The sequence below is a fragment of the Oncorhynchus mykiss genome, chromosome 25, assembly GCF_057628025.1.
Source record: "Oncorhynchus mykiss isolate SJ-2025 chromosome 25, ASM5762802v1, whole genome shotgun sequence".
Classification (NCBI taxonomy): Eukaryota; Metazoa; Chordata; class Actinopteri; order Salmoniformes; family Salmonidae; genus Oncorhynchus; species Oncorhynchus mykiss.
In genome coordinates, this window is record NC_143046.1 from 33605632 (window position 1) to 33749810 (window position 144179).

The following is a 144179-nucleotide window of genomic DNA, read 5'->3' on the forward strand; positions in this document are numbered from 1 at the left end:
ACTGCAAGTACACGGCGCTGTCAAATCTCATTGAACACGTTCACAAATACCATTCAACAATGCCAAGAGAAGCATGATTGCAAAAAAATGCCTGCACGCTATGGACCCCTCAAGAAAGACATATGGCAACAATTGTTCTGTTCCCCATCATGAGATATTAGCAAATGTTCAATCATCATGAAGTATATTTTCGTGTGTGGATGATGAGGGAGTGTGTCTATGTGTGCGCATGTTTGTGTATGTGTTCATACGCGCACGTCGGTATGTCTTTCTAAAAACAAATGACTTCTAATGACGATGTTGTGGAAGTCTATTGCTCCTTACAAACATAATGGATTTTATACAGTCCAATGCCACAACAAAATACAGTGAATATCCATCACAGACGTCCGTGCTGCTCAGTAATTCTGCACTCAAAGGACAGTATCAATGCTTTCAAATGAGAGGTCATCATTATGCCTTTATGAGCCAAATCAAAAAGTAGGCCAACATGCAAATCGACAGATTAATCTAGTAAAGCAATACGCATATTTGCGTCCACGCGCACAGCGCAGCAAAGCGTGCAATGTTGTACAGGTAAACACCGGGAAAGCTTTTGCCGCGAATTCAAAAAAATGACGTCACCGATGACTTCAGCCAATGAGAAGACAGAACTGCCATTGACGTTGAAATGATTTTTCCATATAAGGACTAGTCTCCGCCCCTGTCAAATCCATGCTTGTCTCCCTCGAGAGCACTAGAGCCTCCGAACCCGAGAGAAGGTGCGCTCCGCTGGGACAGAGGAAGCATAAAGAGACGGGGAGGGAGGGAATGAGATTTCTTGCTACCCAATCCCCCTTTTCCCCTGGGAGAGCAAGCCTTCCATGGTCCGTCCCTCCCTCTTGTTTGGTAATCATTTCATTTTACTCCTTTTTGAAGCAGTCGCTTGTTTTATCCCACTTTTCATTTCACAATCCCGTGCGCGTATGTTCGCCTTCTTCTGATCAACTTCGGCATCTCCCCTCTCTTTACTCACAACGAAAAGGTATCCTAGATCCCGGCTGATTCTTCTCCTTCGAGATGCTTAACTGTTCTAGCGCTCACCCTCTCTCCACCCTCTTTTAACTTGAGACCGGTTAAGCTTGAGCGAACTGAACTGGGGTTGGAATTAAAAATAAAGCGGAAAAACCCAAAGGGATACGACGCTCGTCTTTGGATAAGGACCGCTATCGCTTTCCCCCTTGTTGCACTTTGGGGAAGATTCTTCCCTTTTCAGTTGCTCGTCGTTAATCCAGGTGGCCTTGTGAGTTGGTTAAGAGAGAGTTCCCAGAAGGTTACTTTCATGTTCTCCATCCAGGACAGCCTCCCGCGGGGAGCCTTGACCATGAAAGAGGAACCGCTCACGAGTGGCATGACACCGGTCCGCTCTTGGATGCAGAGCGCGGGGATATTGGACGCGAACACAGCAGCACAAAGGTAGGTTAAACATCAACTAGACGCACATATGATAATCGCTGGACAGGATGCTGACAGATCACTGCAGATTGCCCGACAGTATACACTCGTAGCCTATGCGAGAACCACTCACATGAACGCTAAAGGTATAGGCTTACTGCGTTCCGGATAGAAAAGCATCTGTAAAGACGTTAACGGTTGGCCTTTTAAGTAGGCTACTGTATCCTGTATTGATTTGCAAAATAACTCTAGACTTAGTGCCCCAATACTTGTAAACATGTAGCAATGTGTAAACAGCCTAGCATCACAAAGCGTGGTGAGTGGAAGGCATTGAGCGCGATGCGCTTTCACATGATATGCCCGAATGAGCTCCAAGCAATTTGCTGTTATTGAAAACTCTTGACGCCGATAAGAAAATAACTCAACTATACAATACGCACCTACCGTCTAATAGAACGTCATCATATCTCTCGCATGAGTGACCTAATGTAAACCAAACACCGTTCCACAGTAGTGCTGGCTAAACAATAAGATCACCTCGAAGAGTTTGCCTCTGTGCATACGTTGATTGGTTCAGGAAGCCCTTACACATAGCCTAAATAAACCCCCAAATTATTTATATTATACTTTCTGTTGAACAAGTGCCAGTCCATACTTACAGCCTAACACAACTCTCATATGTAGGCCTATGCCTACATGTGATCTAGGCGTAAAGTTGCGTCCATTAAACTATGAAATTTGTGTTGGCCCATCCTATTGAATTCATATGAGCATTGTTGCTTTTCTATCATTTTAAACTATACCAAGACACATTCAATCGAATATTACTCATTTAGGCTATACGAAATAGTTGCGTATCCATCCAGCTGTGGGCAACTCGATTTTATGGACATGCTTGCGCTATTGTAAATGATTGATGTGGAGATTGACAGCGTGTTAAACAGTTCCACTATGCCACACAAGGAGAACATATCCTTTGTATTATTTAAGCCTACCTACAAGTGTAACTTTTAAGCTGTTTTGAAGTCATAATTAATTAGAAGGGCTTAATTAATAAAATGTCATATTTTCATAAATCAATTCGAATTGATAAAGTATTGATTCATGTTGCTGTTTGGGTCTAAAACAAATAAAACACGGTTTGTATAATATAAATAAATAATAGGGTAGGTGATCGTATTGAAAATATTGATGATGTGAGTGTATTGGCATAAATTGATTGGTTTCACTCAAATGTTTAAATACATGACTTCTGCTGACCTGCAATAATCTAGACCAGTTTAAATGCCTATGCTTTCTTTAAAATCTGATAATAATTCTATATAGGCCTACCGACAAATTACTTTTTGGTTTTAATGTTTCTGCGTGAACATCGTTAACCATCCAAAGTTGTCATCACGGAAAATAGTCACGACAAATCTCCCCTGTCTCTTGAATTGGGGTATCGCAGATTATATGATATACTATGTTTATTATTTATATTTACTCTTACAATGTAAACAACTAAAACCGTTGCTCCTGGGTTTAGGTCAATATTTACGTCAGTTTGCGGCATCAACAATTTGTTATGGTGCACGGTGCACATGGCCGACAGTTTGACACATCCCGTTGTCTGAACTAAAGAAATAAAGAGCCAAAAATGTTAACAAGAGCAAGCCTACTGAAGCTCACCTTTACCATCTTCCATGTTCAATATGCTATTCGTTTTTCAGTGCATTTTGAGCATGCAAGATGAGACTATATCATATATGCTCAGAGTATAGGCCTATCGTGTAAGTGACCCTCAGCTCTTCAAGAGGCCGCGAGTGGTGGTGTCATGTTAGACAACAGCAGTACGTTATAATGAACTAGGATAGATACGTTTATTCTGTGTTAGTTGTCATTCTATCGCACACACAGACATCCACCCGGGAGTTCAAGTCCGATAAGCGGGTCAATTGACATGTCCGCTCACGGGTGAGCGCGTCGACGACACGTTTGTAGGCTATACTGGTTTTCTTACGGTGTCAATCCATTTTTAAGTCCACAAACTTACTTTAATGTGTTCACAATTTTCCCTTCATCACAATGCAATGATATCTTTTGGGGAGAAATCGACCCGCTGCAGCATCTGCATAACTGTAAATGTCAGTTTTAATATTTGGTGTTCACTGAATGATGCTTCATTTAATGCGACGTTTAACTGACATGCAGTTGAATTTCGCATTAATTAAACCCATGTGTCACACATTTATCCTCTGTAACACAAAGAGAATTCATAGAACTGATATGCGTTGAGTGGTCGGCAGTATACAAGTTATTGATCAGTACTGGTTGACAGCTGCATTACTTTGCATTGGTAGCTACACTTCAATTTGGCTGAACAGATACAGGCTATACGGTGGGTGATATTATATATTGTTAAAGTGCATCACTTTACATTATGTGAAATATTGAACATGTAAAATGTACACTTATCTAGATTAATATATTGCAAAAATAAAACAAGTGGCTTTTATTAGTGACAGTACATTCGTTATTTATTATACTATTTGAATTGTTTCCAAAAATCATTATCCGAGAACATTTGCTATATGATTTGAACACATTTTGTATTTTCTTTTTATAGCAGGTTGTCAGATAATTCTCCCTCCCAGTGCATTTAAAGATTATGCATCGCTCATCAGGCATGTCCTTTTTTGTGTGTTTGACTTTTGTGGAGTGCAATGCATTGTGTCTGTGTCATTTTGCAAGGTAGATTGTTGATTTAAATGTTTAACTCTCATGGACAAGTAGCTAATGTGTAGTCCAGCTGCAAAAAGGACACTCCTATAGAGGAAATTCAGGTTTGAGGCATTGAGAGATGAAATCTTACCAAAAATTGCATGTGAGTTACCCATACCCAATTTATACCATGCCACAAAAAGTTTGATTTAAAAAAAGTACATTCCCCAAAACTCCATTGAGGGGCAATGCCCAAACAGTGAGTTTCTTAATGTCAAGTCACATTGCAGAAAATAGTTGCATTTGTGCGTGTAGATGATGTTTCTTGTTATGGGGTAAGGGAAAAGTACTCTGTAGAGCCTCTGGCCTTCTCTGGATTCTGGAACCCTAGTGTACTTTGCTTGTGACCTAGTGTTAATAAAGACAGAACTGGAGACTTTGAGTTAGTTTTGTTCAGCACTAGAATGTGGTTGTGGATAGATCTGTTTTGGATAGTAAAGTGTTTCATTAAGAAATGGTCATTGCTGATTTAAATGTGCAAAGCATTGGTCTGGATCGCTTTCAGAGACACTCCCCTAGCTTATGCCCACCATAACTGCCTTTCCCGATCTAACCCCAAAAACAGCCATTCCACTGAGGCAGGGAGAGGAGGGGTATGTATGTGTGTGTGTGTGTGTGTGTGTGACTGAGTGGTCTGCACAACTAAGGAACAGATTTAACTTGACCCTCCCCAGTTGCCACTGTAAAATCGAGCAAAGTGAATTATGTTGCCCCTGTCTTTGTCTGCTAGGAGGAGGAGGGGGGAACTTAATAAAGTGCAAGTTCCCAAGCTTAGCAGAAGACTGAGTGTTCCGCGTTCACTGGCAGCAGCCGATGAGACTGATAGCCCAGGATTCTATATCCAGAGCCCAATCCGTCACTGCCTCAATCATCGCCAGTCACTGGACTCAAAATATGGAGACAATACTCCCTATTGGCCTCAGGCATATGGGACGGAGAAACCCATTTGTACAGACAGACATATTTGTGCGGTGTGGCACTCACTCATATTTCACATCACCACATGTCGTCTTGGGAGAGATTTTTGTCCAAGGTTCATTTCACTGTAACCTATCATCATTCACAATCCCCGAGGTCAATGAATATGTCTGACCTCTTATTTCTTAGTTGTTAGAGAGCAAAATAGATATCGTGAAATGAGCATTTCTCCCCTATTTCCCCCTATTCAATTCAGCTACATTTGACTGAGCCTTGTGGAATAGTGTCAGATAGTTCAAACAAGGCCCTCACAGTGCATTCACCCTGTTGCAGCGTGTTCCGGTACATTCTATCTAACACGTTGCGCGGTGGTGACAATACGGCGACTCGCGTAAACATATATAGTCGACCCTTCGTCTCACTGCTACATCTCAGCCACCAGTTCATTGGATCCCGCAACAGAAACAAGTGTTTCTCACCAGCTGCCCCTAAACGTGCAAACAATTAGTTGGCTTGAGCGAGGCCACCATCTTTACGACCCCCATTAGAAGTGTGCAGGTGACCAACTAATGGTTTCAGCTGTGGCCCACTCATTAAGTTTGCAGAGGTATGTGTGTTGCGAGGACCAGGGTGCTGCTTTGATTTTCAGTCTAGGGACAGGTGCGCCTCGGCTCAACCTGTAGTAAACACCGGACAGGGAGAAAGTCTAGTAAAAAAAATACTGTTGCAACCTGAGGAAATAGCTGACACCAAAACAGTGAAAAACTCAAGGTGAAGATATACTCTGCATTTTTTGCAGAATTCACACATTTTTATAGAGTATTTGGTGCGTGCTACAGTACATGCCAAATAAAGTAACTTATGGCTTAGGTCTTGATATACAGTACAAGTTGTCGTATATTTTCATGCAATGATGGATAGAGCACTATTTTACCCTTAGTTGATGTTAAGTAAGTGTTTGCCCACATGTTTGGATTTGCATTGAAGTTTGAACTAAACACACCGTCTGTGTCCATCACAGCTGTTGCGTAACTTGTTCCACGTGTGTGCACTGTGCAATGCTTTTGTGAGAAAGGCAGCCGTTCTAGTTGAGGAAACTGTTGGTGTTTTGATTTTCATTCGTGAACCCTAATCGTCTGTGTCATTTTTTGATTTATTTACCCAGCCAGCTCAGAGAAACATTACCCCATTGGCCAAAAGTGGCGTAGTTGTCTTGCTGCAATTGCCAAACAATTGGACGAAAGGGTTTTTTTACCCTATGATAGTGCTCTTTTTACAGTTAGAGAAAAAGGTAGCAGTATTTCTGACAGTGTGCAAAACGAGTGTTTGTACAGTATGAGTGTGTACCAATTAGTACACAGTGAGCAGTGTTCCATGTGTGAGCGTGTCGTAAGTGTAAAAAAAAAACAAGTTGTGCCGAGGATCCACAAGCATGTCTGTGTGGGTGTTAGCTGTAGACTTGTTTGTGTGGTTTTGTAGGCCAGTACTTTTCAAATCCCTTTTTACAAGTAGTATTTTATATTCTTTGAAGAGATGCTCATTCCATTCTACTTCAATAGAAAGTACTACTTTTCTGCCACAGCATTACCTGTAGGGAGGGGAGATGAGTAGGAAGGGTAGAGGGGCTTCTGTATCATTCTTCTGAATTGAGGTGTAAAAACAATGTGAAACTGTGATTTTCTTTTCAATATCCGTTTCCTGGCGAGGTAATTGATGCTTCTCACACGCCAATGTAGTGGCAACACCTCTCTTCTGATGACTGAATTCTGTTTCAGATGTTATCGATGCAGAGTGACACTGACGTTTTTTCAATTGCGCTCGTAAGATTGTGATGTTTGATTGGTCACTGACTGGCCAAATCATTCACTGGGTTTTTTTTGAATTCTAAAATGGCATAATGAGATTCCTGAAACCTGATTGCTCAAAGACTGACAGATGTTCAACTACGAGGCAGCTTATTGCTTTAGCGATGGGATAGTTCATTGGGGCAGATAGAGGAGACCGTATACGGGATTTGTTTCCCACTATGATGGTGGTTTTTTGTTTTGGATTTCTTAAGGCAAAGCGTTGTCGTAGCGACATAACAACCTTGCAATATGTGGCTAATACTAAATGGTTGGTCCTATATTGTGAGAGGGGAGAGGAGAGATGTCTAAGGGAGTGCGGTGATAGGTTTCATCAGACATAACTTCAGACTGAAAGCATCCGAGACTACCCATCCTGCCTACCGAGGGTATAGTGTTTCAAAACACACACACAGGCGAGGGCTGTCCTCCTGCCGTGTTCCAGGCTTCCACTCATTAGCTCATATTACACGGCTAATAAGAGCTAACCAAACAAGCACTAGGGAGGGAGCGGCCCTGACTGGGCAAATGTATGCCGGAGTAATTGTGTATCGGCTGCATAAATTACACTCTTCCTTATGCGCGCGCGCGCACACACACACACACACACACACACACACACACCAACATTTGCATATATTTCATGTGACCCCCCCAACATTTGCTGGTGCAATTAGTGTAAGTCTGAATTTAGATAGGTCAATGTTCCTTACATTGGTTTTCCATGCTGTTTTATTCTGATACCCCCCCTCCCTTTTACGATCTCCTTTGGTTTGTCCTTGGTTTTATACTCAACGTTTTCTCTGTGTTAGTCCTATATCTTTGTCACCTACTGTCCTCTCCAGGGACAGACCAAGTTGCAACCCAGAGAGGGGTGGCCGTACAACCACCACAGAGGTTGTGTGATTTACAGTTCCACTATTCATTAGATTAACACAGTGGCAGTAGGCCAGAGAGAGGAGATTGTTAATACTCTGCTTGCATCCCATTTGTATAAACAAGGCAATGGTATATGGCTCATTAGGCTGTCCTGCAGGAAGCAGCCGGCCGCGCTGGTTAAAGACTCCGCCGCTCGGTCGGTAGGTCGGTCACACCCCATCACCCAGCTGATTAATGCTGGAGGGGTGCGGGCCGTGTCCACTGTGCCCACTCTGGTGGCACAGGGGATGCTCTCTACCCAGGGGAGAGTGGAGGCAGTGGGAAGGGCAACCACTGATCGCTCCCTTAAAGCCACAATCTGGAAGATTTACCAGCTGCTCATGGGTACTATTTCACAGCTATATGTAGAACAATATATTTTATACATGTACGTGCATACAAACACACACACACACACACACACACACACACACACACACACACACACACACACACACACACACACACACACACAGTACAGTCAACAGTGTCCATTTTAGAAGGAGAACCCTTCTGCTGCATGTTCATTAGTAGATCATTTCAGAGCAGAAGTCTCAGTGCTTAATATCTATTTCCCTGAAGTGTGCAGGCCCTCCAGCAGTCAGGACTTTAGCCCGGGGTTACCTTTTTCATTTATCAGAATTAGAATTTGCTGCATTGCATTAAGCCGATACTGCCGAAGAATGTACACTTTGACCACCATCCTAATGCTGCATGGCGGATAGCTGGACCTACAAATGAATTCAAATGATGTAGAATCTCCTTTTATTTTAATTTTTTTTTTTTATAGTCTTTAAAACCACAACTCAAAATCTTGTTAAATTCTCTAATGACTTTAGATCAATTGTACCAGCCCATGTTAAAACGACTAGTTCAGTAAACATACCATCCCTATCGGAGCGTTGACGTCAGCTACAGAATGGACATGGGCTTTTTGGCGTCAGCTGATTGTGTTGAGAAGTGACTGGATGACAGTTGCTACTTCACACGTGATCTCTTCCTTCAGCGTTTACAGTGGGGGGTGAAGTGTCAACGCGCATGTAGGGTGGAGGCCCGTCAGAAGCTCTGTTAGCGCTATTTGTTGTCGGTCTGTTGCCCTCTGATTTACACGGCCTGTGTAGTATAAACCTGTGTGCCATCGATACTGTTTTTATTATACTGAGTGCTAAGGCCGCGCGCTACAGGCCGCCGCGCCCAGTCATAAGTGGATGTGGCTGCAATTAGCATAATTGAAATAATAACGCTAACAAGCTTTCTGTGTCGATAGAGTGCAGAGAGATCTGGATGTGCTGAGACTGGCTCTGGCACTGCCGCCGTGGCTGGAGGTCTCAACGTATCCCCGATGTTCTGGCGTAGCTTCATAATTGGGGTAATGGTGTTGAAGGGGGGGGGGGGGGGGGGGGGGGGGGGGTTATACATGTAATTGGAGGTGGGAAGTGATATGATAGTGAGGGCTGTTTCTCACTCGAGTCTTGTTTTATTAATTGTTAGGTAGTTAAGTATAATTTTGAGTTTTCCCCCCAGATGATTTCTATGTAGGCCATGGCAGTTGTACGGTCACCTAATGTTTGTGTTCAGCAAAACATCTAGCAACTTTGTGGGATTTTTTCCCCCATCCACTTTTTAGGATTTGTTTTTGACTTTTTGCAGGATTTTTAACGAGGGTTTGCTAGATAGGAAAAAAAATCCCCTGTCAGTCCCACGCTTAATATTTAGTAGCACTGAAACCATGACGTCAGATAGGCCCTAACTCTCTTTCTCTCATATCTCCTCCCGATGTAAAACGCCATTCTCCCATGTGCAACCTTTTTGTCTTTGTGTCTTCAGAACTGAGTCCAGGAATTCGCTTTCAACAACTCGGTTACAAATGAGGCAGTCAGCATTGGTAATGGGGGTGCAGAAAGGTCACACCTGTATTAATCTAGCGCCTGCGGACTATACCCATGAGCGCAGAGAGAAAGCAACCAGGCAACTTTCCAAAAACACTTGCTCCGCCCTCCAAGAAAAATGCAGCAAGTGAATAAATATTTCGACATGAACCGCTTTGCGATTGTGTGGCACACGGAGGTGTGTGAATCTTACTCCTCAGCCTGAGGTGGAGCTAGCTTTTCACGTGGCGCTGACTGGTAAGATGCTTCGGGCGGGCGGTCACCCATGCTAGCAAAGCAGACATCCTGCGTTCGAGCCTCGACGTGAGGCCGAATCAGGAGGAAGTGGTAATTGCTAAGCAAGCAGCGTGGCGCCCATTCCACTTGGAATCTCGTATTGATCGTGGTTATTTGTTTTGTTAGTGTAGATAAATGAGATATCAGCAACCAAGTTGAACAGAGATTGATACCAAAGCATTATGATATTTAGATGTTTCATTGATTTAACAACAGAGCTCCTATAGCTGCCTGCAAGCGTTTGTTTATACATTTAGATCTGTCTGCGATTTTAAAAAGCAATTACGCTCATGCATCCTTGAACATTTTCCTGAATGAGGAATCGATTCTTGGATCTAGAAATCGGTTTATATTGAAGCTATGAGATGAGCAGAGATGCATGAGATATCTTACAACAACAAAAAATTGCTCTCTGTCCACGGCCTGGAGAAGTTAGGCACAGTCTTCCAGACCACAAGGTACACGTAAAGTCAATCAGTCCAAATCATTCTGACACTGCAATCTGTCGTCTATTGTCTTCACCTGAAGACATGATTCTGCACCATATTCATTTTACATGTGTTTATTTCCATTCAGTTTCTTTTGTATGTTTCTCTCATGTCGTCTCAACTTCATTTGTTGTTGTTGTTGCAAGTGGTTATCAATGTTCACCACAATCTGCCATTTATTAGTGACAGGTCAAGAATCAGTGTGTAACGTCACCCATTCAGCTTCTTCTAGATATCATTTCCTCTTTCTCCAAAATCAATTGAATTAAGTTCAGATGGTTAAAAACCTTCTACATTAATTCCTCTCCAAAGCTTTGAAACCTTTTCAATTTGAATTTGTCATCTATTCCACACCATGTCACCTTTTGAATTGGCATTCACTTCAAAACTTCACTTTTAATCTAAATGAACTCCAACCCTGGTTAGCAGTGTGTGTTAGTAGACATCCTCCGTCTCTAAATCAATGGTGAAAAGGGCCGAGTGTGTGTGTGTGTGTGTGTGTGTGTGTGTGTGTGTGTGTTTGTGTGTGCGCATATGGCGCACGCCGAGTGTGTGGAGGTCTTTTATTCTCCGGGCCCAGGGGATGCAGGGCAGAGTTTGACTGACAGGTCAGGGAAAACTGGAGTGGCGCGGTTGCCAAGCCGAATGGTACCCCACAGCGCTTGGCACGAACCGAGGCAGACGCTGCCTTCTGGAGTCCTTGCTACCCAGCCAAATTCACATTGTTGAGGTGGTCGAGGAGACAAATAACACAAAGGAACGCGTGGCACACACAGGGAACGTGAAGAGGGGGCCAAGTGTCTTTCATTTATCACTCTCTCTTTCGCTCTCTCGTCTCCACTTTTCTCTCCTTCTTTTCATTATTTGTGTTTGTGTTTTTAACTTAGGTTTTGAAAGATTACTGTTTGGGTTATTTTGCAGTCGGTGCTGATAGTAGTAATTGACCTGACTAACATCCATTTTTTGTCAGAACAATGAACACGTTTTGAAACGTAGGTTTCTTAAATGAAACCAAGAACTGCATGCTAATACTGCTAGGCTAGGACTCTAGGCCCTATTCAATCCCTACTGCTCCAGGGTTTCTTCTATGCGAGGCGTCATACTTAAATTATACTTAAATTATTGGAAAACTTTATTTTAGTTTCACACAGTAAACAACATTTTGTTTTACCTGCAGAAACAGCTTGTGATTGAATAGCGCCTGCTGTGTTTTGAATTGCCCCGGTGCTCCTTGGCTACACGGTACTAACCAAATTTCATCCTTCTCTCCCTCCCCCATTTGCTCTCCCCCTGTCCCCCCCTCTCTCTCTCTCTCCTATCTATAGCGGTGTAGGTCTGGCCCGGGCTCACTATGAAAAACAGCCCCCCTCGAACCTACGCAAATCCAACTTCTTCCACTTCGTGTTGGCGCTGTACGACCGACAGGGCCAGCCCGTGGAGATCGAGAGAACCTCTTACATAGACTTTGTGGAGAAAGACAAAGTAAGACCAACACACAAAGGGGAATGGGGAGGAGGGCATGTGTGCCCAGGTATAGCTGGCATTGGGGGTCAAAGGGTGGTGTTGACGCTGGGGCCAGTGTTTGTGGGACGTCATTCCTTCTGCTTCATTCAGTACTATAGCGCAGTGATGCTTTTGAAATATGAAATGTCTAGCACAGAAGCTGTGGATACACTCACAGTTTTCTTGATGTCAAGTCGAGAGCAATATTTTTTTCCCTATATTGTTTGTTGATTTATTATGTACAGTACACTGCAATGCACTGTAATGCGTTTCTTTAGTGAATTCGATTTTTATTCATTCTATATCTCTACATTCTGTAACAGAATTATATTCTATTTTCTATACACTAATTTAATTATTGATTTGATTTTAATTTCATAAACAGAATTGTACACATTTATTTGAAGATAATATACTTTATGTAAATTATATATTGATTATGTCCACCTCATAAATAAAGATCATGTTTTCATTTAATTAACAGATTTGACATATTGTAAGTATCTGTTGTTGTAATTCAATACTAATTCAAAGTATTTGATTTCAGAAAGTACATTAAGCTCTTGAGATTTCTTACAATTACTGAAAGATTGTAATCCTGAGAGCTGTTTGAGGATAGAAACCATTCAGATATAGAAGCACTCACAGTTTACAAAGAACCTGTCGGGGGGCAGTGATGAGCAGAAAGCAGGAAATCTTGAATGAAGCAGTTTTGATTCAGCTTTAAATCAGACATTAAACTCAAATAATATTTTTACTTAAGTCATTTTGATAAGAGGTTACGTGAAGGTATCTATTTAAAAAAAAAAATCTAATTTGTATTCATTAATTTGTATTAATTTGTATTATTTCAGGGTGGCAGGTAGCCTAGTGGTTAGAGTGTTGGGCCAGTAACCAAAAGGTTGCTGGATTGAATCCCAAAGCTGACAAGGTAAAAATCTGTCATTCTCCCCCTGAACAAGGCAGTTAACCCACTGTTCCCCGGTAGTTTGTCATTGTAAATAACAATTTGTTCTTAACTGACTTGCCTAGTTAAAAAAATAAAAAATAATACAAGATTGGAGAGCAAATATGATGATTTGATCAGACATGCTTATGAAAAGCCTTTGTATTCGTTTTAAGCAGTAGTTGTTAATGTCATTTATTGTACATTCATGTGCCATCTACAAGCTCTGTTATATAGTTGACCAGTCTATGAGGCTCTCTCTCTCTGCCTCTCTCTCTGCCTCTGGTATTTGTTCAGCAGTACCTGTGCTCTCAGTGGTAATGGTAACCCACTTCTCTGTCTGCCGCCTGGGCCATTCTGCCGTGCTGCCAGGGGGTTGTTCTCAGTAAAAGGTTACAGAGAACAGCTCCGCCCACGGTCAGGAGGGACAGCGGCCAGCTGGCACGGCCGCTCCTCCCGTCCTCCCTGCCCGTTCCCCTCTGCCTTGACCTCCAGCCTGCCCCTGGGCCCCTGCCAAGACTCCACGGCACACTTGGCACTGCAGGGCGGAGGGGGAAGGAGAGAGAGAGATTGCGAGGGAGGGAAGGAGAAAGAGACAGGGAGAGAGGGAGAGAGGAGCGGATGTGGCCTCTCTCCCGGTGCCCGCCCGTTGAAGAGGTGACACGAGATCAGTGAGAGCGACTTGGGCCACCTGGGATCTGAGGTCATCGGTGACCGTGGCGACCAACACTAACTGGGCACTGTCACTTAGACTTTTACTACATCTCTCTGTTTAGCTGTGGTAACAGGGTTGTTTTAGCTCTCACCTGGGTTTGTCCTTTTGTTCTTGATGTTTGATTTATTCCTGGCTAGACGATGCAACAGTAAAGCAGCTGGTTTGTTGTGTGCGTGTCAGCGACGGGAGTTGGAGGAAAGATGGAGATTCCATGTTGTATATCATCATGGACCTGCGGTGGGATTTTGGGCCTAGACAAATACTCAAAAATAGCAAGGGCTTAGCAACTTCATAAATATAACTCAATCAGAGAACGGTGTGGATTGTCCTCAGACTTTATGGGAAAAGAGATTTGTTTTTAAAAACATGAACCCCTAGAACTTACTTTCCCAGAACTGTCTTCCTGTACGAATCTAGTAGATATTACAAATGTTCCATTTAATTCATATGTTTTCGGTATCATACCATTATTCGAAATACCTGTTATTGTGGACACACAGGCAGTGTGATATACCTTAACTAACAGCTTTCTGATCGCAAGCTCATTCGACCTCAAATGAAACCACAGGGTAATAACAGTGTTATAACAGCGGATAACCAGTAATAATGCTGGTTGGTCCCCTGACCTCTTATGGGATTTATGTGTCCTCTTCAGATGATCTCTAATTGGATGCAGTGGATGCCGTATTAGTCTGGGTATTCCCTGTGGCACCAGAGTTGGGTTTAAGATTTCGATTTGTGGCCCAACATCTGCTTGGATTAGGACCGGGATGTTGGTCTCTTCGGAGAATGTCAGTGGTAGAGTAGATTGAGACGGGAGCGTAGATTAGGATGGTCTAGTTCTTTTTTTTTTTACAGGTAGTTCATTTAGTTGTGAGATATTGGATGACGTACAAGAGCCTTTATGACAACACAGCAGGGGACTAAATGGGCCGATGTTGCCTTTGATTTTGGGTGTCGCCTCAAAAGCTGAGAGCCGTCTTGATGATTTTTCTGTGTTTGAATTTGACTCTTTCAGGAGTACAATGGAGAGAAGACCAACAACGGCATCCATTACAGGCTACAGCTCCTGTACAGTAACGGTAAGACCACAATAATCCCTCCAAACATACTGCAGAGTTCTCTCTCTTCTCGCTGCTCTCCGTGGAAAAATTAGCTTTAGCACTTTCAGGAAAAACATTTAGCATTTACGTTTGAGTCATTTAGGAGACGCTCTTATCCAGAGCGACTTACAGGAGCAATTAGGGTTAAGTGCCTTGCTCAAGGGCACATCAGCAGATTTTTCACCTAGTCGACTCAGGGATTCGAAACAGCTACCTTTTGATTACTGGCCCAACGCTCTAACTGCTAGGCTAGGACATTAAATAGAAAAGGACAACATAAATATAAACGATAATCCTCATCACATCTGGAATTATATTTGACGAGCAAATCCTAAAGTCTGTTTTGGTCATTGGGGAAAAGATCTTGAAATTTGAACACTGATCACTGATCTGTGGTCATTTTAATGCACAAAGCTTAGATTCCCGTTGCCATGGATTTTGTTTTGAGACCACATCCCGGGAAGAAACAGAAGACTGTGGGTGGGGTACAGTACAATTCACAAGTAATCTAAAAATGACCTTTTTTTATATATTTTTTTATTTTTAAAAAGGACAAAGAAATGGCGAGAGAACACCAAAGCCTGACGCAATTACAGGCAAGAAATAGAAAATCGTCTCGTTTCCCATAGTCGCTTTTTGACTACCTACCCCCTGTTGTGTTTATGCCGTATTTACGCTCCGTTGCAAAGCTAATAAAAGATAAGCAATAATGATTGCTATTTAATTTGTCTGTGAATGAGAACTCCAAAACGGCAGCGGGAGCGAGGGGGAACTCGGCAGTTGCAGCCGGGAAATTATAAATAGTAAAAGCTAGAGAGCACAGGCTTGTTTGTTTTTGCTGAGGGGGGTTTAGAAAAGCTTGGTCCCCATGACAAGCACGACAGAAAACATAAAGACACTACGGGGACACGGATAAACAGAATTCGGTGAGAAGATGCTATTAGAAATTCGTTGTTTATGTTTCTCTTTCTGTGAAAGAAGTGAATTTGCATTTGAGGCTGATGTTTAGACTGCTGTTGTTGCTCGAGACATTTAATTTGGCTCAACCACACGCCTACTTCTATGCAAATTGTTTACAGAGGAAGATGACATTAAACTTGTCGTTCTGTCAATGGATCGTAACATTTCAATAATCCAAATTGGTGTCATGTGTAATTGCAGGATATCTGATACATATTTGTGTTGTGTTGCAGGCATCAGGACAGAACAAGATCTGTTTGTACGGCTAATAGACTCCATGACCAAACAGGTGAGCTTTCTCCTTACTCTGATCCCAGCCGTTCAACAGGTGACCAGGGAAGTGTGAACATTGTTTCCAGTAGCAGGGTTTCACTACGTATCATACTGCAAACCACCACCCATTTTGTACATAATGTAACATGAGTCAACCTATCCCACCTGGGATTTGAACCCATGAACACAGACACCCTTCAGTCATTTTACCCGCTGAGCTAAAGTGCTATCAATTTACAGTACCCCAGTGGCAAATAACTAGTCTTGACCAGTCAGGCTAGAAGACATAGGGCATCCTGGCTCCACCATACACTGTGCTGTACTGTATACTCCTTCCCATCCGCCCACCCTCCCATCCTGTCCCCAGCCCACCAGGCCCTCCCTGTCCCCAGCCCACCAGGCCCTCCCTGTCCCCAGCCCACCAGGCCCTCCCTGTCCCCAGCCCACCAGGCCCTCCCTGTCCCCAGCCCACCAGGCCCTCCCTGTCCCCAGCCCACCAGGCCCTCTCTATCCCCAGCCCACCAGGCCCTCTCTGTCCCCAGCCCACCAGGCCCTCTCTATCCCCAGCCCACCAGGCCCTCCCTGTGTCGCCATGTCAGGCTGTCACAGATCGATGCGGCAACGAGGTCCTCGACAAAGCGCCAGCCACGGAAACCAATCAATAGCCCTTAATGTGCTGCAGCGACGGCGCGCCGGAGACAATAATTCTGACAACAACACAAGGAGCTTTCTACCTCGGGTGCGCCACTCAAATCCCTCCCTCCTGCCTAGACTTGGACAGACAGACATGCAGACTTTGCATACTGTAGTGTGTCCACCCACAGAAAGGCAGCCATCTAGCAGCCAGAGGGGGGCCCATGTCTATTGATTGGCTGTTAGGAGCCCATTCTCAGACACTCCTATTGGCAAATTCAAACATATTACTGTATATAATGCATTTACCTGGAAGGCAGTATGTTGCACACAATAGGAATACAAATAATCTTCTTTTAATAGTGGATGTGTAGGAAAATATATCTGTTTGATATCCCCCTTCAGTCTGTCTTATCATCCTCAAAAAAGCAGAATCTTGACTCTCCTTTTTCGCCTTTTTCAACATGGTGGTATTACTCACGTATGTCCATGATATACCCCCATGAAAACTCCCAGACTAGCTCCAGGGGGTGGAGCGGCTACTTGAATCAGAAATGATGATGTATAAATATCGACCCGATACCCCCCCCCCCACACACACACCTCCTCTCCTCCCCACACACACTCCCACTCCCTTTCCCTGGTCCCTGTTGCAATCCCCACCCCTTCTGGCGAAATTGGCAGATTTTAATATAGAGGCTGGGAGGAATCAATAATGCAGAAGTGGTCGTTATCCTAAAAGTATTGTCCCCTTGGGGGGGTGTGTGTGTGTGTGTGCGTGTGTGTGGGGCAACTGACCACCTAGGTGGACGAGGTAGGGGTACGTCATTGTGAGTGGGATGGAGCACTCCCTCCCTCTCGTCCTCCCTTCATCCCTCTGACACAGGAGGTATAGAGAGAATGAAGGAGGGAACAGCTCCTCTCAGTGGTCATCCGTCATCCATGGCCGACATGGCAGCTCCAGTGAAGGATGCCCAGAGGGTGGTCTCTCTCTCTTACTGGGGCTCACACCGCCATCTGTCTGGGAGGGGTGGAGGGCCGGCCAGGCCGCTCTACACCACGTGGCTCTCCACTATGGCGGGGGGGGGGCGCTACTCCCTCATCGTCCCCCTCCACCATCTCTCCAGTCTAACCTCCTTTCTCTCCCTGTTAATATGATATGAAAGTTAGACCAAGCAGCGCTTGCACTAATAAAGTGTCATCCACTTCCATTGTAGATATTTAGCAGACACTGATAACGAACACGCGCACAAAGCCTTTCCAGTTATATGTAGTCACAACCTTTACAGGGCTATGATCGGATATTGTACAGGGAAAGCACAGGTTCAAGTCCAGGGACCCAAAGAAGACTAAACAAACAAATATCGGATGCTCTTTTCTTCTCCTCAGGCAATCCTCTACGAGGGCCAGGACAAAAACCCAGAGATGTGCCGTGTCCTTCTCACCCACGAGATCATGTGCAGGTGAGTGCCACTCTATTTAAAGGGATATTTCACCCCAAAATCTAATGAATGGACATGATTGGCACTATCTAAATTAATCTGGAATTGGGGTCTGCAGTTCTCCTGATGCATGTACAAGAATCTACACAACATGTACACATACCATCGACTCCAGGACATTTTATGGCAAAAATTGATGTTGGAGTGACTTTTCCTTTAAGGGATCAACACAAGGCTCAAGGTTAGTCCCATTGGTCAAAACCAGTTAATTTAATGCAACAAGAGGCATCCTTATTCCTCTGTGGGCCATCCCTTTTTGTGCTATATAGTCTTCTCTATACAGCCCTACAGGGTTGCTCTCATTAAATAAGTATAGTTGAATTGAATACCATGCTGAGTCATGTTGATGGGGGCTTCATGTGTTTGTGTGTGTTTTGATGGAGGTTGGCTGGGCGCAAGTCTGTAGGGCATTGGTTAGGGCCTGGTAGGAGTGAGTGTTAATTATGCAATACAGGAAGTGTGTTTGTGTTTGTGTGCTGCCTTGGACACTGGGGGTTGAGGAGTTTCAAGCCTTGGCCCACGAGAGCCCTCAGCTGGTTGTAGGAGTAAGGGAGGTTGGGAGGGAGGGAGGGAGGGGGTTGGGGTCGACACAGCCCTTTGCCTTTTCCATTGACTCAGTCATCCCTGTTGGAACCCAATTCCATATGCATCAACTGCTATTCAAGCAAAACCTTGATCTGGACGTTTCTAGGGCAAGACAATAGAGAGCATTTACCTGTGAGAAGGCAATTGTTGATTAGTTGAATCAATAATTCAGCTAAGTGTTTAAACACAGTGCTGGAAGAATGCTGATTTGCTTCACCATGGAAACCCTCCGTTTGTTATTTTGATTGAATCAGGGTCTAAGTCACTCATCTTATGACCTAGCTGGGGAATCCATATCGGAGGGTTGTCTCCTGGTTATCTCATGCATCTTGTTTCACATTTCAAAGCCAATTTCAAACAGTGCATGGAGGAACATTTCACTCTTCAACATTTAGTTGAAAAATGGTCGATACTGAAAATGTGGGGACTTCTTTGAGTGACGGACCCATTGTCTCCTCCTTGGAGATCCCCTCTGATACGTCGCTTCATTTTCCTAATGACGGTTCCACTTGGCGTCGGTCATTACGTGATTGAGTGTGATTATTAACCATCCTTCCCCTGATGAATGCCGTGTTTCCATTGGCTAATGAGAAGGGGATGAGAGAGATGCGCTCTCTTTCTTCATCTATCTCGATCCCCCCCCCCGGTCTCCCAGGTGACAGGGACGTGATGGCTGAGGTGTCTTTATCTAGTCCCGTGTGGTGTTGCAGCCTGGCTCGCTGCCGTATAAAGTAACACACTCAACCAGCAGTGGAAGTATACTGTAGCAGCTGGTAGGGACCCTCTCCGGCATGGCCATGTGGTCCCTGGTGGTGGCTTTGAGACTTGTCCCTTTGTCCAGAACTCTCTGAAGATGAAGAGTAGTTCCCTCATCATAGAGTTAAAAGCACTGAACCTATTGGACGGTTTGACAATTTCAAATATTTGCAATGAGTTCATTCGTCTTTAATTAGATAGACATGACGACATTGTAGATTGTAGGATCAAATCTAGTGATATTTAAAAATACTGTGAAAAAAAAGTGATATTTAAAGTTATTTAAAACACTGTACATAAAGGGCCTCCCTTTATGTACAGTGTTTTAAATAACTTTAAATATCACTTTTTTTTCACAGTATTTTTTAAATATCACTACTTGACACACACACAAATATCAACTTAACCATGTCAGTAGTTGATTAGCAAGTACAACACAGCACTCTTTCATTTGAGACTGGCTCTTCCAAAACCACCAAATGGGGCTTTGTGGTAGTCAGTTGGCGTGGGCCAGTCATCGGAGGACTGTGTTATGGGTACACAGGCTAGCCAGGACTGGGCTCTGTGCGCCAGCCCCGGTGCCAGGCTGGAAGAGGGCACGTTGTGTGAGAAAGGCTTGCCACGGGCGTCCTCTCCCAGCCAAGCCGGCTGTCTGCCTGCCGTCCTGCCGCATATCATTAGGTCTGGCTGTGGCCCTCATGTTTGGGCTGGGTAATTACAGCACTTGCCCTTTGAAAACAAGCCCTCCATTGACAGCCATTCACTGTGTGCGCATCTTATCACAGGCCTGTGATCCAACAGACTGGCTCTGTTCTCCATCCCTCTGATGCCCGTCTTCAGGTTCCTCAGGGAGCCTTTGAAGGCTTCTCTTGTTTTTTAAAGCTAAACTCTGATAGTTCAGCTTCGAACACTCCTTTTTTTAGTGCTTAAGTAGATTCCACTTGTGGGGATCATTTGAAGTATGCCTGGCTGACTGAAGGGACAATGATAATGATGCTAGTGACCAGCCAAGGCATGCTGCCCATCTTGGGATAAAACTGGCATTCCAGGCTCACTTCTTATTGTAGATTTGGTGTGGGTCCTTTTTGCTAGATTGACAAATCATCAAGTTGGCCTCTCTGGTTTCGTTGCTGCGGCGCTCACTGGACCAGCACTGCTCATGCTCAGTACTATTTGTCAGCTGTAGCTGAAAAAAACATAGTAACGCTGACTGGATATCCAGTCTAGTTGTTTTGTGGGACTCGTCTGACTTACTGGCCTGTGTTCTCAGTCATTAGCTAGCCAGGGTGTTAGCCAGTTTGGGCCCGGGGGGAAACGTCATTAAGGCGATATTGTGGACGCTCAGCCAAGGTTTGTTTTCGTGTGCGAAGGGCCCCGGGTCCCCCGAGGGGCCTGGCAGTGCTCCTGGGGTCCAGTTTGTTTATAACACTTTCTCAGTTTGAGGAGGTTGTCACCACAGCAGCACCATTGGGTTTCCAATGCTAATTGGTCTCCTGGAACTTTGCTAATGGTTCCAAGTAGCTGGGGGAATAAATTATTGTGTTGCGTTCTATGGCAACAGTCACACACAAAGACCAGGCAAAAAAAACAGTACTTAGTTTATGTTTTTCTTCTACTTAGAGATCAAATGGTGTGATAAATGATTCATAAAATGGGTTAATTTGGCATTCGGTGGCTCGGTTTTAAGCTTGTTTGTCAAATGGCAATGTGATTCATGACAGCATGGGTGAGTGTGTGAGCATAATTGGTCCTCGGCAGGTCATGCAATATGAATAATTTTGAAGAATAAGAGGGTTGGTTTAGAATAACAGATTTATATTTCAAATGGGACCTTAGTTACCGTTAACAACCCGCAGAATCAGGACTCCCATTTCAATTTCACATCGCAGTGTTAGAGGCGTCACTACAGACCCAGGTTCGATCCCTGGCTGTATCACAACAGGCGTCCCATAGGGTGGTACACAATTGACCCAGCGTCGTCCGGTTTAGGGGAGGGTTTGGCCGGGGTAGGCTGTCATTGTAAATACGAACTTGTTCTTAACTGACTAGCCTAGTTAAATAAAATACATTTGAGTCACTGCATGAAACAAACAATTTTGAATGTAAATGTACAAAAGGCGTATATTGAATCCAAATTCATTTTCTGAATGCAATGTAATTGACACTGAATGGACTGCTAAACTACTAGAAAGTATACTACTACCACTACCAACAAATGGAAAAACTGAAAAACTCTCTTTGCACTGTGCTATTGTTACACTAGACTGAATCAGAATGATTGGGAAACTGATCCTCATTGTCCACCATTGCATGGCGACCAACCAGAAGAGCACATTTGGCTGAATTCACACCCACTTTTCTGAAACGGCATGCCACCACATGAGCAGTTGGGCAGGGGCAGAGGGGCAGTGGCACAGACCTGGGCAAGGCCAGGGTGGCCATGGCGGTGTGGCAGGGGTGATGGCACGGGGGCAGGATGGAGGTGGCTCAGCACCGGGCCAGCCATCTCTGGGCGCTGTCCAAACTGTCAGCGAGTCACTGAGTGACCTTGGCTGGAGCCCTGCCCAGCTGGAGCGTGGGTCGAGGTGGGGGGATGGGGGAGAAGGGGGACAGCAGATTGCACATGGTTCCTCTCTGACTCCATAGTCCGCTGTATGCCCATTATTACCAGAGACCGTCCAACAACTCTAGTAACAAATGATAGTAAATGTTTTTAGTAAACCTAAGTGTGATAGCGAATAGTGTCTTTTGTGTTTTTTTTCCTAGTCGTTGTTGTGACAAGAAGAGCTGTGGAAACCGCAACGAGACGCCCTCCGACCCAGTCATCATTGACAGGTAAGGACACACTCCTTTTGTTCCACGTCTTTCTTTCACAGCCACAAAGCAGGCAAGCAGTGGGACCATGCAGGTAAGCAGGACCAAGCCTTCGTGGTTGTGGCTATCATTGGGCCTGTCAGGCTGGCTGGGGTATACTGACCTCCTCCAAAAGGACAGTAGTGGCCTCTGAGGGCACACGGGTCATTACCAAATCCATGTTGGCTCGTTAGACTGAGCTTGGAGAATGGCCAGGGGACAGGAGAGCTGGAAGCTTGGAAACCAGTGATCCACATATACAGAGTCACAACAAACACACACACACACACACACACGCACACACACGCACACACACACACGCACACACACACACGCACATGCACACACACACACACACACACACACACACACACAAACACACGCATACATATACATATAAACACACACATACACACAGACATGTCTTCTTACCTCTTGCTGCCTGTGTTAGGAGTAACAGTCCAAATCTACAGAGATCATGTCACACCTTGTTTTCCTAGATCAGGTTAAGATCTCAGTAAATCTCATACTATTCTCTTTAGTCAGACCTCTAGCCAGGATTGGGGAGGAGTAACAGATTACCCCCCCAAAAAAACGGTAGCTGTAATCCCTTACTTTACCAGCAAAAATATTGTAATCACATTACAGATATTTTTCAAAAACAATATGATTACTTATAGGATTACTTTTACATTCAGAAAGGATGTTTGAGTAAAAATCTTTGACCTGATTTTTTGACTTGATCTGTGTTTTCTCAATGACATTTGAATCAGCATTGGAAAAAGTTCTTCCTGAACGAGTCTGACCACAAGTTAGAGACCACTATGATTGACACCAAATGTGTTGAATGGATCGCGTGAACAGAACAGGAATAGGCTTTTTTTTAGGCTACAGTCCAAGCTATGTCTTCCAATGGTGTGACTGCTGTTGCTATCCAAAGATTATCCAACTTGAATAAATGTTTGGAGGACAAAAGCAGTGGTGTATCCTACGGGCGATACGGATATCACTTATTTACATCTCACATTAATGTGAATCACACTACCGCTCTCTCGTTTAGCTATTTGCACCTTAGGCTTCGGATTATGGTGGTTGTGGATGGCTGTTTACAATTGTATTTGTGTATTTTATCCCAATAATGGTTCAATTGAAGAAGCTTAAGCTGCCTATCAATCATTGTTTTTGTGACCAGTGGACAGCCAGTGAAAAATGAGCTCTTGCAACAGCTGCATAGTGCAGACCTTTTTTGACTGCAACCGCCAACCACAGGAGCCCGCTGTCAATGTAAATGACCTGCTGCCGCTCTGCTAATCATCAGATGGGGGGAGGAGAAGAGGTAGGGGGCCCATGTGGGTAACTGGGGGGCCCTGCCTTGGTTGGGTAACTGATTCAGGGCCGGCCCTAGCCTTTTGAGGGCCCTAAGTGAGATTTGGATGAGGCCCCCCCCCCCACCTCGCGGGCAAAACACTTTAGTCACCCCCTTCTTGACAGCAGAGAGAAAGCTAATTACCTGCAATTCTACACATTTTGCTATGACTTATGCCATATTAATGATATCTGAGTGACAGTGACTAACAACAGCAATGGGGGCCCCCTCGAGGTCAGGGCCCCTGGGCACATGCCCTGTGTGGCATGTCAGTATTTGGTATTCAGCCATGGTTAATAAAAGTTTAGATAGCAGGCTAGACTATTTTACAAATCTAAAAATTGTTAGCTGACAAGGCTAATTGAGTGACTATCAGTAACTGACATTGCACCTTGTGTATCTTTCTATTCTAACTCTTAACAGTAAGCTGAGACCCCGACTGAATGTAAAAAAAACATATATATGCTCAGGTAAAACAATTTGGCTAATCTATATTTCCATATTTCCAAGTCCTATTCTTGAAGATCAAGAGGTATTAAATTAATTGGAATGACTGTAAATCTGACAGACTTTGGATTTTAATGTAAAGATATTACCTAGCTAATATATTATTATCTGTAGTAGAAAGCAATGGGTTAGAAGAAGCCTACATAACCAACCCATAAAGTAAAATACCACCTCCATTTAAGGCCAACAATGTAAACTCTAACACTGATTTATCCTGCAGTAGATGTCGTTCAATTGGTGATATTAATTTGTGTGTCCTTCTAATACCTCTTAAAGGGAAAGTAATCTAAAAGTAGCTGAAAGTAATCAGATTATGTTACTGAGTTTGGGTAATCAAAAAGGTACGTTACTGATTGCAATTTTGAACAAGTAACTAGTAACTAATGGATTACATTTAGAAAGTAATCTACCCAACTCTGAGCACATACGATTACAATGATGATACTTTCAACCAGTAAACACACACACACCCCAGTGATGATCAGTGTCGTTTAAAATGAAGGAGGACTATTATGTTTTTAACGAGCATGGCCTTATTTCTATTACAGCATATTGGATGACTGTCATTCATATTCCATTCACCCAGTTCAATGTAACATCGATAGGTTTAGGCTACTACATGATACTCGAATATTCCCGATACCCATCATGAGGTTGCTACAACCTAGCCTGTGAATGAAAGTTTACAACATAGGTGCACACAGGGGATTGCCTTCATCGAGCTGATCTAGGGCGTAATCATTAGTCCAACAGTTGCAAACAAGAGCTTCTATTGGACAAATTCAGGTATGTTTGTTCTGTTTGCTTCCGTTTAAGAAATGTTTTTCAACAGAATCGGCGGAATGAATACACCACTGATCACACGTCAACACAGTTCACTTTCATAGCAGCCACGTTGTATTCCTTCAGGCACGTTGTATTCCTGCAGCGTTCTCCTCCTCTCACCTTTTCCCTTCACTTGTAGACTTCAGTGCACAACACATCAGCTCTGACCAGGGAAAAAAAAAATCCAAGCCAAACCATATCATAACCGCTACACACAGCCTAAATCGCTGTCACCATATTTGCTCAAATAATGTCATTGTCAACATACAGTAGCTAATAGAACTAACGTGTTACTATACCCGCTACAATCATGCAGTAACGTTACAGTGTATAGTCAGTAAGCAGGTCAGCACTTACAACGGTGGGCCCCGGTGGCAATAAATTAGTCAAACTGAAAGCTTACCTTGACTTAGGAGAGTTCCAGTGTTGTGGTGTTGGATAGTCATAGCCAACTAGTTAACATAGAATCCCCCTGTTTGAGTCGAGTGTTTGAGTAGCCTAAACTAGCTAGCTGCATTTGCTAGCTAAGTGAATGTGAGATCAAAAAAATATCTCTCTCGCTTCTCCTTCATTTTGAAGAATTTAATATGTTTAAAACCGCTCAACTATTGTCTTTCTCTCTACTCACCACATTTTATTCACTGCAGTGCTAGCTAGCTGGAGCTTATGCTTTCAGTACTAGATATATTTACTGATCCTTTGATTGGGTGGACAAAATGTCAATTCATGCTGCAAGAGCTCTGATAGGTTGGAGGACGTCCTCCGGAAGTTGTCATAATTACTATGTAAGTCTATGGAAGTGTTTGAGAACTATGAGCCTCTTAGGTTTTGTATTGAAGTCAATTTACCCAGAGGAGGATGGAAACTAGCTATCCTCTGGCTACACCATGGTGCTACACTACAGAGTGCTGTTGAGGCTATTATAGACCTTAATTGCAAAACAGTGTGTTTTAATCAATTATTTGGTGATGTGAATATATTTAGGATAGTTTTATCAAAAAGGATAGGAGGATGGTCCTCCCCTTCCTCTTCTGAGGACCCTCCACTGCCACACACATGCAGGACTTGTCACATTTGTCGTATAGAGACCAAGGCACAGCGTGATATGAATACATTCTTCTTTTAATAAAGAAAGAACACTAAACAAACGTGCCGCTATATAGAACAAGTGCTGACATGCAACTACACATAGACAATAACCCACCAAACCAAAATGGAAAATGGCAACCTAAATAGGATCCCCAATCAGAGACAACGATAAACAGCTGTCTCTGATTGGGAACCAATTCAGGCCACCATAGACCTACATATACCTAGACATACTAAAACCCCATAGATATACAAAAAGCCTAGATAGGGAAAACACCTAGACAATACAAAAACTAAACCAACCACCCTTCTCACACCCTGACCTAACCAAAATAATAAAGAAAACAAAGATAACCAAGGTCAGGGCGTGACAGGACTACGCACCACACACACTTGCATGCATCACAAAAATACATATCCAGTCCCAATAGACATATCCTCGGGTAGAAATCTGCAGGAATGTCCATGTGCCACATCCTCAACTAAAGTGTGTGTGTTAGTGGTCCCCCCCCCCCCCCCCCCGCTACATCGCTACGCTCGTTACACCCCACCCAAACAATTCCAAAATGTTTACCAGCGACAAGCCTGGCTCATGATTTAGTGCCGGACTGCCCATATCACTGCATTTTAGTGCCCTATTAAGAGATACAGGATTTATGGGGACGCAGCCTCAAGCTACTTAACCAACAGATAAAACAGTTAGCCAGGGTGGGTGGAGGGTTGCTATTGGTGACCCGCGATGCAAATCACCCCTATCAGTCGCCACTGTAAAGTGGTTAATGCCGGCAATTCATGGCCCCTTCCCTACACACACACACACACACACACAAGCGCCTCTGTTTCAAATGATCCGTAGACCCTGTAAATCAAACTCTGATTCTGCTCTGCATCTTTTACCACCTCTCCTCGGATTATCACTAACACACACACACACACATTATTAAATGTATGCAAGTGCACACACACTCCCTATATAGCAAGCATTTGAATATAAAATGGTGAAATTGCAGGAACTTTATTTAGTTTGGTGACAATGTCCTCTTTCTCTCGTGATCATTATACATTACTCATGTCTTATGCACGTCTTACATGCCTTCTCTATGACATGTCACATTCGACATACACACTTGCGCCTATAACCAGCATAAGGGACGGGTAGGGGATACATTTGGTTGGCAGACAAAATGGGGGTTGCACTCTGAGGTGGGACCTCCATCTAAAACCAGGAAGCAGTTTGTTTCCAGTGCTGCCATTTAATGGGGGAAATTGTGCCGAGGCAAGCAGAAAGCTCCAATGGGGCGTGGTGAAATATTGGCTTGTGGCCATTAAAACAGGTGTTATTACAAGCTAATATTGCAATTAGATGGCCGGGCCAGTTCCATGAGTGGGACCATAAATTCCCAGAGACTGTCAGAGCTTACTGGGGGACCAGTGGCTAATTACTCAGTATAGACCACACGGGCCCTAACCCCTCCTTGTCTCCTCCTATCTCCCATCACCCTCTTACCTTAATGGATCTGCTGGACACGGGAGTCATACCCTTCTCTCCCCACCCCCCCCCACCCCTCATAGCTTTCCATGATCTGTTCTATAGTACTAACCACTAGCCATCCCCTACAGTCTGTGAATGGACATTTGTTTAGGGCTGTCTCTGTTGGTGTCGGTTACTGTTTATGAGTGGCTTGGGAAGCTGTCCATCATTGGTTGGACCAGTCGATGGGGAGTTATGAAAGCTCTCCTGGAAATAGATCTCATATACTGTACATATTGAAGCCTCCTCGTTTTTCATATGATCAGTATTACACTGGAGATTTAAAGCAAAAGTCATGTCATCTATCAGGTGCAGACATCTGTTAACGTGTGGATATACACTGAGTGTACAAAACATTAGGAACACCTTCCTAATATTGAGTTGCACCCCCCCACTTTGCCCCCAGAACAGCCTCAATTCGTCGAGGCGTGGACAACAAGGTGTCGAAAGGGATGCTGGTCAAATCAAATGTATTTGTCACATACACATTGTTAGCAGATGTTAATGCGAGTGTAGCGAAATGCTTGTGGTCCATGTTGACTCTAATACTTCCCACAGTTGTGTCAAGTTGACTGGATGTCCTTTGGGGGGTGAACCATTCTTGATACAGATGTGAAAAACGCAGCATCATTGCAGTTCTTGATACACTCAAACCGGTGCGCCTGGCACCTACTACCATACCCAGTTAAAAGGCACAGAGGTCTTGCCAATTCACCCTCTGACTGGCACACATACACAATCAATGGCTCAATTGTCTCAATGCTTAAAAATCATTCTTTAACCGTTCTCATCCCCTCCATCTACACTGATTGAAGTGGATTTTCACAAGTGACATTAATAAGGGAGCATAGCTTTCAGCCAGATTCACCTGGTCAGTCTGTCACGGCAAGAGCAGGTGTTCCTAATGTTTTGTCCACTCAATCTGTGTGGACGGGTATTAGCGAACACCAATATTTATGTGTGTATGCATGCATGCACGTTTCCAGGCGCTGGACTGACTGACAACCTCCAGTGAGGGTTAACTCTGCGGGGGGTGATGGGGTTATCAGCCTCCCCGGACTCTTTCCAGCAATCGCAGCCTATTGATCGGCCAGTGAGCACATCAGAGCCGGCCAGATTAAGAGTATAGATTTACAATAAAAGCAGGACATTACTCGGCAGCCCGGGTAGAAATTGAAAGAAGAAAAAAAGATGAGGTTCTGGAAGTGGGATGGTGGGATGAGTCAGGGCCAAGAGAGAGGAAGGGTTGCCAGGTTGGGGGGTGGGATGGTGGGATGAGTCAGGACTGAGAGAGAGGAAGGGGTTGCCAGGTTGGGGAGTGGGATGGTGGGATAAGTCAGGGCTGAGAGAGAGGAAGGGGTTGCCAGGTTGGGGGGTGGGATGGTGGGATGAGTCAGGACTGAGAGAGAGGAAGGGGTTGCCAGGTTGGGGAGTGGGATGGTGGGATAAGTCAGGGCTGAGTGAGAGGAAGGGGTTGCCAGGTTGGGGGGTGGGATGGTGGTATGAGTCAGGACTGAGAGAGAGGAAGGGGTTGCCAGGTTGGGGAGTGGGATGGTGGGATGAGTCAGGGCTGAGAGAGAGGAAGGGGTTGCCAGGTTGGGGGGTGGGATGGTGGTATGAGTCAGGACTGAGAGAGAGGAAGGGGTTGCCAGGTTGGGGAGTGGGATGGTGGGATGAGTCAGGGCTGAGAGAGAGGAAGGGGTTGCCAGGTTGGGGGGTGGGATGGTGGGATAAGTCAGGGCCGAGAGAGAGGAAGGAGTTGCCAGGTTGGGGGGTGGGATGGTGGGATGAGTCAGGGCCGAGAGAGAGGAAGGGGTTGCCGAGTTGGGAGGTTGGATCGTGGGATGAGTCAGGACTGAGAGAGAGGAAGGGGTTGCCAGGTTGGGGAGTGGGATGGTGGGATGAGTCAGGACTGAGAGAGAGGAAGGGGTTGGCAGGTTGGGAAGTTGGATGGTGGGATGAGTCAGGACTGAGAGAAAGGAAGGGGTTTGCATTTTGGGGAATGGGATGGTGGAATGAGTCAGGGCCGAGAGAGAGGAAGGGGTTGGTAGGATGTGGAGTAGATCTTTGTCAGATTTTATGGGTTGTTTGTCTGGGGTTATGTTTTGAGGAGACAGGTTATGGGTACAAGGGGCCAACTGCTATTACAGTACATGATTTTGCATTGGGCTTTATGTATGTTATTGAAGGCAGTTGCCCCCGTGTCAACGTTGTTTTCACAGCTTTTTATCACATAGGCATTATGGAGGTCACCTTGTCTGGTGTTGCATTGTGGGTAGCCTTGCTTTGTGGTATCTTTTGTATTTCGGCCTTAGAATGGTGCAGTTAGGCTATATCAGGGGTGGTGGTTGGGGGGAGTGAGACTCAGGGGTGTGTGTGCGTGTTTAGGGGGTGGGGGGGTCAGAGACTGTGGTGTAGGTGTAAAATATGGATGGGGGACTGTTGGTGGCCTGGTCTTCTGGTTGAATTATTCAGTATATCCCATCCCTCACACAAGGGGGGACGGCCTACCGCTGCTCCATCACGACTTTAAGAGAAGGAGAGAGAGGGGTAGACGTCATCCTCTCGGGCTATAGATTTATGTTCTATTTTGGCAAGAATTTTGTTTGGTCTGCTGACCGATGGTGGCAAGACTGGCACTGGGGACAGGGGAAATGGGGTCGGTTGCCACAGTGAGGCGTGTATGTGTGTGAGGTACCTGCAGTGTGTTTACAGTCCTGTAATCTTATCCAATGACTGCCACCCCTCGGGCTCTGCTAAGAGATGCAAAAACTCTCAACGTGAAGTTGTTTGTTGTCTCTTCTCCTTAATTCAAATTATACAGTAACTAGCCACATTACCTTACACATTCTAGTTGCTCCTCGACTTCTACTTTGTGTGTGTGTGTGTGTGTGTATAAATGTGTTAGTGTATGTGTGCTTATATTTATGTGCTTGTGTCAGGGTTAGCCCAGATGACCTTGACAACTGCTCCACAGGGTAAGAGGGAAATATCAGCGCCAGTGTTTGTGGTTCACCCCTCTCGCCTTTCAGCAGGGTATCTATTCCCCCACACACACACACACACACACACACACACACACACACACACACACACACACACACACACACACACACACACACACACACACACACACACACACACACACACTACAGCTCCCCCAAATAGAAAACCACACAATCACAGCCACGGTCGCACTCTACCCCGGCATGATATGATACGACTAGCTGCCTCTGGTGAACAATGCTCCCACAAAAACATTATTCCTACCTCTCTCTTGGCTTTGATTCCCAGAGGAGAACCACTACTCGTATCCAACCTGCATGACTCTCCAACTTATTGAATCTTTGCATTTTCCTCAAGGAGGCTGAAGCTCGTCGAGCAGTTATTCTAATACAGATGTTGCCATTAAACAATCATCCTCCATTTACCATTCAGAGGAGGGTTTTCCAGTCCCTTAAAACCCAAAGGCTCTGTGAGTATAACACACTTCACTCTCCTTCTGTTGAACGGGGGCTCGGAAGCTGCCAAGTCACCCTGTTGGCAGGCGGTGGGGAACAGAAGGGGTGTTTCGCTACCTGTCTTAGCGTTCACAGCCTGTGGTAATATCCGTCTGGGTGGTTCCATCAGGCCGGGGTGGAGCCAGGGCCTCCAGCGGGCCCCCGGGGCTGAGCATGGCTGATGTGATACGCTGTGAAGTGTGCACTGGTCCAAGGTTGCCCATAAACCTATTCACCAGAGGGGAAAAGATATCATTCACCGTTTGTTTTAGGATAGTAACTCCTACCCCTTTCCTCTGTCCTTGTTTACTCTCTGTTGTGGATCTGCATGTTCTGGATAGGTATAGTTAACTGAAATGGGATTGAGCCCTAATTGGAACCCACTCATTGACACACGGACTCTTCACAAACAGATCCAGCCATGCCTCCCAGGCACCGACTCCAGTCCACCTTCCCACCCAGAGTAGCGCTCCATGTGGGGGCATGGGAACTAGGAAAATCCCTAGTCCTGACAGGGCCCCCCTACCAAGACCTGCCAGCCGCTAAGCCCTCCTGCCCCCCCTCCAGCGCCTGCTTGTCACTAATGCTGCCGTTAGCCCTTTACTACTCGTCGGTGAGAGAAAAGCTATCGATCCCTGTTTGTTGATCCTGCTGTTGACATACCACTGGCTCCTGTGGCTTTCAAAGAGCCAACACGGGGTGGGATGTAATCTGTAAACACCGCCGGGGACCCCTCGCCGAGCCCTCCACTCCCAGCTCCACCATCGACTCAACAGCTCAGGCTTAGCTGGGATGCCTTCGCACCCCAACCACCCACCTGCTCCACTCTTCCCAGTCCTTTACCTCAACCCAATATGTGGTTTGGTTCTGTTCTGCCCATTGATATGTGCCATGGAAGATAGCCCCCCCAATCTTCAACTCAGCTGATTGTGAAACCATGGGGCAGCAGCATCTTCCTATCATGAATGTATTCACCTTTGATATCGGCCAACTCCCCTCTCCCACGATGGTCTCTCTCTCTCTCTCTCTTTCTCTCGCACGCTAATCACCCGAGTGTTTCCCCAATTAAGAATGCACAGATAACCCTCCATTCCCTCCAAACCCCACTGACACACACACACACACACACACACACACACACACGCACACCTACACGCACACACACACACACACACACTCGGGTGGTTTAATCAGGAGGAGGAGTGTGGTGTGGCTAATTAAGTCGGTCCATCCATGAGCCCAGTCCTGCCAAACAGATGTGAGGAGGCAATTTGATGCAGGATAAGAGCTGCTTGTTTATAATGCATGCTTGCTATAACCATTCATAACAGCTCACAGCCCGCAGGTTGTTTTTAACACCCCTGATATAGAGTATAGCTCTTGAAACGTTGTCTAACTTGAAAATAAGAGTAGTCTGTTGTTGGTTTTCACCCTTGAGCAAGATACTTAACCTTCATAGCTGGAGCATATATTCATCTTTATGAATATCTAACATGGGGAACAACCCCACAGATTATTTAGGTCAGTCTGCAATGGAGGGTAGTTCGTTTCATCAGCAAGCAGGTTTCGTTTATCAGCCTTTGGTTTTTTCTTCTCGTAGTGTGAGGATGCAATCTGGACGCGGCATGCCCGAACCAGCCACAGCAGTTAAAGGGAAGAAGGAAAGGAGGGAGTGAATCACTGGATGGATGAAAAGGAGAGTGTGGATGAGGAGGGAGGAGTTGGGGGGGGGGGGTGGTTGAGTGGAGAAAAGTGGTGGTGTGGATGAGGAAAGAGGGAGAGATGGCAGAGTTGGGGGGGGGGGGGGGGGGGTAGGTGGGTGGAGAAGAGTCGTGGCGTGAGGGAGTGAGAATGAGACAGGATGGGGGGAGGAGGGGGGAGGAAAAGAAGGATGGATGGAGGGAGGCAGGCAGGGACAAAGAGGAGCAGATTAAGAGGGTATTGATTTCTATATAAAGATTCCGAGATTTGATATGAGGAGGGTCGCAGGAGAGGGGCCGGCCACGAGAGAGTGAGAGCGAGAGAGAGAGAGCGAGCACACAGGGGGAAGTCGAGGAGATCCATTACATCACCGTAAACAATCCGATTCCACAGGGCTCATCGGTAACACCGGCGCACCGGATCAACACACAGACCCAAGGAGTCTGAATGGATGATCAGCTGACAAACAATGAGAGAGAACGCGCACAAAGTGTTTCCCAATGTTTATGTTTCTTACACTTACCTCTCATAGGGCCTAACCTGTCAAACCACGCAGAATAACATTACAAAACAAATCCACCAGCGATATTATGTACAGACATTTCACCGAGAGATGATATATGCTCATGTGAAAGAGTCGTTGCGGAATCTCCGAAAGACATTTTAACTAGGGAGAAAAGGAGGCAGTTGATCAATCATAAACCAAACCATCAGATTGTATCTTTATTATATCTTTACTGAAATTCTATACAGTATTCCCACTATAGGTTGCCGACCAAGTTGAGTTTGTTAGCGGTGGGGGGTAATGACAGTTGAAATCCTGTTGTTTCTAAGGTTTGGCTCTTTGTGTGTGTGAATCAACACTTTGTTATGCACTGTGTACATATCTCGCAGGGGATGCAGGATCATCTATATTTGATGCAACTCTGACACCAGGGCAGGATGAGACCCTATTGCTTTCACCACACACACACACACACACACAGACACACACACACACACACACACACACACACACACACACAGACACACACACACACACACACACACACACACACACACACACAGACACACACACACATACACACAGACACACACACACATAGACATGATAACACACAAAAAACACAGACATAACTAAATAAATGGATTGGCTCCAGTGTCAATAACATGCACTCATACAGAATGCACTCAGACATAAACATATAGACAAACACTTAGAAACGCTTAGAAAATGTAGCAAACCCATATATACAGTGTATACCTACAGTAGATCTTAAGCCATCTTGTCTACACATTTATCCCTCTTCACAAAGGGATTCACACACACACACTCACCCACAACACAAATCAATACCAATTTATAATTCAGGATTGCTGGAGTTTGGGTTTTAGGGCAGGCTGGCTTCCAGCCTTCATAAATATTACAGTGTTATTGACTTGATCCGAATTAATTGGAGATTTTTTTTCTCTTTTTTTCTTCTCCCGTTCCCCCCTTTTCTTGTTTCAGGGTGCTGCGCAATAAAGTCTAGTTTTATTTATTCCCTTTGAGTTAGAGATGAGAGGCCTAACTGGATACAAATTTGATCCCTAGAATGAAATAAAGTGGATAATAGCTGACAGAGGACGAAGCCTTGACAAATCTAGGGAGAGATGTGCTACATGTGCCGGGATTGGGTTAAGCGGAGTAATTTGTCTGCGCTGCGTCTCGTCCGTCTGCTTCAGCGATCTGGGCTCCAACACAGGCTTTGTGCCCCTTAGTGCAAACATGTCGTCTTGTAAGACATTGATCATTGGGATCTGAGAGGCAAAATAGTGCAGAGTAGCCTTTCGGTTTGGGAGCATGGCAGACACTATACACAATACTTAGACAGGCTCTAGTGTACTGTACTACATGAGTACAGATGGATACTCCAAAGTACTTTAGCATTTATGAAAAGATGAAATAATAGAAAATGTTATCATTGTTAAAATAGCATCGCTGCTTATGTCGACAATAACAGCTTCATACAAAGCTAGTAGTACTTATATTGATTATAATAATAACGATGATGGTGAAATAAGGAAAATGACACACGCACACACACACACACACACACACACACACACACACACACACACACACACACACACACACACACACACACACACACACACACACACACACACGTACCTATCACTCTAGCTTCTCCCGACCTCCACCCCCAGCTCAGATCTCCTGGGGAGACCTCTATGGTTGACTCACTGAAAGAAAATCAATCATGTCATGAAGCAGTCCAAGCAGTCCAAGCAGTCCAAAAAAAACCCCACCCTACTACTTGGTGATGTAAAGTCCAGTGAGCAGAGCAGCCTCTGTAGCACGCCCTGACAGTATTCACAAACACCGGATGCATTTTTACCTCTACCACACACGCACATACACACATACAATCAAAAAAACAAAGACACACACAGACACAGACACAGGTGTAGACTGGTGAGCGGAGGGCAGAGTGGAGGTTTAAGGCAGGGGCTCTGGGGAGGAGGGATTTGGGAGCGGAGTGTTGTTCCCTGCAGTCAATACACAGAGCTCCTCAGCTCAGCAGGCCCTCTATTAATCCTCTAATCAGGGCCTGGGACCACTGGTACACTGGGAAGGAGCTGGGTGAACCCAATGAGAACACGCACACGTTCAAACACACACGCTCCAAATGTATTTAGGTTGATCATGAACCGATTTGTGTAGTTGTTATTTTTGTTACGCACTCTTATAAAGGCGTTATATAAAGGCATGATAGCAGTTGAGACTTAGACGTCACATCTTTGTTTCTGTCACAGTAGTCAATATTTTCATTGGGCAAGCAGGATGCAAATGAATGATATTAGCTACCAATATGTGGTCATGCTTAGTTTTACTTTAGATAATTCCTATTTGGCAAAAAAAGACATATTGCTTCCCAACCCCAGCAGCCAGCAGCAGCTCCTCTCAGAACCCATAGACACATCAGCTCTATTCTCCTATACGGTAAAAACGCCCCCTCGGCTCACACCAAGTGAGAGTGTGAAATACTGTAGACAACTGAACTAGTATGTCTGTAGGTATGTCTGTCAGTCCGCCCACATGGGTACGTGCCCACACTTGTGTATCGGACAAGTATGTATAAAGTTAGCTTTAGCATGGTTTCTGAGCACTCGGTCTTCATTGGGAGTTTCAGAACCTTGTGAAACACAAGTTGGACTTTCCTTTGCAGCTTAATCAGAAAGTCTGCTCATATCCCAGCAGCTGCAGGTTCTTGCTGTGTTGCAGTTATGCCAGTTATGTCCTTTTGGCTTTTAAAGGATTGTCTGGTGCCGGATAATCATGACTGAAATATTGGGTGGGTTGGCGAGGGGGGTAGAGGGGGGCACATTTGGCACAGCAAGCAGGGAGGAGGGAGGCGGGCAGGCTCTGCCCGGTCGTCTTTAGCTGCAGTAAAACCCTCTTAGTGGGTAATGCCATCTGGCCCGGGCCCCTGGTGGAGGCGTAACGGGCCCAAAAACTTGGGGTCGGGATGCTTTACTGCCCAAGCCTGCCGTCTGCAGATGGCACCAGCCGCGCCAGTGGAAAACGCCAAGGTCGACGCGTGTGGCGCGGGAGTGGCGCAGCTAAATGGCACGGAGAGAAATATGTGGATGTGCCGGACTGATTTTAACATCAAGCCAAGGCTATGCTCGACTAAGATGCTATGCTAGCTACATTACTTAGCTCTATTTCACTGTATGTCAGTTCTGTCACTGCTAATACCTGTGTGTGTGTGTGTGTGTGTGTGTGTGTGTGTGTGTGTGTGTGTGTGTGTGTGTGTGTGTGTGTGTTATGCCCAGAGGTCTGGCGCCATAGTCACAGTTCTCCTTTACTACCAGGGTGGCAGCTGGCAAAATGAATAGCCATTTTAACACCAGTGAGCACGGAACAGGAGCGGCGCACAAAGGAATTTAATAAGTGAGAGAGAGAGAGAAAGGGAGAGAGAGAGAGAGAGAGGTTTTCTCTTTTATTTCAATATGATGTTACTCCCACTCCTCCTTCTCCCCCCTCTCCCACTCCTCCTTCTCCCCCCTCTCCCACTCCTCCTTCTCCCCCCTCTCCCACTCCTCCTTCTCCCCCCTCTCTCTCCATCCTTTTCTCCACAAACAGGCGCAGGCTCCCCCGGCTCTCCACACCGCCTCCAGCTAAAGATGAGACTGAAAATTAATTTGGGGGGTTTCATTAGATTGGCTTTTTGGCCCATTTCCCTGAGTTAGTCCCTGAGCAGAGCGCCCTGGCATCGCTCTCGCCAGCCCCCTCCACCCACCAACCCCTGCACCCCCTGCTCATGCCTGTCACAACTTGGGCCGACGAGAATAACCAGGAGTGGGTGGAGACGGGGTAAAATCACAAAAAAACTGAGCGAGAAAGAGCCCACTATGCTTTAGTGATCATTATAAAGAGTCCATACCCCATGCCCTTAGGAATCTGTAATGCTACTTTGTTACTGGCGTGTGAAAAATCTCTTGCCTTGGGCTCTATCTCCTAAAGCTCCCGTTACACATCATATCTCAATTCAGATGTTCAGGTACAAACAATCGCAGTGTGTGTGTGTGTGTGAGAGCGAGAGAGTCAAGGAATTTGGGGGTCATTTTAGCCAAATTTCTAACCTTTATTTCCAACCCAGTGTTCTAAAATTAGACTCTATGAATAGCTTATTGTGTGAATTATTGGATGGATCCAACAGTTTTACTGTGCCTCTGTTTCGATGTTCTTTATATGGTACAAACAACAAGCAATGTTAAACCCACTTCAACACCATCTCTGCCAATTTTCCCCTCTCAACACCCTCTCTTGGTCGTCATGTACCAAAAACTCAGCCGTGATTTTTGTTGTGTTTTCTCCCCAAAGTGTTTTTGAGAAATTTTTCCTTCAGACAGACTCTGGTAAATTGAGTTTTCAAGGTGAATGTCCCATTACTGGAGAAGGTTGACAAATTAATTTGGTGGGCGCCTTGTTGCAGTGTGGCTAGCGATAGAGACCAGGCTGTCAATTTGAGAAATGAGGTCTGGCTCATGGAGCCAGATGGGAGAGAAATGGAACAGCACATTAGCTAATTACTTATGCAAATCACCCCGGTCCTGCACCTTAACTTAAGCACGCTGGATGATACTTTGGGAGGCTGGAGAGTTTTAGATAATGTTAATCCTATAGCCCGTCACCCCTCTCTAGTGAGGCTCTTCACCTGCTGAGGTGGCTCTATGAGGGATTACAAACACACCGGGAGAATACACGTGTATGTGTTTGTGTGTGTGTGTGTGTGTGTGTGTGTGTGTGTGTGTCTGTGTGTGTGTGTGGTAACACATGGGAGCACACATATACACACCTGGACTCGCTCGCACAAACGTATATGTCCTCTGTGCACACACACACACACACACACACACACACACACACACACACACACACACACACACACACCAACACACAGACCAACAATAGTCTTTGTCCACATCATTTGTTCTTTGTTATAATTTTTTCTGGTAATTTTGCTCTCCACAGTTGATTCCAGCCCATCTGCTGAGAAAACCTTGGTGTGTTTGTTGTTAACTTACAACATGAACCAAGCCTCTGTAGCCAGGTGTTCATTTAACACCTAACGGCAACACTGAGAAGACACCCATGAGCCTGGTTTGCTACGTTCACTGCCTAGCCATATAACTGTCTTAGCTTTGCCAAAAGCCTTCTTCCGCTATGTGCTGCCGGCGACGGACAAAATGTAAAGTACAAGTACAAAACAACCACGAAACCTAATGCTAATGAGAAAATACACAGAAGTAATACATAGTTCAAATACATGCAATGAAGTCATTTAAATACTTCCTCATTCCCGACACTCGCCTGTCCCCACAGGAGACCCCTTTTTGGTTCCAGGTTGAACCCTTTTTGGTTCCAGGTTGAACCCTTTGTGGAAAGGGTTCTACATGGAACCCCAAAAGGTTCTACCTGGAACCAAAACAGTTCTACCTGGAACCAAAAAGGGTTCTTCAAAGGGTTCTGCTATGGGGACAGCCGAAGCACCTTTTTTTTCCCTAAAAGGGTTCTATCTAGAACCTAAGAGTGGACTCTGTCCGTCTGGCATGAGTGAGCTCTTTCCCAAACACCCGAGTAGAGTAGTGCAGGTAGGGTTCTGTAGGCAGTAGACACGGTACCGTAGGGGACTGAGGGTGTCCATCTCCACCTGCATGCATGGCGTTACTCCCCGCATTGGCGCAGGGCTTACTGGAAGCTTAGCTAGCTCGACGCGGACCCCCTCCTAATCACTCGGTGCTAATCCCACCTGTCAAAACATCCCAGCGCCCCAATCAAAGATCCAAAGATCCAGACCCAGTCCCCTTAATTAGCTCTTCTAGCCCTGGATAGATGCTGGGAAGAAAATCTCCAGTAAAAATCAACGCTGTGTTCCACCTAGAACCTCTTATCCTCAGGAGGAGAGACATCTGGTAATATAGAGCCAGGGGCAGCGGGACACCTAGTCTGAAGAGGACATGGGTGTGTGTGTGTGTGTGTGTGTGTGTGTGTGTGTGTGTGTGTGTGTGTGTGTGTGTGTGTGTGTGTGTGTGTGTGTGTGTGTGCGTGTTGGTGTATATGTGTCAGTAGGGGAGAGACTGAGAAAGTGTGTGTTTGTGCAGGCCAGTGTGGGTGTAGGCATTGATCCATCGATTCGTGTTTGGCTGACAGGCCCCAAGCGAAAGCTTAAGTATTATTAATGGTTTGGCTGTTTAGCTGTCAGTCATTAATGAAAGCACTCTCACTATTAGCTTCTCCTAGCCTGTCACTCCTGACACACACACACACACACACTGGCAACTCAATAAGACAACAGAAAACTCTCCGCTCCGGAATGTCCACTTAATATGAAGGAAATTGTGCTGACGGCAACATTTGATAAGAAGTGTGGACAAGCCTTGTCCTATCATGATCTAATTGTAATCTATGATGACCAATGTTTGGTTGCACTAGGTCTTAGAAAGTTGAGAAGATTATAACATGATAAAGGTATTTTTTCGCTCACGTGTACTTGGGAGCCTCTTAATTCTGATAGACAAAAAATAACTTGGGCCAACGTCTGGATTTGCTAATAGTAGATAACAGCAAACTTTGATTAGTTTAGCTACTTCTGTACCCCTATTATAATTAAGTTATCTGTTTGATTTAAACAACTTTTATTTCCGTAAGAGTGCTTGTGCTCCTTTTCAACCTGAGGAAACATTGGCGGGTCCAAATGTTTTAGCAGAGACCTCTAATTGACATTGGTTCAACATGCAGATTAGAAATGAACCTGGATTTACCTCTGCTGTGTTTCCACCCACCTCTCACAGAGAGACCGTGAGTTCGTGACCCTAGCTCCTGTTATAGACACAGCTGCATTCACACTCGGCACGTAAAGATAAACTTGTATGGAAGACCCTGATGTGAGTTTGGTTGATTCAATCTCAATTGCTATTCAGGAAACAAATAAAACTTCAAGTCAGGAAGTGAGACAATAATGATTCTCCAAGAGTTGTGGTTGATGGTAAATTCACGAACGGGAAACGGAATCGACGTCAACACCACTGATACTGTCACAGACGACACATTGTTCAACATTTACTGTACCACTGTCTTTATGATCTGTGGTTTGGCTTCCAGCCCTTTAGAGGAACATGTGTTATCTATTTAGAGAGTCGAACCCCGGAATGTTGTGTTTTTCCCTGTAGAGTGAGGGAGCATGAGGAGGAAGTGGCTAAAGTTTCTCTTGGGAAACATTGCTGGCTCCAGCTGATTTCAGACGCTGTCCCATGCTTCTCCCATGGCGAGGCATGACTCCGCAGCCTTCTTCTCTACACAAACGGAAACACATTTATGCCCCCTGACCCCAGGCACATGGAGGACTCTGAGGCTATCCAGAGCAACAGAAAGGCACCATTTCGGCTCCAGATAAAGCCAGGCTAAGAGCAGGGTTAAATTAAGTCTCAATTATACCATGGTGTTGGAGAGGCGACCCATTTGGAAGGCAGTTTCAGCATTTCTGTTTTGACAATTTGATGCGGGACTGTTGTCACGTTGGCATAATGGATTCGGGAGACAGACTCACAAATGTGTAATTAGGCTTTTTATTTAGAACCAAATTACGGCGTGCCGTGTAAAGGCTCGGGGACAAAGACCAAACAAACACGTAACAAAAACACAGGGTCGAAACCCAAAACAAAGGAGCGAGGAGTACCTCGAATAATTAACACACGCTCACAATGATGAACACACGGGACGAGACCCGTAATCATCTGCACAGGTTCTCAAAACACACAGCGCAGGTACTGACACGCACCAACGGACATTGTAACAATAATCGAAAGCCCAATGGAAACCAAAGGGCACATATATATATATATATATATATATACAAATACTAATCAGTGGGAATAGGGGACAGGTGTGTGTAAGGAAAGTTGCCGAGGGATCCGTGACAACTGTGAGCATTTGGATAGGCAACACTAAAAACCAAACCTATGTTGAAAGTTTGACAAATAAAATAAAAAACAGTCCTCAGAGCATGCAATTTTGCATGTGTCTGTCCTGTGTTTTGCTGTACAGGAAACAGATTCGGCTTTAAACGAGGTAACCAAATCAGTGCTTTTATTTACATATATTTAATTGACTGCAATAATGCGTTCAATTGTTGAGTGAGTCGTGTGCTAATCTAACATGGGGAAAGAACACCCATTAGGCTTCCTACAGTATATGCCATTGAATGAACCCCTTTATAGGGTGGGGTCTAACTACGGTGCTTGTATGGAGGGAGTCAATACGTGTAAATACCAGATAAAGCAGGGCTAATGAGACCAATCATTTCTGTGTGTGTGTGTGTGTGTGTGTGTCTGTGTGTGTCTGTGTGTGTGCGTGCCTTTACTTCACGGGCTCTTATCTGTACAACAGTCCTATACGCCTCCACCGCTAAATGGACCTCAAACAGAGATCCCAAACAGTCACTTCAGTACAAACTGCCGTAGTCATCCATAACTAAAACAACAGTCACATTCAATATGCAGAGTACAGGTAGAGTCAAACATTGGAACCACTTTCCTATGAGCCAGATATGGAGTAAGTGGGTGTAGTTTAGCTTTGGCTGGACATCAGTGGCTGGTTTGGGGCTGGAAACGGCTCTCCAGATGCCCATCTGTCCAGCTAACGTTGATCCAGGGGAGATATGTCCTTGGAGTCGCCCCCTTGGCCAGGGGTACAGCTCACTGTGGGCCAGGTTTCATTGGGCAGTGGACCCACTTCACCAATAGCATGCCAGGTTGCACTTTCCCATGGCTAGCTGTGAGTGGGCGGCCGTCGGGCACAGTGGCACCCTGTGGCCAAACTGGCAACTTCCCCTCTCTCTCCTCTCCCTTTCTGACGGAGGTGTAAGAGATGGCACGGTCACGTCCATTACCTCATCCGGCTGTTTTCAGGCAGAAAGCAGAGAATCATATCCTTGCTTTATTGTTGATTATTAATATGTTTGTGTTAATATGCAGATATGATTTCCTATAGAGAAATCACTTTTCCCTTCATATGAACTATTTACATTGAATAGAGAATGTAGTGGGGCTTTGTATCCGCCTTTTAGTCATAGCCGTGGTGTGTTGGAATGTGTAAGGTCCGACTGCAGCGTCCCTCTCTCTCAATATCTCTCTCTCTCTCTCTCTGTGTGTGTGTGTGTGTGTGTGTGTGTGTGTGTCTGTCTGTCTGTCTGTCTGTCTGTGTCTGTGTCTGTGTCTGTGTCTGTGTGTGCGCGTACGCACGGCTGGGTTATTAAAAGCTGTCCTGTGTGACTGAGAAGGAGTGAAGGGAGCTGGGATCTCCGCTCATTCGGTGAATCCTCCAGTCTGAGACCTAACTTGTCATCAGACACGCTAGCACTCCCAGCATTGCTCCTTCCCCGCTTTAATTAATATTTACCTTTCCTAGAGGATCCGCGTTCTCCCCTTCTCAATGATCCCACGTTGTGTTAACACCTCAGAAAATAACATTGAAGCTTTAGCATAGTGTCAGGTTGTGGTGCACTCTTTAATGGGGGGGGGGGGCATTTAAGCCGCGGAAAAGGCACCGAATCCGACAGACGTTTGATCAAGATTTGATTTGACGAGAGTCTACCTGTCTGTTGAACTGCGTTGAGATCTGGCTTATGAAACGTTTACAGTCCCTTCCTCCTTCCTGTATGTTTTCACGGTGTAGAAGTTGACGAAAAAAGAAAGAAACCCACACACTGCTCTTTATTAATCTTTACGTATCGTCCTCAAGGCCTTCGTCAGAGCAGAGTAGAAGATGAAAAGGGAGATGTATATATTTTTCATCCAGAACTGTAGGGATAAGGTTGGTTATTTTCTCTAATTCAGTTGTGCACGTTTCCCTTTATGCTCAGGTAATGCTGTGCCAAGTTCAAACAGCATAGACTAATTTTGTGTAAATTATGTTCAATTTTCCCAAAGCAGTGTATTGTTTTTTTCACACCAGTGTAATGCTCTTGACTGGGGAAACCTCCTTTCATCTTGTTTAGCAGAGCCCTTCCTCTGATGGATTGGCCTGGGACACCGCCAAATGGAAGACTGAGTTGATATGCCCATTTAGGCTACTCTATTGTTTTAAAGCAACCCTGAGAAAACGTACAAATGCAACGAAATCTACAGCCCACATGCATTTGCTTTGTAGTTTCTTTGCCAAATACCCCCACAGGTGAAGCAGTGTGCGGTTGTTTGGTATTGCACGGCTGTGTAACCTGACTCCAACAAGCCAGTTCATTTAAGGTAGTACAACTATCAGTCCTAATTCCATTGTAAGCTGTCTACATTGTTCAGGTCGTGCTGAGTTGGTTGCATGCTGTGAAACACGCCTGCCCTCTGTTTTTGAAATCCGCTGACGATGCGGTGTCATCTCTGACTGCTGGCTGTGAAAAGAGACGCCAAACAAAAAGGCAAACCGAAACAGGAAGCAGAGAAATTTAACAGCAGTGACTTCCTGCTCTGGCAACCCGCAGGTTTGTTTACTGGTGGTGCCATCGCTGCCGCTAATCAAAGGCGGGGCCAGGAAAGTGGGGAAAAAAACATAGATTGACACCAACCGTACAGCACTTGACAAACGGCCTCATTGCGTTTGTTCAGCGAAATTAAACACTCTGGACTTTTTTCACCTGCTCAGGCAAGCAGCCGCGCATATGGCCCGCGAGTTAAAAATAAAGACAATGCGCATACATTACCATACATAATGCAGAACGACCCCCATTTAATATGCAAATTCCCTGAAATATTACTGAACACCTTCTGTTCTGAGCGAATACATTTGAATTTGCAATTAGAATTATCTTGTATAATTAATGAAAAGCGTCAATTTTTGGCTGCTTACTAATTTGATTAAACACGTTGATGGGGCATTTAGGGAGCCAGCCGAATTGGAAGCGAAGCTAGACCAGAACTAGGAAAAGAACCAGAACGTGGTCCAGTTCCCATATGACCTTCCTGACCCCGATAGCTTGTGCTTAAGTTGCTGTCGGCTTGTGCGCACTGGTGGCAGCACTGGGATACACAGACCTTAATTAGCCAGGTGGAATGTGACCCGTCCGCTTGTCCGGAATGGCAAAGAACAAATTGCCTCAATTGCACAGTGGCTTCACCTACAAATCAGGGAGTGTGTGTGTGTGTGTGTGTGTCTGCCATGTCTGTTCCTATAGCTCACAAAGAGGAAACTGAAAACAGGTAGATTTAACCCCAGTAGTTCTACTGCTTCTCCTTTGGAATTGCTATAAAGCTCAAGTTGACTGTTGCAGTTTCCGATCCAATGAATCGTGAATGAAATGTGTGTCCATGTAAGTTTCACATCTTTTACACATTACAGCTATTGTTGATTTACTGATAAATCATACGTTTTTTGTAGTAGCCTGTTAAGGGTTTGGCAGATTGTTAGTCATTTTTATCCCCCTAAGATATTTCCAGATAAATCCTATGAGCTTCCTCTATTTTGTAAAGGATATTATTTGCACAACAATACAATCTAATACCCAAACTAGTCTGCTCAAGAATCATTTCTTCACAGTCCAATTAAATCTACTCCCACAAAAATGATTTTATTGATTACCAATAACTCTAGGCACACATTTTTACAGTGCATTAAATACTTTCTTTAAATGATGTTATCTTTATGGAAATGGTATTTAGGCATTTACATGTAATAGTGAACCTTTGTTTTATTGAGTTATTGAGTGAGATTGTGACTGTTTCAGGATAGTATTTTTGCCATAAATGTTACACTGGACACTATTGTTATATGTATCTTCTCTGACGTGCCATGTGCATGGAATGGACACTGAAGCATGCCAGAGCAGAATTCGTGCCATGGCAGCGTAATGGCGGAACCGTGGCCAGCCAAAAGGGGGTCCTCTGAGAACATTACTGAGCCCTAGTCATGGCAGGGGAGATGCCAGCTGATTAGGAACCATCCTAACCACCCTAAAACGCCAAACCACTTCACAAAAAGCTCCAATCAGGCAAATCGGATGAAGACATAAGCTTATTCCCAGGGACTTGGTGACCCTTTTGACCACAGCTCTCAGCTTTGTGTTGTTTGTTATGTCTGGCTTAGTCCTTGTATTGTATGTAATCCATATAATACACACACACACAGACACACACACACATAGTCTTGTATAACTAACCATGTGGGGACACACATTTCAGTCCCATTCAAAATCCTATTTTGCATTTGTATGCCAAGGCAGCAGATACTCTTCCTGGGGTCCAGCAAAATTAAGGCAGTTATACGTTTAACTCTTTTTTTAAAAATATATATATATTTTTTACAATACATTCACAACAGATTTCACATCATACTAAGTGTCTGCCCTCAGGCCCCTACTCTACTACCACATATCTACAACACAAAATCCATGTGTACAGTGCATATGTTATTATGTGTTTGTATGCATGTGTCTTTGCCTATGTTTGTGTTGCTTCACAGTTCCCGCTGTTCCATATTTGTATCTGTTTTTTTTTATCAAATTTTACTATTTGCATGAGTTACTTGATGTGGAATAGAGTTCCATGTAGCCATGGCTCTATATAGTACTGTGTGCCTCCCATAGTCTGTTCTGGACTTGGGGACTGTGAAGGGACCTCTGGTGGCATGTCTTGTGGGGTATGCATGGTTAACCGAGCTGTCTGCCAGTACTTCAAACAGACAGCTTGGTGCATTCTCGCAAATACAAGTAGTGATGAAGTAAATCTCTCCTCCACTTTGAGCCAGGAGAGATTGACATGCATATTATAGATTTTACCTCACTGTGTACGTCGAAGGGCCAGCCGTGCTGCCTTGTTCTGAGCCGATTGCAATTTTCCTAAGTCCCTCTTTGTGGCACCTGACTACGACTGAACAACAAAACTGGGGCCTGTAGGACCTGCCTTGTTGATAGTGCTGTTAAGAATGCAGAGCAGCGCTTTATTATGGACAGACTGCTCCCCATCCTAGCTGCTGTTGTATCAACATTTTTTTTTGAATTTTACCCCTTTTTCTCCCCAATTTCGTGGTATCCAATTGTTGTAGTAGCTACTATCTTGTCTCATCGCTACAACTCCCGTACGGGCTCGGGAGAGACGAAGGTTGAAAGTCATGCGTCCTCCGATACACAACCCAACCAAGCCGCACTGCTTCTTAACACAGCACGCATCCAACCCGGAAGCCAGCCGCACCAATGCGCCGGAGGAAACACCGTGCACCTGGCCACCTTGGTTAGCGCACACTGCGCCCAGCCCGCCACAGGAGTCGCTGGTGCGCGATGAGACAAGGACACCCCTACCGACCAAGCCCTCCCTAACCCGGGCGACGCTAGGCCAATTGTGCGTCGCCCCACGGACCTCCCGGTCGCGGCCGGTTACGACAGAGCCTGGGCGCAAACCCAGGGACTCTGATGGCACAGCTGGCGCTGCAGTACAGCGCCCTTAACCACTGCGCCACCCGGGAGGCCCCTCTATCAATATGTTTTGACCATGACAGTTTACAATCCAGGGTTACTCCAAACAGTTTAGTCTCCCCAACTTGCTCAATTACCACATTATTCATTACAAGATTTAGTTGAGGTTTAGGGTTTAGTGAATGCTTTTAGTTTTTGAAATATTAAGGACTAACTAAACTTATTCCTTGCCACCCATTTTGAAACTAACTGCAGCTCTTTTTTAAGTGTTGCAGTAATTTCAGTCGCTGTGGTAGGTAATGTGTATAGTGTTGAGTCATCTGCATACATAGCTTTACTCAAAGCCAGTGGCATGTCATTAGTAAAGATTGAAAAATGTAAGGGGCCTAGACAGCTGCCCTGGGGAATTCCTTATTCTACCTGGATTTTGTTGGAGAGGCTTCCATTAAAGAACACCCTCTGTGTTCTGTTAGACAGGTAACTCTTTATCCACAGTATAGCAGGGGGTGTAAAGCCATAATACATATGTTTTTCCAGCAACAGACTATGATCGATAATGTCAAAAGCCGCAATGAAGTCTAACAAAACAGCCCCCAGAATCATTTTGTCATCGATTTCTCTCAGCCAATCAGCCAATCATCGTCATTTGTGTAAGTACTGTGCTTGTTGAATGTCCTTCCCTATAAGCGTTCTGAAAGTCTGTTGTCAATTTGTTTATTGTAAAATAGCATTGTATCTAGTCAAACACAATCTTTTCCAAAAGTTTACAAAGGGTTGGTAACAGGATAAATGGTTGGCTATTTGAGCCAGTAAAGGGGGCTTTACGATCCTTAGGTAGGGAAATACATTTTGCTTCCCTGCAGGCCTGAGGGCACACAATTTCTACTAGGCTTATATTGAAGATGTGGCAATATCGTACGCCATTATCCTCAGTAATTTTCCATCCAAGTAGTCAGACCCCGGTGGCTTGTCATTGTTGATAAACAACAACATATTTTTTTCACCACTTCCACACTTACTTTACGGAATTCTAAATTACTATGCTTGTCTTTCATAATTTGGTCAGATAAACTTGGATGTGTAGTATCAGTGTTTGTTGCTGGCATATCATGCCTACATTTGCTCATCTTGCCAATGAAAAAATCATTAAAGTAGTTGGAAACATCAGTGGGTTTTGTGATGAATGAACCATCTGATTCAATGAATGATGGATCGGAGTTTGTCTTTTTGCCCAAAATGTCATTTAAGGTGCTCCAAAGCTTTTTACTATCATTCATTATGTCATTTATCTTTATTTCATAGTGTAGTTTCTTCTTCTTTTTATTCAGTTTAGTCACATGATTTCTCAATTTGCAGTATGTTTGCCAATCGATTGTACAGCCAGACCTTTTTGCCATTTCCCTCATCCTCTCAACTATGCCATTTTTTAATTCCTCATCAATCCACGGGGATTTAACAGTTTTTACAGTAATTTTCTTAATGGGTCCGTGCTTAATAGTAATTGGAATAAGCAATTTCAGAAATGTGTCAAGTGTAGCCTCTGTTTGCTCCTCATTACACACCACGGACCAACAAATATTCTTTACATCAACAACATAGTAATCGCTACAAAATGTGTTGTATGACCTCTTATACATTATATTAGGCCCATGCTTTGGAACTTTGGTTTTCCTAGATATGGCTACTATATTGTGATCACTACGTCCGATGGATTTGGGTACTGCTTTCAAATAGATTTCTGCAGAATTAGTAAAGATGTGACCAATACACATTGATGACTTCATTCCTGTGTTGTTTGTAACTACCCTGGTAGGTTGATTAATAACCGAACCAGGTTGCAGTTTGAAGCTTTCTCTTGAGTGGTCAGCCTGATGAAAGCAAGTCAATATTTAAATCAGCCAGAAAATATACCTCGCTATTGATATCACATACATTGTCAAGCATTTCACACGTTATCACTTGGTGGCCTATGGAATCTATCCACCAGAATGGGTTTTAGGTGAGGCAGATGAACCTGTAGCCATATTACTTCAACAGTTTTAACATGAGATCCTCTCTAAGCTTTGCAGGAATGTGGTTCTGAAAGTAAATGGCCACAACTCCACCTTTTGGCATTTCTTTCTTTTCTGTGGATCTTATAACCATGTATTGCTACCACTGTATCATCAAAGTGAGTTTCATAGATTGTCCAAATATGAATATCATCTGTTCCTAGCAAATTATTGATTTCATGAACTTTGTTTCTTAAGGTACATATGTTAATGTGGGCTATTTTTAACACTTTCTGGGATGCTTGATTGTTTTTCCTGCTTTTCTGGGAAGCTTAGCAGAAGTAGACATCCTCAGGTTATTTATGTTAGTGCAGGGAGAGCTGCACACAGTGGACTTCCTGCTAGGGCACACCACCTCAGTGCTAACAGTATAACTCTGGATCATAGGCACATGATTACTGCATACAATAGCTGTAGGATCAGCAGAGGCATTCAGGGCAGTAAGAGGGACATGAATTAAGTTACTTACATTGTGTCTTCCAGCGCCCCTGGGATAATGTACATTTGCTGAAGCATTATGACAACTCAGCGACACAATGGTAGGGATTAAATGAGCTGGGCTTGGGTCATTTTCCCTAATCCCTAACCCTAAACCTAACGCTAACGCTAACCCGTACCCTAACCCTAACCCTAACCTTAACCCAAAAACCTAACCCTTGCTCCTAACCCTAACCTTAAAACTAACCCTAGCTCCTAACCCCAAACCTAATTCTAAACCTAACACTAATTCTAACCTTAACCATAAACTCCCTAGAAATAGCATTTGACCTTGTGGGGACTAACAAAATGTCCCCAGTTGGTCAAATGTTTGTTTGTTTACTATTCTTGTGGGGACTTCTGGTCACCACAAATATAGTTGAACACACACACACACACACACACACACACACACACACACACACACACACACACACACACACACACACACACACACCTCTTGACTCCCATCTGAATGGTTGGAGTGGAGGGATAATGTGAAATCCAGAGAGGGAGCACACCCAGCAGCTGATGCTGAGATAATGCTTTTGTCACTGAGGTATTTGGCCGTGGCTGTGTGTGATTGAGGGTATGTAGCTGTTTTTGTAAAAGAGCTGTGTACGGGTGACCCATGTGTCTTGAGCGTTGTGTGTGTGTGTGTGTGTGTGTGTGTGTGTGTGTGTGTGTGTGTGTGTGTGTGTGTGTGTGCGTGTGCGTGCGTGCGTGCATTGTGGTCTTGCGCACGTATGTATTGTCAGTGAACCTGCGGTGCTATATGTTGATGTCTGTGCAACGCATTTGTCATTTATGGGTATGTGTGGTCTGGAGAAAGTATTCATGTCCGTGTGGGCACATTTACGAGTGTGTATGTGTGCCTGTACTGTGTGTGTGTGTTTTGTGTTTGCGCCTGCATGCCTGTGTGTGCCTGGGATGGATCCAGGCTGTGCACCTGCACAGCTCTCAGGGCTTCGTTTCCCTCTCCACTCTCCTGTGGCAGACAGCCATGCTGGAATATCTGCAGCTTTCCCAACAGCTCCGTATCAATTACTCCTCACTTGTCACCCACTTATGAATATTTATGATATTTGTAATAAAGTGCCTCTTTTAACTTGGTCTTTGTTTCTTGCTGGCCATTGATTGATGCCTGTTTGTGTGTGTGTGTGTGCTCATCATTTTTTAGGGACATAACCCACGGCAAAGAGCAAACAACTGTTTTTCAAAATCATCTTTTCCCTTCTTTTTCATCATTCATTTACTTGAGTATATATTTGAAATAGGAATGACAATTTCATACACAGGAAATATCTGTGAGATGCATATTTCAATGCTCCAGGAAGCAGTTACAGTAAGATACTGTGTGTCCACATCATCGCTCTAAAGAGAGACTTAATTCCTCTCTGGCACTTTGGCATCTGGATGCTATTAGCAGTGAATGATTTCATGAGTAATCCACTTACACTGACTGGAAATATGAAAAGATAAATGTTGACTTCAATCCTGCACTCTGGACAATAAAGGAGGTAACGCTCCTCGCTGATGAAAGCAGCCTATTGTTTTTGAAATGAAAATAAAAGTTTAAACCCGGCATAAATTAAAATTCAATGGATTATTTGATGTTTCATTACTGTGGTGCTGAGGTCTCATTGGGTGGGATGGTTAGAGTATAGAGAGGATCTGTTTCCTTTTATGTTCAGACTCATCTGCAGTCCATTGTAGTAGCAACTCTATTCTCCCACACTGGGAGTGGAACTCTCCAGTGTAGGTCAGGGGCAGGTAGGATGGATTTCACTGATACGCCTAGCAGACAGGTCTTTTGGGGACCTCCTTTTTTTTCACAGGCTAAAACAAAAGAGAAAACAAACAAAGCTTTAAAATAGAAATGTCTACAACTGTCATTTTTTTTTATTAATATATTTGACGTGTATTATTTATTTCCTGAGGAAAAAAGTTTCAAACTTTGTGCTAACAGGTCTTGCTTAACATTATTGCTAAGGCTAGATCAATTGAATCTGGACCATAGTCGCCAGACCCATTTCCCTTAAGGACAGACTCAAAAACTCACATACCTTTTGGCTCGGGTTTTGAGAGCAAAGTATCAAAACGATAATCACAACTTAACACCCATTTCTCCCTACTTATACAAGCAGCAGAAAACGTCATGTGTTCATGAAGCTAAATCTGTTGGGTGAGACTGGGAGGAGGTATTGGGGAGTGTTTTTCAAGGCTGCAGCAACTGCCCCACCTAAGCAGTGTCCAGGGCCAGGCCAAGGTAGAGGCAGATGGTGTGAGGGAGTACACCTTGTCCCTGACCACGTCCCTCCCAAAGCAGCTGAGAGAATTCCTGGGCCAAACAGATGGAGAATATCATTGGGCTTTCGCTCTCTGTGATTTAAAAACCTACGTCTGGAAATGAGACAGCCCCAGTTGGAAGAGGAGCACAACACATTTTTTCCCCCCTTCTCTACCCAAGCCCTGCCGCTGTTTGTTCCAATTAGGTGTAGCTTGGTGCTATGTTGACGCCCGGCTGAAATTTCCTCCCCCTTTTATTTGGGCTCCAGTCGTGTTTGATTAAACTTACCGTTTGAGACGTTCTAACGTGGTTGGGTTCTCCACCGACTTCAAAGGCGGGACTAAATTACATTTACTTTGTAACGGTTGCATCATTATGCTGCTTCTATCAACATATCACCGGCTGTATATCTGTTTGTTCCTCCCTCCTTCCTCCCTCCTTCTTTGTCTTATCTCCTCCTCAGCACACAAAGAGTACAAACAAACAGAACAACCAGGAGGTTGCCATGTTTTTCCCTAGTCAGGTGACAAGGGAGGAAGTCTCTCTGTTGTTGATGAGAGGCGTTCTCAGCGTGCTCTGTCTCCATTCACAAACAATTGAAGGGGCCGGCGCTTAAAGAGGTTAAAGTGGCATGCGCGATATTATAATGAAACGCTTGAGAGGCAACCCCCAGGCCGTTTATTCAAATGGGAGAGTTGTTTTTAATTTTGGTTCAATAAAGCAAGACGCTCACTCGTCTCTGCCTAGATACTTAATTAAATACTTGACGCTGTGTATTCGTTTTTATGACGCCAGGCCTCGTTTGGAATAGTAGTAGCCATAAAGAGAAACATTTGTCTGACAGACAAAGTAAGGGATAAATCACTCTTCCTCTGAAGAACGTTTTGAAATAATAATACAAAAAACAGAAATTATATTACTTAGTAGGGTCCATTTCTCAGACCATGATAATTTGCATTATTTTTCTAAGATACTTTTTGTTATTCGCTAGTTCGGTGGTTACGTTTCTCTCCTATACAGGAAGTCCATATACAATACATTTGTGTTCAGGCCTGCTTAATGACAGGACTTGCATTCAGTCCCTTCTTCCAGTTACAATCTGCAGTATAGACACTCTTTCACAGTATTTCCCCATGTATATCTCCTCCCTCTCCTCCAAGTAAGATGTCTCCCTGCAGACCGTTTCCATGGCTCTGGCTGTGCTTGGTGTCTGCCTTACATCCCCATATTTCTCACACTGTCTCCCAGTCTGCAGGGTCTAAACTGGTGGCATCTGCTAGTCCATCTCTCCCTCTGTTTACCAATATGCTCCCAGTCTGTCCATAGGGCCCTCATTGACTGAAATATATGGCTTCATCTCAAGTATACGGTGAATCTCCCTCTCCCTGGGACTTAGCATGCTACAGCAGTGGATTAGGCCTGATTGATTCTACCATGCACTGAGTGTGCAGTATGCACCGGTAGGCTCCTTTAAAATCAGAATAGAGAGCCTTTATTGGTGAATAACAGGCATCATTTGGTGAAACATCTGTCTTTTCTGTATAAATTGTTAGAATCATCAGGTGTATAGTGTTCAGGTCTTTGTTACTGCTGTCTGTGTGTGTGTGTGTGTGTGTTGCCACTCTACAAGCATACCCCTCTGCTCCGTCTCTCTACCTCGACAGCCTGCCTGCTCTGGCGCTAGGCCCGGGGCCCACTCTGCATTAAAAAGCCTACAGGCCCCGGTGTGAAAAATGGGGCCATTTGTGCTTGTTTGTAAGTCCTGTCAAGAAGCAGCACCTCTGGTCCGGCCGGTTAACAAATTGGATGTTTAATCTGGTGACATTCCTATCTGGGCCAAGGGCTAATGTAGGTGTCTAAGAATAACCTGGGCGGCAGGCGTGATAGATGGTAGCCTATTATGGGCTGTATTTAAATCTGAGAGGACAATTCCTCCGTCGCTGCCCCCAGACTGACAGCTTGATTCCAGTGCTGGGGGCCTGGATGGAGCTGTCAATCAACGTGTCAGGAAGGGATTTTCTTTTTTTCACCTTCCGCCTGCATTCGGCGGACAGGTTGTTGGACAGCCCGTCCTCTCTCTCGCCGAGACGGTGATTGTAGATACAGTGCCTTGCAAAAGTATTCGGCCCCCTTGAACTTTGCGACCTTTTGCCACATTTCAGGCTTCAAACATAAAGATATAAAACTGTATTTTTTTGTGAAGAATCAACAACAAGTGGGACACAATCATGAAGTGGAACGACATTTATTGGATATTTCAAACTTTTTTAACAAATCAAAAACTGAAAAATTGGGCGTGCAAAATTATTCAGCCCCCTTAAGTTAATACTTTGTAGCGCCACCTTTTGCTGCGATTACAGCTGTAAGTCGCTTGGGGTATGTCTCTATCAGTTTTGCACATCGAGAGACTGAAATTTTTTCCCATTCCTCCTTGCAAAACAGCTCGAGCTCAGTGAGGTTGGATGGAGACCATTTGTGAACAGCAGTTTTCAGTTCTTTCCACAGATTCCCGATTGGATTCAGGTCTGGACTTTGACTTGGCCATTCTAACACCTGGATATGTTTATTTTTGAACCATTCCATTGTAGATTTTGCTTTATGTTTTGGATCATTGTCTTGTTGGAAGACAAATCTCCATCCCAGTCTCAGGTCTTTTGCAGACTCCATCAGGTTTTCTTCCAGAATGGTCCTGTATTTGGCTCCATCCATCTTCCCATCAATTTTAACCATCTTCCCTGTCCCTGCTGAAGAAAAGCAGGCCCAAACCATGATGCTGCCACCACCATGTTTGACAGTGGGGATGGTGTGTTCAGCTGTGTTGCTTTTACGCCAAACATAACGTTTTGCATTGTTGCCAAAAAGTTCAATTTTGGTTTCATCTGACCAGAGCACCTTCTTCCACATGTTTGGTGTGTCTCCCAGGTGGCTTGTGGCAAACTTTAAACGACACTTTTTATGGATATCTTTAAGAAATGTCTTTCTTCTTGCCACTCTTCCATAAAGGCCAGATTTGTGCAATATACGACTGATTGTTGTCCTATGGACAGAGTCTCCCACCTCAGCTGTAGATCTCTGCAGTTCATCCAGAGTGATCATGGGCCTCTTGGCTGCATCTCTGATCAGTCTTCTCCTTGTATGAGCTGAAAGTTTAGAGGGACGGCCAGGTCATTTCAATATTATCGCTTGCACAGTGCTCCTTGGGATGTTTAAAGCTTGGGAAATCTTTTTGTATCCAAATCCGGCTTTAAACTTCTTCACAACAGTATCTCGGACCTGCCTGGTGTGTTCCTTGTTCTTCATGATGCTCTCTGCGCTTTTAACGGACCTCTGAGACTATCACAGTGCAGGTGCATTTATACAGAGACTTGATTACACACAGGTGTATTGTATTATCATCATTAGTCATTTAGGTCAACATTGGATCATTCAGAGATCCTCACTGAACTTCTGGAGAGAGTTTGCTGCACTGAAAGTAAAGGGGCTGAATAATTTTGCACGCCCAATTTTTCAGTTTTTGATTTGTTAAAAAAGTTTGAAATATCCAATAAATGTCATTCCACTTCATGATTGTGTCCCACTTGTTGTTGATTCTTCACAAAAAATACAGTTTTATATCTTTATGTTTGAAGCCTGAAATGTGGCAAAAGGTCGCAAAGTTCAAGGGGGCCGAATACTTTCGCAAGGCACTGTATGTGAGTGAGGAGAGGCTAGCTGGTAGCCACAGGTCTGTGGTTTTGACCAGCCGACATAGGGGAATGTGCTCGTGTTCGACTCTCTGATGCCTAGGAAATGGACAACTCCTACCTTCTAGGCACTTATAGATCTGGAGGGATTGGATAGGTATAAGCAATATGGTGGAAGTTCCACCCAGCCTATCCTACAGTAAGGACCTATAGCCTGAAACAGCCTTTAACCTCAGATGTTTCCAGACAGAAGCCTCATCTGTCTTGGCACTGTGTTAACTCATGTCAAAGGAAAAATACAACATTTTGCATCAGACTTACTCAAAGAGACTCAATTGATGCTCCAACCGTCCTGTTTCAAGCTGTCACTGGACCTAGTCAAGTTGATGATTCAATGAATATTCAACACCACCTCTATGAAAGATATAGAGCTGCTTCCTCATTCAGCTCCATACATCGCTGTTCAGGGCTTTACCTGTCGTTGTGGTGATTCTCCCCCTGCTGTGGAACGTATTGTGTGTGTGTGTGTGTGTGTGTGTGTGTGTGTGTGTGTAGCCTATGCATGCATGCATGCATGCATGCATGCTTGTGTGTGTACCCTCCTCCTGCTGTTTCACTCATCACAGTGTGTGTGTGCGTGCGTGCGTGTGTGCGTGTGTGTGTGTGTGTGTGTGTGTGTGTGTGTGTGTGTGTAGCCTATGCATGCATGCATGCTTGTGTGTGTACCCTCCTCCTGCTGTTTCACTCATCACAGTGTGTGTGTATGTGTGTCCACCTGCTGTTTCACTCCTGCTGAATCCCTCAGTGTGAGCTCTCAGCCTCTGCTTTTGATGCACTGTGTTTGTTGTGGTTCTATATCTGATGCTCCCCATACACAACCCGACCACATCTGTTCACCGTTCCCCGCTTTAGGGTTTTACCCTACCTCCAAAACACCTCAGAGATAACGACAACATGTCTCTTCTACCGTTTCAAACTTTCCTAACAGTACTGAGGTTGAAAGGTGTTCTATCTAATGTAATTACACTCATACGTGTTTTCCAAAACTCGCCAAAATTGGAAAAGAAAAACATGAAATAATTGTTTGATATCAAGAATGTTGTTTCTGAACAAACCGTGATCTTTCTGATGCGTGATTTGACTATATGTTTCTCGGCACAGGAAGCAAACGACAGATTTTTGCAGCTTGCTACAATTTTTAATGCATGCCGGGGCCATGAGGTCACCGCGAGTCACAGTTTTATTTTCTCTCGTTAGAGCATTATGTCGTGGAGTGATTTTGATTGGAAAGATAAATATGTTCTTTGCCATGGCAACAAGGCCAAAACACAGCTGAGGAAGGACCAGAGGAAACCTGAGTGCAGCGGAGAAGTGTGTGTGTGTGTGTGTGTGTGTGTGTGTGTGCGCGTGCGATGGGTGGGTTTAAGTACCAGCAGACAGGAGGTTGTGGTGGAACACGTACTGGTTTACTTGGCCAAACAAACTCCGTTCTCTCTGTGCTCCAAAGCAGTTTCTCACATCCACCCTCAGAATAGAGCCAGCCACACTTGCTGCATGAAATAATGATGGGATGTTCTGTTCATATCTGTGTTCAAGGAATTCTGCATGTGTTTTTTCACATGATAGATCTCACATAAAAAATGGGATTTTGTTGAACACAGTGACATTTTTCACGGTTTCCGCAAGCTGATAACGCTTCACTAACACAAAGCTCTCATTAACAACACTGCTTTATTTTAAAGGATCATGTTGACTTCAGCATAATAAATTAAATATAGATATATTCTAGGCAGATATGAACTCTGATTAAATTATTTATCATCTCTCATACAGTAGCAGAGTTGTTGTATCCTTTAGTGGAAATGGCCAGCTGCCAATTTACCAGGTTCAGACAAAGTCATCTCAAAAATGTTCAGCAGTAATGGATTTTATGTCACATCATTTTTAATGTTGAATAATCGGTGTCTGATCAAAGATGAAAGGTGAGGTAAAAATCCTGGTGCTGGCTTATATTGCGATCAATTTGATTGGGATATTCACTGCCATCGGTTTGTCTGATTGAGCCCTCCTCTTGTACTGTGTTGATTTCCAGGCAGGGAGACGGCCTTCCTTGATACGTCGGAAGTGAAAACAAACCCTTATAAAATACATCATGTGTACGCTCAATATTTTAGAAGTAGCAAATGAATTGTGCATGACACTCTTAGCAGAATAAACTGCTTTTGTGTCTCTGGCAAAGTTCGGGGAATAAGGGACCAGAGTCATAATGCGTTGTTAAGACAATAGACAATCGAGCGTGTGTGTGTTTATGTATGTTTCAGAGAGGGAGAGAGAGAGAGAGAGAGAGAGAGAGAGAGAGAGATCTGTTCCAGGGACTGTTTTAGTGCCTCATCAAATATTTAGTTTGATTGTACATGGTCCTGTAATTGCCATCTTGGCTACTAAATTATTGATGGCATGTAGCAGAACCGAGGAGGATCCTAGTCTTGGAGCGTTGTCAGGAGGGGACACACACACATAGACACACATACACACACTGAGCCATATTGTTAACTCCATCCGTTTCATACACTAATTAGCTATACAGGAGCTTCCTCAGAATGTGTCAGTAATTATTTGAAGAGGGCATTTGTTTTCAATACAGTAGAGTAAATATTAGATACTGTAATAAGACTGTGTGGAATATGGTTCCTTCTGATGTTGGGGAAAATGTTCCTTGAATTTAGCAGAACAACAATAACGAGTAGATTAAATCAAATGACAACCGATTGGGAAACAATTAGCGACAATGCTAATGTCATTTCAGTGTCACTGGGCAGACTGTAGATCTCTGTGTCCAACCTAAGTGTTTGATTAGGAACTTATCTCAGTTATACTGTGAAGCAATTCAGCAGTGTGTCATCTCTCAGTTGATTTCAGCCTTAGTTTTGAAATTGGAGAAGTCGACCTCAAAGAATCTGAGGCGCTATCTCATTGCCTCCTGGTGCTGCTCATCATAGAGTAAACAGCACCGCCTGGTTCTGTCTTTTCTTAGGCATCAAACACGCAAAGCAAATGGTGGGGCAGAATTGGAAACGCGGCAGCTTTTAAAAATACCTCTGCTGAAATATTGATTTCTTATTTTTCTTGCCTAACGTAATAAATGAGAGACTCTGGGAATGGTGAAGGTGTGTGTGTGTGTGTGTGTGTGTGTGTGTGTGTGTGTGTGTGTGTGTGTGTGTGTGTGTGTGTGTGAATGTGTGTGTTTGTGTCTGTGTGTATGGAGTCAGGAGGGCCTTGTAATTTGAGCCAGACATAATTGCTTCAGTATAGTGCTGTGGGTGTGGTCCCAGGATGACATCATCTAGAGTGGACCTCAGCTCACATCCGCTGTAATGAAAATGATGCTGAAGTCAGATGCTTATTCCCTGCTCAGCCTCATTCAGCTTTAGTGTACATCATATGTAGCTATTATCTCAAGCTTTATTCCTTTGAAACAATGACGTTACACAACCGCTTTCATCAAGCGTTTCAATTTTTAGAGGACCTGCATAGTGATTTCCTGTGCCCTTGTTCTTTGTTTAATGTATTTTGCCCCTTCCTGGCCTACTGCCGCTTTGTGCAGCTTCTGTGCCAACGTTATTTGTAATGCTATTGTACTTGGGGCTAACTGTATGCAGCGTCCCAATAGTCACATCTCCTTTCCTTATGTTCACAAGGCCTTATAAGGCCGAAGGTCTTGGAAAATAAAACCGAGATGGAGTAGTACAGATGTAGGATCTTCATTTGATCACGCTTTTGTTGCTGAGAATTTTCCTGCACTTGCAACTTGTGGTAAATTTGAGTTTTAAAAAGTTTGTCATTTCCAAATGGTAGACTTTATTTGCCATAATAAAAAATGTATCAACCATTACAAAAAATGCCCATTAATTATAATCCACATAATAATTCATGTTTTCTGCTGTAGCAAACTGGCTCAAATTAAGATCCTACATCTGTAGACCATCCAGTCCTTACACCTATCAGCGATCACAAAGGGAAGGAGACAAGGACACAAAGAGACAAGGAATGGACGCCTTGAGATGAATGTGGACTCAGCCTAAACTGAGGCAGGTTAGCCCAGCAGGACTATAGCAGCAGTAAGTCCTGCCACAGCCACGGTTCCACATTAGAGCCTGGCAGGCTCACACACCCCCTTGTAATTGATTGTAGGGCAGCATAATGAGGTGGCGGCTTACAACAGACACACTGACTCTCTCATTATCTTTACCTACTTTTTAAGAGCAGAAGCGAGACGGCGGGAAAAACTGGCTAGAACTAATAACAGAGCCCTGGCTGTAGATGGACATTCATTATTTATGATGTTTTAATAAGTTCTCGATAGGGAGGGAGGAAAGGGGTTGAACGGAAAAGGAGAAGTTACTCCCTGCCTTTCCTCCCTTAGGGATGGATCGAAATTTACAGAAGGGTTACTTGGAGGAAAATTGGGGAGGGTCATGCTTTTTACATTTCAGTCAAGGGGAGGGTTTAGTATTGTTTAAATCTAGTCGTCAAGGGGAGGGTTTAGTATTGTTTAAATCTAGTCGTCAAGGGGAGGGTTTAGTATTGTTTAAATCTAGTCGTCAAGGGGAGGGTTTAGTATTGTTTAAATCTAGTCGTCAAGGGGAGGGTTTAGTATTGTTTAAATCTAGTCGTCAAGGGGAGGGTTTAGTATTGTTTAAATCTAGTTGTCAAGGGGAGGGTTTAGTATTGTTTAAATCTAGTCGTCAAGGGGAGGGTTTAGTATTGTTTAAATCTAGTCGTCAAGGGGAGGGTTTAGTATTGTTTAAATCTAGTCGTCAAGGGGAGGGTTTAGTATTGTTTAAATCTAGTCGTCAAGGGGAGGGTTTAGTATTGTTTAAATCTAGTCGTCAAGGGGAAGGTTTAGTATTGTTTAAATCTAGTCGTCAAGGGGAAGGTTTAGTATTGTTTAAATCTAGTCGTCAAGGGGAGGGTTTAGTATTGTTTAAATCTAGTCGTCAAGGGGAGGGTTTAGTATTGTTTAAATCTAGTCGTCAAGGGGAGGGTCATGTAATTGGTAATTGATGAAATGTAAATATTTCTCAGTGTTTTAGAATTAGTTTCTTATTAGGCTATTTATCGACATGTGCAAGATCCTGCTCATCATCTCTGATTCTCCGCTGGGTGCGCAATGTCAAGTGCGCCTATATGCTACAGTTGAAGTCGGAAGTTTACATACACCTTAGCCAAATACATTTAAACTCAGTTTTTCACAATTCCTGACATTTAATCCGAGGTCAGGGCTTTGTGATGGCCACTCCAATACCTTGACTTTGATGTCCTTAAGCCATTTTTCCACAACTTTGGAAGTATGCTCGGGTTCATTGACCATTTGGAAGACCCAATTGCGACCAAGCTTTAACTTCCTGACTGATGTCTTGAGATGTTGCTTCAATATATTGGCATAATTTTTCTCCTCATGATGCCATCAATTTTGTGAAGTACCCCAGTCCCTCCTGCAGCAAAGCACCCCCACAACATTGATGCTGCCACCCACATGCTTCACGGTTGGGGTGGTGTTCTTCGGCTTGCAAGCCTCCCCCTTTTTCCCTCCAAACATAACAATGGTCATTATGGCCAAAGAGTTCTATTGTTGTTTCATCAGACCAGAGGACATTTCTCCAAAAAGTATGATCTTTGTCCCCATGTGCAGATGCAAACCGTAGTCTGGCTTTTTTATGGTGGTTTTAGAGCAGTGGCTTCCTCCTTGCTGAGCGGCCTTTCAGGTTATGTTGATATAGGACTCGTTTTACTGTGGATACAGATACTTTTGTACCTGTTTCCTCCAGCATCTTCACAAGGTCCTTTGCTGTTGTTCTGGGATTGATTTGCACTTTTTGCACCAAAGTACGTTCATCTCTAGGAGACAGAACGCATCTCCTTCCTGAGCGGTATGACGGCTGCGTGGTCCCATGGTGGTCATACTTGCGTACTATTGTTTGTACAGATGAACCTGGTACCTTCAGGCGTTTGGAAATGGCTCCCAAGAATGAACCAGACTTGGCTGATTTATTTATATTTTCACATGATGTCAAGCAAAGAGGTACTGAGTTTGAAGGTAGGCCTTGAAATACATACACAGGTACACCTCCAATTGACTCAAATAATGTAAATTAGCCTATCAGAAGCTTCTAAAGCCATGACATCATTTTCAGTAATTTTCCAAGCTGTTTAAAGGCACAGTCAACTCAGTGTATGTAAACTTCTGACCTACTGGAATTGTAATACAGTGAATTGTAAGTGAAATAATCTGCCTGTAAACAATTTTTGAAAAGATTACTTGTGTCATGCACAAAGTAGATGTCCTAACCGACTTGCCAAAACAATAGTTTGTTAATTAACAAGAAATTTGTGGAGTGGTTGAAAAACGAGTTTTAATGACTCCAACCTAAGTGTATGTAAACTTCCGACTTCAACTGTAGGAAGGGGCAAAAGTGACTAGGCAACCAGGATAGATAATAAATAGAGTAGCAGCAGCGTATGTGAAAGTGTGTCTGTGTGAGTGTGTATGGCATCAATATGTGTGTGTTTGTGTTCGTGGTATGTATGAGTTTGTGGGTAGAGTCCAGTGAGTGTGCATACAGCCAGTGCAAAAATGTTAGTGCAAAAAAAATCAATAAGTGGGTCAATGAAAATAGTCCGGGTAGCCATTTGATTAACAGTCTTATGGCTTGGGGATAGAAGCTGTTCGGAAACTTTTTGGTCCCAGACTTGGCGTTCCGGTAGAGAAGGGTCTACTGGTTCAGGGAGAGGTTGAAAATGTCTGTAAAGAGACACTTGCCAGCTGGTCAGCGCATGTTCTGAGTACTTGTCCTGGTGATCCGTCTGATCCGTGAATGTTAACCTGTTTAAAGGTCTTACTCGCATTGGCTACGGAGAGCGTGTTCACACAGTCGTTCGGAACAGCTGGTGCTCTCATGCATGCTTCAGTGTTGCTTGCCTCAAAGCGAGCATAGAAGGTATTTAGCTCGTTTGGTAGGCTCGCGTCACTGGACAGCTAGCGGCTGGTTTTCCCTTTCCATGATCGTTTGCAAGCCTTGCCACATCAACGAGCGTCAGAGCCAGTGTAGTAGCATTTTATTTTGGTCCTGTATTTACTCTTTGTCTGTTTGATGGTTCGTCGGAGGGCATAGCGGGATTTCTTATAAGCGTCCGGATTAGTGTCCCGCTCCTTGAAAGCGGCGGCTCTAGCCTTTAGCTCAATGCGGATTTTGCCTGTAATCCATGGCTTCTGTTATAGCATAGTATAACATACTATCGAATATTTGAACTTAAATATATGGTAAAACATTGTAAAAAAATGTTGATGGGCCCCAGTGCTGAGCGGTGCAGCTGCCAAAAGCCTGAGAGTCATTTTCTCCCACTAACTCTAGTCTCTCCTGATGTGATAATGATGTTTCACCATCATATGTCTCATATAAAATTCTCTGCCAATTTGGAAGCTACAACAAAGTAATCGCTGCAAGTTTCAAGCATGACACTGGTTTCAAAAGGCTTTTCAGTGCTCATACTCTTAAAATAGGCCAATGGAACAGGTGTATAGTCATTATATTTCTGATATAATGAAAACCCTGGTGGTTTATAAACAAGGGATTGAAATGGCTCCAAATGTACAGAAATATATTTCATACATTCAATTTAAGTGAAGTTACCTGTTGAGTTTTCGGATGGGATTGGGTAACCTTTTCAAGTGACAAAATCATTGTGCAGCTGTGAAGTAATACAGTTTATAGCACAAGTCTGGCCTGAAAACTAACCCCTTTCTCTCGCTCCCATTTCTCAAAGTTGAGATCAACATTCAACCTCCGTCCTGTCATCTTCTACAAGCAGCTACTTCCCCCTTTGCTTCCGAGCTGCTATCGCAGAACCATTCCAAAGGGAACCAGGCTTTGATCTGGTGCCTCTTTTCCATGAAGAGACCTGGAATCTTACATTCCTTGTCAACTCCTGCCCAGTGGCAGATGGAGGATCCGGGGCCGCCGAGACAACATCACATGCTCCCCCCTCCACAGACCTCACCCTCATCACTCTATTCCTATTTTTCTGTTTTATTTTTTTTCTGTTTTCTTGTCGTTTTGGAAAGCTGTGGTGAATCTTAACTCTGAACTGGCTCTACCCAGGGCTTCTAGGAGGGTATGTCCCAGATTCTCTTATTTTTTTGTGTTGCAAGTTGGTGTGCTTGCTTGGCTGAGCTCTGCTCTGGTTCAACGCCATTGGAAAAAGAGTGTAGCTGTAATATCGGCGTGGCTGGTTGGCTTACCAGGCCCTTGTCTCCAGCTGCGTTTTAATTCAATCCCTATTGATCTATATCTCTCCTCCCAAGGACTCTGATATCATATGAATTGGGCTTGGGGATGGGTTCCCCATGTTATTGTATTCCATTGCCATAAAGGGCATTAGTAGCCTACAGTGCACCCCAGATCCAGTTTCAGTCAATACCGGCTAAATAGAGTAGCAATTTCTTTCTTGTTCAATGTGTCATTACAAAATGGGCATATATCTTTACGCAACAGGGCTCTTTTGAATTCACACTCTGTCTCTCTTTCTATGCTTATCACCGTACGGCCACTCGAGGCGGTTTAGATATATATTTTGATTGAGCAATGAGAAAATCGCTTCGCTCACCACTGTGTGTTTTAAATATATTGTTACTGTCTTGTTAGGGAGAAATCGATGCTCTCTTCAGATAGCGACCATTTATATCTCTCTGAAAGGGCTGCTCTCCGCGACAGGAGACTCCCAGCATCCTTTGCAACGGAAAAAAAATGGGTGGCTGCATTGGACGAGGTTATCCCTTGGTTAATGTGACATGGCTGTCTGTGACCTTGCCGGTTGTTAACTGCCCCGGATTATTATTGTGATAATGTGGCAATTAAAAAGAAAGCGCTCCATCAAAATAGGGGGCTTCTGGTCCAGAAGATGGATGTGCGGAGATTACATGGCAGCGGGAAATGCATTAAGACGGCAATCCATTTTTACTGTATGGCTGGGAATCTTTGCTCCAACGGCTGGGTTATTACGGCCCATCCTCGTTGATATCCATTCCCAATCAATACCCCTCTGTTGCCGTAAAAACAGTCAATTAACACATGGGAGAAAGGATTGGACATAAAGAAGGTCAAATCAAAAGCCAACCCTAATGAGACACCATGGGTCTGGAGGGAGAAGGAGTGTCATTTTGTGTTTATTTGAGAGAGAAAAAAATGAAGAAAATTATTGCTTCAAAATATTTCAAATAATTCTAGATTTTATACAAGTGTTTTGAAATGTTTACTGAGCGAGATGTCCCTAGTTTGATTTTGAACATGAATAGCAAATAAAAAGCATGGTTGCATTTGATTGTGTTAACTATTTTTCTCCCAGCATGCATCACATTGAAAATTGCGTCAACATTCAAATGTGATTAACTGTTTTCAGTGTTTGAATAAAACCTCTCGATGAAACAGAGTTCTAATGTAGTATGTATGGTTATTCTTTCTTTTGTGTTTACAGATTCTTCCTGAAGTTCTTCCTCAAGTGCAATCAGAATTGTTTGAAAAATGCAGGGAACCCACGAGACATGAGAAGGTTTCAGGTGAGGCCATATTTATTGTGAAACCTGCCACTATAGTTCCACACAACATACATTTTCTCATTCGGCTCACAATGCAGGTACATGAATTGAAAACACAGTATATCGTTAAGGTTCTCTGTTTATCCCTCAGGTGGTGGTCTCCACTACGGTGAACGTGGACGGCCATGTCCTTGCTGTCTCCGACAACATGTTTGTCCACAACAACTCCAAACATGGCAGGAGGGCCCGACGCCTGGACCCCTCTGAAGGTATAAACTGCCTCACACTTACAGACAACATGACACTTTCTCTAAAACCTCAATGCATCTTGGTGTCTTTGGCCACCTGTGTGCCGGTGTCTAAAAACTTTGGCTGTGGTGAAAATGATGGTGCGCCATTTTATTTTGCCCCAATGAAAAACTGACTTTTAATTACATCATCCTCTTTATTGGACTAAATGAAACCATATCCTTATGTCTGGAAAAAGATGATGACATCCTCTTTGAATTGGGAACCTTTTTATTACCAGAGCCCTAAAAAAAACACCCCAGAATCACACTGTAAAATCTACCTCACCGCGTCGTTTGCGGTTATGACGTAACATGGTGCCATATTGTGAGAAAGAATAGTACTCTTGTTCTTACCGGCAATATTAAAACATTGTCCCCTACCTGCCTAGCGACCACACGGCCTAGCACCTGGCTAGGCACAGGGAAACCGCTTAAACTTATCGCTTTGAACTAACTTCTTACAAGTTTCTGAGTTGACAAATGACAAGAGCATTGGGACACACTGGATAAACAGTACTTAGGCATTCATAGGAACACTGGGAGAGAGAGAGTCACATGGGTGGTCGCCACTGACGGCAACAGAGCAGAGCAGTACGGTGCCATTGTGTGACTGGAGTCAGAGCGCCATTGTCCCCCGATGCAGACTCAAGAAGGCTATCACTGAAGTCAAGGCTCCACTGAGGGAGTCTCACCGTCTTTCATCTCAGACAGATTGGGATGTTTTCAGAGGCGATAAAGCCAACATCTGCTCCTGTCTTTGTTCCATCCCCCCTAAGCCCCCCCCCCCCCCCCCCCCCTAAGCCCTCCCCCCCCCCCCTCGATAAATGTACAAAGTTTCCACAGTCTGTTTCACAACATTGTGTTTTATTCATTTGTGAGAGTCCCCCCATTTGACTGTGTGTTTACGGCTGTGACAGGGGGGAAATGAATAGCGATGACAGTAGACTACCGAGGAAAAGCCCCTTCTCCAACAACACCCTAAAAAAAAAAAAAACTCCTGTTAAACGGTGTGAGAGACTCTGTCAAACAGTATCCCATTGGTTGAAGCACATTGCGCTCATTTATAATCTACTGGCTTCAATTGTCATTCAAGCCTTAAAAGTCTGTTTCCCATGCCTCCTCTTTCGGGATCATCTTTACATTTGAGAAGGCTACACGGTCCCACCACTCCCAGGGCACAGTTAGAATGACTACCTTTACACCATGAACCAGTAGGCCTATGCTATTCAACTCGTCCTAATATCAATTGGATCGGCATCGGTCTCTGACAGACACGCGATCTGCATGCAGACTGTGTGGTAAATGTATCCCACCTCCACCGCAAGCCACAGTCATTATTTTGATCACTTGCCTCTTTCCCCTTTTTTTTTTGCAGTGCAGTGGCTGTTTTGGCCAGATATCCTGTAGACAGGACCCGTTAGTCAGTCTGTCTGTCTCCGTTCTGTTGTGCCTACACACAGTCTGGCCAGGCAGGAGACACTGTAATGTTTCTGTTGAGCTTATTGATCCTCCGCCATCAAACAAAAATGAAATCATAACACTGCATTTTTGATGACTGAGCTAATTGACATCGTAGACGGCAGGACCGCATGCAATTAGACATCTGTTTGGGGAAAAAAAAACACACCAATTGTATGTCATTTGTTAATGCTACCCTTGCATTGTATTAGTCATATTGCAACCGGACAGTGACTTAACGTTCCTCTGAGCATATAACACATTTTTGGCCCAAAAAGTGTAACCACTCCGTTTGTCAAGTTGGGGGATTTTAACGGTCCTGGTAAGTAGAAGTCATACCCGTTCCTGCTGTCTGTGTTTCCGAAGCAGCTACGCCCTGCATCAAAGCCATCAGCCCGAGTGAGGGGTGGACGACCGGGGGAGCCACTGTCATCATCATCGGAGACAACTTCTTTGACGGACTGCAGGTGGTCTTCGGTACTATGCTGGTCTGGAGTGAGGTGGGTCCAGATACACACACACACACACACACACACACATACACACGCACACGCACACACATACACAGACACACACACACGGACACACACACACATACACACGCACACGCACACACATACACAGACACACACACACGGACACACGGACGCTAGGTGAAAGAACTCAGAGAAAGACAGGGCATTAAATATTGGAATATGTACAGAGTGCTTCAGAGACGACAGAGGCTGCCTCAGTGCTACGCCTGGCTCACTCTGTTAGTCGGGCAGATACCTCCATGCCATAGAGTCTCTATCTGGAAATCTTTACACATAGTTCATGACAGTGTGTATTCGGTTGGGTTTACTGTGCTTCGTCGTTTGGCCATATGTACTGACTGAACTGGAAGTTGCTCCAGATATTATTGTCTTCTAAATGACTTTTAAAATGATCAAATTTGAATTTGCTAGACAGAGTTGTGGATGATGCTGTAGATGCACCTTTGAGATCAAACTAAGACTCTAAGTACGTCTTTTGTATAGTAAGAAATGACCATACCTCCCACAGTGCACTGCTCTTAGCGTTTAAACGAGTGTGCGTGTTGATGTGTTCCAGCTAATCACGCCCCACGCCATCCGGGTCCAGACGCCCCCTCGCCACATCCCAGGGGTCGTGGAGGTCACGCTCTCTTACAAATCCAAGCAGTTCTGCAAAGGGGCGCCAGGACGCTTTGTCTACACCGGTAAGATCACCATTCCTTCCTTTTTGAAATCTGTTTTACCCTCTCTCTATATCTCTCTGCTTCCTCCTCTCCTCCCCTTTAAATCACTTTGGTATCACTTCATCTGAAGGTCTGTTTTTATTAACATTAGTACATAGGTTAACCATTATATTGAGGTTTAAAAAAATGGGCATTGGGACTGTCACCACATCTTCCTATAGGGTTTATTGTTCTCCGTGCTACATATTATCATACATATAGTGGTGGCGACATTCCCCGTACTCCTCTGTCCTTTCAAGGTGGTAAACATTTCCCCTTGTGCAAGGGCATTGAGTCCTACCCTTCTTTTTTTGCTGGAGCTTTTCCCCAGGTTATCCTTCAAGCCTTTGTCTGATGTCCAGACTGTTATGCCGGGCGTGACTGCCGGCAGAATGGAGTATCGCTCCCTTAAATCAGCGCTTTACTATTCCTGATTATTCCATCGGAATATCCAGATGCCATTCAAAGTAGCAGAAAGGTCAGATGGATGGCTGTTTAGTGTGATAAGGAAATGTCACTGTGTTGCCGATGAAAGAGGGGACTGTGTTAAGGCTTTCTGTTAAGCACAGGTTTATCGCTGCGGCCTTCTCCCCTCTGTTCAAAGCACCGCTTAGTTCCCATGCAAGTGTGAGCGAAGCAAATAGACAACTTCACAATGGGCTGTCCAACCCAGCTTACGGTTCCTTTTGCAATGCTAATACCTGATTCCGTTTGACGATATGACTGACAACTGCTCGGTGTATTGCTTTTATGGACGGGTGTGTGGTGAATCGAGACCTCCTGTTACCTCGTCCTGTACGTCTATTAGGCCGTGGGACGGGTTCTGTCGAGAACCCGTGTTGTGGATCCCTGGAAGGAGTTATAATACTTTATGTGCTCACCGAAGTACTCAAATGTGGTGAGCATTTTATGATTTGAAGTCGATAAAAATGATAAAACCAAAACTATTTGACTTGATCGATAGCGAATAAACAATGCTGTATTTCGCTGGTGACTCCATTCCTAACACAGACAGGTGCCTGCACCATAATATTGTAAAAAAAAAAAAAAGGCTCATTAGTCTCTAATTCTTCTCTCCAGATTGAGACCCATATTGTGCACACATCAACATTTAATCTGATTTACACATACATATTTCAAGATTGTCTGCGTGCATTTCTGGAGCGCGTTTATTGTGCCAGGAGTGTCTTCTTCATGAATGCAAAATGAGGCAAGCTTTTAAATACTAAATCGGCAAGCTTGTGTATAATTGAACAGGAAAGAGAATGCATCCAGGCTCAATGATGTCATTTCCTCTGGGGAACTTCCAGATGCCCAAGTGAGCTCGTCTTTCAGTGCGTCCCCTCCACAAAGACATAGCCCTCTCCTATCAAACAGCGGTTGAATAGCGTAGCAAATCAGCTGAGTTGTAGAGATGACACACCAAAAGTTTGAACTAATGTAACACATTATTTTGTTTGATATCATGCCAAAGAAAGAGGGAGCGATCCACACGTTGTGTTATGACAGAGGTACACACGGGTCTAAATGTTTTATTCCTTTAAACTCAGCCGAGGGAGAAAAAAGAGACCTAGATAAGTTCCCCTCTTTCTCTGTCTTCCCTCTGTAGCAGAGAACGGTGTCTCCGGGCTTTGATCCCAGGCATTACAACTGTTGCCATGGGCTAGAATGGCAATACAATGAACCTGAGCGAATTGCGCTCCTCGGGGCACTCCACTGTTACCTGACACTTTCTATGTGACTGCAGCTTATCTACCGTACAGAGACATGCAGGACTATGTTGACTCTGTCACTGCCTTAATATGTCTGGGTCCACATTGACTTATGAGACAGTGAGAGATTGGTCTCCTTGATATTGGAACTAAAGAGTTGGGTCTAGTGTCTAGACAGATATTATAGGTGCTGGTTTCTCCTATAACCAAACAGACATACAGACCAGTGGCTTCTTGGATTGTTTGCCCTCCAGTCAGAATCATTCATTTGAGCCTTCTCTTGTGCAGTACTTGAAATCCATATCTCACACACATGATATCCAAATAGAAATGTGATGGTTTCTCTCCCACACACTTCTCTCTCTCCTTTTTATTCATGCAGCTTCCTCTTATTGCCAACTGCACATCTCCATCTTCCCCCTCTCTCTCCATCTCCCCTCCTTTACCCTTTCTTTCCCTAGCCTCCCTCTCGCTCTCTGCCCCCTCTCTTCTCCCCACCCTCCCTCCCCCGGACTTCCAGACTCTCTCAGGGGTTGTATATCCCCAGGTGCGGCTCGAGGAGGGGAGGGTGAAATTAATGAGGGGAGCCTGGAGGTATTGACTTTCCTGGGAAAACACAGCTCTCTAAAAATCAGTGGCCAAGTACTGCAATAACTCAGCACCCATCGATTCCCCTTCCCCATAGGCCACATTGATCTATGCATTACAAGCACTGAGGCTGGCAGCATGGATCCACCACCACCCTGCCTTAACACCACCCCACTAAATACTGGAATGATGATACTGCTACTATTACTACCACTGCTGTTACTAGACCACCATTACTACTTCTAACACTACTACCACTACCATTACTACTACTACTACTACTACTACTTTCTAGTACTACTACTAATATCTAGTACTACTACCACTACTCGTGGAAATTGTACTATTTTTAATAGTGTTGTTACTAATTCCTCTGCCATCACGGATGATAATATTCATAGGAAGTGAATGCCGTCCTTCATGGATGGCAGTGTAGTGTACAACACACGCGCTGTGCCGGATCCATTTCATGGAGTGATGCATGGTTTGAGTCTGTGACTACTATTTCACTAGCCTGGGGGGGGGGGGGGGGGGGCAGCAGCCTCAGGGGGTTCTCGTGGCAAGCCTCATCTTGTCCAAATCCCCCCCAAACAACAAAACACATCTGTCTAGAGGGAGAGGACGTGTGACCCAGAGGTTGGGTGTTAGAGTGAAGGGGTGTGAGAAGCCAGTCCAAGCTACATGGCCTTTTATTTGGGTTCATCTGACGTGTGGCAATCCAGTGCTGGTTCGGATGAGGTCATTCGGAAAGAAGAATTTAGCCAATGGCAGAGACGGCTAGCAGGAGCTGCTGTTGGGACCTGGTTGTTGTGTGGCGTGAAAGGAGGCCTGGCACCCTGGCGGCCACTACCTCCCAGGCTAAACCCTTAAGAGGTTTTCAGCATGGGCAGTCGCTGTTTTCTCTCAGGGCATAATGCCTTGGAGTTGGGCAGGGCCAGTGTTCCTATCACAGCGAGGAGAAAAACAATGGTCCACTCTGTACTGTACCTTACTGCTCTCGCTCTCTCGCTCTCACACACACACACACACACACAGGGGCTGGCCACATGGAACATATTAGCGAAATGTTCCATACGGTATGCTGAAGGTCTTGTGAACATGTAACAAAGGAGTGAGAGTTATACCTCGGCTTCCCCGTAGTGTCGAATTTGGGCCTCTGTAAAATATTAGACTTACTCGACGTGGTGTGTTGGTCCTTCCCAGCCCTGTCGGCGATCTCTTTCTGTAGCACTGTACGCTGACTAATTGACTACTGCACTTTTATTGTTTAAATACTCTCACTGTAACACATGGAGGTAATTATGCGCAAGTATGCGTGGTATCAACTTGCGTGCAGTATAGGAAGAAAAATGAACACTTTTACACAATCACGTGTTAATTGTTTTCCATATTTCCATATTTGTTACACAGTAGATTTCCCCATGATTGAGCATACATACCCCCCCCCCCCCCCCCCCCCACCCCCCCACCCCACCCTGTACCTACAGTATTGCACTGAACCACTGTTGGATCAAACATTTAGTTTCTTCACGTAGACACAGAAGAACATCACATCGATGGTTGTCCTCTAGAGCATGGAGAGAAGTGGAGGTGACAGCAACACAACCACTCCCTTCTGTTGCCTCTTTCGTCTCCTGTGAGATCTGAGAATGACGCAACCCCTGTGATTAGAGTGTGCATCCGCTTCAGTGGCGAGATATGTTAATCAGCTAGTGAATAATTACCTCCTTGGTGCCTTGATTAGACCGGAGTGACAAGGCTGGGAAAGTGTGTGCCTCAAAGAAATACCCCCTCACACACACCTGAGAAGTTATTCTTTTTGAGTCACAGCCTACAATGCCCCCACAGAAACGCTTATTATCTGACATTAGTTCTGCTAGTCCCCCTCCTTGAAGACGAGTAGATCTCTGTCTTTGATATATGAAATGTGGCATGTCTCTGTGGAAGAGAGGGGAATTCCCTCAGTGGAGAACACTGTTCTGTCTAATAAAAGAGGAATCTTCGACCGGTAACTTCGGGGAATCTAGAGTAAGTGTAGTTTCATCACGTGTAGCATTACATGGATGTGATAAGTACTCATTGACTTGGGGCTGAATCCAGACGTGAGTTATGTCCCATTGACATCCGTGTAGGATTTACAGAGACATACGGAGACAAAATGCGGTAAACTGATAGGCCTCCTTCATTGAAAATACAGTTCAGTATTTAGAACCCTTCCCTTTTTCGACATTTTGTTTTATTCTTAAATTGATTAAAAAATAATTTTCCTCATCAATCTACACACACTACCCCATAATGACATAGCAAAAACAGGTTTTTAGAAATGTTTTCACATTTATTAAATACCTTATATACATAAGTATTCAGACCCTTTGCTATGAGACTCGAAATTGAGGTGCAGGCGCATCCAGGTGCAGATATAAGGTCCCACAATTGACAGTGCATGTTTGAGCAAAAAACAAGCCATGATCATGCCAAGAAGTGTCTGTAGACCTGCGAGACAGGATTGTGTCAAGGAACAGGTCTGGGGAAGGGTACCAAAAAACTTCTGCAGCATTGAAGGTCCCCAGAACCACAGTGGCCTCCATCATTCTTAAATGGGAGAAGTTTGGAACCACCAACATTCTTCCTAGAGCTGGCTGTCAAACTGAGCAATAGTGGGAGAAGGGCCTTGGTCAGGGAGGTGACCAAGAACCCGATGGTCACTCTGACAGAGCTCCAGAGTACCTCTGTGGAGATGGGGGAACCTTCCAGAAGGACAACCATCTCTGCCGCACTCCACCAATCAGGCCTTTATGGTAGAGTGGCCAGACGGAAGCCACTCCTAAGTAAAAGGCACATGACAGCCCGCTTGGAGTTTGCCGAAAGGCACCTAAAGGACTCTCAGACCATGAGAAACAAGATTCTCTGGTCTGATGAAACCAAAGATGCTTCAACAAAATACTGAGTAAAGGGTCTAAATAGTTAGGTAAATTTTTTTTTTTTATTTGTAATAAATTAGCAAACATTTCTAAAAAACGGTTTATGCTTTGTCGTTATGGGATATTGTGAATAGATTGATAAGAACAAACAATTTAATCCACAAAATGTGGAAAAAGTCAAGCGGTTCCGAATGTACTGTACCCATTAAAAGATTCCCTCTTTCCACTGAAGGTCAGGTGTGGTCTATCGTTTTTCTCTCTCTTCAAAGCTATGTGGTCTAGTGTGGTGTCAGACAGGGGTCACTGGAGGTCATAGGAGTCATATAGACTACATCAGTCAGGCTAATTGTTACCATATCGCCAAAGTGTTTTAGTCTTAATTAGAAGTGTGTGTTTGGTGAGGGAAGAAGCCCTTTCATCTTCCCTGGTGGCTCTCCACTTTAAAGAGGCCATGTCTGTCTGGGGCCAGTCTGTCTGTCTGTCTGTCAATCACAGTTTAAAGTTCATGAAATTTCTATGAGCATCGATCGCAAGGGGGCCCGGATGATTGATCAAGCCTCTTGCTTTGAATTTCTCTTCTCTATGCTCTCACTGTGATGGGGTGTGTGTGTTGTGTGTGTGTGGGCGGGGGGGGGGGGGGGGGGGTGATGTGTGTATGGTTACCCGTAGGTCTATGTATTGAGTTTGTACAGTGTGTTATATATACAGTGCAGAATATAATGCTGATGGAGTCACGTTTGGGGAAAGCAACTGTTTTTACACAGACAACAGCGGACTGCAGTCCAGGCCAGAGTTTGGTTTTGCATCGCACGTCTGTACGTGTCCCAGTGTGTTGCTATGTCATCTTACTCTGAATGAGGGACAAATGAAAGAGCGAGAGAGAGAGGGGGGGGGGGGTGAAAGGAGTAAATCAATAGCATAGTGCACGTGTGTAACAGTAACAGGGCGGCTTTAGATGCTGGTCGCCCGGTCGGTGCTCCACAACCCCCAGCCGACGACACACAGCCGCACTTGACCGACTCAGATCAGGCTCACACTGTTGTTGCGTCCGACAATTTCTTCCCTCAGAAGAGAGGGAGGAAATGATCTGATACACACATCTGTAGGCGACGGGGGCAAACGCAGCGATGACCTGCATCAATCATAACATGAATAGAGATGATAGGAATGGAAAATTGGAGCCCATGTTGCTCAAGCCGCTTCAAATCCCCTGTTCTGTCAGCCGGGCGGTGGGGATGGGCTGGGGCCTTGATGGTGTATCTCATATGAAATATGGACTCCATTTGAAATGATACGTGCAATATAGGGAAAGCCACGGAGAGCCTATGTGTTGAGTGGTGGAGCAGGAGAGTGGAGATTTATGGGTTTGAGGATGATCCTCATCGGGGACATGACTGCGCCTTCAACAAGGATATCACTGGAGTGAAAGGCGTCAAGGCGCCGAAAAAAAAAGATTCCCTAAAGTGCATATTCCATCCATCAGCTATATCTGGTAAATGTGTACAGAATCAGCTAGCAGCCAAGTAGAAAAGCAGGAGCCACCTAAGCGGTTGTAAGGACAGCGGCGGTGAGGGAAAGTAAATAGAAAATAGCTCAACATAAATAGATGTAAACACGTTGGAGTATGAGGATGTAAACATGTGCTGAGTAAATGGATACATATTTTGCCAAGGCACCACTTGAAGCATGCAAACCCAATAAAGCTTTGGAGCCTTAGTCTCTACACCCCGTGAGACTGATTGTAAAAAAGACTTGCTACGTTCTAATAATATTAACTGGCTTCCTTTTCCCTCTCTCCCATTCTGGACCACCAATCTGAAAGGACTTGATTTGTTTAAATGCTGTAGTTGGAACACCTATCCAATCCCTCAGTAGCAACAAAGGAAAGGAAGCTATATAAGAATATTGGTGCGTAGCCCACCTTAACTTTATCATGTTTCCTATATTTGTCCGGTTCAGGGGTGTAAGTAAGCGTCCCTCTGATCACGTTGACCTTGTAGAGGTACACTGTTCTAACCCTGACTTAACCTCTTGCTCCTGCTAACTGCAGTCGTTTGGGTCATTTGGAAGGCAGCGCTGTTTGAAATAAGACAGAGAGCAGCATGGGAATTGATTTTGAGGGAGCTTTAGGTAGCCTCCTCCTAAACCTCTAGAAATAGGTGAGGACATCTGGCTCGACACGTGGAGGTTTTTCACACGGGTTGAAAGGTGAAATGTTACACATGTACGATCAAATGAGCCATCTTTGTTCACAAAATAAAGACTTTGCTACTTGTAACAATACTCTCAACCTACAGAAGAGGAAGAGTTTTGCATTTGATGAAGTCAGAATGATATCAGAGTATTAAGGTAGAAGACATGACACTTAAGACGTTGATTAAATTAACATTATCATCTGTAATACCAATTAATACTACATGGTCTATCTGACTTTAAGTGCCTAAAATTTGGAGCTCATTGTTTTCCTGAACCCGAAAATGTCTGTCCTGCTTGTGTTGTGTCCTGCTGTCACCAGCACCATGTTTCCCTATCTAATACAGTTCTGTGTTTTGGGATCATATTTCACTAGAGCTCCTCTCAGGCTTGGTTGAGTGTGTTAGTGGAAATCCCACTCACCCTCTCCCTCCCCTTTGTCCCGGTCGAGTGGTCACCTAATAACAACACTCTGTTTAGTGAGACCCCAGTCGACCGTTTGATCACTTTCATAGAGCGAGAAATAGAGAGCAATAAATGGATGATTAAATAAATAAATAAAAGTCTTTCTCCCTCCCTGTCTCTCTCTCTCTCACTCCTACTCCCGCACTCCTACTCCCGCCTCCTCTTCCCAGCGAACTGCATTATCTTTCCCCTTTGAAAAAGTCCAAACGTCAGACACCACAAAGACGACTGGGCCCCCGAAGAAAAAATCTATACAAATTACGATGGAGAAAGTGGCACTGATGGCTGGAATTGCAGCATATGTTTACACTAAATCAGGCAATCTATCTTCATATGGGGTGTGTAATACGTAGGGGGTCAGGGTTCGCGCAGTGCGCCGGCGCTCTCCAATTACTCGGGCTCTTTGCGAAGGAGGCTGCCTTATCGATTGGCCGCGAGAACAGGGGCCTGCAGGTAGCCAATGGGGTGCTGGGGTCAAAGTGCAGGGGGATTTTAATAAGGGGAAGTAATGGACTTAATTTCTGAGGGGCCTGGCAGTAGAGGAAGAGATGTCTGCTTCACTACCCTCTTGTCTCCCAGTCGAGAAGTTCATTAGGAGGCAAGCTTTATGAGATTACATTCTCTCTCTCTCGCTCTCTCCCTCTTTCTTTCTTTCTTTCTTTTTTTTGCTCTCTGTCTGGTGTGTCTGGTGTGTCTGTCTGTCAGTCTGTCTGTCAGTCTGTCTGTCAGTCTGTCTGTCTGTCTGTCTGTCTGTCTGTCTGTCTGTCTGTCTGTCTGTCTGTCTGTCTGTCTGTCTGTCTGTCTGTCTGTCTGTCTCTCTCTCTCTCTGTCTCTCTCTCTCTGTCTCTCTGTCTCTCTGTCTCTCTGTCTCTGTCTCTCTGTCTGTGCTGCTCATTCCCTTTTCTATTGCTCTGTCTCTCTGTCTCTCTCTCTGTCTGTGCTGCTCATTCCCTTTTCTATTTCTCTGTCTCTCTTCCACTGGTTCTCTCTTGGTATATTGGCTGTTTTTCAAATTTTCCCTGATTGTGTTGAAATTCCCTTTTACAATGCTCAGCCCTAGCTCTCTGACAAGGCCTAAGGAATACCTCATTATCCCAAAGACGTGTTTGGTTTCAAAGTAGACTATCCTCTTCATCCCGGCAAGGGAGAAATTGTCCATGAGAGTGTAATCTGTTTGGGCCTTGCTAACGTTCCTCTCTAGGTCCCTCTCAGGGGACAGGGGCAGATATTCAAAATGGCAGCCCGTGTGGAGAGGGCACGTCTAGGCTCCGTCACCCTTCAGATAACATCCTGACCCAGCCGCAGCCTGAAAGCCCTTTTCTCCTTCCCTTGGTGTGAAACGAGCCTCAGACAAATTTGATTTAGCAGCTCGCGGGTGCCCGTTCCCGGGGAAAGAAAACAAATATTGTTATAATGGTAATAACATCTATTTGCCGCTCGCGACAAACGACAGCGGGCCTTTGAAAAGACCCCGCGCTGCCGCCACCACCTTATTCTTATTCATGAAAGCGCCGGTTATGCATATTAGCGCAAACTAGCTATTCTACTCACCGGCATTTGGTGTGTCAATCATCCTTACGGAATACAAGAGGCACCGGTGACAAAAGCGGAGAGGGCAAGAAGGCTGACAAATTGTCCCCAAAGTCAAATTTGACAGCCTTTTATGATTAATGGGCTTGATTATGGAGAAATATCTCTCTAACTCATTTCCGGCTGTTTCTCTTTTTCTCCTTCGTCTCGAAATGGAGAGGAATGGAGATTGCGTTGTTTGCAAATGTGTGTGTGTGTGTGTGGGGGGGGGTGAAATAAAAAGGGGGGTACCTGAGAGGCTTAGAGTGAGGGAAGTGCAATTGAATTAGTTAGGAATGCCCTGTGAAATGGATAGCAACTGGGACAGGTTGAGTGGAAGGTCTCAAGCTTAATAAATAGAATAGACGAAAGAGAGAGGAAGAGATCGCCTGACGCCGGGCTGACACTCAAGGCCATTGTAGAGCACATGTATCAAGGCAGGACAGCTAGTCAGGGGAGATATTCCTCTAGAATGTGACATAACACCTTCATAAGGCCTACATAGGCATACAGGCGTGGAATTTAAAAAACAATGCACATGTGACATTGGAAGCTTAAGAAGATCAATGCATGTTTGAGCTGCTTCACTCAGCAATGTTCCAACCTTGATAATTCTCTCTCTTTCCAGCCTTGAATGAGCCCACCATCGACTACGGCTTCCAGAGGCTACAGAAGGTCATCCCCAGACACCCAGGGGATCCCGAGAGGTTACCTAAGGTCAGTGGCGTGCCTCATAGGACACCAAGGAGTACATCATCCCCTGTTGTTACTCCAAAGACCACCCAGACTTCTGACCGCCAAATATTTGAGTTTATAAACCCGATTAGTTTGATTTGGATTAATTATGAACCCTCTGCCCTATGAACAGGCTCTGATGCCAAGGGGCACATTGTTCTGATATCTCGTACAATTGGAAACAGGTGGTTATGGGATGTCGTATTTGGTGTTTGAGACAGTGTTCCTGGTCTGGTTGTTTTTTAGGTTTGAGGTAGCAACAGTCACTTATACATAGACATGAGTGTATGCACGGCTCAACGCTGCCTTTCAGACACACTTGATAAATACTTGCGTACACACAACGACACACACACTTAGGCACAGACTCAGGTAGGGCAGCCGTCAGGGGCCCTGGGCGGTTTGCCGCCTGGTTAGTATGAAAAGATTATTTTCCCCCTAAAAGGTGCTCCACTAAATGAGTGAGATTGTTTTGGGCAGAGAACTGCTGTAAAGGGGGATATGATCAGATGGGGCCTGACAGTCTAAAGCAGCTGCCAAATTGAAACCATTTATCAAAATCTGACGTCTGAGATCCAGTCACCAAAAAAGTAGTTTATTTGTAAATTGATACTAATAGTGAGCATATATTGTCTGGCCCCTTTGATGCCCTGATTTGTGGCGGAGGGAGAATGTCCCCATCAGCCGTTATATATTTATTTATTCAAAAGAAAACTCAATATGCAAATAGATTTTCCTCCGTCTTCCATCCAGCTGTGAGCTTTCCCGAACATTTTAGACAGAATGAAATGGCAACAAGAGTAACACCTTAAAGCTTGCCATTCGTGAAGTACCTCATTGCTCTCACCCAATGTGACTTGTCAGGATAGACTCACAATATCACTCGGGAACAGATAGGTTGACATTTCATCCCTTTGTTGTCCTCTCTCCTTTCCTTTTCCTGTAGGACAGAAAGGTTGGCCAGGAGCGATAGTAGAATGTTTGTCTCTTAGGCAGGGAGCAGAGCTCCCCTAAGCTACATCCAGAGGCTATAGACACCAAACCCTGCTATTGGAACCAATTAAAGTCAAATGTAATTATTTATTTTTTTACAGGAAGAAACAGAGCATGTCTAGAATGGTGGGAATAAGAGGTATTCCATGTAAATAATGATAGGGGGAAAAACTACGATAGGAAAACACTGGCCATCGTTCCTCTGGGCTCCTTTGGTTTTGGCGTTTTTCTTTGTCGCCGAGAAACCCCTGTTGAGTGATTTCATTAGGAGGTTGGCAACCACACTTCTCCAACGAGCCGGTGTCAGCGGTGGGACCCTAGCTCCAGTGATGGACAGACAGACCAGCCCGGGGCTAAAGCATGGCCAACTGGTCACTGATGACCTCGGAGGCTGGGGCTGGATCAGGTTCGCCTCTAATTTCATTTCCAGTCTGCCTTGGCTGCAAGCGGACACTTCCCTGTCCAGATCTATGGAGGATATGTGAAACGAGTTCAAGCTCTAGCCTCCCCTCATTGCTCAGCATGGGAGGCACTCCGTTCCAGGACCTTTGCGGTAGAAGACCCAGACCCATTCCCAGGTCACGGCAAGTTTAACGGCCTATGAATCCTCTTAAATAGACACCTGGATGGTGATGCATTCCTTACATGTGGAGGGCCTATTTTCCTAAGATACGGCCACACGGGAAGCCTGTTTTGATACAGAGTAGACAAACAAATGGAGACAGAGCTTAAAAGCAAACCGAGGTGAAGAGTTTGCCGTCATATCGGCCAAAATGTGTTAACGGCAACAGCAAAAAATTGGCTCATGTGAGGTTTCATATGTTCAAGGAGAATATGTGTTTTCCACCTGTTTGGCCATGACATTGGAATTAACTGCCAGGGTTAGGGGACAATTGTATTTGAATGCAATTGTTAGTGCGAGGATGGAATAAAAGCCTGCACACACTGTAGCTTTTCAGCACCTGAGCTGTGTGTGCGCACACCCCTGATCTAGACTGTGTACTTGAAGAGATCAGTTTGGTGGTATGGTGTGGTGTGGAAGCGGTAGCGGTAGCGGTAGCGGTAGCTAGCCATAGCGTCTCCTGTGTGTTGTATCTAGGTGGTATGCAGAGCCAGGCTAGGGGGGATTTATCATTGTTAAGGGACCTGTCGGATGACTTCTTCTCCAGGGTCAGCTGATCTCTTCTCTCCGGGCACCTCTGGATCCAGGGAGCCAACCTCCCATAATTGAGCCCCTGGAAAGCAATGGAAGAAAAAAAAGAAAGTGGAATATGTCTGGAGACAGACGCAAGGAGGACTGGGGGCGTTGGGGGACAGGCGCTGGTTGCAGGGGCGGGGCTCAAGAGGGTTGGGTTAGGTGAGGTGGGTGAGGTGGGTAAAAGAGAGATGCTGTTCAACTATATGACGTATGATCAAGGTGCATTCCATAACGTTTCCACATGGAAATAGCACTCATCAAAGTACCGTATATCTGTAGTAGTAAAGACATTCAATTCCTCGAGAGAAGTACTGTGTCACTAAGAAATACCTCACCATTACAACGCGTACAGTCGAGGAGAAGTCAATTAGACTGGGTTTCCAGGCCATAGGTAATTCATTGTAATTTAACTTATCCATTTTCTCAAATTCCACAAATCAACTGGAGAGGAAACAATCCTCATATAAAATGATCTGCATTTTTTCAACTCATGAATCAAATCGGAATTCATTTCCTCAATCGACCTGACTTGAAGATGACGCCAGCCAGTTCAGGACAGAGGGATTCTATCATTCCTGCTCTTTCATATCGTTCTCCTTGTGAGTTATTCCACCTGGAGCTCTGAAGTACCCTAAAGAGACATCCACTCTCTAGATGTGTGGTCTGTCGCTCCAGAACGCTGGATGTGCCTTTCCCTCTTGGCCCTGAGACAGACGAAAAGAGAGCATGGTGGATGAAATGGTTTCCCCCTCTGTCTGAGGTCGTAAAAGAGACATATACTAGCTAAAACCTGTTTTTCCCCAAGTCTAAGTCATCAGGGTAGAGGTTTCCAGGATAGAGGCTGGGAACAGACCCGTCCTACTCTCACAGAGGGAGGGAGTCTCTTGTTGGGCCAACTTCTTATCCCTCACTGGCAGTAGCCCCACTGAGGATGAAGGAGAGAACACTCCTTTCCCTCCCTCCTGCCCTCCCCTGTCTTTCTGTCTCTCTGTCTCTCTGTCTCTTTGTCTGTCTGTCTGTCTGTCTGTCTGTCTGTCTGTCTGTCTGTCTGTCTGTCTGTCTGTCTGTCTGTCTCTCTGTCTCTGTCTCTGTCTCTGTCTCTGTCTCTGTCTCTGTCTCTGTCTCTGTCTCTCTGTCTCTGTCTCTGTCTCTCTTTCTCTGTCTGTCTCTCTGTCTCTCTGTCTCTCTGTCTGTGCAAAGTGCTTGCATGCATGTGAGAGTGTGTTTTCTGGATGCTGAGAGTATAACATCACAGACTGTACATTACTCCTCCATGGTTAGAATTCAGTGTACAACATGTTACTGTTTTATTCTTATTCTTATCCCAGAGTATTCAGTGAATCTTTCAACCCTTGCACATTCCATGTTTTATGTTTATTCATATTGCAAATGGGTCATTCCAAAAATCAAGATATTACCTTTATATTTAATTCAAGTGACACTCACTTTATACGAGCACTAAACCAGCATTTAACACACTATGGAATCTCTCTCTGTTCATTGGCCGAGGTGATTATTGAATGAGCCGACATGCTGCTTCTAACCCTCCATCCCTCTTTCCCTCCGTCTATCTCTGAGAGGAAGAGCAGAGCAGCCTGACCCCCCCCCCTCCTCCCTAGAGGTGTGGGCCAGTGATAAGAGATTATGATGATAACTGGGAGATAGTGCATTACCGTATTGATTGTGTTAAAACACCCGCGCTCTGATTGCCGGCACTTGGGCTGACAGGAATCCAATGGCGCTGTCTCTCCGCGCCGCTAAAAGGAGGAGTGTGTGTGCGCGTGTGTGTGTGTGTGTGTGTATATGGATATGTGTGTATGTGTGGTATGGTTCACGGCAAGGCAGTGCAACGTCCATATCTCACCTCCACACACACACATGCCTCACACCCCCACCCCAACATCTACAGTACCACAAGGCCCAGGCATAGATAACCCCTGCTGTTATGTCACAAAGTGCTGTGATGTATTTCCAATGGTCCAAGTCAAGTAACATGAAATGTAATGAGGTTCTCAGAACAGTTCTTAGTTGGTTATCGAATGGTTGTGATTGTTTAGAGCAGCATTACTTATTCTACTATAATACTCCCAAACTTTCTATCACTACACAGCTGACTCTAATAATTACAGCTTGATGATGAGCTGTTTATTTGAATCAGCTGTGTAGTGCTAGGGCAAAATCAGCTGGGTAGTGCTGGGGGGTTGGGTGTACTCCAAAGAGTACTTCCTTTTGCATTTGTTCGAGAGATTCTGGTTAGTTAGGGCAGTTGTTATGATCAGAAAATGGCCACGCACTTCAAACAATTGAACACCCAAACACAGAGTGGCACCAGCGAGCAGTAAGGCCTCGGAGGCGTCATTAACTCAAGAAAGGCTGTTGTGTTTGTCGTTGCCTAATGAAAATACAAGAAGAGAGACCGGCAGAGGCAAACACACAGACACACACACACACCAGTGTGTAGAGGCAGGAATGTGTGCGTGCGAATGTTTATGAGTGCATGTGCTTGTATATTGCTGCGTGTGTAAGTGTTTGCGTATGTGTGTGTGTGTGTGTGTGTGTCTGTGCGTTTGAGGCGGCAGGGCGGGAAGGGGTTGCCAAAGTTCCCTATGGCAGGCAGGGTGTTGCAGCCGCCAAGCCTCAGAGACATTAACTAACTTCTGTTTTATAATGGAGATTAATGAAGCGAGCGCATGCCAGAGGGGAGGAGAGAGGATGAGAGGGGATAGGATGAGAGGAGAGGAGGAGAGGAGGGGTCTGAGACACTCCTCACAGGGGTGGATATGTTGGCAGTGCCAGGGTGTGACAGATTGTGCCCTCTCTCAGTGGATTGGGGTTTGGGCGTAGGGACGAGGGGTGGGATAGAGAGTGACAGGAGCTATATTGCTTGGTTGCAGTGGGGGTAGCGGTGTATGTGTGTCTGTGTGACTTTGTGCCTGCAGGATAGCTGCGGGGTCAGTAGGAGTGTGGGGGTAGGCAGGTGGGTCGGCATGCCCACTAAGGAGAGGCACAGAGGAAGGGCACACTGGCACAGTGGATCTCAGATAGATGTGAAACATAATTGGATCACTTTTTGTTCCAGAGAGTTTTCCCTGAAATGCAAACTTTTGTTTATTTGAGGTTTAAAAAGGCTTCTAAAGTTTGTAATTGGCATTTTTTTCCCTTTCGAAAAATGTATCAAGCCCTACAAAAAATGTCCGTTATTTATAATCCACAAAATGATGTACCTTTCCTGTTGCTGCAGGATTATTTTTGTGCTGTAACAAGCTGGCTCAAATTAAGATCCTACATTTGTACACACGCACGGACGCACAGACATATACACACACCCATACACACACAAACACACAAACACAAACACACGCATACGTTCACACATACTCTTTCTAAAACAAAATGTGCACAAGGTAAAAAAAACGAAACCAATATGTTAATAAAACAAGGGAATCTAATTTCCTTTCAAGCATATATTCAGGAGAGAATACATGAAGTTAAGAAAAACGCACACACCCCTTCCTCACTGTAACTCAAGTCAGTATGCTTGCCCATCTGGGCAGATGGTTTTTCCTCGGGCTGATTCGACTGAATCATTTTTCCTGAGGTCATATTTTGTCGTGGGAAATGGGGGACAGAAAAGAAAGAGCGTCCTCGTTCACTCTTTCCCTGTCAAACACTGAACACAGGGCCAACAGTGAGGGAATAGTTAAATGATTAAACGATAAGGAAAACAGTTATTCCCGGATACATGTTCACCACAGCACTGCACATTTCCTTTGACAGCGTTTCGGTCAAGTTCAATTATTATTTAATTTTTTTACAACACAAGGAAAAGTCTCGATGTGTTGTAGGAACCAATCACGCTCCAGAAAAACAGACAGAGGCCCCTCCTCGTTGTAATACCCCAGAGACCTCCAGCAGAGGCTCCCACAACACCAGCTCTCATCCACAGAGCCCTGGAAACAACAACCAACCCAGCCCTCTCGACCTCACTCACTCCTCTTCTCTGTCCTCTTCACTTCGCATCTCTTTTCCACTCTCATGTGGTGACGTCCCATCCTCCTCTCCTCTCCTCTCCTCTCCTCTCCTCTCCTCTCCTCTCCTCTCCTCTCCTCTCCTCTCCTCTCCTCTCCTCTCCTCTCCTCTCCTCTCCTCTCCTCTCTCATTCCTCAAGTGAAAAGGCACAGGACCTTGTGTGAATGTGTGAGTGTTTGTCCCCCAATTTAGCCCCGGCGATTGTCAGCGACGCCTCCTCCGGCAGACCCTATTTATCTATCTATCAGGCCTGTTATTGTTATTAAGAGCCATCGCCACGGCGACCCACTGGGCTGCCGGGGAGAGATTGGACACTTCCTCCTCTGGGTGGTGGGAAAACAGCCCGGGGGCAATGGAGGAGGTGGGGATGGAGGGATGATGGTGGGAGAGAGCGAGAGCAGGAGGGAGGGGTGAATTAAGCATTCAATAAACAGATGCAATGTGGCTCTAATAAGCTGGGGTCTGAAGTGGCGGATCGGAAGCACTGAAGGCAGTCTGAAAGTGTTAATGGGTTCCCACCACCTCAGGCTTCTTCCTTCCCCCTTCCCTCACTCCCTCCAGGGTGCATCGGCAGCCATTTTGATTAGAGGCCTGGTAACGATGCCCTCCGATCATGACAAATTGTTACTATGTGGTGCCGTGACAAAATGTGTGGTCTAACAAAAACGTAAACCCCCTGCAAGCAGAGACATGAGAGGTTGGGAAGGGAGTGGTTGGGCCTAATACTTGAGACGTCTAAGTGCTGACTGGGAGAGAGTATAGTGTGAGTGTGGGTGTGTGAGAGAATGGGAGAGGGGAAATGAGATGCAGACAGCTGCTTTCTCTGGGTTGTTTATCACACATAGGCCTTGCCATTAAAGCTAATCTCTGACTTGTGCTCTGTAAAACAATGATTACATTTGAATGCTTTCCCCATTTTATGACCCCAACTCCCCAACATCCAGGTCCGACTCTTACAGCAACCTATTTATAACTTTCAAACAGAGTTACAGTGCAATGGAATGATTTACACTCACAAAACCAAAACATCCCAGATTGTTTTACCGCTGACATGTTTTAGGTTTTAGTGTTCTCGGTTTATACGAGCAGTAAAAAAAAAATATTCCCATTTTTACTGTCAACCATCAACAAGTTCCAGGATTCTGAAATTGTAATGAGTGTGGAGTCTTTCATGTAACTCGGTATCATACTGTGTTTTTATTCAAATGAACTGTAGTATTCAGTAACATGTGATGTCATTTCAGGAAGTGCTGTTAAAGCGATCAGCAGACTTAGTAGAAGCCCTGTACGGAATGCCCCACAATAACCAGGTATGTAATCATATCGATTTGTATTGGCTCTCATCCTTTTAAACATTCCCCTGGGCACTTATTGAAGTTTTTCCTTTTTCGCGACTCTAAAAAAACACGTTAAGCGTTTTTATTTTCTTTGATTAAATACAGATTAAATGAACATCCCATGTTATATTTCAAGAACAGCCAGGTCACAAGGACCTGGGAGGCCAGGATAACTACCTATGTAGTGTCTAGATGGCAGAAGTAGGCTAAATGTACTGACTGAGAGGAAATAAAGGGTTACGTGGCCCAAATAAAATATATGATCAGGTTCATTTCTGGTCAAAGAAATACTCAACACTACACATCAAATCTCTAAACTCACAATTCTCTCCACCTTCCCCCTCTCCCTGTCCCTCCTTCCCATCAGGAGATCATTCTGAAGCGGGCAGCTGACCTGACCGAGGCCCTGTACAGTGTCCCCCGCAGCCACAACCAGCTGCCTTCGCTTAGCGGCTCGGCCGCTCACTCCGGCATGATGGGAGTCAACTCCTTCAGCAGCCAGCTGGCCGTCAACATCTCCGAGGCCTCGCAGGGGGACCAGGGTGAGTGTCACAACCCCCCCACTATGACCCCTCACTACACGACCCTCACCCTTCACCCTCTGATCTTCTCACACCTTCTCTGTGTATTGGTGTCCCCTGTAGATATGCTCGTCCTATGTTTCTCTTTAATATAAGCTTCATGGCTATCCTTTAGCAGTACTTTAGCTGCTTTTAGCAGCCATATACGTCAGGCGTGGCCATTTGTGCGTATATATGCTCAGTGAAATGTGTGTATGCCTTTGTATCTATCCCTCTGTGTGTTTTTTTTTTGAATGTATCCCTCTGTGTGTTTGTTTTGTATGTATCCCTCTGTGTGTTTGTTTTTGTATGTATCCCTCTGTGTGTTTGTTTTGTATGTATCCCTCTGTGTGTTTGTTTTGTATGTATCCCTCTGTGTGTTTGTTTTTGTATGTATCCCTCTGTGTGTTTGTTTTGTATGTATCCCTCTGTGTGTTTTTTTGTATGTATCCCTCTGTGTGTGTTTTTTTTGTATGTATCCCTCTGTGTGTTGTTTTGTATGTATCCCTCTGTGTGTTTGTTTTGTATGTATCCCTCTGTGTGTTTTTTTGTATGTATCCCTCTGTGTGTGTTTTTTGTATGTGTGTGTTTTTTGTATGTATCCCTCTGTGTGTTTTTTTTGTATGTATCCCTCTGTGTGTTTGTTTTTGTATGTATCCCTCTGTGTGTTTGTTTTTGTATGTATCCCTCTGTGTGTTTGTTTTTGTATGTATCCCTCTGTGTGTTTGTTTTTGTATGTATCCCTCTGTGTGTTTGTTTTTGTATGTATCCCTCTGTGCGTGTGTGAGCGTGGACGTGTTTAACTATACTTGTTAGTCCCCACAAGGTCAAATGCTATTTCTAGGGGGTTTAGGGTAAGGGTTTGAATGAATGTTAGGTTTAGAATTAGGTTTAGGTTTAGGTTTAGGTTTAGGGGAGAGTGAAAATAGGATTCTGAATGGGACTGAATTGTGTGTCCCCACAAGGATAGTTATACAACACAATGTATACAATGTGTGTGTGCGGTAGAGAAAGGGTGTGTGTGCGTGCGTGCGTGCGCGTGTGTGTGTGTGTGTGTGTGTGTTAGTATGGGGTAGAGAAGGGGTGTATGAGAAGGGGAGGTGCTAATGAGTTAAAAAATGCAGACGAGGTGGCATGAATAAAGCAACCAGAGTTTAGACACTGAAGACAGCAGCTCGGTCAAGATTTCAGGGAGCAGAGTGTGAGTGTGTGTCTCTTTTTTCAGTGCATGCTTGACACCATTGTTGCAAGTATGAATTCACTATTTATACAATTCCAAAAATGCGGAAGCATGTTATTATGCATATATTATAATGCAAAGCCCTCCACACACGCAGGCATGTATGCATTCACGCACACACACAAACACACACACGCGCACCCCTATCCTAGAGAGGGCTGTTTCCTTTGACAAAGCAGCTCTGTGACTGATGCACAGGAAATAGGTCTGAACGTGTGAGGAACAGATTGGCTCACGTCGGACCTGAGGATACAGGCAGAAAGAGGAAATGCGAGAGATATCTTGAGATGTTTTCTCTCCCCTGACACCTCAGCATAGTTCCTCCCTTCCTCCTGCCCTCCCCTTGTCTGCTTTTCACATCAACCACCGAGTGAACACCTACAGTAATCTATGAAGTCATGGGAACAGGACTGCAGCCATCGTGAAAATACAGAAAGTCATAGTCTATGTCCATAATCATTGGAACATTGCAACCCAGAATCAGACTTTTTCCCATCTACTGTAACTCCTCTTTGAGCTCCTAGAAAGGATGTACTATGACTCAAATATTAATTTGATTTTGTATTTTTTATTTCACCTTTATTTAACCAGGTAGGCTAGTTGAGAACAAGTTCTCGTTTACAACTGCGACCTGGCCAAGATTGGCTCAGACGCCAAGCTTTATGAAAGGACTGAGCAATGCAATTTACTGAAACAATTCCAGACGAGCGTTATGGATCTGCTTTACATCACGTTGTGTGCAAAAAATGGATTATATCATTCCTCCTCTGGCATTTGTCTTCAAACTTGCATCCACTCCAGTTGTTTTACTTCAAGTTGACAGTTTCCTCTGGAGCGAGTAGGGGTACTACCCGGCCCTTGTGGCGCGTCTCGGTCTCGTTGACCTCCAGAGGCTGTCCGCGATAGCTGGATAGGGTTACTGACTGCTCCCCCTAGGCTAGGCCTGTCCTCCATCTCTCCCCCCAATAGTGGAGTGGAGATGCCTTAACTCTCTCCCCCCTCTACCACCCCCAGCCCTTAGTTGATTGGCCCTCATCTAGGATGTATTGAATAGCCGTTCTCCCTTCGTTATAGCCCTCTTGCCTTCACAAGGCACTAGGGCTCCTACCCATCTGGGGGCTTAGAGACAAGGGAGAAAGGCACAGTTGTGCTCTCACTTCCTCTCCATACTACTTCCCCCCCCCCCCCCTCTCTCTCTCTCTCTCCCTTTCCCTCCCCTTTCTCTCCCTCACTCTTCTTCTCTTTTCTCTCATTCTCTCTTCCCACTTCCTGGTTTGAGCCAACGCAATTCCCAGCAGGAGAGCAATTGATGGAGAGCTACCCTGGGATCAGGAAGAGGGCAGGCAATGGGAAACACATGTCAGGAACAACAGTGGAGGGAGGGGCAGCAGGGACAATCTCTTTCAAAAGCCACACTGTGTCCGATTCAACTCTTCAATTCATTGGGGAAACATGGAAACTTCACACTATGGTTCCATTTTGAAAGGCTCTACTCTTACCAAATTGAATGATCACTTTTGACATCATATTTATTAACCCTTGTTCTGATTTGAAGTGTAAAGGGAATTGTGCTCAAACAGGTAAGGGAGAGGGAAAATACTGCCTCGGGTGGTTTTAGTTCTGGAGGTGAGCAATGCAAAATGGAATACTCAATATTAGAATAGTAAAAATCAGGTCCATGCTTTGGGAGTTAGTCAATGGAATACAAATGTGATGTTGTTCAAACTGCACTGTGCTGATGCCATTGGATTAACTATAGCATTTCCTCCTTTCGTCCAGGTTACTCCCGTAACTCCAACAGCGTATCGCCCCGTGGCTACGTCCCCAGCTCCACGCCCCAGCAGTCCAACTATAACACCATCACGTCCACCATGAACGGCTACGGAGCGGGCATGACCAACCTCGGGGTGCCAGGCTCACCCAGCTTCCTCAACGGCTCCGCTGCCAACTCCCCCTACGCAAGTAAGTACAGCCTTATTTGGTCCCAATGATCATTAATATATCTGATTGCATCTCAATGCGTCACGTCTCAACATTCCGTGTGTGTGTGTGTGTGTGGGGGGGGGGGGGGGGGGGGGTCATTTGGGTAGTTATATATGTGGTGGGATAGCAACACGCGGTTTCATTACGACAGTAATACTCTGATTCAGTCCAGGAGGGATGCAGTGTCGGCTAGTTATCTCCTACTTCCTGTTTGCACAGTGATTGGCTTAGACCTGGGGCAGAATGTGTGTGGACTCGCACCAATTTAGTATTGATCAATTCAGTGGAGGCACAGAAACAGAACATACCTGCGTCTACTGCCATTCTGGAGGACTGGTGTTGAGGACGCCTGCCTTGGAATTCCTCACACACACAACATGGCGTAGATGACATCACAGGGATTCCTCCTCTCTCCCTCAGTGCTAGAACCCTTCTGTGTCTCTGTCCCTGATCCTTCCTTCTAATTAACATGCTCAGAGTCACGATTCCACTCGGAGGTCACAGGTGTTTTAGAACTCGGTCACCCACGGGGACTTTTTGAGTTGCTTATTGTTTAGGCTACAGCATCACAGATCAAAGTCTCCCAGAGGCGTGTGTAGAGCATGGCAGACAAAACAATGCCAGCGTCTCAGTGGTTGTCGATTCTGGATACGAAACTGAAAGTCGGTTTTGTTCTGGCATTTCGATGCGGAGGGTTATGTGTTGTCTACTGAAGAGAAAGGTTGGGTTTGTCTGTCTGTACTATGCATTGTAAAAGTCTTCATCTGCTTTGCCTATACCTTGTTCCATCTCCTTCATTACTTACCGCTACTAACATTCTAACACCCTCATAGTATCATTCATGCTTGGGGTCAAACCCATTAAGTTGGATTAAGTAACAAAAAAAATCTCCACTGTGATGTTACAGAGCAAGTATAAGTCAATAGTTCAAGGAAGACGAAACAAAATAACTATTCACATGTAGGGATGCACATAGTTTGCATTTTGCCATCCATTTTAGAGTCCCATTTTGAATTTGTGAGATATGGGACTATAAGCTGCTTCAGGGATTCATACCTTACTGGAATCATATTTCTTGTGGTAAAATGTGCAATAACTACAGAGACTAACCGAGCCATTATTGGGTAGAATGGGGTATCAAATACACTGTGATTATAATCTAATTGCTTTATTATCACAGTCAGCATTTCATACATGAACATTCTACACATACTGTACACACAGACACACAATTATTTTTTTGTTGTGAACATGGATGGAGGTTGCTGCTACCCTCAAGAACAAGGTATTGTCGTGTCAAGTCTAAAATGGGCCTCTTCAAGTTATGGATCAACTTTGCAAATATTGTGCACCTTTTACTCCGGGCTTGTCACTCCAGACCTTGACCCTTCTTCAGACAGGCATCCATTCCTCAGCCCCCATGCATGCCCTCACTGTTACAGTTCATCTCAGTCCACTCACTCACCAACCTCTGTCTGTCTGTCTGTCTTCTCCGTTAGGATCTACCACCTCCCCCTCCTCCTCCTACTCCTCCTCCTCTTCCTCCATCCCTCTGTTCTCCGGTGGACCCATAGGCCCTTATTCATTCTCTCCTGTCCATATGATCTCTGCAGTCAAACAGAAGAGCGCCTTCGCCCCTGTCGTGCGGCCACAGACCTCCCCGCCCCCCACCTGCACCACCACCAATGGCAGCAGCCTCCAGGGTGAGCATCCCACCCCTCTCCTGCCTCTCAGTCCCGCCCACTTCTGCCTGGGTTATTGTTAGAAAGGGCGTTGTCATGGAGACCCTGTAATGCTAGAATTCACATGACGTAATGATGTGGCCTGAGGTAGTAGTGGATTGAAGGTCAAAGTTGATCCATAACTTCTGGCTCTTGGTAAAGTAGATTTTGGACTGAGACTTTTCAAAACATTCATCACAATCAAATAATTTGGCTGAGAATCTTTGTTGACATAGAGTGACTGATTATAAGTCAATGTAACATGACTGGAAAAGTTATTATATTTGAAAAATATAATTTTGTCATTCTTAGGTTTTGCAGCAAATCCATATGCATATCATAATTACCTCAACACACGGCTTTTCATTTAAGAGGGTGTGTAATGATTTTCTATGGGATATCCTTACAACATTATAATTACCGTTTTATCGATGCAAAATGTGTTATGGATACAAAACGTCTCCCCACTTTATTAGGTAACCAGCGTGTCTGTCTTTCAGCCATGGCAGGTCTAATAGTCCCACCTATGTGAAGAGGGCCTACTGCCAGATTGACCACATCTCCACTAGCTCACAGAATCTCTACAGCATCAGCTTAAATCTCATCAACCTCCAAAACAGGACCATCAAGCCTCTTCACTCCTGGAAACAGCACAACAAAGAAAATCCAAGTAACCAGAAAACCCCTAAAATGACGCTAGATTATCTTTGTGTTGGTTCAGTAGTTGACTTCATCGTCACTTTCTGTGTTTTGCATTTTGGGACTTGTAAGCCATTCCTTGCCCAACAGGTAGCATTTCCACATAGATATGTATGAAGGGTTAACTAATCTGAAAATATAGCAATGTGAATAACAAACTGTGGTTTTGAAAGGCAGGTAGTTACTCCTTGTCGTGTAAGCATTGTCCGGCGTCCTACAAGGTTCATTTGCATGTCGGGACAACTATTTTGACTGGATCTTCTAATGAACCTAGTTCGTTGTCAGTCATATAACCACTGTGAGCAGGTAGAGTCTAAAGGCCTACAGTTCAAAACGGTCAACTATGGAAAAAGTGCAGAAGCCATGAATATCCAACACTCTGTCAATTGTCCGACTCAAAATCGGCGGGAGTTTCAATGAGAATTCCCCACAATGTCTATAAAAAAATCGGCTTCAAAAAGACAACTGATATCTAATGTCGTAGTCTTTTAGCATTTTAATTTGTGTACCATAGCTTTTAATAATGTGCGTTTATCATATCTGAAGGAAAATGCAGTAATTTTCTAATCTAACGAAAGGGTTGGCAAACATTCTGGCTAGGAGCAAATAGCAAATGTTGTACTAAACCGCCCGAGGTTTTGAGGTTAAAGGGTTTTAGATGTCTACCATTTTTAAAACATAGTACAATAGATATATTTCCGGGTGTGTTGATTGGTAGATTTTAACCAGAAATGCTTGCAGCAGTTTTAATCACATTTAGGTACCAGATTTCTTGTTATTCTTCTGATTGTGCTTATTTTGTATGTATTTATAAAGTATGTTTTGGGATTCCTTTTGTGATTTAGGCCTGAATGATAGTCTTAAATATATATGTAAACACATTTGATGTCTTAATACCTTTTAGATATTGTAAAAAGATTGAAAAAGGAGAGGAACAACCCTTTTGTAAAAACGAAAAAAGTCAAACATGACATGGTCACCCTGTCTTTTAAAGCAGGATATACGCCCCACCACTTTTGTATAAAAATGGTTTTCCGATACTATATTTAACTTTTGTTTTGTATACAGCATTTGTGTTTTCGCCAGTTCTCCTTGTCTTTTGTGTATTATTGTGAAATGTGTATTATCATGGTTATTTCTTAATGCACTATTTTAGTTGGGGCACTTACAAGAGCAATGCATCTTAGCAAGCAAGAAAAAAAATACAAAAAAGGAAAACAATTACAGAAAATGGAGATAAAAAAAATATACAAAAGACAAAGGCTAGTACAAATATGCACCAAGATGATTTTTTTTGTTGTAGCCATTCCTCGATTCACATTTTTGTCAGTGTGGCTAAAATGGCAAGGTTGTTTTCATGTGAATTTCTCTTTTTCAAAAACACTTCCATCCTAATCCTCCATACTCCTTACTTCAAATTTTAGGTGTATCCATTTTTTTTCGTTCATTGGTTAGAATTCAACTCCTTTCCCATCTTAACTACGGACCCAAGCCTATTCCTTGTGTTTTGGTGATAATGAATGTAATACACATGCCTGAATCAGCAGCGAGGTTGAAACTCAAGTACACCCTCCAATAACTGCTGTGGAGGGACCACTCAAGTGTAGGGTTCACCGATCTCAAGGAACCTTCCATTGATGTCAGTGTTGTCGGTGGTGTTATTGTCGTTGCACACAATCTGTATCATGTACTTATGCAATGTGTATTTCCTGTAAAGCAAGCTATCGCTCCACATTTCAGTGGAAATGGTTTTGAAACGTAAAAGAACACAAGACATAATTGATGCCTTACAATAGAACACGCTCCAATACAATGCATTTTCATTATTTTGATACTCTTAATTGAAGTGTGGTCTTAGAATACAACTTTTTTTTTTTTAAATAGTTATGCTGTTGCAGATTTATTTATTCCTTATTTTTACCAGGTGAGTTGACTGAGAATACGTTCTCATTTACAGCAACGCCCTGGGGGAAAGTTACAAAACATAGCAGAAATAAATAGATGTCTAAGAATTAGTTACAGTTGTCCTTCATTTGATGGTTTTGAATAATCATTTGAGCTGCAGTGGATGTAGTTTAAACTAGGATATGTTGAACGATACATCCTCCAAATTTCCACATAGCCCGTGTCACATAATGATAGTGGGACAATAGGTCACAAAAATCAATGATGCGTCTGATTAAACCTTTGATTTTATGCTAATTCTGTGCAGTGATTGACATAAATCAGCTATCATCGGGTGGCATCAACATGTAGTGTGGGCTTGTGAAGAAAAGAAAAAAAGTGAAGGGAAAATCTGTTGCACCACTTTGAGAGAGCCATTTTTCAATTACGCGAGTCAAGGCCAGCTCATAGAATGTCATCTGAATTCAATATTATGGACTTCTAAACCCATTTTCAATGAAAACACACGTTTTCTCTTCGAGTTAAATCTTGGCTGACTTCTCACAATCCTCCCCCTCACCCCCATGTGTCCATTCCATCCCTATACTGAGTTTTCAAATAGCTTGCAAAATATTTTTGGTTTGTTTGTTATAGTTGTAGAAAGCTTGCTTTTTGCTGCCCTGGTTTTCTGCAGAGGTTTTTTTCAATTGCAAAGTGTACTTTCTCAATGTTTTATTCAATATGAAAAGGGGAGAGGTACTGCATCTTTGTCAAATATGAAATGTACCATCAAAGTATACTCTATCAAAGCACAATGTTTAATTAATGTCTCTAAAATACAAAAGGGGGGTATCCCCCCCACTTTTCCTTTTCTGTCTTTGACCATGCTGTAAATAGATGCATGTTTTTTTTCTGTGATCCAGTGCTTTTTTGTACAGAAACAGACTAATAAAGAATACATTTGGCTTGAAAACTGTCTTGTATTGTTGATGTTCTAGGTTCTGCATTGGAGTTCATTTTGCTTAAGCGTGGCTTATCTACAGATCTACCATAATCTATTCCCTCACATAGCAGAGGGCAACAGGAATCACACCAAGTACTCCTAGCTTAATAAGAAACTTTCCAGACAAGCTCATCCTTCAAAAGCTTCAACCTTTTGGACGCTAGTTCTAGCCAACACTCAGTCTATGGGAGATACGTGTGCAATAGCCTCCAAAGACCACATTTTATGATGAAAATCTTGGCTCTCAAACCCTCGAACTAGGCTTCTCAGATGACATATTGACCGGTGCGCATCTGAATCAATCATTCAAAGTCTGAGTAAGAGCAACAATTCCTCCCTCTATAAATGATAGCATAACATCAGGCAAAAAGATAATCTCGATGGTTGCAAGCCTGGAGGTCGACTCTTATGTGTACTAAACTGTACAAAGTGACTTCATCACTTCAAGGCACTACACAGAGAACACACAAGACAATTCCTTTGTGCACGCTAGTGTGCATTTTTGCAAAGAGTTAATGGGTTTGTGTGTATGCATACCCGTTTGATACTGTGTGCAACGTGCACGGGCTTCCTCAGAGGTCGTAGGGTGTGGCCACTTCCTGAGATAGCTGCCCTTAACTCTGCCCGATAGCTCTTTCTGACGCCATTAGAGTAGACCAGCAGAGGTCTTTATCAAGTCTGCAGCCCCTTAGTAGGAAGTCTGCTTCCTATCTTTCAAGCACGCAGGAGGATCACAACATAAGCTATCTAAGAGACTTCGCATCGGAGGCTGCAAACGGCAACGCCGATTAGACACCATTAGCTCTCTCAGCCACAGGTTGTAAGTAATTAACCCTACTTTGGGAGTCAGCAGTTTCTTGATGAGTTTTGACTCTTTGTTTGTTGGCATACTGTGCTTGTTAGTAAGAGCCTTCACCCAAAGCCTTCTAGAGCATGTCCATAGAAAACCAGAACGCCATCTCCCAGAACCCAGAGTCCTTCTCCTGTAAGCCTCCGGTGCCAGAGCCAAAACACATCTCGACTCTGCCAAGTGAGGGCGGAAGCCGAGCAGCCCAGGCTATATAAAACATGGCCACCATCCCATAACAAGTGGTTCGTCACGTAGAGAAGCCATTAACGGGTTTGACATATTTGAACGAGAGCGCTCCATAATACATGACCAGGGTTTCCTCTGTAAAGATTTAATGTAAAAAAGGTTCTCATTCGGCACTAGGCTGTTGATACTTGACGGTTGTGCGGTCCCACTCTGAAAGAGGAGGATGTTGTAGTGTTTCTGGGTGATTTGGCTAGCAACACATAGGGACTAAGTAATGCATCTGCTAGAAGGGGGAAGGAGGGGAAGAGGAAGCTTCCACTAAGAGGCCGAAGCCTGACCCCTATTCATATGACGGCCATGGTGCACCTCAATACTTTCTGGAAGTCTCTTTTCCTATCATCTAATCACTTCAACCTTGCTGATCTGAAAGGACTGTATGGGTGTCAAACAAGAGGGAACAATCGACCTAGGCTATCAAATTAAATGGCCATAGTTGTCATAGTACAGAACGCAATCATTTTAATCAGAGTTGTAATAGATTGTGTACCGGTGTGTTTTGTTTCAGGGTTTGAGCTGAGTGAACTAGGTGACATTATGACACTCCACAACACCATACATCTGCACCCCGAAATGTTGAAGTATTAGACCATTTCCTGTGTGCTGATGTCATGGTGACACCACAGGCCTGGCTTTGGGCTGGGGAGGTGGGGGGTGGGGGGGGGTTCATAACAGTAAAACGGCACTCAGGACTGATGGGGGACTGTAAGTCATCTTGCACAGGAAGTGCTTTGGGCCTCAGCCCGAGATGACATTGGAGCCCTCCGCCAACTCTGCACAGTTGAGAAGGTATGTAAATCACCCGTACAAAAGTTCAACCTAGCCAGCCATGTTTCCTGGGAAGGACTGATGCTCGAGGAGCTTTGGAAATATGATGTTGGCCCATCAAAACCATGTGTTGCACAACCTCTGCACTGTCAAAAAAAAGAGCACGTATTTCAGTGTGAGGTTCACTGATTTTCTCATCTTCAGGAGTAAGGTTAGAGAGTTGGAGTCTGAGTGTTTAATAGTTTGTGAGTCCCTCAAGCTTTTGGTACTGTGACAATGTGACGAAGCAAATTGTATTTACAGGTGTGCCGTTATCTTTATAGCCTATGACATGTCTGAGTAGGAAATGCATAGGGGGGGGTTCTGTTGTCTGGGATTGGAACCTGCTTCTGTCCTATCAGAGGATGGGGTTATTGTTTATGGTAGTAGTGGACAAATTGCAGTATTCATTTATTTATGACTCTATTCAATCTGTATAGGCTAAGCATTACAGATTCCGCAAAAAAAAAATGTAAAGCTAATTTCCGATTGAGCCGCCATATGAAGCTTTTACTGTGAATGCAGTCTCTGCTAATGCAGGAACATTGCCTTTAAATTTCAACCAACACTCTGTAAAGCTGAACTTTCGTGATGTGCATTAAATGCAGCATACAGTGTATTACAATGATAGTAACATCCACAGTAGTATATCACTATTATCACTAAACAATGTAATACTTTTTTTGTGAATGGAGGGGTCTACTAAGATGTTGTTATACCATGGATTGTTTAGTTATTTGATTTAGGACCCTTTTTCTTTGATTTTGGACCCTTTTAGGACCTTTGGCTGAAGGTCTAAAAAATAAATCTAGAAAAATGATATGATGAAAAATTTAATTGGTCCTACTATTAGCCCATAGAAACACTTTGAATAACACATACAGTACCAGTCAAAAGTTTGGACACACCTACTCATTCAAGAGTTGTTCTTTATTTGTACTATTTTCTACATTGTAGAATAATAGTGAATACATCAACATTATAAAATAACACGTATGGAATCATGTAGTAACCAAAAAAGTGTTAAACAAATCAAAATATATTTTAGATTTGAGATTCTTCAAAGTACCCACCCCTTGCCTTGATGACATCTTTGCACAATCTTGGCATTCTCTCAACCAGCTTCACCTGGAATGATTTTCCAACAGTCTTGATGTAGTTCCCACGGGCTCCTAAGCGGCACAGCGGTCTAAGGCACTGTATCTCAATGCCAGAGACATCACTACACACACCCTGGTTTGATTCCAGGCTGTGTCACAACCGGCTGTGATTGGGAGTCCCATAGGGCGGCGCACAATTGGCCCAGCGTCGTCCAGGTTTGGCCGGTGTAAGCCGTCATTGAAAATAAGAATTTACTAACTTGCCTAGTTAAATAAAGGTTAAATATACATTTTAAAAATGGCTGCTTTTCCTTCACTCTGCGGTCCAACTCATCCCAAACCATCTCAATTGGGTTGATGTCGGGTGATTGTGGAGGCCAGGTCATCTGATGCAGCATTCTTGGTCAATAACCCCTACACAGCATGGAGGTGTGTTTTGGGTCATTGTCCTGTTGAAAAACTAATGTAGTCCCACTAAGCCCAAACCAGATGGGATGGTGTATCACTGCAGAATGCTGTGGTAGCCACGCTGGTTAAGTGTGCCTTGAATTTAAAATAAATCACAGACAGTGTTACCAGCAAACCACCACCACACCATCACACCTCCTCCTCCATGCTTTACCGTGAGAACCACACATGCGGAGATCATCTGTTCACTTACTTTGCGTCTCACAAAGACACAGCGTTGGAACCAAAAATCTCACATTTTGACTCATCAGACCAAAGGACAGATTTCCACCGCTCTAATGTCCATTGCTCATGTTTCTTGGCCCAAGCAAGTCTCTTCTTATTGGTGTCCTTTAGTAGTGGTTTCTTTGCAGCAAATTGACCATAAACGCCTGATTCACACAGTCTCCTCTGAACAGTTGATGTCGAGCTGTGTCTGTTACTTGAACTCCATTAAGCATTTATTTGGGCTGCAGTTAACTCTAATGAACTTATCCTCTGCAGCAGGGGTAACTCTGGGTCTTCCTTTCCTGTGGAGGTCCTCATGAGAGCCAGTTTCATCATAGCGCTTGATGGTTTTTTCGACTGCAAATTTTCCCTATTGACTGACCTTCGTGTCTTAAAGTAATGATTTGGCTGTCGTTTTTATTTGCGTTTTTGAGCTGTTCTTGACATAAAATGGATTTGGTATTTTACCAAATAGGGCTATTGTCAGGTGCGTGAATGAGGACCCAAAAGCGAATTAACAAACAGAGTTTCTTTAATGATGAACACACGTGGGCTCAGATGGACAGGTAGATTCCGACAGGACAGGACAAGGTTGCAGCAAACACGATGATAGTCTGGTTCAGGCATGAGACACACAAACAAGAATCCGACAAAGACAGGAGCAGAAACAGAGAGAGATATAGGGACCTAATCAGAGGGAAAAAGGGAACAGGTGGGAAAAGGGGTGAATGAGGTAGTCAGAGAAGACAAGGAACAGCTGGGGGAAAGAGGGACAGAAACGGTAACCTAGTACGACCAGCAGAGGGAGACAGGGTGAAAGGAAAGGACAGAAAGACACAACATGACAATACATGACAGTACCCCCCCACTCACCGAGCGCCTCCTGGCGCACTCGAGGAGGAAACCTGGCGGCAACGGAGGAAATCCTCGATCAGCGCACGGTCCAGCACGTCCCGAGAGGGAACCCAACTCCTCTCCTCAGGACCGTACCCCTCCCAATCTACGAGGTACTGGTGACCACGGCCCCGAGGACGCATGTCCAAAATCCTACGGACCCTGTAGATGGGTGCGCCCTCGACAAGGATGGGGGGGGGGGGGGAAGACGAGCGGGGGCGCGAAGAACGGGCTTGATACAGGAGACATGGAAGACCGGGTGGACGCGACGAAGGTGTCGCGGAAGAAGAAGTCGAACTGCGACAGGATTAATGACCCGAGAAATACGGAACGGACCAATGAACCGCGGGGTCAACTTGCGAGAAGCCGTCTTAAGGGGAAGGTTCTGAGTGGAGAGCCAAACTCTCTGACCGCGACAATATCTAGGACTCTTAGTTCTACGCTTATTAGCAGCCCTCACAGTCTGCGTCCTATAACGGCAAAGTGCAGACCTGACCCTCTTCCAGGTGCGCTCGCAACGTTGGACAAAAGCCTGAGCGGAGGGGACGCTGGACTCGGCGAACTGAGATGAGAACAGCGGAGGCTGGTACCCGAGGCTACTCTGAAAAGGAGATAGCCCGGTCGCAGACGAAGGAAGCGAGTTGTGGGCGTATTCTGCCCAGGGGAGCTGTTCTGACCAAGACGCAGGGTTGCGAAAAGAAAGACTGCGTAAGATGCAACCAATAGTCTGATTGGCCCGTTCTGCTTGACCGTTAGACTGGGGGTGAAAGCCGGAAGAGAGACTGACGGAAGCCCCAATCAAACGGCAAAACTCCCTCCAAAATTGAGACGTGAATTGCGGACCTCTGTCCGAAACGACGTCTGACGGAAGGCCATGAATTCTGAAAACATTCTCGATGATGATTTGTGCCGTCTCTTTAGCAGAAGGAAGCTTAGCAAGGGGAATGAAATGAGCCGCCTTAGAGAACCTATCGACAACCGTAAGAATAACAGTCTTCCCCGCTGACGAAGGCAGTCCGGTGACAAAATCTAAGGCGATGTGAGACCACGGTCGAGAGGGAATGGGAAGCGGCCTGAGACGGCCGGCAGGAGGGGAGTTACCGGACTTAGTCTGCGCGCAGACCGAACAAGCAGCCACGAAACGACGCGTGTCATGCTCCCGGGTGGGCCACCAAAAACGCTGGCGAATGGAAGCAAGCGTACCCCGAACGCCAGGGTGGCCGGCTAACTTGGCAGAGTGAGCCCACTGAAGAACGGCCAGACGAGTAGGAACGGGAACGAAAAGAAGGTTCCTAGGACAAGCGCGCGGCGACGGAGTGTGAGTGAGCGCTTGCTTTACCTGCCTCTCAATTCCCCAGACAGTCAACCCGACAACACGCCCCTCAGGGAGAATCCCCTCGGGGTCAGTGGAGGCTACTGAAGAACTGAAGAGACGAGATAAAGCATCAGGCTTGGTGTTCTTAGAGCCCGGACGATAAGAAATCACGAACTCGAAACGAGCGAAAAACAGCGCCCAACGCGCCTGACGCGCATTAAGTCGTTTGGCAGAACGGATGTACTCAAGGTTCCTATGGTCAGTCCAAACGACAAAAGGAACGGTCGCCCCCTCCAACCACTGTCGCCATTCGCCCAGGGCTAACCGGATGGCGAGCAGTTCGCGGTTTCCCACATCATAGTTACGTTCCGACGGCGACAGGCGATGAGAAAAATACGCGCATGGGTGGACCTTGTCGTCAGAGAGGGAGCGCTGAGAAAGAATGGCTCCCACGCCCACCTCTGACGCGTCAACCTCGACAACGAACTGTCTAGAGACGTCAGGTGTAACAAGGATAGGAGCGGATGTAAAACGATTCTTGAGGAGATCAAAAGCTCCCTGGGCGGAAACGGACCACTTAAAGCACGTCTTGACAGAAGTAAGGGCTGTGAGAGGAGCTGCCACCTGACCGAAATTACGGATGAAACGACGATAGAAGTTCGCGAAGCCGAGAAAGCGCTGCAGCTCGACGCGTGACTTAGGGGCGGGCCAATCAATGACAGCTTGGACCTTAGCGGGATCCATCTTAATGCCTTCAGCGGAAATAACAGAACCGAGAAATGTGACGGAGGAGGCATGAAAAGTGCACTTCTCAGCCTTCACAAAAAGACAATTCTCTAAAAGGCGCTGGAGGACACGTCGAACGTGCTGAACATGAATCTGGAGTGACGGTGAAAAAATCAGGATATCGTCAAGGTAAACGAAAACAAAGATGTTCAGCATGTCTCTCAGGACATCATTGACTAATGCCTGAAAGACAGCTGGAGCGTTAGCGAGGCCGAAAGGAAGAACCCGGTATTCAAAGTGCCCTAACGGAGTGTTAAACGCCGTCTTCCACTCGTCCCCCTCCCTGATGCGCACGAGATGGTAAGCGTTACGAAGGTCCAACTTAGTGAAAAACCTGGCTCCCTGCAGGATCTCGAAGGCTGAAGACATAAGAGGAAGCGGATAACGATTCTTCACTGTTATGTCATTCAGCCCTCGATAATCTATGCAGGGGCGCAGAGACCCGTCCTTCTTCTTGACAAAAAAAAACCCCGCTCCGGCGGGAGAGGAGGAGGGGACTATGGTACCGGCGTCAAGAGCTACAGACAAATAATCTTCGAGAGCCTTACGTTCGGGAGCCGACAGAGAGTATAGTCTACCCCGGGGGGGAGTGGTTCCCGGAAGGAGATCAATACTACAATCATACGACCGGTGTGGAGGAAGAGAGGTGGCCCTGGACCGACTGAACACCGTGCGCAGATCGTGATATTCCTCCGGCACCCCTGTCAAATCACCAGGCTCCTCCTGTGAAGAAGAGACAGAGGAAACAGGAGGGATAGCAGACATTAAACATTTCACATGACAAGAGACGTTCCAGGAGAGGATAGAATTACTAGACCAATTAATGGAAGGATTATGACAAACTAGCCAGGGATGGCCCAAAACAACAGGTGTAAAAGGTGAACGAAAAATAAAAAAAAGAAATGGTTTCGCTATGATTACCAGAAACAGTGAGGGTTAAAGGTAGCGTCTCACGCTGAATCCTGGGGAGAGGACTACCATCCAGGGCGAACAAGGCCGTGGACTCCCTTAACTGTCTGAGAGGAATGTCATGTTCCCGAGCCCAGGTCTCGTCCATAAAACAGCCCTCCGCCCCAGAGTCTATTAAGGCACTGCAGGAAGCTGACGAACCGGTCCAGCGTAGATGGACCGACAAGGTAGTGCAGGATCTTGAAGGAGAGACAGGAGTAGTAGCGCTCACCAGTAGCCCTCCGCTTACTGATGAGCTCTGGCTTTTACTGGACATGAAGTGACAAAATGACCAGCAGAACCGCAATAGAGACAGAGGCGGTTGGTGATTCTCCGTTCCCTCTCCTTAGTCGAGATGCGGATACCTCCCAGCTGCATAGGCTCAGCTCCCGAGCCGGCAGAGGAAGATGGTAGTGATGCGGAGAGGGGGGCAACGGAGAACGCGAGCTCCTTTCCACGAGCTCGTGACGAAGATCAACCCGTCGCTCAATGCGAATTGCGAGTTCAATCAAGGAATCCACGCTGGAAGGAACCTCCCGGGAGAGAATCTCATCCTTTACCTCTGCGCGGAGACCCTCCAGAAGACGAGCGAGCAAAGCCGGCTCGTTCCAGCCACTGGAGGCAGCAAGAGTGCGAAACTCAATAGAGTAGTCTGTTATGGATCGATTGCCTTGACATAGGGAAGACAGGGCCCTGGAAGCCTCCTCCCCAAAAACAGATCGATCAAAAACCCGTATCATCTCCTCCTTAAAGTCCTGATACTGGTTAGTACACTCAGCCCTTGCCTCCCAGATTGCCGTGCCCCACTCACGAGCCCGTCCAGTAAGGAGAGATATGACGTAGGCGACACGAGCAGTGCTCCTGGCGTAAGTGTTGGGCTGGAGAGAAAACACAATATCACACTGGGTGAGGAACGAGCGGCATTCAGTGGGCTCCCCAGAGTAACACGGCAGGTTATTGATTCTGGGCTCCGGAGATTCGAAAGCCCTGGAAGTGGCCGGTGGATCGAGGCGGAGATGGTGAACCTGTTCTGTGAGGTTGGAGACTTGGGTGGCCAGGGTCTCAACGGCATGTCGAGCAGCAGACAATTCCTGCTCGTGTCTGCCTAGCATCGCTCCCTGGATCTCGACGGCTGAGTGGAGAGGATCCGAAGTCGCTGGGTCCATTCTTGGTCGGATTCTTCTGTCAGGTGCGTGAATGAGGACCCAAAAGCGAATTAACAAACAGAGTTTCTTTAATGATGAACACACGTGGGCTCAGATGGACAGGTAGATTCCGACAGGACAGGACAAGGTTGCAGCAAACACGATGATAGTCTGGTTCAGGCATGAGACACACAAACAAGAATCCGACAAAGACAGGAGCAGAAACAGAGAGAGATATAGGGACCTAATCAGAGGGAAAAAGGGAACAGGTGGGAAAAGGGGTGAATGAGGTAGTCAGAGAAGACAAGGAACAGCTGGGGGAAAGAGGGACAGAAACGGTAACCTAGTACGACCAGCAGAGGGAGACAGGGTGAAAGGAAAGGACAGAAAGACACAACATGACAATACATGACAGCTATTGTCTCTATACCATCCCTACCTTGTCACAACACAACTGATTGTCTCAAACGCATTAAGAAGGAAAGAAAATACACAAATTAACTTTTACAAGGCACACCTGTTAATTGAAACAAATTCCAGGTGACTACCTCATGAAGCTGGTTGAGAGAATGCCAAGAGTGTGCAAAGCTGTCATCAAGGCAAAGGGTGGCTACTTTGAAGAATCTCAAATCTAAAATATATTTTGATTTGTTTAACACTTTTTTGTTTACTACATGATTCCATATGTGTTATTTCATAGTTTTGAAGTCTTCACTGCTTTTCTACAATGTAGAAAATAGTACAAATAAAGAAAAACTCTTGAATGAGTAGGTGTCCAAACTTTTGACTGTTTTTTTTTTATTTTTTTTTATTTTTTTTTAGACCTACAGCCAAAGGTCCCAAAAGGGTCCTACATCAAAGAAAAAGGGTCCTAAATCAAGTAACTTAATGATCCATGGTATAACAACATCTTAGTAGACCCCTCCATTCACAGAAAAGTATTACATTGTTTAGTGATAATATTGATATACTACTGTGGATGTTACTATCATTGTAATACACTATACTCTACAGTTTAGGAAATAGTAAAAATAAAGAAAAACCCTGAAATGAGTAGGTGTGTCCAAGCGTTTGACTGGTACCGTACATGGAAAAACAGTCCAAAAATGAGTCAAAAGGATATTTGGTTTGAGGTGTCTGAAATGCATCTGAGAGATCTAGGAAAGCATCAGGAACAACAACCAAAAACAACGACAAAAAGTTGTGTAACCATGGTTTCAAAAAATACTATTCATTTCCACAAAAGTTTTACCGGTCTGAAATGGGTTTCCTTTAGACATGTCTCTTGAAGCTTGTGGAGCAGAACGTTCATGTTCGTGAGAGTCTCAGCTTTTGATGGTGGGGTCATATTCGTTTTTACCTCAAACCGTTTCAACTTGACATCAGTGACTTTAGATGAGTCCCATGAAGCTCGTGGGTGTCGTGGAATAAAACAGAGAATGTGTTTGTAATCGTGAGCTTCTCAGCTTTCTAAAACTGGGTCCAAACCGTTTGGATGTTACAGACATTTACGTGTGAAGTCTCTAGCTTAAATAGATGGATTTTGATGCTGATCTTGTATCATTATGCTGATTAGATCGACTCTAGGGGGATTATCATTCACTGATGCCTCCCCCTACTACTACTACTACTACAACACACACACACACACACACACACACACACACACACACACACACACACACACACACACACACACACACACACACACACACACACACACACACACACACACACACACACACACACACACACACACACACACAGAGAGAGAGAGAGAGAGAGAGAGAGCTCTTAACAAGCATGACAAGTGTTACTTGATCATGTTAGTGAATATGCCAAAAGGCCAAACCACATTTTAAAAATTATGCTGATATATAGCCTGTACCAGCACCATTTCCCCCACCGGATGGTATAGGCCTGACACGCTCCCTTGACTTACCTTCTGCTTCTTCTTCTCACTGAGGTCAATGGTGCATGGAGATCCCCACAGGGTTGAATCCTCGGGGTACATTTTACGGATCAAATTGTGTAGCTGAGGGTCATATCGTAACTCTTTTGTAACTAGCTTTACCACCCTGTGTTATTGCGATTTACTCACTAAAATAGTTATTGCTCGCCATGAGCCTGAAATGGGGGATTTAATTTAATATGAAACTTTGCTTAATCTATTCACTAAAAGTCCAACTGAAAAATGTAAATAATAGGATTCGTCGGCAATGTCCTCAGCAATTGTTTTCTGTGCTTGCTAGCTAACGTTACATCTGGGAAATGTTAATCAAATGTTAATGTTTCCTTTACCTTTCTATGTTGTGTCTGTATCATTTTTTATAAGTGGTTTGTGATTGGGAAAATAGAAATGTCATAAAAGACCTTTAATGTTTGTGTTATAGATATTATGTTCATTAATCATTATTGTGCACATACGGTGTCCTACCGTTTTTCCATCATTTCCTTGTCATCTCTTCAAAAGAATTGCTCACATTTCTCCATTCCTTACAGCGTATGTATATGCTGTATTTTATACCATCTATTGTATCTTGCCTTTGCCTCTCTGTTATATTTATATGTATATATTCTTATTCTATTCCTTTACTTAGATTTGTGTTTACTAGGTAGTTGTTCTGGAATTGTTAGATTACTTGTTAGATATTGCTGCACTGTCGGAACTAGAAGCACAAGCATTTCGCTACACTCGCAATAACATCTGCTAAGCATGTGTATGTGACCAATACAATTTGATTTGATTTGATTTTCACGATCATGTTATGACGGTATTATGAAATCACACTTTGAAATGGAAGTGTTTTGTATTATCAAGTCATTTCAAATGGTTCTAAATGCAGTCAGCCGTGTGTGTAAGTTTAGGGCAGGGCAGGGTCCTTGATGGTGAGTGTCACTGTATCACTCAGTGATCCCTCAGCATGGCTCTGGGATGCTGCTACACTAGGACCTTAGTGAAACCCCCGGGTAGGAAACCCAACCTCATAAATATGGAGCAGAGCAGGGGCAGTGCTCCGTTTCTAATGGTCCCCCCTGGAGATCCACAGTCACTCTCTCAACAGTTCCCAGGAACTATGCATGTGAGAGGAGGGGGGAGAGAGAGAGGGGGGAGGGGGGGGGGGGAGTGAGAGGGAGAGAGAGAGAGAAAACGTCCTTTGTTTGGTTTTGCTGTGACTTTTTCCCCCCTCCTCCCTAGGACCTCAGTGAGATGTTTTCTCGAAGACAAGCAAAGCAGAGAACACCTCCCAGAAACAAAGGAAACAAAAGCAGAAGAGTTTACACCTGTTTCCCTTTTTCATCTGTCTTCATCTGTCTGAGGGAGGCAGGATGTTTAGCTTGGCTGTGACCTGCCCCATGACTTAATCCCTGGGTGATATTGTTAAAGTTTTTTCAAGAAAATAATGAAAACCAAATGCAGCGTGGGACCCCGTTTAGATTTTCAGGGCCTGCACTTTAACAATGTTACATTTCCAGCTATTGAGGCCAAATAATTCAGTTATGTTTCCCTTGTAATATTATGCCAAACATGAGATCTTTGCTTTGTCAAATCTGGTAAGTATCAAACCAACTGTATCAATAGGAAAACAGTTTTAATAAGCATTCCCAGAAGAGAGCCGAGAAACACCTCTCACCTGGAAGCTATTAAAGCCGACAGGAAATGGAGGCAGAGATCGAGTGCTTCCCAATAATCTGTATCCCCCTGGAGAATGAAAATATGTAGATTCATCATAAAACATTTCTGAGAGGTTGAATTGTAACAGAAGATAAAAAATCACCACAGACAGCTGGGCACCCGAGGCCCTCCAAGATTATTATCACACAAACATCTGCAGACATAACTTTTTCAGATTTTTATCTGTGACTTCATATCATCACTTTTGATATCCATAATGTGAACTTACATTTTCCAGATGGACAGCCATTTTTCCCATCGGTTTGGCAACGTCTCGGTAATATTTGCCCTCTTCGCTGATAGATTTAGACGGCCTCCATTAAATTACGACTCGCGCTAAGTCATGCACGGAAAATGTTCTAGCGAAAGGGGTTCTTCTTTCCATTGAAATTCCTGAAGCACCAGGATCGTCATCACGATGGTCTCACAGGCCGGAATCAGTGTTAATAAATCAATCCCCAGCTTGGGCGTGCTGTCCTCCGCTCCCTTAGCTGTTTGATAAACAAATGGATTTTGCATACCTAATGAGGATGGGGGAGGTAGCGGTGAAGGAGAGAATACCTTTAATGATCTCCACAGACTTTAATTTTTTTTTTTTTTAAACACTGGCACCTGCCAAACGCAAGGAACAAAGTCCAAGTCAGGAAATTCTGGACAGCGATACATCAGTGATCACGGATGAGGATTTCTTGTGTCTTGGCAGATTTACAGTGGACAGTGAGACATTTACTGGGAAGACAATGCACTGAAGGGAGAGTTCGCACGTAACAGTGCATCGCAGATAAAGACAACGCACGGTCATAAGCATTTCAGCCATCCCTGTAATTCAGGGGTTTGTGCATGTCAGGCGCAGCCAGCGAATACGAGGTGATTGACATGCAGACGATGAGTAATCAGCGGCACATCTGCATAAGACGTCTCTCTTTTTTCGCCTCTCAAATTTGAAAGGGTTATTTCAAAACCTTGAGCGTAAAGGACAATAGAAGAGAAAAAAGTACTTTTAAACTCATATTTATTGGCTTGTGGGATAGATGTATCTAGCAGATCAGGTACTTGGCTTGATGGTCCTGGGAATAACTATTTGGACCCGGAACAAGAAACTGTTTTGCCTCATATTGACCGAACAGTGTCACTGAGAACAAAACTCATCACAACATCTGTCAGAGAACACAATTTATTATCCAAACATTAATATTCATCATACAACATAAAACAATGGGTTGATATTTGTTCCTGGCCATCTATTTAAAATAAATGTTAGGGTTTTGGGTAAAAGTGTTATTTTATGCGACGAGACTGGGACGTGTAGGTGTGATTGGCTAGGGACAATTGATATGGCGTCCTTCAGAGATTCTCAAGAGAATGGACAATTATGTATAGAATCAAAAGCAACAGTATAGAGGGCACAAATGGATTTTGGGGGCAACTGATCAGTAGACAGACAGAACTGTTCATTATCCACTGCAAGATGACCTTTCCACAGAATTTGGCCTTGTCAAAGTAGTTGATTAGATAATATTGCATTTGAGTCCTTGTAAAATATGTATACTTTTGTGATGTTGGCTGGCTCACTGTTTATCACTAACTAGATACAGGTAACTGGTGATCTCTAACAATTACCAGACATAGTTAGTACGGCATTATGAATAGTAAAATCTATCATAATTTATGAAGCATGACAGGATAATCCCATGGTTTGGTGGTTTTGCAATAAGAGACCCAATCAAATTTTAGTAGACACCTCCATGGTCAAAATATTTACCAATGGTATGCCTGCATTCCATCTGTCCACCATTGGTGCTGCCCTTAAAAAAATCCCCTCTGGGAACTGTGAAGATGTACGAGAGTTCCAGCCTTGCCAAGACTCTTATTAAAACAACGAAGCTCATAATTATCGTGGAATTCCAAAGTAGCGCTAACCATAATGAGGCCACACAGGAACAGCCTTATAAAGAATGAATGTAATAAATAAGCCATTAGATGGGCAGTAAAGGGGCAGGAAGTAAAAAACAACGCTGGAACAGAGTCTGGACAGGTCTCATTGCCTCTTGATGAGCACTTTGAGAAGTTGTCTATTCTCGTATTTTCATTCCATTCCTAATCTTGCTGGCTGAAATTTTCAACCCCCTACATTTCGCAAGATCCGCTATATACAGTTGACAGGGGTGCTTTGCTGCAGGAGGGACTGGTGCACTTCACAAAATAGATGGCATCATGATGAAAGACAATTATGTGGATATATTGAAGCAACATCTCAAGACATCTGTTGTCCTTAAGCCATTTTGCCACAACTTTGGAAGTATGCTTGGGTTCATTGTCCATTTGTAAGACACATTTGCGACCAAGCTTTAACTTCCTGACTGATGTCTTGAGATGTTGCTTCAATATATCCACATAATTATCTTTCATCATGATGCCATCTATTTTGTGAAGTGCACCAGTCCCTCCTGCAGCAAAGCACCCCCACAAAATGATGCTGCCACCCCATGCTTCACGGTTGCGAAGGTGTTCTTCGACTTGCAAGCCTCCCCCTTTTTTCTCCAAACATAACGATGGTTATTACGGCCAAACAACTCTATTGTGTTTCATCAGAGGACATTTCTCCAAAAAGTACGATCTTTGTCCCGATGTGCAGTTGCAAACCGTAGTCTGTCTTTTTTATGGAGGTTTTGGAGCAGTGTCTTCCTCCTTGCTGAGCGGCCTTTCAGGTTATGTCGATATAAGACTCGTTTTACTGTGGATATAGATACTTTTGTACCTGTTTCCTCCAGCATCTTCACAAGGTCCTTTGCTGTTCTGGGATTGATTTGCACTTTTCGCACAAAAGTACGTTCATCTCTAGGAGACAGAACGTTTCTCCTTCCTGAGCGGTATGACGGCTGCGTGGTCACATGGTGTTTATACTTGCATACTATTGTTTGTACAGATGAATGTGGTACCTTCAGACATTTGGAAATTGCTCCCAAGGATAAACCAGACTTGTGGAGGTCCACAATTTTTTTCTGGGGTCTTGGCGGATTTCCTTTGATTTTCCCATGATGTCAAGCAAAGAGGCACTGAGTTTGAAGGTAGGAATTGAAATACATCCACAGGTACACCTCCAATTGACTCAAATTATGTCAATTAGCCTATCAGAAGCTTCTAAAGTCATGACATCATTTTCTGGATTTTTCCAAGCTGTTTAAAGGCACAGTCAACTTAGTGTATGTAGACTTCTGACCCAGTGGAATTGTAATACCGTGAATTATGAGTGAGATAATCGGTCTGTAAACAATTGTTGGAAAAATTACTTGTGTCATGCACAAAGTAGATGTCCTAACCGACTTGCCAGAACAATAGATTGTTAACAAGAAATTTGTGGAGTGGTTGAAAAACTAGTTTTAATGACTCCAACCTAAGTGTATGTAAACTTCCGACTTCAACTGTATATACTGTAACTGATTATGCTCTTGATGACATCCTCGGATATGTAGTAGTGAGATAATACATTAGCCTCTGACATGATGTAGTGTTGGTTTTCTCATTGTACCTATTAGTTCACTTTCATATTATTTAAAAGTTACTTGGCATGTTAAGACTACCCCAAAGTGTTTCCCTTCAAAATAATTACAAATATTCGTTTTTAGTTGCCAGCGAGAGTTTGTGATTCCTTTCTATTAGTGTTTGCTATTTATTCTATACACATGCCCCTAAAGAACTAATGAAATCATGCCCAAATACCCCCTTTTCCACTCAAATACTTACAACAGGCTCCCACAATTCCATCAAGGCTGATGAAATTGTATTTGTAATGGTTGCTTTGAAGTAAAAGGAATTATCATAGCTCTGAAAGTATTAAACTTCTCCAGAAGGAACCCTACGGTTTTATTAGTTTTACTACTGCTGTCTTTTTACGGATTCGACCGCCATCCCAGAGCAAGCAACACCAAAGTTAACGGCTAACAAAAAGTCAAAGGGAAAACTTGCCTGATTATGGCAATAACTCCTGGAGATACTAATTACCAATGGCTGTAAAATAAGTCAAACGGGTCATCCTAATGAGCACACCAGAGACCTATTGTTAAACTCCATTAAAAAGGATCTCTTTTCCCTCCTCTATTTTTTTCTACAGCATCACTGTCATCATATCAAATATAACAAAACAAATTCCTCTTTAAAGGTCATTATGCTGCAATGTTCCGTAATGAATAATTAATGTAATTTTAAGCTTGAAATGTAAGCCGAAAATGGTAATCTATTTCAAAAACATATTTAGTTGGGGAAATATTCTCAAAAACATCCCTTAATTACACATGTTACATTTTTGGCTTAAATATTTGGATAAGGACAGACACAGTCATGAAGGGGTAGCAGAGTGTTCTGTGTGTTTGTCTTACGGCAGGAGATGCAGTTGTAAATGGAAGCCTATCTCCTTGCCTGTCTGACCGATTTCACAAAAGAGAGTGTCTGTATGTGCAGACAGTAGTTTGTAAACAAAGACGTTGCGTAAACATTGAAATGGCAGGTTTGATTGAATTCCAACCTACAGTGCATTCAGAAAGTAATCAGACCCCTTGATGTTTTCCACATTTTGTTACGTTACAGACTTATTCTACAATGGATTTAAAACTATTTTTACCTCATCATTCTACACACGATACCCCATAATGTCAAAGCAAAAACATATTTTTAAGTATTCAGGCCATTTTCTATGAGACTCAAAATTGAGCTCAGGAGCATCCTGTTTCCTTTGATCATCCTTGAGATGTTTCTACATGTTGATTAGAGTCCACCTGTGGTGAATTCAATTGATTGTACATGATTTAGAAAGGCACACACCTGTCTATGTAAGGTCCCACGGTTGACAGTGCATGTCAGAGCAAAAACCAAGCCATGTGTCATGATTCCGGATGAAACCCAGATGCAGACACATGAGGCAGATGGTTCAAGTCTCAGAGATTTATTGAATATACAGGGGCAGGCAAAAGGCAGGTCGAGGACAGGCAGGGGTTCGTTATCCTGGTAATATTTGGCAGATGTGGACGGCAGGGAGGCTCAGGGTCAGGACAGGCAAAACAGGTCGTAACCGGGGAGACTAGAACACAAACCAGAAAGAGGAAAAAACACGGAGAAAGATGCTGACACGACTTGACGAGACAAGACGAACTGACAACAAGCAAACAGAAAACACAGGTATAAATACACAGGGGATAATAGGGTGGAAATGGGAGACACCTGGTGGGGATTGTGTGTCAAGGCACAGATATGAGGAAGGGTACCAAAAAATGTCTGCAGCATTGAAGGTCCCCAAGAACACAGTGGCCTCCATCATTCTTAAATGGAACCATTTTGCAACCACCAAGACTCTTCCTAGAGCCAGCCGCCTGGCCAAACTGAGCAATCGGGGGAGAAGAGCCTTGGTCAGGGAGGTGACCAAGAACCCAATGGTCACTCTGACAGAGCTCCAGAGTTCCTCTGTGGAGATGATAGAACCTTCTAGAAGGACAACCATCTCTGCAGCACTCCACCTGTCAGGCCTTATGGTACAGTGGCAAAACAGAAGACATTCCTCCGTAAAAGGCACAGGTCAGCCCTCTTGGAGTTTGCCAAAAGGCACCTAAAGTTTCTCAGACCATGAGAACCATCTGGTCTGATGACACCAAGATTGAACTCTTTGGCCTGAATGCCAAAAGTCACGTCTGGAGAAAACCTGGGACCATCCCTACGGTGAAGCATGGTGGTGGCAGCATCATGCTTTGGGGATGTTTTCAGCGGTCGGGACTGGGAAACTAGTCAGGATCGAGGGAAAGATGAACGGCGTAAATTACAGAGAGATTCTTGATGAAAACCTGCTCCAGAGTGCTCAGGACCCCAGACTGGGGTGATGGTTTACCTTCCAACAGGACAACAACCCTAAGCACACATGCAATAGTGGCTTTGGCACAAGTCTCTGAATGTCCTTGAGTGGTCCAGCCAGAGCTCAGACTTGAACCTGAACAAACATCTCTGGAGAGACCTGAAAATACCTGTGCAGCGACGCTCTCCATCCAACCTGACAGAGCTTGAGAGGATCTGCAGAGAAGGATGGGAGAAACTCCCCAAATACAGGTGTGCCAAGCTTGTTGTGTCATACTCAATAACTCAAAACTGTAATCGCTGCCAAATGTGCTTCGACAAAGTACTGAGTAAAGGTTCTGAATACTTATGTAAATGTGATATTTTTTATTTATTTTTTATTTTTAAACTATTTTTGTTCTTTGTCATTATGGGGTATTCTGTGTAGATTGATGAGGGGGAAAAACTATTTAATCAATTTTAGAATAAGGCTGTAACGTAACAAAATGTGGAAAAGGTCAAGTGGTCTGAATACTTTACGAATGCACTGTATATATGGATTTCGATCCAGCTGAGAAACTGAAAACATTTGGGTGTAAGACAGGCAGTTAATGAGACAATAAGTACTACATCCTTGGAAACAATCATCCAACGTTGGTATCACCTCTCTATGGCATGCCATCCATCCACTGTGCATCTAGGATTCAGGGGGCTGTTAAACCTTGCATGGTGGGCAGAATCTAATAAAACCTAGTTGACATTTTAATTGCATTTTTCTCATCAAGGAGTAATCTGCAAGACGGTTGTGGCGTTTCTGTTCAGACCAATAAGGATGATGTTATGATCACCACAGGGTGTTGGTGTCAGCTTAATTGAGGAGGACGGGCTCGTGGTAATGGTTGGAGCGGAATTAGTGGAATGGTATTAAACACCGGGTTTCTATGTGTTTGATGCAATTCCATTCGCTCCGTTACAGCCATTATTATGAGCCGTCCTCCCCTCAGCATCCTCCACTGATGATCTCTCATTTCCTGAATAAATATGCAACTCCTGACTCTATTGTGAGAATGGCACAGTGAAGGAAGATTACGCCTGGAGGCTGGAGTTTGGACTATTTTTAAGTTTGTGTTGTTTCCTTCCTTTGTTTGACACGCAACTGTGCAGAGTGTATTTCTCACAGTAATGGGGTCCAAATTTGACTTGTGGATCATGACTGATCTACTGTACCTAAATGACAAGAAAAGTAGTGCCACTTTCTCACCACAGTTCTTCAATCTGTTTTGGTATTAAACATTTATAAATCCGTGGGGTAACAACTGACAGCCTTGACCTGGCCCTTGTGTGGGAGAGTTGCGACTTCAGAGACTTGGCGTTTAACGGTCTCTCCCTCAAGTGTCACACTATGATAATATGGCTGATAATTGGTTTTAATTAGCAGTTACATAAACATTACACACTAAATGGGTTTCTGTCAATTCATTAAACTTCTACTTGAAAATGTCATGCTAACTCAGAGCACAACTGTGAGCCACTAGAAGCAAGGTAATGGCCATCAGCCATACACTTTCTTATATGATAACAATCAGAACGCAACCTGAACTGCACAGGACCAAGAGTACTTGGGTTGCTATTTCCATCACATGCACACACACACACGCACGCACGCGCACACGCACACATGCACACACACACACACAGTGCTAAATTTCACATGTAACATCATATTTTCACGTGTGAGAATATATTTTTTTTTCACCTCACGTGAATTGTAGTTGCACATGTGAAATTTGTGGTTTCACATGTTAAAAAGTTTCATGTGAAAGTCGGATATGCCGTTTCCCATGTGAAAAACATGCTCGTGAAAATCTCAGGTTCACATGTGGAATTGTATTTTCACATGTAAAAAACAATCACGTGAAAAATCACATTTGCAATTTCACATCTTAGAAAAGTCCATTTGTGAGAACTTTCAAACGTGTAATTGCAAGTTCACATGTGGTGGTGAAACAGTGTTATTCTCCTCACATATGAAAAGGGGATGTTGCAGTAGCAATATTTCCACATGTGGAATAGCACGTTCTGTAATGCCATTCTGTAAACATTTCATTTAGCCTGGCCGGAATACAACAATTGAACTGTGTTTAAAATAATGATTTATTATTTCTGAGCCATTCATTTGGAGTGTTACTGCTGCAGGCGCACGCCTCTCTTCTTCATACGTTGGTCAGTGAGCGTTGGAAGAAGCCCAGTGGAAAAGAGAAACTTCCTGTCTCCTTATTTATGCTGTTTAACATGTTGAAATTAACTGAGTTAATCAGTTGACACAGGTTAACTTTTGATCATTTTATCGCTTTTTGTCTGAAAGCGTTCAAAATACACAGAAAACGGATCCTAAACAACGTCGCTGTAAAAGGGGCAAACAAAGCGGTCTTCTGGTCAGGCTCCGGAGACGGGCACATTGCGCACCACTCCCTAGCATACTACTCGCCAATGTCCAGTCTCTTGACAACAAGGTTGATGAAATCCGAGCAAGGGTAGCATTCCAGAGAGACATCAGACATTGTAACGTTCGTTGTTTCACGGAAACATGGCTCACTCGAGAGACGCTATCGGAGTCGGTGCAGCCAGCTGGTTTCTTCACGCATCGCGCCGACAGAAACAAATATCTTTCTGGCGAGAAGAGGGGAATTTAGGGAGGCGGGGGGGGGGGGGGGGTATGCCTTATAATTAACGAGATGTGGTGTGATCATAACAACATACAGGAACTCAAGTCCTTCTGTTCACCTGACTTAGAATTCTTCACAATCAAATGTCGACCTCATTATCTACCAAGGGAATTCTCTTCGATTATAATCACAGCCGTATATATTCCACCCCAAGCAGACACATTGATGGCCCTGAACAAACTTTATTTGACTCTTTGTAAACTGGAAACCACATATCCTGAGGCTGAATTCATTGTAGCTGGGGTTTTTAACCTCTTAGAGCTCTAGGGGCGCTATTTCATTTTTGGATAAAAAACGTTCCCGTTTTAAGCGCGATATTTTGTCACGAAAAGATGCTCGACTATGCATATTCTTGACAGTTTTGGAAAGAAAACACTCTGAAGTTTCAGAATCTGCAAAGATTTTGTCTGTAAGTGCCCCAGAACTCATTCTACAGGCGAAACCAAGATGATGCATCACCCAGGAATTAGCAGAATTTCTGAAGCTCTGTTTTCCATTCTCTCCTTATATGGCTGTGATTGCGCAAGGAATGAGCCTACACTTTCTGTCGTTCGCCCAAGGTCTTAGCAGCATTGTGACGTATTTGTAGGCATATCATTGGAAGATTGGCCATAAGAGACTACATTTTCCAGAGGTCCGCCCGGTGTCCTTTGTCTAAATTTGTGCGTAATCTTCAGGTGCGGGCATTTTCTCCTGGGATTCAGGAGAGAAAGCATGTGTCCAAGAACGATGTATCAATGAAGAGATATGTGAAAAACACCTTGAGGATTGATTCTAAACAACGTTTGCCATGTTTTCAGTCGATATTATGGAGTTAATTTGGAAAAAAGTTTGCGTTTTGAGGACTGAATTTATGGATTTTTTTTGGTAGCCAAATGTGATGTATAAAACGGAGCTATTTCTAATACACAAGGAATCTTTTTGGAAAAACTGAGCATCTGCTATCTAACTGAGAGTATCCTCATTGAAAACATCAGAAGTTCTTCAAAGGTAAATGATTTTATTTGAAGGCTTTTATGTTTTTGTTAATGTTGCGTGCTGGATGCTAACGCTAATGCTAACGCTAAATGCTAACGCGAAATGCTAACTCTAGCTAGCTACTTTTACACAAATGATTGTTTTCCTATGGTTGAGAAGCATATTTTGAAAATCTGAGATGACAGTGTTGTTTACAAAAGGCTAAGCTTGAGAGATGGCATATTTATTTCATTTCATTTGCGATTTTCATAAATAGTTAACGTTGTGTTATGCTAATGAGCTTGCTGATAGATTTACACAATCCTGGATACAGGGGTTTTTTCATAGCTAAACGTGACGCAGAAAACGGAGCGATTTGTCCTAAACAAATAATCTTTCAGGAAAAACTGAACATTTGCTATCTGAGAGTCTCCTCATTGAAAACATCTGAAGTTCTTCAAAGGTAAATGATTTTTTTGAATGCTTTTCTGTTTTTTTGTGTAAATGTTGCCAGCTGAATGCTAATGCTAAATGCTACGTTAGCCATCAATACTGTTACACAAATGCTTGTTTTGCAATGGTTGAGAAGCATATTTTGAAAATCTGAGATGACAGTGTTGTTAACAAAAGGCTAAGCTTGAGAGCTAGCATATTTATTTCATTTCATTTGCGATTTTCATGAATAGTTAACGTTGCGTTATGGTAATGAGCTTGAGTCTGTATTCACGAACCCGGATCCGGGATGGGGAGATCAGAAAGGTTAACAAGGCTAATCTGAAAACAAGACTCCCTAAATTCTATCAGCATATTGATTGCGCAACCAGGGCTGGTAAAACCCTGGATCATTGTTTTTCTAACTTCCGCGACGCATATAAGGCCCTCCCCCGCCCTCCTTTTGGAAAAGCTGACCACCAATCCATTTTGTTGCTTCCAGCCTACAGACAGAAACTAAAACAAGAAGCTCCCGCACTCAGGTCTGTTCAACGCTGGTCCGACCAATCTGATTCCACGCTTCAAGACTGCTTCGATCACGTGGATTGGGATATGTTCCGCATTGCGTCCAACAACAACATTGACAAATATGCTGATCCGGTGAGCGAGTTCATTAGAAAGTGCATCGGCAATGTCATACACACAACAACTATTGAAACATTCCTAAACCAGAAACCGTGGATTGATGGCAGCATTCGCACAAAACTGAAAGCGCGAACCACTGCTTTTAACCAGGGCAAGATGACCGGAAACATGACCGAATACAAACAGTGTAGCTATTCCCTCCGCAAGGCAATCAAACAAGCTAAGCGTCAGTATAGAGACAAAGTAGAGTTGCAATTCAACGGCTCAGACACAAGAGGTATGTGGCAGTAATCACGGATCACAAAAAGAAAACCAGCCCCGTGGCGGACCAGGATGTCTTGGTCCCAGACAGACTAAATAACTTCTTTGCTCGCTTTGAGGACAATACAGTGCCACTGACACGGCTCGCTACCAAATCTTGCGGACTCTCCTTCACTGCAGCCGATGTGAGTAAACATTTAAATGTGTTAACCCTCGCAAGGCTGCAGGCCCAGACGGCATCCCCAGCCACGTCCTCAGAGCATGCGCAGACCAGCTGGCTGGTGTGTTTATGGACATATTCAATCAATCCTTATCCCAGTCTGCTGTTCCCACATGCTTCAAGAGGGCCACCATTGTTTCTGTTCCCAAGAAAGCTAAGGTTACTGAGCTAAACGACTACTGTAGCACTCACTTCCGTCATCATGAAGTGCTTTGAGAGACTAGTCAAGGACCATATCACCTCCACCCTACCTGACACCCTAGACCCACTGCAATTTGCTTACCGCCCCAATAGGTCCACAGACGACGCAATCGCAACCACACTGCACACTGCCCTAACCCATCTGGACAAGAGGAATACCTATGTGAGAATGCTGTTCATTGACTACAGCTCAGCAGTTAACACCATAGTACCCTCCAAACTCGTCATCAAGCTTGAGAAAAATTCAGCTTGTCACCAAAAGCACTTACAAACTTCTACAGATGCACAATCGAGAGCATCCTGTTGGGCTGTATCACCACCTGGTACGGCAACTGCTCCGCCCACAACCACAAGGCTCTCCAGAGGGTAGTGAGGTCTGCACAACGCATCACCGGGGGCAAACTACCTGCCCTCCAGGACACCTACACCACCCGATGTCACAGGAAGGCCATAAAGATCATCAAGGACAACAACCACCCGAGCCACTGCCTGTTCACCCCGTTATCATCCAGAAGGCGAGGTCAGTACAGGTGCATCAAAGCAGGGACCGAGAGACTGAAAAACAGCTTCTATCTCAAGGCCATCAGACTGTTAAACAGCCACCACTTACATTGAGTGGCTGCTGCCAACATACTGACTCAACTCCAGCTCACTTTAATAATGGAAATTGATGGAAATTGATGTAAAAAATTTATCACTAGCCACTTAATATAATGTTTACATACCCTACATACCCTACATTACTCATCTCATATGTATATGTATATACATCTTGCCATCTTTATGTAATACAAGTATCTCTAACCACTTTAAACTATGCCACTTTTATGTTTACATACCCTACATTACTCATCTCATTTGTATATACTGTACTCGATACCATCTACTGCATCTTGCCTATGCCGTTCTGTACCATCACTCATTCATATATCTTTATGTACATATTCTTTATCCCTTTACACTTGTGTGTATAAGGCAGTAGTTGTGGAATTGTTAGGTTAGATTACTTGTTGGTTATTACTGCATTGTCGGAACTAGAAGCACAAGCATTTCGCTACACTCGCATTAACATCTGCTAACCATGTGTATGTGTGACAAATAAAAATTTGATTTGATTGTGACAAATACAATTTGATAACATTTGATTTGATTTGAAATACATAATCTATACAGCTATAAACAACAATGTGATGTCAAAACAAGTTGACTTTGAGGTGGAAGAAAGTGTTTTTATCAATTTACCTGACTATGCTAACTGTAACTTTAGACAAAATCATGATGTCATTATTATTGTAATGCTTTTTGTATAAATAATCTTTACATTACAGCTCAGTTTGATAAAATTCTGAGATAAACTCAATTACACTTTTGAATCGTTTGACAACCCTAGTTAAAATCTACATTAACATGTGAATATGCACATGAGAGTGTAGCGGACATGAGCCGTCATGGTTACTCATGGTCATGTGATAAGGTAGCCCAGCGTGCAACTTCAAAATGAGCGTTGGCCCTTTTGGTCTAATGGTCACATACACACAGACATACACATACACACGCACACGCACACGCACACACACACGCACACACACTGAGGCGGGATCAACTGGCATGCCTAAAATTCACAGTGTTTCCTTGAGTGTGCTGCCAATGACCAACACCTCTACAGTAATGAACTTTAGTGATCTGGAGGTTTTTGACAGAACACATTCAATCGTCTGCTGTGGTTGAGTGGTTAAACGGATGAGCACTCGCAGTTGAGCTCCCTCATGGCTTAAACACAGAGAAAGTAATTGGAACTAGTCAGAGTAGCTACAAACAATTCTTTCATTTTCGACGAGATTCAAATTTACAGTTTGAATGGCAGAAAAATCCAAGATCTTTCAATTACGTATTTTATTTTTTTCCCCAGCATTTAAATTGGAAGTGATCTCTGAGGAAATAGTTATCATTTTAATGAAAGTCTCCATTCATTAAAACTCTCATTCTTCCCTCCTTCCCTCTCCTGGGGGGCCTCTGGATGAGAAGCAGATTCACAGAGCCTCTGTTCAATTACCTCCGAGTTGGCCCCACCTCATGGGGCCCCTCTGTGTGGCCCTGGAATCCTGTCCTTGTCAGGCCCAGATGCCTTGCAGAGAGAGCAGAAAACAAGCAGCACTTACTGTTGTCAGAGGACTAGCTTATACTGGCATAGGTCATATGTTTGTGATGCAATGCAGAGAGAGGAAAGGCAACTGTGTATTCAAACGTGAAGCGGATGTGACAACAGAGATAGAGAGGGGGGAATGCACACTATCCAAAATGTCTGGATATGTTATGGAGAATGCCATTGGGCATGTAGTAATGTAGTAATGTATGTAGTAGGGAACTAGCTGTTATGATAGGCTCATGACTACAATTATGATTAAATTAAGGCATTCTTTTTTGTCTCTTTGTGAGTCTCATTAATGCGAGCTAAACAGCAGACATCAAAGAGAATGCAGAATCACATCTCAGACGTATAAAGTCGTCTCCATTCATTTGTTTCTCTAAATCGTTTCCAAAAATGATGCATCAGTTAATTGTTGACCCAGATTTTGTGATCCTCGTCATTTGCATTTTAAAGAATACTTTTTGGTTATAAATGTGTAAATAAACCCAAGCAGCATATTCTCCTCCTCTTACCTGAGGGGCAACAAAGTAACATCTTTAAAAAAGGAAGAAAAAACATTTGATTAGGGACTGATCATGAATTTCACTGAACAACACTTTTAATATTTCAAGATCCTAGCCGTATGCAAATAAGAACAGCATTAATCGTATCATACATTACGAAGTCAAAGCACACAACACTGTTTCAGGGATCGTCTTTTTTCATTGTGTAATTAGGGCCCAAATGTTAATGAATTATGCTAATTCCCACAATTAGCATATAATATTGAAGACAATCAACAATTAGCATATGCTGTGTTGAAGACAATCAAAAGCCCCCTGCAATCCCATATGGACTGCACACACACCTAATGTATAGGAAGAGGACAGTGTTTATGTGTGTGTGTGTGTGTGTGTGTGTGTGTGTGTGTGTGTGTGTGTGTGTGTGTGTGTGAGATCCGATTACATGCAGAATCAGCGTTCTAATTACCTCTGCCTCCCATGCTTCTCTGCTCACCCTCTGCTCCCACAATCCTCCTGGGTTCTGGACAACACCTCACTACACCTCGATCTGTCACCCAGCAGGTCAGCCAGGCTGAATAGGAGGCCAGTGTAGAGAGTGGCTGCTCTGGGACCGGGCTGTGTTGGAGGTAAACAACAAGGTTTAGGAGAAGATGATGTGCCTGTGCAAGGAGATAACGCACAGAGTCATAGAAAAACGAGCATCTGAAAGCGTTAGCAGTAACATTTTGCATTGTCAGATTTTTGACTAAGTTTATGAACTTAGTGCCCTGTCGATTGTAACTACAGGGCACTAACTGTGTTCCTTTAGTGGCTATTTCACAAACAAAATGTTTGCCGTTGCATCACTAGCGATTTGTCTAGCAAACCTGGTCTCAGAGCATTTAATATTATTCTGTACGTTAATATGGGAGACTACATTTAGTTACGTTTCATGTGGTATGTATTAATTTGCGGATCTAGCATGAAATGTTACGAATTACAAATCGTATTATATGTTACTAATTCTCAAAACTTACAATATGCTACGAATTTGAAAAACATATGATATCTTACGAATTCTAGCTAGGTCCCTAGATGGCTAACGTTAGCTAGGCTAGGGGTTAAGTTTAGGGGTTAAGGTTAAGTTTAGGAGTTAGTTTAAAAGGTTAAGGTTAGGTTTATTGTTAGGGGAAGGGTTAGGTAAAAGGGTTAAGGTTAGGGGGAGGGTTAGCTAACATGCTAAGTAGTTGCAAAGAGCTAAAAAGTAGTAAGTCGTTGAAAAGTTGCTAATTAGCTAAAATGTTAAAGTTCTAAGTGATGAGATTCGAACTCACAACCTTTGGGTTGCGCGACATTTGCGTTAAACGCCTACCCATCCACCCTGACCAACCAACCTACTTTCGCTTTGGCCTTAAGGAACCATCTGTCTTATGTAACCATACCAAAAGTAACACATCATACTTATTGAACAGTACTATCGAAAAGATTTGGCATGGGTCTTCAGATCTTCAAAAGGTTCTACAGCTGCACCATCGAGAGCATGGTTGCATCACTGCCTGGTATGGCAACTCCCCGGCCTCCGACCGCAAGGCACTACAGAGGGTAGTCTGAACAGCCCAATACATCACTGGGGACAAGCTTCCTGCCATCCAGGACCTCTATACTGTACCAGGCGGTGTCAGAGGAAGGCCCTAAAAATTGTCAAAGCCTCCAGCCACCCTGATCATAGACTGTTCTCCCTGCTACCTCACGGCAAGAGGTACCGGAGCACCAAGTCTATGGCCAAGAGGCTTCTAAACAGCTTCTATTTGCATTGCCCCCCCTCTCCCCTCTCCACACCACTGCCACATTCTGTAGTCATCTATGCATAGTCACTTTAATAACTCTCACTACATGTACATACTACCTCAACTAACCGGTGCACATTGACTCTGTACCGGCATCCCCCTGTATATATTGTTATTTTTTACTGCTGCTCTTTAATTACTTGTTACTTTTATCTCTTATTCTTATCCATATTTTTTTGAAACTGCACTGTTGGTTAGGGGCTCGTAAGTAAGCATTTCACTGTAAGGTCTACTACACCTGTTGTATTCGGCGCATGTGACTAATACAATTGGATTTGACTTGATTTGATTTGATTTGAATTCCCTGATCAACATTAACTATGTTACGTGTAGTCTATGAGACCAGGCTGAGCAAACTGGCTCATGGAAAGATACAGTACTGTATAGCTAAGATTAACATTACTTCCACCTGTAAGCTGTGTTTCCTCAGAGCAGTCTAGTAAACATTTATGTTGGCTTCCAAAGCTATTAACAGTGGAATAAAAAGGTTATGTTGTTGGGCAGACTAAATACAAAGTGTTATACTGTAGGTTGATCAGCTAAATGTAGCAACACTACCAACAGGATAGTTAGGTGTTTCCCACCAGCCTCCTGTCAATCATAATGATTGGTCCAGTGGGTCAACTTTCAGCACTCTGAAACTGCAGGCAATCTAGCACCCCCGGACAGGTGCCTCCAGCTGCCCAGTCCTGTACCCAATTCCAGGGCCCCACGCCTTCCCTCTCCCCCGTCGGGGTCGGCCGTCCCAGAGCGTTGGCCGGCAAGAAGGGTGTGGATGGGCGTAGAGCCCAGAGCCGGGGTCCGGGTCGTCCATTTGGAACTCATTAAAGCGCTCCGACGGAGGCGAGGCCCTGCTGCCCAGATCCTCCGGGGGCCTCACACTGTCTAAGCTCATTTACAGAGTGTCCTTTCCCACTGACAGCCCTCTAATTCGCATTTGAATTTAGGTCGCATTGATCTGGGCCCCAGTCCAATGCCGACTCCCAGAGGATCCACTGCGTGAGGCAGCCGTGCTTATCAATCCTTGCGCGCCTGTGGTCAAGCAGGAGGGAGAGAAAGTTTTTGCCGAGAAACAGCCTGCAGCGCCACGGGTGTGATTGTGTTTTGGTTGAGGATGGTTTGGCACACTGTGGAAGCAGGGTGCTCTGCTCTGGTGTTTCAAGGATGTAGGTTTGAGAGTGTCGGACAGCAGTGATGAGGCATGATGCATGTAGCCAGGTTCAAAGAGGGGACGAATCTGAAGTAGTCAAAATGTCCCTTGCACTTAAAACAAAGATAGGCTGAGAGGAAATCAAGAGATGCTTTTTGGGATATGATTCTACATTAATGGAATGTGTTGTTCGGCTTCACTCTGATTCCTACAATGTCTATGTCTCAGTAAACAAATCAGAAGCTTCTCGGGTCAACAGGGACTCTGAGAAGCTTAAGCCTTATTGACATCAAGCATGCTTTCATTGTTTGGAACTTCGTAATCCCTGCTTGTTTTTCAGTTGTTTTTCCCTTCAGTCACAGAGCACACATCAATTGGAATGCATGTAAAACGTTATCCGTAATTGTTTTACCCAGTGGAGACAAATACTTGATTCTTCCATACCTCTCTCAATCTGTTACCAAATGTTTTTATAATCTGTTAATGACCTGGTGGATTTATATCATTACCTGCTGTTGGTCTGAGTGGCATAGGAACAATTTGATTGTCTGTAATAAATAGACTTTTAGAAACCATAAACTGTCATGGTATGTTACTGCTGTCATTTTCAGCTAGAAGAGGCCACACTGAAAATGTGCAAAAACATTTTTCCTTTTTCCTTCACCTCTCTAACTTCCCGTATTCATTTCCTCAACAGATTGCGCTGCGGAATTAATGAATTTTTCAGAGGCTTCGAACCCTACCAGCGCGCTTGCCTCACATCTCCCAAGAACTCAATTACTCACAATATTTAAAATAAATAAATTAAAGGTGTCCCGTACCCCAGCTCAAGCAGCTGCATCATTACAAGTGCTCCTGAGAGACCAAATTAAGCCACAGAATGTATATCTAATATACAACCCCACTAATGATACACGTTAAAAGAGCCAATATGTAGGCACAGCTTAAAAATTACACGGGTCATTACAACAAATTGAGACCAAGATTTATCTGCTGCCAACAAAGCACATAATTTGTTTTACCTGGTAATCATAGAGCCAGTATAATTAAATGTGAAAACAAAAAAGTGCAAGTGTTCTTTATGTGGCAGTTATGAGGCTAAAACACAAGAGTATTCAGGCAGGGTAGACCACAAAGACAGAATAGAGTCACTATGGGTTTCTATGGCAGCATACTGTACAGGATCTTGTTTAAGAGACCCTTTGTAGTGTTAGTGGTGGTGCATCGTTAGCATCCAAGCTGTTTTATTGCACAGAAATCAAAGCGACGACCACAGTTTGCCTGGTGTCCCTTTGTTGTTATCTAGCTAATGCCGTAGAACATTCAAATTCACGTAAGGAGAGGAAACGTATATTGCTGCAGTCTTTAAAATATTGAAATAGAAAACAAATCGATTCCAACACGGATTCTTGTAACTTCTGCATTTATTTCTTTAGGGTGTCCTTCCCAATTGTGCAGTCCTGGCTCCCGTGCAGTGGAAGAAATGACACAGGGAAGCCCTGAAAAGTTCAAACCTTAATTACATTGAAATAATGTGAAAGTAATTCCTACACCACCACCAAATCCATCGGACAGCAAACATCTGCATTTTAATCATTTTTTTAATGTATTTTTCTTTCAAGATCATTAACTTTATTGGATTGGACAGTCCTGTTGCAAAAACAATTCACCATAATCATTTGCAATGCAAGTCCCATCCGTGATGCAAATCCTCCCCCTTCGCTTCTCGGCCAGCAATTACTAAAGGACCACAGATGCAGACCTCCATCGGCATAAAGTAGATGCTGCAAATAATGTGATTACTCAGTCATTACATATTGTAGTGCATTCATTATGGGCAAGAGCGGAATCTGGGCATTGTTGACAATGCCTTGGCAATGCCCAAGATGCAATGGGATGTCAAGAACGTAATGCCCATAATTTCATCTCAGCAGTCCGAGACTTCACCAACTCACCAAGGAGTTTCAAATGAATGCCATTCATTTATTATGCAAGCTGAATCTTAATGTGTAGGCTTGATACAAGTAACAGGATGGTGTCATGCCTGCTCTACCAGGGCTGTACAGGTGGCATGGGCTGAGATCCGTGGGTAGTCAGCTAATAGGTTCTAATCACAACACATTTTCAAAATGGCCCACCTGCTGTCTGTGTACCGTTATCTCTCTCTCTCTCTCTCTCTCTCTCTCTCTCTCTAGATGACATTTGATCATTTGGAGACTTCTTTAAATCTCTGTGCTGCTATTCATGAATACTTCGTAGTGAATGACCTTAACATTGTATGGGTTAAGAAGACATCGTAATGCAAATGGTAAACACAAGGTCTTTGCTTATTGGTTGTCTGTTACAGACGCTTTAGTAAATGAATAGCTGGTCATCCGACATGACTTCTGATTTGATAGATTCTAGCACTTCACTCCTTCTGTAACTGAGAAATGTTTTTCAATAATTTTGTGATGTTTTAATTTGAATGTGTGTACAGGCAATAGTAGCCTACTATCACTGTGCTGGAATATTCTATCTGGTGGGAAATCACCATCTATCTGATCATTGGAACTCAGACAATCTGTATGTTCAAATGGGTGCATGCAACAAATGAAGGACCAGTTTCATTTAGCAACTTGGTGCAATATGTTCATGTCAGAAGAAAGGGGACTCATCCCTAAATGTATTAAATTAAATTCAATTAAATAGCATATATTTGAAAGTGTAATTTTTAACACGTTATTATTTCAAGCCCGGTAATTGAAACTCCAATCCGGGCAACTTGTATTTAGATTGTGGCGAAATTGCACCTTTCGTTTGCCAAGGCTGACTGAGTCCTTGCATCAAATGATTTAATTATTCCTGTAGCCCATATATTATTAATCATCTATATTGATTTCTGAACTCCCAGACTGCTTGTGGACATGCACATTTTTCCACTGCAATATCAGGAAAGGTTCATTTGCAAGGGAGCCCATTATTATTTTATAAGTACATTTTAATGTGGACTCAATTAAAACTCAGAGAGTGGAACAGCTAAATTGGCCCAAGGTATGGATTTCTATGATTCATGTGCAGAGCAGGAATATATCAATTAGTAAAGATCAAACTTTGGCTCCTCGGTGAGTGATGAAAATGCTGGAATTCAATCAGAATGACTTTGACTACGTTCAATGAATAGTGGATCCTTGGTGATTTCCTTTTTGGAACACATCCAGGTTGCATTCTGAATATCTGCCAAATGGAATGATTACCCATTATGATCAATCTTTTAGTCCTAGTAAAAATGTAAAAGGTCACACAAACTTTTTTTGTGACCTTATATGTGACCTGCCTTCATTCATGAATGTTTAATGCAGTGGACTAAATCAGGGTCACACATTCTTGGTAGTCTTACACAAATCTACTTTGAAACAAAAGTATACACCTCACACACGTGGTTATGCGCACACACCAGTACCATGCAGTAGCGGTGCTTGGGTAAAATCCCTGGGGAAGCCAAGCCGGGGGGAAAAAAGTCTTAATTTATTACAACCTATGTGTTGTGATAATTGCGTTGTTTGCTTTATAACCTGTTAGTTCATATGCTTTGCGACCGTGATATATAGGCCTAAGGCCGAGACCATAAGAAGACACAGTGGCAGAATAAATTCAACCACTCCATTATTTTATTACAAAACCGGAGAGCGACCTCTGTCTGGTGAAGTCAAGAAATCATATTGCATGTAACAAACAGTTACATGGCCTACAGCACGGTCAAGCAAGTTAATGTTTCCCACTTCCAGCACCATTTCAACTTCAACATTTCAACATCATCAAATCACCTACGTTGCATTCGGAAAGTATTCAGACCCCTTGACTTTTTCCAAAATGTGTTACTTTACAGCCTTATTTTAAAATGGATGAAATAGAAGTTATTCCGTATCAATCTACACACAATCGCCCATAATGACAAAGCAAAAACAGCTTTTTAGACATGAAAAACATAAATACCTTATTTACATAAGTTTTCAGACCATTTACTATGAGAAATTTAGCTCAGGTGCATCCTGTTTCCATTGATCATCCTTGAGATGTTTCTACAACTTGATTGGAGTCCACTTGTGGTAAATTCAATTGATTGGACATGATTTGTAAAGGCACACACCTGTCTATATAAGGTCCCACAGTTGACAGTGCATGTCAGAGCAAAAAACCAAGCCATGAGGTCGAAGGAATTGTCTGTAGAGATGCGAGCCAGGATTGTGTCGAGGCACAGATCTGGGGAAGGGTACCACAAAATGTCTGCAGCATTGAAGGTCCCCAAGAACACAGTGGCCTCCTTCGTTCTTAAATGGAAGATGTTTGGAACCACCAAGACTTTTCCTAGAGCTGGCCGCCTGGTCAAACTGAGAAAAGGAGGTGACCAAGAACCCGATGGTCACTCTGACAGAGCTCCAGAGTTCCTCAGTGGAGATGGGAGAACCTTCCAGAAGGACATACATCTCTGCAGCACTCCACCAATCAGGCCTTTATGGTAGACTGGCCAGACGGAAGCCACTCCTCAGTAAAAGGCACAGGACAGCCTGCTTGGAGTTTGCCAAAAGGTATGATAAAGACTCTGAGACTGTGAGAAACGAGATTCTCTGGTCTTCTGAAACAAATATTGAACTCTTTGGCCAGAATGCCAAGCATCACATCTGAAGGAAACCTGGCACCATCCCTACGGTGAAGCATGGTGCTGGCAGCATCATACTGTGGGGATGTTTTTCAGCGGCAGAGACAGGGAGACTAGTCAGGATCGAGGGAAAGATAAACGGAGCAAAGTACAAAGAGATCCTTGATGAGAAATTGCTCCAGAGTGCTCAGGGCCTCAGACCGGGGCCCCTTCCAACAGGACAACAACCGTAAGCGCACTGCCAAGACAGCGCAGGAGTGGCTTCGGGACAAGTCTCTGAATGTCCTTGAGTGGCCCAGCCCGAGCCCGGACTTAAACCCGATCAAACATCTCTGGAGAGACCTGAAAATATCTGTGCAGCGATGCTCCCCATCCAACCTGATAGACCTTGAGAGGATCTGCAGAGAAGAATGGGAGAAACTACCCAAATACAGGTGTGTCAAGCTTGTTGCGTCATACCCAGTAAGACTTGAGGCTGTAATCGCTGCCAAAGGTACTTCAACAAAGTACTGAGTAAAGGGTCTGAACACTTATTATATGTAAATGTGATATTTCAGTATCCATTTTTGCATATATTTGCATGAATTTATGGTTGGATCAGAATCGCCGTTATAATCAGTGGCCAGTAAGGAAAATTAAGTAAAACCACAAGTCCAAATCTCCATCCATGGCTAATTTAGGAAAGGGCCTGTTTAAGCTAACTAACTAGCCACTGGAGGACAATAACACAACAAGATGCAACAATTCAATTTGTTTCTGTCAATTCTGTATTTCTCTTGATGCAATGTGACAGGAGTGAAGCCAAATCCAAACAGGCTTCCCTTGAAAAACATTTGTTGGTGTGCCAGGACCATTCACAGTTGAGCTCACTCAGCTTAATCTAGAGGAGAAAGAAACACACACCTATTTAGGCGAGGCGCTGGCTAGCGGAGTAGAACACTTGAAAAACTAAAGGAGAGCGGCATACTCTAGGAGCTCAGATGCAAAAGTGTAATAACCTAATGTCCAACGTTTCGACAGACAAGCTGTCTTACCTCAACACTGATTGGCTATTATTTTATACTTTTTTATCAATAGAGGCCAAATGCTTGCTGGCTTCCCTTGCATTCAATGTTACGGACGGCAACTATGTCATACACCTTTATGACCAGACAGCATAGATGGCCTACACATACAAAAACAAAGGTGTTGTTTCGCACACTTAGATGCTTTCTCTTTCTCTTGTAGGAAAATTATGAAAACACAGAGCGACGAAAGACACATTATTTTATGTTTCTTTCTTTTTCTCTTGGTCATTTTTTTTAGGGAAGCCACTGGTACACTCCACAATGTTCGTACCATGTCAGAGATAGAGTTGAAATGGATGACATTTTTAGTTTGCACACCAATATTACACCAACATTAGACTTTATATACAGTACATCACAGAAAACTAAAATAACAGTTTGACATAGAAACACTGGATTTTCGGTGTAAATGTTTTAAAATGAAACATGAAATTATGAAAAAGATGAATAACATTCCACCCATGAGGCCACTAGAGGGCGATTTGGTCATTTGACTGCAGGAAAGGGTAATATTATTGTATCGGCATTCACAGAAAAATGCTTGGTAGGTGTACAACAATTGCTTAAGTGATGTCTCAATGCACATTTAATAGTGGAGACATAAACCATTCACAGTTTTATAGCTGCGCTATGTAGGAATACTGTTGAGATGTTTGCAGGAATATCACTTACTCAAATACCTGTAATATTAACCCTATCTGACGATTCATATAAGCAGTATTAGAACAGACACGTCAGAAAATAACTCCAGTCAAATCCTCTGGGAATCAATAGGTGAAGACTTTGATCTTCCTCTGAGTGGCCAACTTGTGAACAAAGCCTTGTCTTTATATTTTTGTCTGCTCCCCCCTCACTTTCTCTCGCTCTCAATGTCTCTCCATTCCTCTGAGGATGGAGTTATACAAGTGCAGACTTTGACGTAGGGAGCTGTGTGTAGAACCATCAAAGGAGAGACAGAGGCCCAGCTGTCCCCCAGTACTGCAGACTGCAGTCTGCCTGAAGGAGCCCTACTCTATGTGATGACAAGGTCACCCTCTTCTCTTAAAGAGAGTCACTTCCTCCCCAAGGTCCCGAACCAGCCATTCTCATGGTAGCTTCACACAGGAAGTCCCTGTCCGAACACAGGAAGTGTTGGTGAAATATAGGGAAGGTGATATAATAGAATAACAACAATCACTAAAGACTGGGATAAAAAGGTGTGAACCCAAAGATACAATCACATATAAGAGTAGTCAGATAGAAGTACACTTATTACTTTATTAACGGTTAAATACAGATTATTGGTATTTTTTTATCCTGGTAGGTTATGTTCTCTCATACATAGCACACAGTACCAGTCAAAAGTTTGGACACACCTACTCATGCAAGGTTTGATCTTTATTTTCACTATTTTTTACATTGTAGAATAATAGTGAAGACATCAAAACTATGAAGTAACACATATGGAATCATGTAGTGACCAAAAACCTGTGAAACAAATCAAGGTATATTTTAGATTTGAGATTCTTCAAAGTAGCCACCCTTTGCCTTGATTAAAACTTTGCACACTCTTGGCATTCTCTCAACCAGCTTCATAAGGTTGTCACCTGGAATGCATTTCAATTAACAGGTGTGCCTTGTTAAAAGTTATGTGGAATTTCTTCACAAAATGAGTTTGGGCCAACCAATCAATCAGTGTTGGGTCAGATAGGGGTGGTATACAGACAATAGTCCTTTTTGGTAAAATACCAAGTCCATATTATTGCATGAACAGCTCAAATAAGCAAATAGAAATGACAGTCTATCATTACTGTTACGGTGCGTGAATGAGGACCCAAAAGCGAATCAACTTAAACAGAGCTTCTTTAATTACCAAACATAGGTAGGCTCAGATGGACCGGCAGATTCCGACAGGACAGGACAAGGTTACAGCAAACATGACGACAGTCTGGTTCAGGCATGAATGACACAAACAAACAAGAATCCGACAAGGACAGGAGCAGAAACAGAGAGAGATATTGGGACCTAATCAGAGGGAAAAAAGGGAACAGGTGGGGAACGGGGTGAATGGGTAGTTAGAGGAGACAAGGGACAGCTGGGGGAAAGCGGGGGAGAAAAGGTAACCTAACACGACCAGCAGAGGGAGACAGGGTGAAGGGAAAGGACAGAGACAAGACAACATGACAGTACATGACAGTACCCCCCCACTCACCGAGCGCCTCCTGGCGCACTCGAGGAGGAAACCTGGCGGCAACGGAGGAAATCATCAATCAGCGCACGGTCCAGCACGTCCCGAGAGGGAACCCAACTCCTCTCCTCAGGACCGTACCCCTCCCAGTCAACTAGGTACTGATGACCACGGCCCCGAGGACGCATGTCCAAGATTTTACGGACCCTGTAGATAGGTGCGCCCTCGACAAGGATGGGGGGGGGGGGGGGGAAGACGAGCGGGGGCGCGAAGAACGGGCTTAACACAGGAGACATGGAAGACCGGGTGGACGCGACGAAGATATCGCGGAAGAAGAAGTCGCACTGCGACAGGATTAATGACCTGAGAGATACGGAATGGACCAATGAACCGCGGGGTCAACTTGCGAGAAGCCGTCTTAAGGGGAAGGTTCTGAGTGGAGAGCCAAACTCTCTGACCGCGACAATATCTAGGGCTCTTAGTTCTACGCTTATTAGCAGCTCTCACAGTCTGCGCCCTATAACGGCAAAGTGCAGACCTGACCCTCTTCCAGGTGCGCTCGCAACGTTGGACAAAAGCCTGAGCGGAGGGGACGCTGGACTCGGCGAACTGAGATGAGAACAACGGAGGCTGGTACCCGAGGCTACTCTGAAAAGGAGATAGCCCGGTCGCAGACGAAGGAAGCGAGTTGTGGGCGTATTCTGCCCAGGGGAGCTGTTCTGACCAAGACGCAGGGTTGCGAAAAGAAAGACTGCGTAAGATGCGACCAATAGTCTGATTGGCCCGTTCTGCTTGACCGTTAGACTGGGGGTGAAAGCCGGAAGAGAGACTGACGGAAGCCCCAATCAAACGGCAAAACTCCCTCCAAAATTGAGACGTGAATTGCGGACCTCTGTCCGAAACGACGTCTGACGGAAGGCCATGAATTCTGAAAACATTCTCGATGATGATTTGTGCCGTCTCTTTAGCAGAAGGAAGCTTAGCAAGGGGAATGAAATGAGCCGCCTTAGAGAACCTATCGACAACCGTAAGAATAACAGTCTTCCCCGCTGACGAAGGCAGTCCGGTGACAAAATCTAAGGCGATGTGAGACCACGGTCGAGAGGGAATAGGAAGCGGCCTGAGACGGCCGGCAGGAGGAGAGTTACCGGACTTAGTCTGCGCGCAGACCGAACAAGCAGCCACGAAACGACGCGTGTCATGCTCCCGGGTGGGCCACCAGAAACGCTGGCGAATGGAAGCAAGCGTACCCCGAACGCCAGGGTGGCCGGCTAACTTGGCAGAGTGAGCCCACTGAAGAACGGCCAGACGAGTAGGAACGGGAACGAAAAGAAGGTTCCTAGGACAAGCGCGCGGCGACGGAGTTTGAGTGAGTGCTTGCTTTACCTGCCTCTCAATTCCCCAGACAGTCAACCCGACAACACGCCCCTCAGGGAGAATCCCCTCGGGGTCAGTGGAGGCTACTGAAGAACTGAAGAGACGAGACAAAGCATCAGGCTTGGTGTTCTTAGAGCCCGGACGATAAGAAATCACGAACTCGAAACGAGCGAAAAACAGCGCCCAACGCGCCTGACGCGCATTAAGTCGTTTGGCAGAACGGATGTACTCAAGGTTCCTATGGTCAGTCCAAACGACAAAAGGAACGGTCGCCCCCTCCAACCACTGTCGCCATTCGCCTAGGGCTAACCGGATGGCGAGCAGTTCGCGGTTACCCACATCATAGTTACGTTCCGACGGCGACAGGCGATGAGAAAAATACGCGCATGGGTGGACCTTGTCGTCAGAGAGGGAGCGCTGAGAAAGGATGGCTCCCACTCCCACCTCTGACGCGTCAACCTCGACAACGAACTGTCTAGAGACGTCAGGTGTAACAAGGATAGGAGCGGATGTAAAACGATTCTTGAGGAGATCAAAAGCTCCCTGGGCGGAAACGGACCACTTAAAGCACGTCTTGACAGAAGTAAGGGCTGTGAGAGGAGCTGCCACCTGACCGAAATTACGGATGAAACGACGATAGAAGTTCGCGAAGCCGAGAAAGCGCTGCAGCTCGACGCGTGACTTAGGGACGGGCCAATCAATGACAGCTTGGACCTTAGCGGGATCCATCTTAATGCCTTCAGCGGAAATAACAGAACCGAGAAATGTGACGGAGGAGGCATGAAAAGTGCACTTCTCAGCCTTCACAAAAAGACAATTCTCTAAAAGGCGCTGGAGGACACGTCGAACGTGCTGAACATGAATCTGGAGTGACGGTGAAAAAATCAGGATATCGTCAAGGTAAACGAAAACAAAGATGTTCAGCATGTCTCTCAGGACATCATTGACTAATGCCTGAAAGACAGCTGGAGCGTTAGCGAGGCCGAAAGGAAGAACCCGGTATTCAAAGTGCCCTAACGGAGTGTTAAACGCCGTCTTCCACTCGTCCCCCTCCCTGATGCGCACGAGATGGTAAGCGTTACGAAGGTCCAACTTAGTGAAAAACCTGGCTCCCTGCAGGATCTCGAAGGCTGAAGACATAAGAGGAAGCGGATAACGATTCTTCACTGTTATGTCATTCAGCCCTCGATAATCTATGCAGGGGCGCAGAGACCCGTCCTTCTTCTTGACAAAAAAAAACCCCGCTCCGGCGGGAGAGGAGGAGGGGACTATGGTACCGGCGTCAAGAGCTACAGACAAATAATCTTCGAGAGCCTTACGTTCGGGAGCCGACAGAGAGTATAGTCTACCCCGGGGGGGGGTGGTTCCCGGAAGGAGATCAATACTACAATCATACGACCGGTGTGGAGGAAGAGAGGTGGCCCTGGACCGACTGAACACCGTGCGCAGATCGTGATATTCCTCCGGCACCCCTGTCAAATCACCAGGCTCCTCCTGTGAAGAAGAGACAGAGGAAACAGGAGGGATAGCAGACATTAAACATTTCACATGACAAGAGACGTTCCAGGAGAGGATAGAATTACTAGACCAATTAATGGAAGGATTATGACAAACTAGCCAGGGATGGCCCAAAACAACAGGTGTAAAAGGTGAACGAAAAATTAAAAAAGAAATGGTTTCACTATGATTACCAGAAACAGTGAGGGTTAAAGGTAGCGTCTCACGCTGAATCCTGGGGAGAGGACTACCATCCAGGGCGAACAAGGCCGTGGGCTCCTTTAACTGTCTGAGAGGAATGTCATGTTCCCGAGCCCAGGTCTCGTCCATAAAACAGCCCTCCGCCCCAGAGTCTATTAAGGCACTGCAGGAAGCTGACGAACCGGTCCAGCGTAGATGGACCGACAAGGTAGTGCAGGATCTTGAAGGAGAGACAGGAGTAGTAGCGCTCACCAGTAGCCCTCCGCTTACTGACGAGCTCTGGCCTTTTACTGGACATGAAGTGACAAAATGACCAGCGGAACCGCAATAGAGACAGAGGCGGTTGGTGATTCTCCGTTCCCTCTCCTCAGTCGAGATGCGGATACCTCCCAGCTGCATGGGCTCAGCACCCGAGCCGGCAGAGGAAGATGGTAGTGATGCGGAGAGGGAGGCGACGGAGAGCGCGAGCTCCTTTCCACGAGCTCGGTGACGAAGATCAACCCGTCGCTCAATGCGAATAGCGAGTTCAATCAAGGAATCCACGCTGGAAGGAACCTCCCGGGAGAGAATCTCATCCTTTACCTCTGCGCGGAAACCCTCCAGAAGACGAGCGAGCAAGGCCGGCTCGTTCCAGCCACTGGAGACAGCAAGAGTGCGAAACTCAATAGAGTAGTCTGTTATGGATCGATTGCCTTGACATAGGGAAGACAGGGCCCTGGAAGCCTCCTCCCCAAAAACAGATCGATCAAAAACCCGTATCATCTCCTCCTTAAAGTCTTGATACTGGTTAGTACACTCAGCCCTTGCCTCCCAGATTGCCGTGCCCCACTCACGAGCCCGTCCAATAAGGAGAGATATGACGTAGGCGACACGAGCAGTGCTCCTGGAGTAAGTGTTGGGCTGGAGAGAAAACACAATATCACACTGGGTGAGGAACAAGCGGCATTCAGTGGGCTCCCCAGAGTAACACGGCGGGTTATTGATTCTGGGCTCCGGAGATTCGAAAGCCCTGGAAGTGGCCGGTGGATCGAGGCGGAGATGGTGAACCTGTTCTGTGAGGTTGGAGACTTGGGTGGCCAGGGTCTCAACGGCATGTCGAGCAGCAGACAATTCCTGCTTGTGTCTGCCTAGCATCGCTCCCTGGATCTCGACGGCTGAGTGGAGAGGATCCGAAGTCGCTGGGTCCATTCTTGGTCGGATTCTTCTGTTACGGTGCGTGAATGAGGACCCAAAAGCGAATCAACTTAAACAGAGCTTCTTTAATTACCAAACATAGGTAGGCTCAGATGGACCGGCAGATTCCGACAGGACAGGACAAGGTTACAGCAAACATGACGACAGTCTGGTTCAGGCATGAATGACACAAACAAACAAGAATCCGACAAGGACAGGAGCAGAAACAGAGAGAGATATTGGGACCTAATCAGAGGGAAAAAAGGGAACAGGTGGGGAACGGGGTGAATGGGTAGTTAGAGGAGACAAGGGACAGCTGGGGGAAAGCGGGGGAGAAAAGGTAACCTAACACGACCAGCAGAGGGAGACAGGGTGAAGGGAAAGGACAGAGACAAGACAACATGACAGTACATGACAATTACTTTAAGACATGAAGGTCAGTCAACACGGAGCATTTCAAGAACTTTGAAAGTTTCCTCAAGTGCAGTCGCAAAAACCATCAAGCGCTGTGATGAATCTGGCTCTCATAAGGACCGCCACAGGAAAGGAAGACCCAGAGGTACCTCTGCTGCAGAAGATAAGTTCATTAGAGTTACCATCCTCAGAAATTGCAGCCTAAAAAAATTCTTCACAGAGATCTAGTAACAGACACATCTCAACATTAACTGTTCAGAGGAGACTGCGTGAATCAGGCCTTCATGGTCAAATTGCTGCAAAGGAACCACTACTAAAGGACACCAATAAGAAGAAGAGACTTGCTTGGGCCATGAAACATGATCAATGGACATTAGACCGGTGGAAATCTGTATTTGGTCCAAATTTGAGATTTTTGGTTCCAACCGCTGTGTCTTTGTGAGACGCAGAGTAGGTGAACGGATGATCTCCGCATGTGTGGTTCCCACCATGAAGCGTGGAGGAGGAGGTGTGATGGTTTGGGAGTGCTTTGTGAGTGACACTACAGGTGTCTGTGATTTATTTTGAATTCAAGGCACACGTTACCAGCATGGCTACAGCATTCTGCAGCGATACGCCATCCCATCTGGTTTGCACTTAGTAGGAATATAATTTATTTTTCAACAGGACAATGACCCAACACACCTCCAGGCTGTGTAAGGGCTATTTGACCAAGACTGAGAGTGATGGAGTGCTGCATCAGATGACCTGGCCTCCACAATCACCCGACCTCATGCCAATTGAGATGGTTTGGGATGAGTTGGACCGCAGAGTGAAGGAAAAGCAACCAACAAGTGCCCAGCATAAGTGGGAACTCCTTCAAGACTTTTGGAAAAGCATTCCTGGTGAAGCTTGTTGAGAGAATGCCAAGAGTGTGCAAAGCTGTCATCAAGGCAAAGGGCTTTGAAGGATCTAAAATATAAAATATATTTGTTTCACACTTTTTTGGTTACTACATGATTCCGTGTATTTCATAGTTTTGATGTCTTCACTACTATTATACATGTAGAAAATAGTCAAAATAAAGATCAACCCTTGAATGAGTAGTTGTGTCCAAACTTTTGACTGGTACTGTAAATGTGATCAAAAGAGGAATCATTGTCTTCGAAAGGGGAAAAAACATTCCCAGCAATCACAGCCATGTTCATGTTAGTCACCAGCCTTTATACGAGGCTGGTGGCTATCTCTTGGTGCAGTGTGGTCGCCAAGACTAGAATAATTCCACAGAACAGACAGTGAGATCAGGCAAACCTGTCCTCCTTTGTTGGTAGCAGCCCTTTAAAGTCCAGCGAGTCTGTGGCCGTACTCATCAGTCGGAACTTCCTGGTTAGAGAGGTGTCTGCTTGTGATTGGAGGAGTTTCAGTCATTCTGACGAGACGATGGAAAAGGCGCATGTACGATACGTGTGCCCACTCCACAACAGAGCTTTGGTGTTCTGGGTGCAGTGTTGTTGTGAACAGTGGAGATGTTGCTGGAACACAGTGGATCCTAAGCCAGACATGCTGACAAAATCATGAGTGATGCTTACTGCAGCAACCTGCTATTTAGCTTCAGTTGCAATTATTGAGTTACTGATTCACCTGCTGTATAGTGCAGAAACACACATCAGATACTTTCTTCCTCGATCACCAACACGCCCACAAACATTTCCATTCCCTCTATTGGCCATGATAACTGACCCATTGGTGCTGTCCTTGGGAACATCAGCCTGAGTGAATCAAAACATTGGACCTGCTCAGGGCCCCTGGAATAGCCCTCAACGCTGACAGCCATGTTGTCCCTCTCTTCCCTCCCAGGACCAGGAGCTGGCAGGAGGGAATTCCAACGCTGCCACTACTCCCACATCATTTGGAATGGAAATGGTGGGACTGAGCCAAGATAATCCCCAGACTCCACTCTGACCCGGCGTTGCCAGTATCCAGTAACAGAACTCCGTAAAGGTTCAGCATTCCTCTGGTATGATGGCTCAGTGATTTACCGTTGGTCCATAAACGCTGCTTGTTTAAGCACACTAGATGACATATTGGGGCTATACGCACTGAGGTCAAGAATATGGACAGAAATAATCACTTCTTGGATCACGTCTGATAAGGACACGGATGCAGACGCAGTTATGAGGTATGACTTATGGATAGTTTGATGTTTGGAGAGGATGTAGATATCGATGCAGGGGTAGGAATGTGCCCCTATACTACCTTGGATTTTAGAGGCTCGTGAAGATGAATATGCTAATGTTTTCCAGATGGGAGAAAGCTCTGGAGCTAGGATGGACACATCCATCCTCGCCACTTTTGAAACCTTATACGACTTGATTTTGGCAACGGTAAAGAGGAGAAGGCTAAAGAACACAGAGCAGTGCTACATGTGTACTATACTACAGGTATACTGCAGGTATACTACATGTATACTGCAGGTATAGTACAGGTATACTACAGGTATACTACATGTATGCAATACTACATGTATACTACAGGTACACCACAGGTATACTACATGTATGCAATACCACATGTATACTACAGGTATACTACAGTTATACTCCAGGTATACTGCATGTATGCAATACTACATGTATACTACAGGTATACTACACGTATACCACAGGTACTGTATACAGTATTTTAAAAGATAGAGCTCAGCTTAGCGTATTCTTCTTCATTTCTGTAGAGCATCAAGAGACTTGAAGTCTGTTTGAGGCTTGAAGTCTTTGCTTTGACTGCTCTTCAGAGATCCTGACTTGTTACGTCAGGCAATAGGTCATTGTAATAACAGTGTTATCTGCATTGCCTGGGTTTTATCTGCATCTGCATTGCTTGGGTTTTAGGCTGGGTTTCTGTACAGCACATTGTGACATTGGCCGATGTAAAAAGGACTTTATAAATGCATTTGACTGATCTGATTGATAACAGTGTAATGACAGGACATAAGCAAAGTGTGATGGACAAATCAAACCTAGCCTGGTCAGAGTCCTCTCGTAACATTTTCACCCACATTGTTCAACGGTGAGGCGTCCCAACATGTGGTCTCACACAGAGACTGTTATACTGATGTGCTGTTTCCGTTTGATACCGCCATCCAACTTCTGGAAAGCTCCTCCCCAACCTCAACTATGTGTGTGGGTGGGATCATGACAACCTTCGGAGGGGATTTTGCAGACTCACATGACAAGGGTATTGGATCACACCATGTGCACAGCTAAGAGCTAGCTATTAACCAATGACAATCAGTGGGACGGAATGCACAGCTCAACCTCCCTGCACAGCCATCACCATGTCCACCACACACAGAGACATTCCCAAACATGCAAATCAGGAAATCCAATCATCCTGAAGAAGAAAAAACCTTTTGGATGCCAGGACTGCTATAGGAACTCTCCCTTTCTTGAAGGGGTGGGGGGGGGGGGGGGGGGGGGACTGAACACCAATGGTCCATCTTGGCTGGACCCGACCATCCTGTTATATTTAGTGCGGAGGTAAAAGTTTAAGGTCTAATTTGACATGGCAAGGGCTCTGAAGGGAACGTGCAATTTTCACAAGCCAAATGGTAATCCCAGAACACTGCAAGAAAACAACTGCCTCTGTTCTTGGAACTTTGCGATCGAGTTTCACAGGAGGGTTGAACTCCGAGGACCGTCCCTGGCACATATGGAGAAGTTTGGAAGTCCATGCTCATGGAAGAACAGTAAGGAAAAGCCCATGCATAGTCCATTAAGTTCATTTTTTTTTCAATAAGTAAACTTTAAGTATTCGTGAAATGAGCACTAAAGCCTATTTAACAGTGTTTTCACAGCTGGTTGAAACTCTCCCGCTGCTCGGCAATAAAGGCCCTTCCTGAATGAACATTAACATGGGAAGCCAGTAACATCATACTTGGCAGCCCTGCCACGCTACTAAACACCTAGTGAACCCAGCACATAGCCCAGGCCTACAGGAATAGAAATCTGCAACCCATTCAGTCCTGCACATTCGCTGGTAGCCCCCAACATTTAACTGGTGACATATGGATATTTAATCATAGACGTCCCTTACTCCCTCCCTCTGACCTTCCCCACCACGACGCCCACCCTCTCTCTCCCTCACCCGCTCTCTCCCTCACTCTGCAGTTCATTTCCTGGTAGGGAGGTAAAACACCCAAATCTAGGACATGTGCTGCATGAGGAGGGTTTCCTGCTTCTGGATTGATGGGTTTGACTGTTAACAGTCATGTAAAACACTGCCGAGTCCCTCTGCAACTGGAGCCGGCCCGGGGAGCTTTCAGACTGCACTACTCTCAGCTCATATGTCACAGAACAATATGGAGGACCGCGGTCCCATTTCCACTGTGTTCAGCTCATGTTACCGCAATAGTCAATCACTTGAAATAGTCTACTCTGGCCATTAGTGGTGTAGCTTGGTGTACTACGTTATTCTGTACTGATTGAGCCAGTTAAAACAGCTTCCCGAACTTTATAAAGGGTTCAATAAGTGAAATTGCTTAATTGACTAAATGAGGCTAGTGGAACGGTCGGTCCTCTGACTGAGTTAGATCTTTGAGTTCAGTATCCCACTTGGACATCTAAAGGTAGCAGAACTTTGTTGCACTGGGGTCACTGCTCAATTTAACCCCTGATTATCCCCTGACGTTCGCTCTATAATAACTAAGAGCACGGATGAAGAGAGATGTCTTTGATATATTCATGTCAATATCCCAGTCCCGAGGAATGATTGTAATGGAATGCTAACCCCTCTAAATGTACCTTCACCTGACCCGAATGTAAATGTACCTGTCCCTGGCCAAATGTATACAATTAATCATGACACGTCATTTGATAAAATTTGAAGGGAATTAAAGAGAACTTTGAACGACTAATAAAAATGTGTGGTGATTACATTCTCACTGCTCCTTTTCATTTTGGGCTCTGCATTGTGTCTGTCAGCGTGGGTCTTTTATTGGGGGGAACCCCCCTCCCTCCCCCTGCCTCTCTCCCCCGCCTCCTTCCCTCCCTCCCTCCCTCCCTCCCTCCCTCCCTCCCTCCCTCCCTCCCTCCCTTCCTCCTCCTACTCTGTGTCCTCCCCTCACACTTGGTTGTTCTGATACAGTAAACCACTCCAGATGGCCGAGAGTGATTAGACCTGTCTCACCCAATATCTACCTGTGTCCATCTCATCGGAGCGCGGCCATAAAAGCTAAACCTGTTCCCATTCACGCAGCCAAGAAAAACAACCGCCGTGGGCATTTCTGATTAATACTCGTATTGTGTCTGAAATTGTTGATGGCCCTATTTCCGCTCGGGCTATACGCTCGCTGCAGAGACGACGGGTTAATCTGTGATTAATAAAACGCATGAAAAAAGTGACATAACGCTTAGGATTGGGCGCGAGGGTTATTAAATTGGATTGCCGTAGTCGGTTTTGACGTTCCGCCGAGAGCCGTGCCAAGTCGAGTCAGGGGTCTGACAGGGGTCCCTGTGGTGCCAGCGCTAGTGTGTGTATGTGTGTGTGTGAGAGTGATCACATTGCAGGACCCGTGTGTGACTACAGAGAGGAGAGATGAAAGGGCCATTTTAATCCACTCCGGCACACTCCCACTGCGTCCGTTTCACTTTCACTTTTATTCCCCTTTGGCCAAGTGACAGTGGGATGTGCAGAAATGTTACAGCATATTAAACCAATAGTGAGAAGACGGGGGTGCCTGGTGCTGGCCTTGAAGAATGTGTGTGTGTGTGTGTGTGTGTGTGTGTGTGTGTGTGAGCACATACTTGAGCAAAGTACACTTGTGTGTTACGTTTACAACTTTGTGTGTGTGTGTGTGTGTGTGTGTGTGTGTGTGTGTGTGTGTGTGTGTGTCTGCATGTGGTGCAGTATATTATATGATATGAACAGCATATATTAATCTGAGTGTGTGTATGAGTGTGTGTGTGCTGTCAGGGGGCCAGATTGGGACAGGTACAGTGTAATAAAGGAGCTGGGAGCCGGGGCAGCTGCAGTCCCTTGGGCAGACAGAGGCTGAGCCAGTGCCACTGAGGGTTCGGTTGCTTGGCAAAACTCCACCACGGCCTCCTCAGAAAAGCCCAGGGAAACAGCAGATCCCGCAGAGTGCCAACAACCCCCCCCCCCCCCCCCCCCCCCGCCACACACACACACACACACACACACACACACTCCCATAGGGCTCCTACCTCATGCTGGTGACTGCTGAGAAAGAACCGTGGACCTGCTGTTGTCAACTCCGATGTCGAGCAATTAAAATGAGACATGCATAGTTGGGAAGGCAGAGAAATGAATGGTGGGGAGAACAATGTGGGTTCCTGGCCCCCGGTTCAGAGAGAAATCCATAACTTTTAGATCTGAGAGGAAAACATATCAGGGGGAAGTTACGATGATGGATTCTGACTTGATGCGTGAGAGAAAACGCAAGCATTCATGCGGCAATGGGGAAGATCATAAATGATCCCTAATTTGAGAGGAGGCAGATTGAAAACATAACGGCAGATTTGCCTAATTGTCATCATCTGCAGCTGTCAGCGAACGCCGGCGTTCGGGGAAACCTGCACTGACTGGTCGGTGGTGGCGGTGGCGGGACTCCTGCCAGGTTACACCAGTGCAGAGCCACGGCCCAGTGTCTGTGGAGGGACAGAGACAGTCACGGTGACAGGTGGCGCTTTGAAGTGGTGACGGCAAACCGTAAATCTTGGCTTTTGGGGTCGGGGGATTGAGTGAGGAAATAGTGGCTTGCACTTGTGAACTCTAGTTTAGGGAACTCCACTGGGGTAAGGTGCTGAGTCTGACCCTCTCCTCCCCTATCATCCTGCCTCGTCCTTCTCTGTCAGCAGAGTGTACTAGCCTGTTACAGAATTTTAGCGCTTGCCTCTGCAAACAACAGGCTTTATTCCATCGAACCCTCAGTAATGTAGTCTACCATATATATAAACTTTTTTTTTTTTTTTTTTTACACTGAAATTAATTCACTGAATGGTTTCAGGTAAGTAAAAATACTAGGTAGACTTTCCTCACATTCCTCAAAATACTGCCTCAATTTCAAGTATAAAGGCACATTCAAGCAGTAGTCTATTTAAACAAAGATACTGCATAAACGTTGGTAAAGCAGGTTTGATCTATTTAGCCCCTACTATGATACTTTTCGCTACAGAATAATCATTTTTTAACCTTGCATGACCATATTTGGTGTTGTATTTTCATTTGGACAAATATAATATCTTGTTGACTAAAATCTTGGTGAAAGACATTACATAATAAAGTAAATAAAAGTCGAAAAAGGCACCTAAGGACCTAACCTTCTGTCACCACCTGAACATTACACATGACATCATTGCGGTGTCAGTCTTTATGTTAGGTGGCGGACATTGATGAAATGCTCTCCAGCGGCACGTTTTGCTGTTCTAGGAATCATTTTAAGAATATAAATCAACAATGAAGTGATCTTCACTTCAAGCATGAATGGAATTATGAAATTGTTCGTAGAATGTGTTTCTCACTTTTAGGAATACTATGTTCAAAGAGAACTATATGAAGATTTTAATTAATACAATTCA

General features: G+C 44.5%; 1 protein-coding gene across 10 annotated transcripts; it reads left to right on the plus strand.

Moving 5' to 3' along the window:
• The first annotated feature begins 720 nt into the window (after positions 1–720).
• Positions 721–94722, plus strand: LOC110505056 (transcription factor COE3). 10 transcript variants are annotated; one of them, XM_090219705.1, is made up of 17 exons: positions 721–1455; positions 11856–12012; positions 14713–14776; positions 15991–16046; positions 18053–18126; positions 22273–22341; positions 64875–64956; positions 65087–65204; positions 67050–67183; positions 67776–67902; positions 77997–78085; positions 85568–85633; positions 86028–86202; positions 89240–89422; positions 90943–91146; positions 91477–91539; positions 91665–94722. In XM_090219705.1, the coding sequence occupies exons 1-16, from the start codon at positions 1322–1324 to the stop codon at positions 91533–91535; spliced, it is 1791 nt and encodes a 596-aa protein (XP_090075831.1). In that variant the 5' UTR covers positions 721–1321; the 3' UTR covers positions 91536–91539; positions 91665–94722. The 10 variants fall into 10 exon arrangements, with proteins under 10 accessions (XP_090075831.1, XP_090075835.1, XP_036825661.1 ...); XM_090219709.1 differs by having other exon boundaries at positions 91057–91146; XM_090219706.1 differs by having other exon boundaries at positions 748–1455; positions 67053–67183.
• The last annotated feature ends 49457 nt before the right edge of the window (positions 94723–144179 follow it).

What these genes read in the sequence shown, in the direction of transcription:
- LOC110505056 (XM_090219705.1), top strand. Translation starts at nt 1,322, where the DNA reads ATGTTCTCCATCCAGGACAGCCTCCCGCGGGGAGCCTTGACCATGAAA. An exon ending in ACCCACGAGATCATGTGCAG is followed by an intron (nt 18,127 to 22,272) that starts GTGAGTGCCACT and finishes TTTTTTTCCTAG; the next exon opens with TCGTTGTTGTGACAAGAAGA. An exon ending in CTATGCTGGTCTGGAGTGAG is followed by an intron (nt 67,184 to 67,775) that starts GTGGGTCCAGAT and finishes GATGTGTTCCAG; the next exon opens with CTAATCACGCCCCACGCCAT.